The sequence below is a fragment of the Populus euphratica genome, unplaced genomic scaffold (genome assembly GCF_000495115.2).
Source record: "Populus euphratica unplaced genomic scaffold, PopEup_1.0 scaffold1.1, whole genome shotgun sequence".
Lineage (NCBI taxonomy): Eukaryota > Viridiplantae > Streptophyta > Magnoliopsida > Malpighiales > Salicaceae > Populus > Populus euphratica.
In genome coordinates this window covers 6402173-6505821 of record NW_011499845.1, presented here as the reverse complement: position 1 = coordinate 6505821, position 103649 = coordinate 6402173, and the positions used below count along the sequence as shown (strand labels likewise).

Sequence of the window (103649 nt, the reverse complement as noted above, 5' to 3'; positions counted from 1 at the left end):
TTTTATATAAAGTATTATTTATTTCATGATATAATAGGAGTAATTAATTCTACAATATTTAAATTTAAAACCATCAATATTAATATATATTTTTTAAAATTATTTTATAACCTTAATTTCAAAAGTATTTTTAATCAAACACATTAAACTATTTTTTCTTCAATCTCAATTTCAACTATAGTTTTAACCAAACATTTATTTTTTCAAATCAATCTCAATTAAAAATATTTTTTATAAAATAATTTTTTTCAAATCATAACTACAACAACTACAACAATACCAAAATGCACTTTCAATCAATCATTTAATCGTGTTGAATGTATCGTTGAATCTTTTAAAATTATATTTTGAGCACTCATGCAGTTTATAATATAACAATTTTTATTATTATTTTTATGTTGCGTTGAATTTTATGTTTTAATATGGAATTTATGCTTCCCACGTAACTTCAGTCTGCATCAATTGTCCAAGCAGATCTGGAATTAGATACACCAAATTAAACCATACCCAACAAGAAAACAAGAAGGAAAAAGGAATTTGCTTGGCTACAAAATTGAAATTTGCATTGATTGTGATACACATCTCAACCAACCTCTGCCAACAAAGAGTGAGAGAATGCTTTGCTATCTGCATATTGAGCATTCACAAACAGCTGGTTTGTTTATTAGTCAACGCTCTTCCGGGCAACCCGTGCAACAATTAGAAAGAAGATATGCCAATATTATCATCGCAAGATAAAACAGGATCTGATAGTTATTAGATACAATCAAGGTCACGGTTGGCGGTGTCAATTTCAAAACAATATTTGCCCAAAACGATATTACTTCAGTGATTCTCTTTCAATAAAACAACAACGCTGAAATAACATCTTTTGAACAAAATCTTTTTTTTTTTTAAATCTGTTGTTTAATCTGGTTAATTGAGTTACCATTCTTTACCACAACAACACTAGTGGACTCGAGTTAGTGCGGTTCACTTTTACCCAGATTCATCATCACCATCCTGAGGAGCAGATGGATGACAAGTCAGTGCTTGAATATATATTGAAAATGGGAAGGAGTCAAAGGCCAAGGAAAAAAAGAGAGAGGAAAACTGAGCACCTAGTGCACCTGCATTTCCATGAGCTTTGACATAAATAATAGTCCCTAACCAACTCCATCTCTGGTCTCAACTGACTAGCAAAACTTGGTTCAGAAAATGGAAGAATGTTAGCAAATTTACAGCCCCAACTCCCCACATCATTTGGTCTTAAGATGGCCAGAGTTTTCATGAATCAATGTTATTGCTACGACTTTTCTCTTTTCCGGCTACTACGATCAAAGGTAGTCTATTGTTCCTAAAATTTATATTAAATATATATAAAAGAGTAAATTATGACTGGATATTATTTTTAGATTTTAATCAATACTCCCCCCCTCTTTTAGGCAATGTTTTTACTACCGCAAGTGACAGTGGTCTGTTATTAATGTAGTTAACTTGTTTAACTTCTTAAGTACATTTTTAATTTTTACGTGATTGTTATGTGGACACAAGCATTCAATAATTAGGAAAAATAATATTGTCTCCAGTCTCCAATGCCAAAAACTTAATTATAAACCACCCTTTAAAAATTTCAAATATTGTGAACAAATTGAAACTCCCACCCTTCTAAGTTGATTTTTTTTTAAAAAAAAAATTTGAAATCCAGAGACTAACCTTACATCGTTGAAGGGTGTGCCTTTGTCATCCCAATTATTGGAGTTAACAGTTTTCAATGATTTATTAGTATATTATAAATTTTCAATTATGCTAATTTGTCTGGCATCTTGATGGCTTCGCCATTGAACATAGCATCTGAGATGTTCAATTATTACCAAGGACAGAAACAAAGGAGAAAATGAAAGCGCCATCGTTTCGCAGAATCAACATTCTTTCTTCATTAGCTAGGGACAATTAGAATCTTTGACAGTAATTGGTAGGGCGACCATTTTGCACACCACTGAATTAATGATCCTTTCCATTCCGGAAATCAAGGGTGGGCTGAAAAGTATGCAAGTAGGCCTACTAAGGGAGCATTGATGTATGTCGTGGGCTCTGACTCTTGAAAGAATGGCCTGGAATCTGGAAAAGCATCTGTGATGTTAGGCCCACCAACAACCGCACCCACATGCACATTGGGGTTTGGATTTGGACTTAAGAAGTAGCGCGACCCCTCTTTACACCTAATGCGAGCGGGGTGCGCCTGCACTGATGGCAGCGAGCTGCCCCTGTGGTGGATCCTCAGTGGATAACGTGGACCATATCCAACCATGTATGACATCCCCAGTGGATTATCTCCAAGAATGTAGTCTACCTGCCACAACAACCCACAAGCAAAGAATTATTCGTACAAGGTTTTTCCTTGCTATTTTGCATCTCCTCTATGATTAAAGCCAGTTTGATAGTCGGACCGACTGTCCCATGAATTATCCTAAAGCAGACTGATGTAATCATGATGCCGCTTGGAGAAGGGGTCCTTTGTTTTTACTTTCTGGTTAACGGATAACAAGATAAAATAGAAGTTACCTGACGTTTGGCCAATTGCTTGAGAAGGGCAGGGGAAGCTGTCGTCTCACCACATGGCACGACCTTATTGGCATGGCTTAGATAACTAGAAAAGGCCAAAAGCAGGAAAGACAAAGACGTTACATGCTGCATGTTACTCCCTCCAGCCTTGAAGATCAGCCCGCCTTTTTCAATCATGACAGATACATTTTGACAAGCAAACTATTAGCCGCGCATAAGAAAGTAGAAAAAATATTCCAAACCCAAAACAGAGTGAGTGCACAAAAACTTTGCTGAAAAAGCACAATAATTCTCTGACTGCTGCATATAAATGACAAACTTGTTCACATGCTTCTCCTACATAACGGTATTTTTCACAGTGAAGAAGATGCTAAAATGTATTGCGATTTAGCTGTCAAAATGATCAGGGAAAAATTGTGATTATATAATATTTGCATACATACATATGAAGGTAAAATACCTGGAGAATATTGAAGTTGAGGATGAGAAATCCCAGGCAATATAGAACAAATAAAGTCATCTGCATTCTGCTTGAAAGACTCAAAATATTCTGCTCTTCCCATTAACACTTCCTGTTATAAATAAATTTAACAGAAAAAATTAATGCTGTAACTGTGTATGGTGTTGTCTTGTATATCAGGTTGAATGAGTACTTGCTGCCTTCCTTATCATGTTACGAGACCCCAGTTGCTAAAATTCATGAGCATAGATGATTTTTTTTCTTTTTTTTCCAAGTTTCTTCCTGACTCCCAGTTGCTTAAATATTCAAAGTTCAGCTATCAGAATTACTAGAACTTGGGAGACCGAAACTAGGAGAGCATCAAGGAATTGCCCCGTCACTTTCAAGAAAAGTGGGGGTCGAAAAGATAACGGGCTCAGAGCATGGGAAGAACAACAGACCCATCCTTTTGGCACATGCGTGATTCTGGGACCCCCAAAAAGCTTAGATCTTGAAAAACGAAAACATAGACTTTCAGGGCATTTCACGTTGCACCTTTGGACTGTGGTGACTTGGCTCTAAGACACAACGACTCTCAATTCTAACAAACTTTAAAGACAGTTATACCCTTCTAATTAAAGCTCCTAATTCTATGGCTTTTTTTTTTTGGTAGCTTTATGCTTTGAAGAATGCACGGATTATACCGAGGAAAAATCGGTGCCAGCGCACATGAAAACCAGAACCAAATTCTAATCTAATCATGTGCAATCATCAAAATTAACAAGTTTCATCATTTTTATTCATATTATTTTATATTCACTTCCCATATTTTCATATGGTCACTACGATCAAAAAATTAGCTAGCAGGGTCACAATTATATTGATGACCCCACAATAAAAATATGATTCGAGTTTTTAGATTTCATTTCCCTTCGATCTAGGCTTTTATTTGAGCCAGTGTAGATATCTAGCATATCATTCTACACTCTTTTTAGTTTATCTTGACTTGTGGGTCCAACGATGTGCGGAATCCACACTACCGAAGATGTTCTTTGCTTATGCTTCATCACGTGATACCCGTACAATTTTTATTTTATAACTCTGTTCAGGATATGAGAACGCAAGACAAAAAACTCTGTTAAAAAAGAAAAGGAGAACAATAAAACCTAGACAAGACAGAGGGGTTTGATAAGCAAGCGGAGATTTTAAAAGCATCGATATTATCGTAAAATAAGATGATACTATATATTAGCAGGAACTACTGGTTGATATTTAGAGCTAGAAAAGTTAAATTTTTCGGAAGGGTTTTTTCTTACCTTGGAAATGAGGACGTTAATGCCAGCATGCTTGTTATCCCACCCGAACTCATTGATGGTATCTCCAGCATGCAATATTACCTCGTTTTTCACTACATACTCTCTGTATCTGCGCCTGCGCGAGGCCTTATGCAACCACACTGCTCCCCAGAGCAACTCGTCCTGCAATATCACCATTATTATTAATCCTGGGCCGTTTTTTATCTCGACATGCTGATCTAACGGCTGGTTTTCATTACGTGGTACGGCTGTTGCTTACCTGGTAACCATTCACATCACAGTAAAAAGGGCAAACTGCAGAACGCAAGCTACTACTGTACGCACCGCGGTGTCTGTCAGCAAAGTCGAAGACCTACGAAGTGACCGTTTCACCCACAAAACGGTCAGTTTCTCGCTCTATTTCCAAAATGTGCATACGTTTAAAATGACAACAGCTACCACACGTCTACACCAACCCGTGATTGAATAATTCCAAAACAAGTTTAGGGACGAATGTTTAAAATAACTGATCTAGTGCATTTTTCTCGAATAATAATATCAAAAGAACAACCTTTTATAGTTTAATCAGCATAAAGAATAAATCTCACTGTCCTCCAATGCAGTCAAACTTGATATGAACAGTTGGGCATACATACATACATATATATATATATATATGAAATAATAATTGAACAGATATGCGGTGGCACAAATCTAAGTTCACTCCATAAACCATTGTCCTTTTACAGGCATCATTTTTTTTATTTGGTACTCCTTCAAAGTTCATGCCACTAATCATTGAAACGTTTTCACACAAGGTACAGATATTATCAACACACAGCCCAGTTCAAGATAATTCGTAGTCACATTAATATGCCTTTATTCTTTATGGTCCACCCCACTTAAATTTCCAAGGAAAAGAAAGACACTACTCTTGCTGCTAGAAAATAGCACACTATCTCTTATAGTAAAATGCTATCAATCATGTATATTGTATTTAAAAAACAAAAATGGCTGTAAAAAACAGGATATAATTTTCAAAAATATAAACGTAAAACAGCAGGCTATAACCAGTAAACGAGATGAAAGATCTAGAGTCGATCACTAATTGAGAAGAAAGTGAAATATCAAGAAGACAGTTTGCAAACCCTAAAAAAATAAGGAGGAGCCACAGAGCTATCTTAGCCCAGTTTGAAAATGACGTACCATAACGGCTCGATTGAGAAGCAACCTAGAATAGGCAGGGTCACGTGAACGAAATACAATGGACGCGGCCGCCAAAGCAGCGGCTGGTTGCGGCTTTTTCACCAGCCACGTCAGATCCCGGGTGGGATCCATCGATCTTATACACCGACCTCAGAGTGTCCATGTCCTCCGGCCTCTCCCAGCAGTTATGATCCGAATACGCGTCACCTACCTGGACATAAACGACGTCAGGTATCGCGGTTACTTTTAGTAAGTAATCAGTCGCCCATCTGACTGCTTTGACGGCGTTCTTCAACTCCGGCCCCATGTTCCTTCCGAAATCAATAATGCTCCATGACAATAATGTCGTCGTAAATGCCATTGGGAATCCAAACTTTATGTTATCCCCGGCATCGTAATATCCTCCCGTCAAATCCCTCTGCAAAATAGAATGTCGCAAGAAATGAGGTAAAATAAGCAGCTGATTAGAGCAATGCAGCAATGTATATTAATGAAAAACGCTGGAGTTTAGAGTAATTACACCAACGGTAGAGCCGTCATGCAAGGCGGAGTCGCGGCGCCACTTGACTCTTTGATCTGGAGGGAGCTTGCCGGAGCGCTGGCCTTCGAAGAAGAGAATGCTCTTGCGGAGGGCGTCATGGTAATCATGGCCACTGCCGATGACTGCATGGAGAGAGAGGAAAAGAAAGGCAGTGACGCGAAGATTTCCCAGGGCAGTTGTTAGGGATTTTCGCGCCATTTTCTTAATGGTGGAGCAAAGTAGAAAGGTGGAGTGTCATGGATTTTATAAAGAGAAGAGAAGCTGTCATTGGATTCCAGATTATGGACCAGTGGATCGTCACCACGTGGATGGACATTACTGGATGGAGTCAGGATCCCGATGCAAAACATGCTTGACCGGGTCAATTCGGGTTACTGGGCAAGCGGTTACCCGAACAAGAAAACCCACGAAGAGGGTCGGTCGGTGGGTTTATTGCCATTGAAGGATTGTATCGTCCACCGAACCATTAATGGTCGACACGTGGATAGGAACTGAATGTGGGTCCTACATAGGAGAATGAATAGCTGAGTATATGGGTCGGTAACCCTTTCTTTGTCTGCTAAGATAATTGGAGGAGGAAGATGTCGACAAATTTCGGTGTGGTTAAAAAAAGAAGCACAAAATTTAGCGGACTATTAAATTAAGTTTTCTTGTATTTTGATTTTTCAGATTAGCGGTAGATTCGCATGATTCCAGCCTAAGACGTGGTTACTTTTTGATTTAGAATAGGCATGGTTACTTTTAATAATTGTTGTTGAAAACCAGATTTCCTCCATCGGGTTTTGAAACCAATTGAGGATGATGGCTCATAGGGCTTGCTTTGTAGTGCTTTTCTCCTTCCTTGATTAATGCCATGAATGAAACACTTGAGCAAGCTGAACCAGGCATGCGCGGATCAAATATGGCCTGAGGGTTCTGTACGTTGATGATGAAGAAGATAGGTAATTATCGTTCCTGGGCATCAGAGAGGTTTGACTACGGGAAGGGAGACATGTGAGTTTTCTGTTGAGTTTGGCTGGAAAGTTATTCTATCGATCCAGATTAATAATTTTTCTTGTGAAAAATAAGTGAGCGGTGCGTTTAGATTATGTGGTCCTGGCTTGCACCAAGTGAGGTTTGCATTGTCTGAAAAATTAGCGAAGGTAAAATCCATTACTGTCAAGCTACTCAATATTTGATAAGAGATATTTCTTACCCCTGTGAATATATATATATATATATATATATATATATATATATATATATATCAATTATATTTAACTATTTTAATCCTTCCTTAGTTATATCAATTAATCTTTTTTTTTTATTTGAGGAACCTCATTCTCCATAAAATGTATTTTATGAGCCTAAATAAACAAGTAAAAACTTAGCTATCCTAAATTTTTATAAAAAATATATACTTTCATTTAAACTCAAAATCTATTATACAAATTTTAAATCTTTTATCGTCACACTACATCCTTCAAATATCATATCAATTAATTGAGTTCTTAATGTTACGCATCTAATCCTAAATAATTGCATCATTGTAGTCATTGTATTCAATACAGCTCGATGAAGAGAGCTTTCCTTGTACACTTGGCACTCATCGGAGTGCTAAAACCAATATAATTAAAAATAAATCATGATCGGAATCACATAAAACCAAATCCTAGAGACAAAATAATCACCATTAGCACCATTTTAATTTTAAATTTGGGTGGCGGGTCATGTTAAACTTCTATTAAGATTTGCAATAAAGACTTGCTAAATCTTATTCAATAATTATATGATATGATATCTAGTAACTTATATTTTTATGCTTTTAACTGTCACCTTGTCTGATAACCTTGTCACCTCACCATTAGCACCATTTAAACCATGGCCTCCAACACCATTGTACTATCACCATCATTATTTTAACTATCATTGCTTTATCATTAACATAATCATTGCCATTTTATCTTGATTATATTTCAACATCATTATTTATCAAATTTAAAAAAATTAATGCAAAGGTGTTTTATGTTTTTGATTTTTTTATCTATATAATATTTTATACAAACGAACACGATTTTTGATGGAATTTTTTTTCCCACAAAAATCAAACGTAAATTGAATCGTGGAACATTTTCAATGAACTATAGTTGAATTGTTATAGAGTAGATTCCTACAAGATTCGAGTCCGAGTTTATTTAATAATTGAAAAAAAATGAGGGTAAGCGGGAAAATAAAAGGATCGAAATAGACTTATAAGTGGCATTACGATCTTCAAGAGAGAAATAAGGCAAAACATGGGAGTCAGTCTGGTGAGAAAGCTCGTTCTAAATCCTTTGTTTCCCTTTCTTTTACTCTCTCCAGATCTCTCTGATAGGCAATCCCGTCTTATTCAAATTAATAATGGTTGTGCAATTATTGTTTTAGTAGTTGAATGCTTGGAATGTAGCCGGGTAATGGAAATTCTTTTGATAATGCTATTAAAATCAACCTAGTGAGTCTATGTTTAAATCTCCTACTTGATTATTTGCATAGACAAAGTATAAAATTAACCTTTATGTTACTTAATTAATTTAACAGGCAAAAAATAATTTGGATAATCAATAAAAATATTGGATATTTTTTATGAAAAATAAGTATGATATATTTAACTATTTTAATTTTAATATAAAGTTATAACGAATTCTCCAGTCCGCTTGATCGGGTTTAATTAATAAATCACAATCTAGATTATGGATATAATCATAACATGTTAATGAGATGGCTTATTATTATTCTTATTATTTTTGTTCCACTGCCCTTATTTCCTTACTGGTTGGCTTTCAACTGGGCTTGGGTCAGTGGCATTCTGGTCTAAATAAAAGTTTATATATATATAGAGAGAGAGAGAGAGAGAGAGAGAGAGATAGAGATTAAATTAAGAGTTTATCATGTCTGGATATGATAGGTTTGGGTCAGGTGCCTACATAAACCCGAAATCTCGGTGTCTCCAAAACTATTAGCCCATGATTCAATCGGAAGCAAAACATAGTTTATCATGTCTGGATATGATAGGTTTGTCAAAACTAGATATTATTTGGCCGGACTCGATTAAACAATTAAGTTAGTGAAAGAAAAATTAAGAGCTTCGTCTCCAGGACCCTTTCAACTTGCCCATTTCCGGTGTACGTAACGTGTTCGATTCAACGTGACCGAGCATCGATGTTAATTCTCGCCGGTTCCATAACTCATATACCGTCTCATCCCGTGAATCCAACTTGAAACAAAACTCTACCCGTGCCCATGCCATGTGTGTTCATTGATGAGGTGGTGAACAAAAAGTCTTCGTCTCATCATAGAAACAGTGGCTTCATTCTACGTAATGACTCAATTGAAGCCAAAAGACTCCAAAGTTTATATATTTTTGAGCCATCAAATGACCATCAGCTATTTTCCTTTCCCTTCTTCGCAGGTAAAATGAAATATAAATCATGAAGAAATGTATATCTACCGAGCTGCTTTGGTGCGTGTAGCTTAATCCCTGTCAGATACTCAAGTTTTCTCGTGCAGTCATTAAACAAAAATATAAAAATTAATCCGGTATTAAGGTCAGTCTGTTTTATTGCATTATAAAATAACCTACGCTCTTTTATTGATTGTCTTTATTAACCTTGTTTGATAAATGTAAAATATCTTATTTCTTTTTATGGCTAATGTACTGTACTTGTTAAAAATTGATCATGGAAAAAAAATAGAAACTTTCAACTTATATTCACCTCCAACAAAGACGAGTACGAAAGATTAAAGATTGTCTTTAATATAAATGGACACGACTAAAGAGATTAGGAGACTTTCATTATATATATATATAAAAAATGATACATTCTCTGCCTATATAAACCTCCGTAATTATTCCTAATTGCAAATGTCTATGAAAAGGTGTGGAATTGGGACAAGTTGGCGTGCAGTTAGCAGATTATTGTATCATACAGGGTAAAAACCTTAATTAACTTCTGGGTTTGGACGGACTGTCAAGACTTAAAAGAGTCTGTTAGCTGTCTAGTCATTAGAATTCAAATCTTAAAATTATATTAAAAAAATTCTCATGAATCCCTTGAGATCGGAGGCCTGCGTTTAACCATATCAAAGCTTTGAAAGCTAACCTCATTGCAGTAGACGTCGACACCAAGATACACAAGCCTGAAAAAATAAAAGGAGTTTGATGGGCGGATGACATTTTTCTGAGAATGAGGCAACTTGCTAGCTAGACAGAACCATGATGATCAACAAGTTATTGACTTGGGCTAAGAACTTCTTCAAAGCAGGCTGCTCCGTGACTCAGTGTGGATTACGGGCGATCAGGATCCACAGGGACTATGATGATGTACAGTTATATAACTACATTAATGACCCGGAGAAGGCGCGGGCTGGACCAATTTCTTTGTAACGTAAAAGAACGATGTTAAACTGCTCTCATTGTATTTTAAATAATAATAAAAAAATAACTTGACATAATAGAAAAAAATTTTTAAAAATAATGATCATCTAACTCAAGAAATTAAATTATAAAAGGATAAAATAAAAAAATACTAAAAAACAAAGCACTAATAAAACTAAATAAGGTTGTCAAAATCTGCAAGTAATATCATGCTGATAGGACAATCCAATAGAAGGAAAAACATATATATGACCCGCAAGTGAGGTTTGGAAGTAAAACCTGGAAAAGTTTTATTACTTTGCACATGAGTTTCTTTCACATGTAAAGAAAAAAACAATGAGTTCATGTATAAGTCAGTAATTTTCTGTCGAAATTCCCAACATTTTCTATATTAAGAAGTTAATCTAATAATTAAGAAGACATGTCTGATTCTTTGATTTTATGTGTTTATATATTAAGAAGTTAATCTAAGAAGATATGTCTGATTCTTTGATTTTATGTGTTTAGAGATGCGTGAAAAATACACTCTTAATATCACCCAAAAAAGAGATGGAGTCCTAGTTAACATGAAAGTTAATTCAAAAATATTTTTATTTTAGAAAAAAAACTATTAAACAGTTTCAAGAATGTTGTCATTAAAAAAACACAACGGGAAACTTTGTAGCAAATTTAAAAGTCCTAACGACATTTTTTTAAAGGTAAGTTGTGCTTAAAGGTAAGCTTGTCAGAAGAAAAATATATATATTAAAAGCATAAGCTTCGCGAAGTGTGTTGTGTGTTGTGTACTAAGAGATGATAATATTCCACGTGAAAATGCAATTATGAGTCGGTTAAATAATTTTTACTGTATAAAAACTTATCTTGTGGTTGGTAATGTGATTTATTTGTTTTTGACAATGTAGTGTGTGATATTTAAAAAAATATATATTTTAATTAAAAATATATTAAAATAATACTTTAATATATAGAAATTATAAAAATAAATATTAATTTAATATACTTTTAAATTAAAAATAAATCATAATGCAAAAATAAACACACAAATTTGAAGTTTTTCCGCCAAATAATTAACTCTTGGGGATGTTAGCCGCAGTCCCTCCTGACGCCGCTAGGAGCCTAGGAACATTCTCCTCATATAACGAGACACGTTTCAAATAGTTTATAAGAGTGCGACCAAGGTTTGGAAAAGGTGAACCTGTTTTTTTAATTTATTATTATTTCTTTGTAAACAGTCGGTTTTTCTTCAAACCTCATAAATCATCTACAAAGATCAGTTGACGGGGGGATTGACTGTGAAATCGATAGAAGTTATATTTTAAAATATTTTTAATATTTTTAAAATTGTTTTTAATATTAAAATATTTAAAATAATTTCTTTATTTATTTTAAAAAAATTTAAAACTCTAGTTCAACCACGATCCTAAACAACACAATCACGAGTCCAAATCTTGAAGGAGTTGAAGGAGTTGCAAGAAAAGGTACTTGAAAAATAAAATGAAATTAGAAACAACGAAAACAAAAACTCGAAGGAGTTCTCCCAAATATACAATGCAAATTCTATCTTTGCCCATCTCAGAACCCATAAAGTCATGTCTACCGCTGCAGCCCCTACCGCTCCCTTGCTTGCTAAACCACCGCGAATGCCAATTTTGCCCGCGAACCCTAAGTTGAATCTAACACGATTTTGTCTCCATCAAGCATCTTTTGAAGAACATTTTTTTTATGCGGGTGCCACCAAGTATCATAAAAGACGTCCAATTTCAGTGAGAAATGGGCGATTCTCCAAATCTGTCTTCAACATAACTGAAACTAAAAATCGGAGGCGAGTTTCTCACCCGTGACTAATTTTAAAGATAATGACTATAGAGGGATGAATCAAAGGGAACAAAGATAAGATTATGAAACTAAACAGCGGGCAGGTGGTTTGGATCCATGGGCGAAAGGCAAGCTGATAGTAGAAGATGGTATCCGTGTGAAGTGTGAAGGCTGCTCCGTTAGCAGACACAGTGTAAGATAGGAGAGGGAGAGATAAGATCAGTGTTTTCTCTCTTTCTAAGATTTTACTTCTTAATTAGTATATGAAAATTGAAAAACCAGTTTATTCGGTTATCCAGTAACCTTTGAGAAATTAATTGAAACGTATTCACTCTATGGACGCGAGGGTTGCTAGCGCCTGTGAAGAGTGCCGCTAGCATTCCACTTTTAACTTTTGAGTTAAATTATTTAATTACTCGATCTATTTAAGATTTTATGATGCATGGGAAATAATTAGTGGCTGATGAGACTAGAAAATAAAATTTACAATCCATGTTGAATGATAACAATTAATATTTTATTTTTCTTATTTATATTTATATTAGTTAATATTTTATTTATAATTTTATTTTTCTTATTTATATTTATATTTTTAAATAAAATAAAAAATAACTAATAAAATAATATTATTCAACACTTTAATTTTTTTTCTATTATGGTTGGCTTGATTAAGATAATGATTAATATTGTAGCCATGGTTGTCTTTTAAAGTATATTTAATTTAAAAATAAATTCAAATAATATTTTTTTTATTTTTAACATTACAAGTTAAACAATAAAAAATAATATAAAAAATAATAATTTTAAACCAACACAAGTTAAACAATAAAAAAAATATAAAAAATAATAATTTTAAACCAACAAAAATAAATAAATAAATCTTGACGTTCCAAACACGTTCCCAATGCCACCTATAAAAAACGGTGAACCCGAAGTTTTCTCACCGCCCAGCTACTACAGTCAATGCTCTCGCGACTCCCGTTGTACAAAACCCACCACCAAGAGTACTGTGTAGGTTTATCGATCCCAAACCAAGGAATATATTCACATTATTCAAAAACTACAGGAAATTCTTAATCAAGGGACACTATTCGGGATCACTATCTCCCTTTCTTGACATTCTACAATGATGTTGTGGGGCATTTGTGCTTAGAGTACCAACGAACAGTTTGCTGCTAAAATCATGGAAAAATGGCGTCGTCTCCAACTCAAGGTTATTTCCCTTTTTGAAAACTTGAACCTCAGCTATTAGCTAGACCAGGTGCTAGGGCCCCAGATAGTTTCAATTCATATCCTAACAGTTCATTACGTATGCTTTAAGTGAAGATTATGCTTCCTCTTCCTGTCCATGCATCATATCATTCTTGTTGGGTATCAAAAATTTTAATTTTTTCCTGGTTGAAGAGTATCAAAACTATTTGAATAGAGTCAATTGCGCCGTTTCGCCCGTGACAAGTATGTATTTTCAAATTATATGGCTGGCATTATGACTCCCACCTCGTCCTTTCAAAGCCAGCATTTATACAGCTTACAAAGAAATTGAGTACTGTTCTCTCTACACTTCGTCTTTCTAATAAACAAGAAAAATAGTTCACTCGTTCCCCCCCCCAAAAAACGGGAAATTAAACCCATGTCTGCGCACGTAAAATCTCTTAATGTTTATGGAGATTCTTTTGCCCAGTGAACGAGCATCGATTTCTATGGGAGCATTTTCTACAATGACCTTAATTTTCAACAAAAATAAATGCTTTTCACAAAGATTTTTGGAGCAATTTTACATATTTTCGAAACATTCAATTAGCCGAGATTGGATTTCAAAGAAACCTGGTCATGGCCAAGAAGGTCAGATTGGATATAAAACGTCCAGTTCATTAAAAGACAGCCAATTCTTTCATTTTCAACCAAAGATACTGTAGGAAATAAAGTAATGAACTAGAATCCAATCTATCAATGTAATTTTAATTGTCAAATCAACCACACTTGACCGAAAATCCCTCCTTCTACTCCCTTGTCCCACCACACCCTAAAACCTAGCATCCTTCGCAATTATATGTGCGGCACGTCCTGAAATGAAACCCTGCTGCTATTGAAATGAATATGATCCTAACTAGCTAGCAGGGAGAATGTCACCTGCCTTTACAAATCCTAGCTGGAGGACTGGGTAAAAATCAATCAATTCTTTCTATTGCTGAAATATTCAGCCGAGAAACATTTATGGATGTGCATATACAAGTTGACGGGGCACGATCTACTGAACTCTTTATCTAATTGTTATCGATGTACTTGTGGGATGCATACATTTTGAAAAGTTGAACTTCTTTGTTGGGATGGTAGGCTTGAGCGTGTCAGGTATATATAAGAGACCAATTTGAGGGAATTGGAACTAGGCTAAGCCAGAACAAGCTAATCACCTTCAGAACCTGGACTCACCAAGAGTCTAGACTTCCAGAATCGGTCAGTTGTCGAGGGTAGGAGATGCTCAAGTAACCATTTTTCAGAGAGAGACCCATGTAAAAAGAAATCTTCCTTCTTTTTTTCTCCTTTCTTGTCTGTTACCAGAGATAACACCGTCATATTAAAATAATTAAAAACATCCCGAAAAATTAAAAACTAAAGCAAAACAGATACTTAGACGAACAGAGAGAGCACAAGCTGACGGCCATGCATGTAAAGGGTCTTTTTAAAAAAATTAGAGGCCAAGCGGGACATGGGCTTGCATGTAAAAGTTGTTTTATGGGACCGAGTTTGGAGTTCTCAAGCGGGACATGGACTTGCATGTAAAAGTTGTTTTTGATTTGGAAGAGCTTTCGTCATTGTTTTATGGGACCGAGTTTGGAGTTCTTATTGGGTCTTGTAATGTTGGGGCTATTAGCCCAATATTCGGAAAGGCCCATATTAAGTAGCGTGCTCATGGGTCGTTCTTCACTAGGCACTTTGTACGCGACTTTAGAGCCTGTAGGGCCCAAACTTGTCAGAAATCCCGAGTCAAACCCGTTTGCTTGTCACCAGGAGCGATGCCGGAGTAGTGAAATATTAAGAAATAAGCCGTATATCGCCTCTAGAGCCCCGTACTAGCAAATATAAAATTTTCGAGAGCAGAACTTTAACAGTATAAATTCAAGAACTTGTTCTCTTTTTCTTCCTTGACGGGTCCGGATCTAAAAGAGTTCTGGAAGTCACAAATTTGCTTTAGCTCATAGCTCCCAAAATCTGTGCTTTTGACCATCCCGTGCTCAGAGCTGAAACTCAAGATGCCAAGCAGAGCGAAATGGCGGACGGGATCCACCGCCATCCACAAAAGGCACAGAAAAGGTGCAAGCTTCATATTGGTGGGCGAATGGGCTAGTAAAAGGTCCCCAACTGTAATTCAAAAGCTAACCTCCCATAAAAAATCCGGTCGGCGAAACCGGCGAATCCCCCATCAGTGCCACGCAACACTAAGTAACTAACTAAACAAGCCAGCACACCCGATCAAAACCTAATGCTTTCAGGGACCCTAAATTTCCCTATATTTTTTGTGTGATTGCCTACCGTAGTCGTTGAAATTAAAAAAAAAGAAGAAGAAGAAGAAAAACTTGAAGTACTCTAATGAAATACTCTATTTGAGTTGGTCGACTAGTTTTAATTTGAAGTGCTAATTGCATAATTTATCTTCGTAAATTATGTACAGAATATCGTCTCCGAAACATACCTCATACTTCGACCTACTTCACCAGAACAGGACCGGTTTGTGAATGCATGTCAAATCTATACTGGAAGCTTGGTCGTTAATTTCAAGATCTATGAAATTAGTTGTATTACATGAAATTGGTCTGAATACTCCCATTAATCTCAAAAAAATATCAAATTTCACATGACTGTTTTATCCTCGGTCACGTGTTCATTTCAATGCTTCGTGGTCATCTATCATCATTATGGCAGGCACCCTTCGAGAAGCCAGACTTGCAGCCATGATTTGTTGAAGGCGTGGAGAACCAACAAGATCTGAAAAGGGGGGAAAGGAGTAAAGGTTGTTAACTTTAAAATGAAAAAGGACACAGCTCGCTCGGACTGCTGGCTCCATTGACAGTCAATAAGGCGAAGGAGAGTAGGGCCCATGCATATTCTTAGTGTCGGAGGTACAGTACAAGGTTTTGCCGTTCGTTTATAAGGAAGACTACACGCAAAGGTGATACTGGTATTTCATTATTTTGTATTTGTTTATCATGCATGCAGCTATAATATAGGTACACGGCCATGTCATGTGCACCAATGGACAGGAGACAGCATGAGGTCATTGGGGACACTTGGCCACACTGCATGTATGATGCCGAAACCAGTAACGAATTTTGATGGACAAAAATAAATAAATAAATAAAATAGATGTGTTTTGAGAATGAGAGGAGGTAGAATTGAAATTAGAAATAAAAGTGAAGAAAAACGTGAACAAAGGGTGGTAAAAACTTGGATTAAAAATCAATAATATTACTATGAAATTATACCAAGTCTGTCTGTGGGTAAAATAAGTCACGAGAAGAAGAAATAAGAAAAACAAGAGACCTAGCCTTTTCTTCACCTTTAACCGTCAATCAGTGCTTAAAAAAGTTAGAAGGGAAGAGAAATTGAGAGCTTCCTCACTTGAATTCCAGAGAAAAACCAAGATTAAAGACAAGATAAATAAAAAAATGAGTATTAAACACTATAACTTAAGAATTAAAGATAAAATTAAGTGAAAAAAATAAAAAAAAGAAACTCGTGACATTAATAAAAAAAAAAGATCATGAATTTTAACTTGTTAATATTTAAAGTTCATGTTATTATCCGGTATGATATTATAAGCTTTATAAACTTGATTATATAAGTTTAAATAAAGATTAATAAGGTTTATATAAAATTTTTAAATATTAAATTAGAGCTATTAAATGTTAATTCGAGAAAAAATAAGAATTTACACATGTAATGTTCTTGGGATGTAATGGGATGTAAATGACATTAAATAAAGCATAATTAAAAAGAAAAAAATAGATGTTAATGATGAAAATAGGCCCGACTATTTAAGAGGGAGAAATGAAAACTTTCGGAATCAAACTAAATGTTTATTAGTTGTGTGTATTTAACATGTGTTGTTGTGTTGTTGAGAATTAAAATTGATTTTATCACGTTGTTTAGATGTAGTTGAATTTTAAATGCAATTTGTAAAAAGTCTGTGAGAAATTAAGGAAATAAATGATTTATGGTTTTGTATTGATTGGTTGAGAAAAATAATTTATAGTTATGTACGAGGATAATTGGTTTAATAATTATTTAGTTATTTAAATTGGAAAAAAATGTTTGAAAGTGTTAATAATAAAAAGATTTCATAATGTTTTAACATATGAAGTCTCCTAGCGAGAAATTGTGAGTTATAAAAAAAAAAGTATTTTATGGAGCATCTTTTTATAACATGTACAAATTTTTTAATTTTATATTATAAATTTAGAATTTTTGGACTTTTAGAATTTTAATAAATGTTGTTTTATACTAATATTATTTTTCCCTACTGAAGTTGTATCATGATTCCATCCCTGTTTCCACCTACTTGTGACAGGAATGTGTTCAGCATGATCTATTGCAATCGAATTAATTTTCCGATTCGATTTAAAGATATAAATATTCTCAGTACTCTTCTTTTTTTTTTTTCCTGAGCAGCTGATCAATAAGGGATTTTTTATATGAAAAAACCAACTTAAATATTTCATTGCTGTTAATAAAAAAAAAATCAATTCTTAAATGGCCGAACATATTGGTTATATATAAGATAAAAAAGAATATTATATCTTCTTCATTTATAAATATTTGAAATAACATTAAAAGTGTTCATATCAAAATCATAGCTTATAAAAAGAAAAGGGAAAAAAAGAAGTTAAAAGTTTGTCTTGTAACTTACAAGGACGTGGAACCTAATATTTTGGAGTATAGGAAGTAAGTTTTTTTATGATCCGAATTAACATATATTCTAGTGTTTGGTTTAGCGGTGGAAGAAGTCACTGCATCTGAATTCGAGCCCTAGTATATATGTTTATTATCTGTGCAGTGTCTTACATACTTACTGGATTTGTAGGATATTTAGTGGGCCTTAGGGATTAGTTGAGGTACGCGTAAACTGGCCCGAATACCCCACATAAATAAAAAAAAATCTTATTATTATATTAATATCATAAAATCACGAGGAACGATATGTATAAAATAAATATTAATAAAATAGAGTGGTTATTCCAGCAGACTGGAGCCTATTTAAGCACTCAAAATCATGACAGTCAACACAGGCTCTCTCTCTCTCTCTCCAGTCCTTACTCACTAATCCCCAGAGAGAGGAGAAAAAAAAACTAATACACTCTCTAGTATCTTGATTTTAAGAAAGAAATGCCATCAGAAACGCCAGGCCTTCTGCCACTCTTCACCTTCTTCCTAACAACCTTCCTTCTATACTCCCAACCAATCTCAACCGTCGCTTCACCGGACCCCGCCTTTTCTCAATCAAGCGGCACAGATTACATTCGCTCAAGCTGCGGCGCAACATTGTACCCCGAAATCTGCTACACCTCCCTCTCTCGCTACGCCAGTGCTGTAAAACAAAGCCCCAGTTGCCTAGCTCGCGTGGCCATCGGCGTCAGCCTCTCAAGAGCACGCCACTTGGCAGCCTACATATCCAACCTAACACGCCATGAAGACTTCGGAGGCGATCACCGTGCCACGGCCGCCCTTCACGACTGCTTATCCAACATGGGAGACGCCGTTGATGAGATGAGTGGGTCGTTGAAGCAGATGCTGAAAGTTGGAGCAGCTGGGCTGTCGGCGGAGTCGTTTCAGTTTCAGATGAGTAACGTGCAGACGTGGATGAGTGCGGCTTTGACAGATGAGGAGACGTGTACGGATGGATTTGACGATGTAGCGGACGGGGCTGTGAAAGCGGAGGTGTGTAACCGTGTTGCGGATGCCAAGAAATTTACTAGCAATGCTCTTGCTCTGGTTAACACTTATGCCGCCGCAGGAACGCCATGATAGATATTTATATATCATTTTAAAAATAAATAAACTTTTGATTTGGATGTAGAATTAGCGTGTGAGTGTCATCTAGAGTGGGAAAGCAGAGAGGGATTTATGGTTTTTAAATGTTGGCCTTCTGTAATTAGATTTGGTTTTAAATGTGTGATGCAGCTGTTATTAGTGATTAAGATTTCTTTCAAATCAATTCTTATATATATATATATATAATGAATGTGTTTTTTCTAATTCATAAAATTTGCTAAAAAAGAGATGACAATATGATGTAAATCAAAAGGTATATTAATGAAAATATTAATGCTAATTAAAAATTAAAATACAGATATATACACAAATATTTCATCTCAATTGTTATTTTTATCTTGCACGTTTTCTTTATTTATCTTGAAGATAGCTAGTAACTATGATTGTTAGGTGCATGTAATTTTTATTTTTAGGATTATAAAATGCAAATATAATTGATTTATGTTAAATTTTACAGGAAAAAAATAAAAATAAATTATAATAATGTTTTGAATGTATTATAAAATTATAGAAATTATATAATTTCTATAATTATTTCACCTTGCAGATGCATCATTTCACCTTATCAACGCGGTCATTTTGCTCCATTACTATTTACTATAACTATTTATTATAATAGAATATATATTTTTTTGTCAAAATAATATACTTTGTAAAAAAAATAATGCAAAACAATCTCATCATGCAAGATTGAGTGCGGAATATTCATTAATAAAAATTAATTAATAATAATTTAATAAGCCATTTATGGCAGTGATCAGTTATTATCGTTTTACTGTCCTAGGTAGTCTCTCTGTTAAAGTGTTTCGATGATAAATATCCTTAGAAATCAAAGGAATTTGTTCCGAAAAGAGAAGACACCGTAAGAACTAATGTAAAAATGCCACAATTAAAAGAACGTTTTCTGTCATCACCGACACATCGTGGGTAATTATTGCTTTCTTAAATAATAAATCACTATTTGTTGGCATATAAATATATAGATAAACAATTTAGAAGAGCTGATTAGGGATTTAGTTAATAATTAGGCAGTGTAAATACGTAATAATAATAACTCAATTCAAGCATGCTAACCGTTGCAACTCACAAAAACGTGTTTATGATTTATGGTAGAAAGATAAAATAGAATTACTGTTTAGAAGTTTGGAGGTTATTTTTAATTTTTTTTTTGTTTTGAAATAAATATAAAAAATATTTTTTTATCAAAACAATTCGCAATATAAAAAAATAATACAATTTAAAACTAAAAAATAAAAAATATGATTGGACTTGAATTACGGGCTTAAGCTCCGGTTCCAAGTGTTTTTTTTTTATTAATATTTTTTATAATGATATGATTGATCATCATCGTGGTTGCATTTTCCACCTACCAATATTTATGAGCAAGGATTTGGTGGGAGATGCAATGGAGACGTACGCATATGCGTCAACATTTAATTCAATGATTATGTTTCTTCACATACGTTTACGATATGATATTTACTTCAGCCAAATCAACAAAATAATTAATCTGAAATATGAATGAGAATGGCTCTCTTGAGACAATCTCTTTCTTTACCTTTTCTTCCCGTCTGATACATAATGATGGCTATATGACGTCGAGTTACCTTCCGTTGACCTTCGGTCAAACTAATTGATAGCAATATGCATTAAAGTTTGAATTTTACAAGGAGACATCAATGAAATTAACAGGAAGATACATAGAGTTTGGCCGAGGGGATGCTTGTTTTCAGTGATATATATAGCCTCTGCTTTTAAATTACTCCGATTACCGAGCAATTCAATGTTTTCTATCCATTAAAGGCTGGTTGGATTTTGAATTATACAACTCTCTCCCCTCTTTTTTTTCCGGAACCATGCAGGATTTGAGATTAAGCTTTTAGTTTCTTGAAACCAGTCACCGGTTCTGCTCTTATTTAGTGACTTCGTATCTCTTAAGATCCTGGAGGATGCAAGCCAGTTCATGATTAGATGGTATATATATAATATACGTGCAGAGACATTAATTGTTGCATGATTGAATTCTTTAATCAGTTTATATTGTTGCATGATTGAATTCTTTAATCAGTTTATTGTACTGGGTATCTGCACAAAACACACCCGACTAATTTTGGCAGTTTATATGAAAATTGTCCCCTTGAGAAACTATCACGCATAAATTGAATCTGGTGGCCGGATTCCGGCCTGAACACCTAGCCAGATAATGTGAAAGGTGTTTTTTTTTGGTTTTTTTCAAATGGCGAACAGAGAACACGCACGGCTCAAGCTCAACAGGTAACGAACCATAAAAAACGAGGCAAGAGGCAGCAAACCAGGAGTGAGGTGAAGGTGAATGGTCACTCACAAAGGCCTCTCCTTGCATTATGCGAATAGACTCCTGGCGAGAGCGAAAGGATAAGACAATGTGAAAGCGAATGTTTTCTGTTCTGTTCGACTCAATGCGGCCTGTGAGGGTTTTGGATTTATTCCGGGGGACATAATCAGCCCGTGAAATGAAGAGACTACAGGTTGTTCAGGGTTCACGGGATGCAAACTTATCTGGGCCTTTTGTGTCCGACTCCTCGCCTTACAAAATTAATATTATAACATCTGGTCCTTTTTTTTTATTTTCAGATTCCGAAGGAAGAAAAAACAACAGCCCGGGCCATCATATCCTGTCACCGTGAAACGACGCTCGATGAAAACATGACACGTTGCACCAGTCAAATCGAAAAGCTGAACTGGGATCGTTGCAGGGCTGCGAGCAAGAACACGAGAAATACAACAGCAGGAAAATTCACTGAACAAGTGCCAAAGGTTTCGATGCTCCATGTTTATTTTATTGATGTGCCCGCCATGTGAGAAAAAATTTAAAACTATTTTTTAATAAAAAAGACTTGTTAGTTATTAATGTAATTTTTTATATCGTAAAATTTATTAATTGAGAAATATGTTTAATACAATGAATTCAAAAATATATAAACTGATAAATTATAAAATTAATTAAGAATCGTAATTAAAGATTGAAATTAAAAGCTGATATTCATAATAATAATTAAAAATTGAAAGATGAACTGTGGAATTGAGAAAAAAAAACCATTTTCAACACCAAGTTTTATATAGTTTTACGGCAGTTAAAAAAATATTTTAAATAGTTCTACAGATTTAATTTGGGAAAAAAATAGTTTTTTTTTATAAAAATTATTTTATCTTGTTTATGTATTTTTTAATTTTAATCAATCATGTTTTTTTTATTAACAACGGGATTTTTTAATAAAAATCCAAGATGATTAAAATAAATAATTATAAAAATTTAATAGTTTAATTATTATTTTTTTGACAAAAACTTGCCATCTTTATTAGGGGTATTTTTTAAAAATAAAAACTTATTATGATTCAAAAAATAATTTAGGTAAAAACAAATATTGTCTTTATTCTTTTTATACGTTTGTATGGGAGAATAAAAGAATAATTAGTTCGTAGGAACTACATAACAAATTCATGATGAAAAATACAAAAAAATTATATTTTACTCTTGTTGATATTTACGTGCAATTTTTTTTAAAATATTACATATTAGATTCGGATACAATTACTCATTAAGTAATTACAAATATTATTATAAGAAGCTATCATTTTATTTTAATTCGATAATTTTTTAAATATTATTGTAAATAGTTATTCGAGAAAGATTTTATTTCAAAGTATATAAAAGATAATTTAAGGGTCACGTCAATGAAGCTCCTGTGCATGACTTAAAAAGGAAAAAAAAGGCTATCAAGCATTTTTATAATCCTTATTTTAAAAAAAATAATAGAAGACATATCATTTATTTTTATATTTTTTAAATATAACAAATAAAGTGTTGTTTAGTTACGAACATATCCCAAGCACTGTGAGTGATCAAGAAATTAGGGTCCAGGTAACCCAAAATCTAAATTTCAACTTATTTTTATTTAAAAACATTCAAAGAATATTATAAAACTTTAATAACCTCATTTTCAACCTAAATAACCCTCTAATAAATATAAAATAAAAAAATTCAAATAATTTTTTTTTTGCAAACTCCAATCTAAGTTTTATGACATGGTTAAAAGATAAAATCACTTTCATTGAACTTTTACTTTTATGATAAATATATTGGCCTTAAAAACAGCTATTTTAATGGCTGAAATATGATTTATCAAGATCTCTCATCTTTTTTTGACAAATTTCTTTATTTTTTTCTAACATTTATGGACTGAAATATTATAAAATAAAGTCTTAGAATAAAAACATAATGATGTAAAACTAAAGAGGCTAGATGTAAAAATTGAAAAACTTTAAAAAATAAATTAATTTTTTTTTCATAGTACAGATGTAGTTTAGATGTGAGGATTGCGATGTAAGGGATCGTGCGATTCCTAATGAATTGTGTTTTGTTACGTGAAAAGAGTAATTCAATGAGTTTGTGAAAACATTACGTCATCCTGATCAATGTGATGATACGGATTCACCCATGATCAAATTAACATTATAAAATATCCCTCAAATCTTCTGTCCTTGACTAGTACTGTGAAAGGCAAAGCCATCATTGTACTGTACCAACCGTGACGAATCCACATCTCTCCCTCTTCGCACCAAACCTACAATTGTCACGTACGGGCCTGATATTTTTGGTTCATGTCCAAACAATTTTCACGGCTCGGTTAGAAACACTAAAGCCCATGCAAAAGGTTAGGCATTCGAGCGGGCACCAGCCCGAGCCCTGGTGCTGGGCTTCCCCAGCGTCCCATATATGTGCTGGGCACTCCTATCACATCCTCGTGGGTTCGGGAACACTATCGAAATCGAATCCCCAAATGATATGTCTTGCCCTAACTTTTGAACTCAAAAACATGTAGTCGATGCTTTTTTCTTCTTTTCCTTTTAATGTATAAGAGATATTTTTATTCATTAATATTTTTATAAAAAATATTTTATTCCTCATAACTGTTTTCAGGATGAAATTATATTTCAGGTCATCATCTTTATAAAAAAACAAAACTCAAAGATTATAAATATATCATGAAAATTTTAGAATAAAGATTCATAATTTTTTTATTCTTAATATTTTTAATATAAATATTTTTAGAATATATCTCTTTAAAATATTATTATATTTTTTTATAAAATTATTAACTTTATCATCATAGTCCTTCATGTCCATTAAAAAAATATCTTTTACAGATTTTAGGCATAAGTTAGCTTGATTTACTAAATATTAAATATAAATTATTAATCACTTTAATTATAAAAGAATGAATATAATTATTAATATCAATTGATTTACAGATTGTCAAATCTAAAAACTTTATTTTTGAACTACTTTGATTTTTTAAGTAAATTATTAAATCCATAATACAATAATACTAGATACATAAATTACCCATCCTCTTTAGCTTTTATTTCTATAATGCGATCGGGAGTCACTGTATGTCTTTGATTGCCCCACTGTTCCATTCAGTAAAACTCAATTTTGTGAGGTCCACCGTTCACGTGACTTGTGTAAACATGTTATTCATAAGGCATCTGAGTAATAATTCTTGTATTTGTACTCTACAAACAAAAGGTGTCGTGGTGTAGTTGGTTATCACGTCAGTCTAACACACTGAAGGTCTCCGGTTCGAGTCCGGGCGACGCCAACTTTATCTAAGTTGAATTTTTTATAGTTATAACTTTCAAAAATTAAAATGACATCTCTTGGATATTTTTTTATTTGTTGAATAAAAGTAATTACCGTTTATTAATAATAGATTATAGAGAGGCCCCAACAAAAACCCAAAGAAAAGAGCAGAATAGAGCAGAACAGGCCTCCTGCTAGGCCTACACAACTTCAAGTCTTACCTTGCCTCCGTAGCAGTATCTAACCCAAAGTCCTATCTTCCTCAAATTTTCATGTTTCCCAAATGTGTTTCATGACAATAAAGGTCCCTCATCGTCTCGGTTTTTAACACAGCTTCAGTTTTAATTTAGATAATTGAGTACTTGATCTTTGGATTTGAGAGAAATATCAGACTTTTTATGTCTACTTTTATCCATGCAGTATATTGCAAGTTATTTTTTATGGCCATTTATTCAAATAAACATTACATGTTCATTAACTTTTCGTGAGTTACAAATAAGTGTTCATTTTCGCACGCATCTAGAGTTAATAAGCAGTACGTTTTTGTTCCAGTAAATTATTATTAAGAAAAGATAATTAAACTGATTTTCAAGTAATCACAAATATAAAAGAACTTGACTAGTTACTGCAAGTTATAGTAAAAACAGGTACCATTAATTTGCATTCTTTTATTGTTATGCAGGAACTGTCTGCAAGATTTATTTTGTTTCCGGGATGGATTGGAGTCCTGTGTTTATTGGCCTACGAGAAATCTTGTTTGCTCGTGCTTGGTGCAAATGCAATTGATAGCCATGCTGAGAAGTGCAGGTAAAGACATCAACAAGCATCTTTCACGCTTTTTACAAGCTCCAAAACTGCAGGGCAGCACGTCAATTACAGCCTGTTCGTAAAAATACACTCGCAACACATGTAAGATAACATGAGAAAAATTCTTATTTTGAACTTCAAAACTTTGGATCAGCATGTTTAAGTAAATCGTACTCCTGCCTTTTTCGGTAAGGCAACAAAAAGAAAAGCATATGTAGCATTATTGGATTTCTTAAGAAGTATTCATCACGTAAAAGCATGGTTTATCAAGACCACACTTTCCACGTTCAAGGTGACTCTGATCCCCACTGCTGCACCTAGCAGCTCACATCTATGTTATAACGGTTGGTGCTGATCGGCCGGTGAATTCCTGCATCTTAGAAAGCCCCAGAGCAACTGCCACCTGCAAAGAGGTCCATAAAAATCAGCCTCAAGAACTGGTGAGATGGACATTGGCCAATAAAAAATAGATGAGACGTGGGATAATACAAGAGGAGCAAGTGCATCTTGTGAATCTCTTCCAGTTTTTGATGGATCCTTCTCATATTGCTCAATGTAGAGCCTGATGGTGGCACCTTCTGAACCAGTTCCCGAGAGGCGGAAAACCTGCACCGATGTTCATGGAGATGATAACCAGCAAATTCTTTATTTCAAACAGGAATGCATCCGTAAGAATGAAACAATTCAGGATATTCCAGGTTAATCAAACAAGAAATCAACTGAAATGGATGCTTACACTTCACAATAATTTCTAATTCCTTGAAGGTACAACAACAATAAAGCAAAAGATCGCAATCAGCTGTTATAGATATAGACTTTAGTTCAGCCCACAAGATATTGCTTGTCCCACACCAATCTAAGTCCTATTGCAATGACCTTACTCAAGCTGAAAGCTTTGCAAGAGAATTAGCTTACCAGCCTCGAGCCATCCTCAAACAAATATCGAATACCCTGGTGCTTTGAAATGGAACCATCAACAGGATCTTTGTATTCAAATTCATCAGCATGAACAACCTTTGACACATCTGATTGTATACCACTGACAATCCTGCATAAATAGACCATTCAAGTTCCTCCTCCTCATTATTATATTATTATAAAAACTAAAAGGCAACATGGTTTCACTGTTTCTTTTACCGTGGATAGCGTGACAATTGCACTGTGTATTGCTATAGTACAATTGATTTTCTCCCTTTTTTTATCCTTGAAATATAGTTATGGTCACTAAACTTTTCTTTTCAATTTCATCATCTCAAATTGTATTGCCATGGTTTAAAGTTTTAAAACTTGTTTTGATTTTCGAGCTCTCAGCATATTAGTGGTGGTGAGAAACATTCCTACATTACATTAAAGGTTGATAACAAAAAAAAGAATTTAAGTTATCATTTAAAAAAATTGAAACAACAACGACCAAAGTTAACACTTAAAAAACATACCTTACTGTTTTTTTACTGTTTATGGCAATATCAATAGTAACAAACTAAAATAAATTAATGACTGTTCCTTTTATCATTTCTTAGAATAGATTTACCTTGAAACTTTGCGCACCTAGGACTATACATGGAACCAAAATCATAAATTCAAGCCCAAGCTTTACACAGCTAAAAGCAACTGAATAAAATGCAAAGATATTATTCCATATCTTCACGCCAAAACCAAGTTAGAATTTTAGCACAGTACAAGCAGAATGTGCTTTAGCAGGTAACTTCAAATAAGTGAGAGCAAAATTAAAGGCACTCAATAAAATAGTTGTATCCCAATCCTTAAAAGGATTGATAAAAACTGCTAGCTTGATAAAGAAAGAGAATTTAAATGTATATAAACAGACATACTCGTTAACTTCAGCGAGGGAAGATTGCAGTTTGACCAAGCATGCCATTAATTCCTTTGCTGCACCTGCATCAACATTCTTCAAGGACAATGTACCAATTACATGACAGTCTGAGATCTCTTGTTTCTAGAGGTGGCATGAAAAAAATTAAAAAACTAGTACCTCATAGTCATATCGAGTATAGTAGTGGCGACCATAGGCAGCCCAATGGTTGCGAACTATATCCTCAACTGTCACAAGCTTTCCACCATCAAGATTTTCTCTATTCTTGTAAGCCAGAATGGATAGCCAAGCCAGAACTGCCCAAATTCCATCCTTCTCACGTATGTGGTCTGAGCCTGTTCACAGACGCCATTACAACAAAAGACCCTTTGCACATCTTAATAAGAATTCCACGCATAAGATGATTTACTACACACGCAGAGACACAAAAGACTAACCAGTTCCAAAACTTTCTTCCCCGCAAACTGAACACAAACCAGCATCCATCAAATTACCAAAAAATTTCCATCCAGTAGGAACCTGGCATTTGAACAGTGAATAACCAAATTATATGACCATACAATAGCATAGGAGGACCCATGTAAAAAATTGATGAGGGCATGACATACCTCAAAAAATTTCAAGTTCAGATTTTTTGCCACAACATCAAGGGCAGCTGATGTTGGCATGCTCCTAGAAACAGCAAATACACAGACATTATACAAAAACTTCCACCGATAAAGCATAAAATTAAAAAATACATGTATGACCTAACCAATGAAATAGGGCCAATAGTCCCAAGATATTATCAAGAATTTTAGACTCTCATCAAGTTTCGGTTGATATAGAATGCAGGAATCATGAGATATAATTGAAGCACCCAAGGCCAGTTTTCATATACCAAAACAATAAAAAGGTTATTGTGCATGACATGCACACATACAAGCTCAAAACCAAAAAGGAAAAAAACAACAATATTAATGTATTTTATGTGCCTTATAATAAATAGTTACTTTACATGATTCTCTACACAGAAAGATTAAAAAGAAACTTATTTCAACAAAACAACTTCCGTAAAAATTTATACAGCTAATACAATTGGATACTAGAACAACCCTTGATCTAATATGTTCTCAATCATCCTGTTCGTTTTACTCTCCATTTTTTCTTTTTTACTCTCCATCTTGTTCCCTGACAACTTCAGAAATGGAAGTTTCATGCAATAAACAAGCTTTCATGTCTTAGAAAATTGACCTAGCAATGTTAATTACTGGCTATGGTTTTGCATGTGGAACTTGAAAAGTTTTTCCACTCTAACTTCATTAAGATTATTAAGTCATGCACACCACTACTTGCTCTGCATATAGAATATTAGTTGTTAAGGAGTATGTTGTGCACCGCATCCATTAAGATATACTGCTACAACAATAAGCAATTAAATACTGTACATACACAAAGAACATCAAAAGCAAGCAAAGAAATCTTTACAACCTGGCAACTCCTTTTAGACCTGCAGAGAAATATGGTATGGCCTCCACTGCATTTGCAGCAATGATGGCAACAGAATCTGATGGAGTAACAAAGAACCTGATAAAATAGCAAGAGTTGTAAATGAAAGATTTAGGTGAAAAGTAACTTCTCTAATGAAAAAATTAAAGGTTGCTACCTTTTACCAAGGATCATATTACGATCAGCATCACCGTCAGCAGCAGCACCAAATTCTGGTGGTTCAACTTCAGAGTTAGATTTACCCAATCCCATACGAGCAACCAACTCCTTTGCATAAGTGAGATTTGGATCTGGATGCCCTCCTCCAAAGTCCTCCTGTTTGCATTTTCCATGCACAAGCATGAAAATTTATATAAATAATAAGTGCTTAAAGATGATAAAGAGATCTTACTAATAATTTATCACATATAGAATCACAAACTTAGCAGCACCTTGGGTACACAGTTCAATAAGGAGCTCTCTTGTGCTCCAAGCTCCTCCACAAAAATGCGTTTTGCATATGCCCCAGCAACTCCATGTAATGCATCATAGCTTTAACATGATGACCCAAGGAAAGTTATTATCAAGTCGATATAGCATACATGAGAAACAGAAATTCACAAGAGAAGTAAATAGCACCATCTAAATACCAGAATGTGAATTTTGGAGAGGAAAGGAGCTTCCGGATGGACTCAAAGTCAAAAATAGACCTGGGTAATTGTTAAACAAGCATTCAATATTTTTGAAAGAAAGGTAACATGCAAAATAGTACAGCTCTACCATGAAAAATCTACTGACTCTAATTTGCATGCATAGCATGCTAGAGAAGACATGGTGCAAATTCTTGAAGATTGATTTCAAAAGGCAAAGGTGCTTGGGCAATTTTAGCAAAGTTATAAAAATCACATAAAGAAAAATAAATCATTTAACTTTTTCTCTGTACTTCATATGAGCCAATAAAATTCCTTGGGCATCCAAGGAGTATCCTAAATTTTATTATATTATTCTGCATCATAAGCATGTCAATGCCAATAATCATCATGTCCAGATAATCCAGTAAGCTACACAACATAGCGCATAATACAGAAGTAAAGAGAGGGGTAAAAAACAGCTGTCTGCTAGTATGCAATCCAGTAAAGTTCATAAAGTCTGCTTAGAAGTATACAAATAGAAATGATATATATGTCTGCAAGTGATTGTCTATAGCTAAATAAATAGCATCATTAATAATATTCAGTGAAGTGTCCCCATAGAACAAAACTAAAGAAAACTTGCAGTTTAGACAGGAAACAGCTCACTTCATCAATTTGATATAATCGCTAGCTGAGTCAAACACCTCAACATCAAACTGTCCCTCAGACCCACTAAAGCTGGTTACGCCAATTGTTGTGATATCCACCTGGATGCAGTTGAAAAACCATCACATACAAACGTAGTTAATGAAACCCTGGCAGCAGTTTGACAGAAACCGTAGGAGGCAAATGAAATATAAGAGGGCAAGGATGAAGGATATACATCAGGCAGATCAGCAGTTAAGTACTCCTTTATTGTTTTAGTGTTCTCATAAATCTTATCTGTGATTCCCTCAGGAGCAGGTCCACCATTTTCCATGTTATATTTGATCCCAAAATCCTGCAATAGAGAGACAAAAAAGGAAGCATGATTTCGATAACATACCACAGGATTCCTTATTACCACACAACAAAATAAACTCCCAGACATTTGTTATGAGATAACAGTAGATTATCTTGCATCCTAGTGCTGCCATGCTTCAAATGCTTTTAGCATGTATGAGCTGATATTCAGCAAGATTGGCCCTCCACTTGTTTTAGTATTGATATTTCATCAAAAAGGAAAGAAAGATAAAAAAAAAATGAAGTTGGCAATCAAAAAAAAAAATCTGCTAATTTTATTAGTTATGGCAGGATGCTAAATAATTATTGATTACCGATCAACATCCTCTTTCTGTTTTCCACCTTAAGGTGACATCATATCCCATTTCCTTTCATCCGAAACATAAGAAATCTTGAGGAGCTGTAATTGTCACTAAGAACCACAATCCCAGACCAAAAATATAAAAACATTTAAAAGACAAAAAACACAACAGTTTTTATTTACCTCATTAGGACCACCTGGGTTGTGACTTGCTGTCAATATAAATGCTCCCGTTGCCTTGGATCCCTGACATTCAAGTTCAAAGGTATAAAACTCATTGTGCAGAAGACTATTGTTACTATTGTTGAAGGAGATGAGCCCAGCTTACAAAGACAAGTCGATTACTTACATCTACCCCAACTCTTTCACGTATTACAGCAGATACTGCAGGAGTTGAAAGCAGTCCATTCTGACCAACCCAAACACGTCTTAATCCATTTCCAGCTGCCATCTTAGTAATAATCTGCCAATTGAATAAAAGAAACTTGGATCAAATATATGACTTTTCCATTGAGGTTTGATTGCTTGAAACATGCATACTATTAATAGTCGCAAACAACAAGGATACCACCCCTCCCAAAAAACAAAAAGCAAAAGCAAAACAGCACTGTGCAGAGAGAGAAAGCAAGGAATAGACCATACTATTAAAGGAGAGCAAGAGCGAATTCTTACAACATGAAGTTGACGTATCCTCACAGAGAATGGTAAGTGTAACAGAAATGAAGATGATAAGAGTTCCCAACCCCTTGAAAACCCACAAAATACACCAATAGCACATTCTCCTCTCTATTGTAGCTATCCAAGAATCACCACTAATAGTGAACAAACCTATACCACATAACATATCCTAGACTACTTAAGAGAATAAGGAAAGATGATTTGAGCAGGCTGGGAACAGCACAACATTGAACAGTCTGCCTTGGCCTGGAATGGATAGCCATGCTCAAAACCAGTAGCCAATAAAGAACTCGTAATCAAGCACTCAATATGTGTCTGTCAGAGATATTGCCCATGCATTTCATTCAAGAATCACACCGGTTAAGAAGATCCTAGTTGGTTCAGCTCACTTAGAACTCATAAAATACCCAAGAAAACACACTTTGAGAGCTTATACCACACAAAGTAGGTTTATATTTTAAAACAAATGATTCATAAAGTTCATGGCCATATTCAATAATGAAGGTATTTTCAAGGTTCACATGACACAAGAAGTCTGATGTCAACAAGTTCAATCTACAGGCCTTTTTTTTTGCAAATGCTTTGTTGGGGAGGAACAGAAATGGAAGAACATGAACTGAAAACATCAGCTGAGATTTAAACCTCATTGTACTCTGGTTACCACCAATCCAGGATTGCTTGAAAGCTGACTGCAAGCCTGATATGATGGCAGGAGATTGATTTTATAGCTCAAATGCTTAATGGGGTGATCAAGATGATCAGAAAAGCTTGCTTTCTCATGCTTTCAGCATTTCATATAAAGTGTCAGTTTGCTAATAGATTATGTTCAGCATACTATTGTAGATTCTTCTACTCATTAAAGAACTCAAGAAGGGATGTTTATTTGGTGCAATCAATCCATCAAAAATTGACAAACCTTGATGGTGAATCTTAGACCTCTCTACCCGTCTACAGCCCAATTACAGATATATTCCAAACTTCAAACAGAATTATACATGTCCACAGTGTAATGTGACGGCATGGCTGCACAAACACACACAGGGACATGCATCCTCACAAATGCTCAATAGAGCTGGAAGAATTTAAAAGGCATGTGCCCTTCAAAACTGAAAATAAATCCAATGGCATGAAAGTAATAGTTCAGTCAAAACATTTCATAATCTGGTAACATTATAACCACAGCACATATTATATATGGTACCTGAATGGCATCCTCTGAGAAATAGCGACCATCACCAGAAACAACAAGTGTAGCACCTGCATATAATGGCAAAGAAAAAGGGAGAAAAACAAAATATCAGAAATATACTAGGTTGTTCAATAGGAAACAATCAGCAGTCATGCATAATGGCATTAGATATAGACACTGGAGATCAATGTCACTGATTGTGTTAATGGCATGCAGAAGGACAAGAAAGGATAATTAAGTAACCTTGGAAACTCTTAATTAAAAACAGAACTTTATATTTCACATCGCATTCACGCACATGTAATTGGTAAAAGAATAAAGTCCATTTGGAATGACTAAGAATCCGTTTGGCATTAGTTATGAAAAGTGACTTTTAACTTTGAGTCATAATTCAAAAGTTGTTTTTCATAAATAACTAATGATACAAATAAGTTAAAAAGACTTTAGGTTCGAAGTATGTTTAGTAAAAACGACTTGAATCAACTTTTTTGATGCAGTATAAGTTAGAATCCATAAGTCAAAAGTTATTTCTTATCAAACATATTTATGACTTTTATATAGCGTTTTCAAAGGCAAAAGGCACTAAAAGATGCCAAGCCTATAAAAATGCCTGAGGTGCTAGGCGCATGCTTAGGCACTAGGCGCTTGGCTGAATGAACCAAGGCAATATGCTATAAATTAACAAAAAAAAGTAAAATTATTTTATTTTATTTTATATAAATCTAAAGTATATATCTTTCCAAATAAGATTAAATCATTAGAAAATCAAAAGAGAATATAAAATATCATAGCATAGTCATATAAAGTTATGTTTTTCACCCTTAAAACAAACTAAGATAATTTGTAGTAAGTATACAAATAGATTAAAAAGCAAAATTAAATATCAGTTAAATAAAATGAACAAGTAGGTCAAAACATAAATCAATTAAAAAAAAAGAAAAATCCAGCTGAAAAAGAAGAACTTCAAGCAGGCACTAGCGTTAACACCTTGCACTCACTCACTCACAAGGTGCTTGCCTAGGCAGCGCTTCATTGGAATCCAACGCCTAAGGCTAATAAAGGCATCGGGGCCTGCCTCGCCTGGAGCCCCTAGGTGAGCACCTAAGCACCTCTTGACAACATTGCTTTTCTAGGTGTTAAAATTTAAACACAACTTCAATCAATTAGAAAAAGTTGAACCAAATGAAAGCTAATGAAAAATAACTTTCAACTATGAGTCATAATTCAAAAATTAACTTCCATAAATAAATTGAGACAGATGAGTTCAGTTAGATGTTTGATAATAAATGCCACAAAATCAATTTTCTAAAGAAGGAAGGTGATATAAGTTGAAGTTAACAAATTAAGTAGAAAATTTTAACGTTAATCCCGGCAAAATTTTGAATCAATTTTATAAAAACTCATTAATATAAGTCGAGATTTATTTTTAACCAAACATGATTATGACTTTTCTTTGAATCAAGAATTAAAAAATAACTTAAATCAAATTGCAAAAAATGATTCAAAACAGAACATTGGTCAATTTGTGAAAATTTTCAACTATATCTGTCTATTAGAACACATATCTCTGGTCCGATTCAGTACAGAGGATGGAGAACACACAGAGGATGGAGAACACTGTCTTAACCTCAGAGTAAGGGCCCAAAGGCGAGATGGTCATCAAGGGTAGAAATGTTTTCAAGGAAATAAAAACAAAAGTCGAGCAAGACGGCAGGGTTCTGTTCTAGCAGTTAAAATATTTTATAATTCCCAATTTTAAGGTGCACGAGTTTGACGCTAGATCCAAGTTTAGATGCAAACAATTCTTTGGTGAAGGTGACAGATCAAACTTCACCTCTAACATTTTGTGGAGGGAGGGCATTGAAGGTTGATTGGACAAAATTCTGCAGATAATTAGGTTGCTTGAACACCTTCACCTGAAAAGAACCAACAAAAGAAAAAAGGAATTGTAACAACCGCAAGAAACGCACAGGATAGATTTAACAAAAAGATAATTGAATCGAATAAGAAGGAACAGAAAGAAATTAACAAATCATCAGACTGGGATCGGAAGCACAAAAATTAAATCCAGATTCAAGATATCTGAACGCGAAAAATCAAGCAGATCAACTGCTAAGAAATGGAATGTGACAGATCTGAATGCAATTGAGAATCAATCAATAGTAATGAGAGAAAAAAAACAAAAAAAAAAAAAACAAACCTTCTTGCGAAGGCCAGAAGTTCCAGGTTTCTGGTCTCCGAAAGGAGTGGTCACCACTCGTGAAACATTGAATAGCACCATTTTTTTCTAGCAGGGAAGAGCGAAAGGGCTGTACTGTGACTTAAAAATTTTGGTACTTGCTCAAGGAGAGGTGAGGGAATGGGTATCTGAGGAGGATTATTCGGTGTGGATGTACGTAATACTCGCAGTTGTCGTTTATTATTTGGCTCAACGGTTGACACTTGGCAGTGGCATGGTGAGAGTGACAGTGAACGATTCCCGTGGATCTTCAATGAAAAAACCCCGTTTTAATTCCTAACCTATATATCTATTGTCAATTAAGATTTAGGACAATGTATTTATTCAACTCGGTCCCGAAGGTTTCGAACATTTTCAACGGGGTCATTTTGTCAGTGTCTGTTCATATTTTCCAGTCAAATGTGACTGATTTATGAAATACAGTGTCGTTTTAATAAATTTGATTTAAAAACAGTGGGAATGGATGAAATGACTCAATTGAGAAATGTACAAAAGATTTGCGACAATGAATTCAAAATCAATTTTATCCTCGGATTATATTTTGATTTAATTTTAAGATATAAACATATTGAAATTACGTAAATTAACCTAAGTTAAATTATTGCAAAACTCATAGGATAATTTTTTAAAAAATATATATTAAAAAATTTATTAAGATTAATTTAATATTAAATAATAAAATTAATTTAAAAAATTATAATAAAATCGAGTAAATTAATCGAACTCAATAACCAAACAGCACTTAATTATGGAATTCAATAATTTTTTTGAATTTGGTAATGCAAATGGTGTTTTCTTCTCTTTTCCTTTCTTTTTTGTCATAGCGATATTTCCTTAAATTAACGTTGATGAATGTTCTTACATCTAGATATTGAAATCAACAAAAATATAATATATTTCTTCCGCATACAAAATGAAATAAGCCTACTTGCTACTAGAAGGACATTCAAAAACATAGAATGAAACTCTGCAAATAAATTGAAGATCTCGACACTAGATCTGAAGAAATTGAGAGTTATTCTGCTACAAGACAGACAGCTAGTACAATCTTTTTCAATAATCCACCAAAAGTATTAGCAAAAAGAAGACTCAGACTAAGGAAATTTATCTAATGGATTGTAAATCTTGAATTACTGTAATAAAAAAGAAAAAGGTAGAAGTATTGTCACTGGTAGCAGAAACTAAAAAACAAATTGAAGGAAGAGAGAGAGATTAGCCTAACCGGCCACTTTCTTCGAGTCAGAATAAAATAAAACTTCTATAGCATATAGGATGAAGAAACTCATATGTGCATGTGTAGAGATCTAGCATGTGGGCAATATAGCATCTAAATCAATAAAACATCCTCTTTTAAACCCTGCCCCTCCATCAATCCTTGCCTTTAGGGAGAAGCAACCGATGGCCTAGCTACATTTCCTTCATCCTCTAAGTGGAAGATGTTGGATTTGAATTAGGAAGAGGGTGTCAGTGATTTACAAGTAGAAGTCAAAGATTCACACAGCCCATTTAAAAACAGGATTTGTAATTCCCTTGAACAGACTATGAAAAAACAGTTTAAACCAAGGTTGAGTTCTTCCATTTTCTTTCTTTACGATAAGATAAAAACCAGGAGAAAGAGGAGATTCTGTGCATTGGAAATCTCTCTCTACTTGGTGCATGGTATTTGAGCGACGAAGCAAGAGTGTTTTCTTATTAACAACAACGAAGACTCTTAAATTAATGTGATTCTATTTGATTTGGCCAGTGAAGATGGCATTTCCTTTCCGCTTACTGCCAATCACAGAGGTGCCTCGCTCTATCTGCTGGTGGGCTTTCTGGTGAGAAGGAACTGGTTAAGTTAGTTTTTTTTTCAAAACTAGCATAGCGGAAAAAATATTTCCCAAACTAGACTCGCGCCGCAAGTTGACAAAGAAGGACTGTTCAAAACAGCACAGTGATAAGTCAAAAGATCCCTATTTCTATCTTTGCCGTAGCTCGCAGGCTGGCCCCATATCCAGCAAAATTCAATGATAACAGTGCCATCCTTGATGTTTCCTAGTAGAGTGGAAGAAATGGGTGGTTAAGCAGTGAGAGAAACTGATCTTATATGTTCAGAGTGTGCTCTCCAAGGATTCTGATCCGCAAATTAGATGACCTGCGCGGCAGTACAACCATGAAGAAGGCTATATTTGCTGGGTGTATCGATGTGGTTTCCGCTCTGATGAATATCTCATCTGTTTGAGTTACCGAAAACAAAAGGCTTAATGTTACTGAATTTTTATCAATGGCACAGATCCCTCTTGATTTGCTAACCGCAATCACTTCAAATTAACTAAAACTATTCACACATTTGCTCTGTAAATTTGGATAGCAGTCAGGCAATGGCCAAAATCAAGCAGCAACCTTTGGCACTGATTTCTTTGTGGTTTATAATTTGGATAGATTGATTAATTGAAAAAAGGAATATTACTGAATTGTTATCACTGGCACTGATCCCTCTACTTGTATCAACTTGCACAAGACGGGTCAATGACTCGCAGAGGTTCGACCTGCGCAAGTGACTATGACGTGCTAGTTAACAAAATATTTTTTACCCACTGTGCTAGAAAAAACTCCGAAGGATTGTGCAACAAGCATCGGAAGCGATGTTTACTTTTTCGCTAGAAACTAAAAAGTTCAATCTGATTAAAAACAAAAAAGTTCGCAGAGAAGACGACTGTAGCATGGATTGGCTAGCAAAATTTTGGTTTTGAAATTGCTTTGGGAATCTAGTATTTTTTCTTTGCTGACTGCATCGTATATAACTGGAATTACATTACACCGCTATTCACATGTTAACAAAAGCAATAGCCCTAAACTGCGTATCTTTAGATAAATCACCAACAGTAAAACTGAACATGTGCGAAAAGCCATGCTAGCATAAGATCCAGCCCGATTTGAGAACACGCACTCGAATGAATCGACTAGGAGCGTGGTCAGAAGCCGGAACCATGGGAAGATACCTCGCTATCCAAAAATTGGAAAAAAGGATCTGCAGGCTCTTATTATAGCCTCTGCCACGAGTCACGATGAGGACCATCACACCTATCCAGACATAAAATTTCAAAATTCGTCAAAGTCGACCTTAGCCCGCCTAGTTTTTTTCTCTTGTCCAATTATTTAAAGAGGAGAAAAAAGGTGATAAGAATTATATAAAACAAAAGGCATTCAAGCATGCCATCCAAAAGTAACATGCTGGGCATATGCTGCATCAAATAAAATATAGCTGTAAAGTTTTGCCCGCAGTTTTTTTTTTTTTTCCTTGAAAAGCAAAAGCCTAATCTAATGGCGACATTAAACATTTGTTCACCGCCTCCTTTCATGCGTTGCTTCCTGAAGACACTCATAAATATAAAAATTAATTTTGAAGCCTTCAAATATAAAGAAATACCATGTGAAAAAAGGGGTCAGAATAAAGTTTCATTCTTTTGTTTTTCTTTTTCCCTTAATTTGTTTTTGTTCGGGGGGAGAGGGAGAGAGAGAGAGAGATAACGATAGCAAGAGCATACACGGCCACTGATCAAATTTACAAGGCAAATTAAATGAAAATTACAAAGGTCACATAATCCAACCTTCCCCTCCAAGCTCAACATTACAATACCGCTCACCACATTTTAATTGAAACTAAATTCAAAACTTAAAAGAGGAAAAAAAAGAACGCTAAAGCTTAAGCTACAACATCAATTAGTAGTTCCCTTGTCTACCTAAAAGAAAAGAAGTTAAAAAGGAAAAAAAAAAGATTAAAGAAACTGATTCCTATCTCTGCTTCTCCTCCCTCCCTTGCTCTAATTCCACTCAGCCAGCGACGGGTGCCACGGCTGGCTTCGCCTTAGGCGGCCTCCCCCTTCCCCTTCGCGCACCGCTGGGTGGACCACCGCCAGAACTCGCAGCGGAAACCGCCGCAGTAGCGTTCTTAGGTGGACGACCACGCGGCCTCCCAGTTCCAGTACTTGTCGTCTTCTTCTTAGGGGAAGCCACAGGCGCGAAAGGATCCCTTGGTTTGGGAGGGCGGCCACGTGGCCTGGGAGGTCCAGAAACAGTTCCGGGTGGGGTTGGAAGCTTAGGCTTGGGAGGGCGGCCTCTGCCTCTCTTCGGGGGAGCGTTGGGGTCAGGCTTCATGTAGTTATTCTTGACCAAAACAAGCTGACCGCTTTGCTTCATCTTATTCAAATGGTGGGAGAGGAGTGTGCTATGTGCAGGTGGCAGATCGGGGTGTGTTGACTCGATTTGTTTCGAAATTGATGTCTTGTTTGACCCTTCTTTCTCGTTCAATGCCTCAATAGCCGCCATAATCATCTGGAAACAGAGGGGAAAAACACATTATAAAGCAGACATAACTGGAAATAAGCAAAGAAATAATATCGATCGCCATCTCATGAAATTGTCACCTCAGGATACTGAGGGGGAGTGGAGGATTGTTGCTGTGACTGTTGTTGGGGTGGAGCCGGTGCTGGTGCTGGTGCTGGCGCTGGAGCTGGAGGAAGAGGTTGGGGATTAGTAGAATCCTCAGTGATGCTAGCCATGGAAACAGACAAATGTTTTCTAAAAGAGAAGGAGATTGAAGGAACTGTGTGTGTTTGGTGTGGAGAAAGGAAAGGGGGTAAAGGGTTGGATTTAAAAAGGAGGGGTTTTCTTGAGGAGTGGATGGAGAGGAAAGGAAAGTGAAGAAGGACGAGGGGTTGATGAAGGATCTAGCGGTTGGGGATTGTGTTTTTTGGTTTTGATCGGACGGTATCGGTTTGCTTAGAAGGGAAGGACTCGGATTGATGACCTGGTAGAGGGCTAGATTGGGGATTTTAGATTTATGCTATTTGAATTTACGATGTTGTCCCTGTTTTTTTAAATGGTGTTTCTACAACAAGGGGGTGTTTATTGCCTATGAAATAGAGCTGCGAACGTGTTGTATTCTTATTGGAGATAATAATCGCTGGGAAAGTTGTTTTCTAAAGCCAGTTAAAATTTGACACGAGTCTTGTAAGAAATCGAATAGTTGTTGAGCTTGCAGTTGAAATTGCACAAATGACCAGACTTCCTGCACCATCAGGGATCCGTGTTTAGTAATGGCAACGATATTCATATATAATTGTTTTAAGCATGGATATTATGCAAGAAAATTGATGAAATCAAAACTATATACTATGCATACAAAAATAAAGAATATGATACGAAATTGTGAAATTATGATTTTCCTTAAGAATACGAGATTCTTGTTCTTTTAAAAATGGGGATGGAAGGGTGTAAATGATAAAAATAAAAGAGAAAGAGAACCAGAAGAAAGAGGTGATGGGAAAAAAATTGATAAATGAGACGCATTAATAGAATTTTAACACATTACGCGAGTTGTTTCTTTGCCATAAAAGGAGAAGAAGAAGCACTCGTCCAAGTACGTACACGTGAAAAAGGAACGCAAGGTCGAGTAAATTTAGTCCCTTTTCTTTTTATTTTTTTGGATTAGTACATCGAGCAACAAATAGACAGAAAGGGAGGCTCTGTTTGGCTTGACGAGTAATTTGGCTGGCCAGGAACAAAATTTTGTTTGTCAATCATAATTCAGAACCAAGAGCGGTGATATATTCCTTATGCCCACTTTCTGTTCTTCCCTCCGAGATGCACGGAACCTCTTTTGCTTGGTTACATAAGCGTCCTTGTGTACTTCCTCGAGGACGAAACTAGATAGCCATGCCATAAATCAGTTATATTTTTTTTATATAGTAAAAAAAATATAAAAATACGAAATTTATTTCAAATACTGTGACACCACATTTTAATGGTGAGATAGAGATATTTCAAATTAGCTCATATTAACTTAGTTTGATTGAACAATCTATTACTTAAGTCATTAACGTATAATAACCTCATAATACAATTAATTAGAAAATTTAATTTTCAATAAAAAATATTTAAGAACAACAATTAAAAAAATCATATTTTTTAAAAAGAAAGTTAGCTTGAATTAATTCAGGTAAATTGACTAAACATGTAAATTAAGTCGTGAAAATGGAATTGCCTCATGAAAAGTAAAAACATAATTCACAACCAACCGGATTCATGACCCAAATCTTTAAAGCAAGATTACCTCATAAAAATGAAATTGAAAACAAATTATAAAGCATGTATCTCAACCAGCTCATTGTTAAAGGAAAAAAAAACAATTTAATAAAAATTGAAGAAAAAACTAAATCACACTGGGTTAACGTGGCAAATTCGCGATCTAAATCATGAGATTGAGATAACTTAATAGAAATCAAATTGAAAAAAAATCATGAAGCCTACTTTCAAACCAACTAAACTTATGACCCGAGTAATGAAAACAAAATTATCCTGTAAAAAGCAAATTAAAAAAATAAAATCATGAAGTCTAATTTCAAATCAGCTAAACTTACTATCAAAGTAATGAGAATGAGATTGCCCTATAAAAAGTAAATAAAAAAAATTATGAAGTCTACCTTTAAACTAACCTTTTGTTGGGCGAGGAAATCAGAAAATGATTTTAAAGAACAAAAAACCAAAAACAAAATATGGGTTAACCCCATAAACTCATGGTCCGAGTGATAAGAATAAGATTTCTCCATAAAAAGCAAATAAAAAAAATTACAAAGCACAACTTTATAATAACCTACTGTTAAATGATAAAATTAAAAAAAAACAAACAATAATAATAATAATTCGAGTCATTCTAGCTTAAACCGACAAAGTTACGACTCAAGTTATGAGATTGAAATAACTTAATAAAAAAATTAAAAAAAACCATGAAGCTCAATTCTGATCAACTAAATATCAAAGGTCAAAATTAAAAACAAAACAATTTTTTAAAGAAAAAGACCCAGTAAAAAGAGAGGGAAGAAAAGGAAAAGGTAGTATTACAAGACCATGATAACTTTATAAAAAAAATATAAAGGTTAATTCTTAATCAACTCAATGTTGAATGATGAAATTGAAATAAATATATTAAATTAAAAGGGGAAAAAAATGACTTGAGTTAACCCATGTTAACCTGCCAATATCTTGACTTGGGTTATGAGGAAAACGACTTGAATCAACCTTGGTTAACTTACCAAACTTCAACTCAGGTTATAAGATTACGATAACCTCATAAAAAGTAAATTGAAAACAATTGTGAAGAAATACACGTGTTGGTTTACATACGGAGAAACCATGTAAAAAGTATAAAAATAAATACTTTTATTATCCAGAAGGTGTAACGAAGTGTCTTTTATAAAATAAAAAAAAGGTTTATGGAGAAATGCATGTATTGGTTTGCACACGGAAAACCACATGTTCCTTGCTAGACCATGATATAAAAGATGACTGGGTTAACTTTTAGTTTTAGCAGCGTGCATGGAGTAGTAGATGACAATAATAATTCTTGTATAAACATTGTTACTGATATGATGAAAATGAATCAACATAATACAAGTAAATATCCTATCATAGATGAAGGACCTAATATAGATACGACCATATTTTTATTTTATTTTAAGAGATTCTAATGAACCATTATGGGATGAGTATATAAATCACAATAAATTATCAGTAATTGCATAGGTATCTACCATCAAATTAGATCACGGGTCGAGTGAGGCTGATTATAACAAAATTATAGAATGGGCTAAAAACATTTTACCTGAAGGAAATAGATTAAAAAAAAAAAATTTATGTTACCAAATCTATAATGAAACCCCTCTCTCTATGATACCAGAAAATTAGCATATGTCCAAACTTTTATATGTTGTATTACTTTGAAAATACAAAGTTAACCGAGTGCAGAACATGTGAACATGCTTATTATTAACTCGTAACTGGTAGGGAAATGAATTTTATTACACATAAAAAACATAAACACTTCTTAGTCACACCTAGACTATAAAGGTTATTCATATCTTCAAATATCGATGAGCACGTAACACGATGAATAAACTGACGGTGCATCTTTCTATGGCGAAACCTATAAATATTTTAACAGGATGCATATTTAGTTTTTAGTGAAATTACAAGACATGCATCTTGAATTATGTATATATAAATTCAACATGTATATATAAATTCAACTCATCTTGAATTATGTATATATAAATTCAACATGTATATATAAATTCAACTCATCTTGAATTATGTATATATAAATTCAACATGTATATATAAATTCAACTCATCTTGAATTATGTATATATAAATTCAACATGTATATATAAATTCAACTCATTTAGATCATTTGTTGCATCTTATCATAGAAAGCAAATTGAAATTTTTTTGCATAACTCTAATTCCAACATATCTAATGTTGAAGGTTGAAATCGAAAAAAAAAACACTAAATTTAAAAGATCGATATACAACCCAACATTAAAAAAAATCATGAATTATAACTCTCAAAACAATCTAATGTTAAAAATTAAAATTTAAAAAAAAATATATGTTGTTGAAAGGTAAGATTAAAGAAAAAAAAAGTAAAATAAAACACTATCCAATAAATAATATTTATTTCGAGAATGTCAATACTCTTTAGGGTTTTTTTTATTATTATTATTAATTGATAATGTTAATATGGTAAGTGTTGTTTGTATAGCCTTGATGATGTTAACATGGTAAGTGTTAATATGTTAATAATAACACGTTCGGTTTCAACAAAAGAACATCTTATCGCCACAACAATAATGTAAAATTAACGAAACACTTTAGTAAGAATTAAATTCCAGGGCTTCAGTGGAGAGACACATTGGCCTCCATGATACCAGCTATTCAAAACCTCATTTTCTCCTCCTCCTCTACCTCTCTCGTAACAGAAAAGGTCCAACCCTAGACTATTTTGTGAATGCCGTCTTCCATCTAATAAATAACTAGGAGTAATCACTATTGCTTATATTTAACCACTAACTTCCTGTTAACATTTACACACTAAAGGAAAGCCTACATTACAAAAAGAATAAGAAATAATTCCTATTAAAATATGCTTAGCCTTCAAGGGGGCGTTTCTCTCAAAGCTGAGGTAGACGCGGTGGCAGTATTAGTACTTGAGCTTGAATTAAATGTACGGGAATCAGATTCACCGAATGTTCCAGCAGTACCGAATGTTCCAGCAGTTGAGGACATTCCTCCTGGCCTACGAGATCTCCTATATCTAGAACCAGGAACTCCAGGTCTGCCTGGTTCTTCTAGATTGCTAGGTTTCCTTGACAACAGGACAACAATACGTGGCATATGCGGCCGCGACTGTGGATCACCTTGTGTGCATAGCAGCCCTATATGAATAAATGTTTTTACCTCTTCGGTGACTGCTGAGGATGCTAATTCTGGGTCCATAATCTCCAAACTCCTATCTTTCTTGTGATGCTTATATGCCTGCGCCAACAGCAAAACAAAGCTTTAAACCAAGCGAAATGCTGGAAAACACAGTAATAGAAATATATAATTCCACAGGTGCTTCTCCAAGTAGTAGCAGACAAGTCACTTCAGAACAGATATGCAAGGTTGCCCATGCATGGTAATTGAAAATAATTTGGGCACCTCAGCTTGAAACAATTTCCCAAAGCCAGCTTTGATTCACTACCATTCCATCGAATCCTCTAGGTAGGCCGTAGGCTCTTCCCAAATCAGCATATTTATACTATCTGATGTCAATTTGGATGTTATAGCTCTTCCCAAGATCAAACAATATTTACCTTTCTTTTTTCTTGGTTTACGCCCAGAAAATAAGAAAAGGTTTCTTATGCGAGAACACTTCAAAACTTAGTGATTGTGTTGCAATTTTGACTTTCTTGATGTATTATTATCTTCGACATTAAGTTATCTTTGGCCTATAGGATGAAAAAATAAAAAATTACCAGGAGCAGTGGGCAGAATTTAAGAATGAGCTCATTCAACGAATTTGCTGGGTACTTCTTTCACAATTCTAAACAACATTAATTTGACATAACCTTGCCTGTATGTCAACTAGTTATCAGCCAAATTTTTGTTTCCAATTTTCTCCCAAACCAAATTCAAATAAGGCCAAAATGGCTGGAGTCTCAAACCAGCAACGATACTGAAATTGAAAAACAAAAATGGACAAATGAAACCTACAACACCACAAAGCGCCATGATATGAATTAGTTAAATGAAACCTACAACACCACAAAACGCCACAATATGAATTAGTTAAATGAAAAATCATGTCCTCACCCAATCAAGTAGACTCTGTGCTTCAACATGCTGTTGACTAAATGTTGAATTTCTTTGGCCGCTGATCAGTTCCAGAACCAAAACCCCAAAGCTAAATACATCTGCCTTCACCGATAAATGTCCATGCATGACATACTCTGGAGCCATATACCCACTGTTCCCAATCATAAGCCAATTATCATATCATTCACAAACTTTATACCAAGCAATCAGACTCTGTTCAAATCATAAAAATATGGCCCATATTATGGGGGTCGAAATTTGAAAACATACTTGGTACCAGCAACACGGGTGTTGACATGTGTTTGATCTTCCGGGAACAGACGGGCCATGCCAAAATCAGCAATCTTAGGAACCCATTTGTCATCCAGTAAAATATTGCTTGCCTTGATGTCACGGTGGATGATGCAACTGTGAGAATCCTGATGAAGGTAGAGCAAACCCCGAGCAATGCCAATTATTATATTATATCTCTTCTTCCAATCAAGCTGTCCTCTTTTGTCAGATTCTGCATGAAAAATCATCACTATGACTATTTTGATTGGGGCACAGCAATGTCAAGGAAAAATCAAGTGCAAAACCATCATGTTGTGCTTTTTCATTATGTAATAATTTAGGAACTCATTGGTTAGAGGCGGGTTGAAGACCTCCTTCTCCCTTCTCTCTTTCTTTTTATGAAGTCAGTGAGGGATGAGATTACGTTCACACAGCCTCCACAGTTGGGCTAGAACTGGTAAAAAGAGGCATGCTACAAAAATTCCCAGTTGACCGGGGCACTCATGTTCAAAATCAAACTTTTAGAACTAGATAAGTCAAAACCTCATGATCTTTCTCTCTCGCAAGGTGGAACAAGCTGACAAAGACGTGACTTATTTATGCAACAATGATTTTAACAAGGTCTTTCAGGAATGGGTCCACAATGCTGGAACAGGTGAGCAAGAAAATCATCTGTCCTACAAAAAATTTAATTCTCAAACCAGAGATCATGACTAGAAATAAATAGACAAATAAAAAAAATGTTGGAATTTTAATCACAAAACAATTTAAGAAAACAAGATCAGTTGAAAGTAAAACCTTTTTTTTTTTAAACAGTCGTGTAATGAAGAACATGATATTGTCTTTGACCATCTGTTGTTAGTTTCTTGGCACCAAAATTTAGAGCATGTATGTGCCCCACTAATTCAGCATCACAGGTCCTTTGGAAACAAAATGCTGGTTGTCAAGGAAATGTTTGGTTAGTTTAATCCAGTCAGGCTACTCATTAGATCACATTGCTTAAGAAACTGAACCGGTATAACAACATGATTCCTTTCTATCCACCAAAGAAAACACTTGATAATATAGATCTGCTACAACTTTCAAAGGTCTAACATCATTAATAAACCCAAATTGAGAATGAAAATCCAAGTTTCTTTAAATACGTTTTGCAAAAACATAAATAATCATTGAGCAATTGTAAGAGAAGAGATTGAAACTTAAACATGCTAGTGTTATTCAATTGAACTTAGTTCATCTCATAGAAGAGCAAGTGGGAAAGTAATGTCACAAAACATGAAAAGGAAAAGGAATCTAGAATAACGAACTTTTAACTGGCACTTACTGAACAGAAGCTTGTCAAGGCTCTCATTGGCAACATACTCGTAAACCAGTAGCTTTTCCACACCATGTGTACAATATCCTAACAAATTTACAATATTTCGATGCTGGACTCGTGCTAATAGCTTTGCCTCATTCATGAATTCTTTCTTCCCCTGATTTGAACTGGGAGACAGCTTCTTCACTGCTATCGCTCTCCCATCATCCAACTTCCCCTATTTAAAACATTCCAGAGTTAGAAGAACACTCAATTGCCTTCTTTCCCTTCCTAGAGATCTAGGAACTCTTGCCTCGTCAAGGCTGGGATTAAAGTTCAGGATCTACAGAAGATAGGTGGAATAACTTGCTAGCTTCCTGTGTGCGTGCGTGCGTGTGTGTGCCGACAGAGATATAGGCCTTTTCCCCTTGAACAAGTTGTATAACGAAAAATATCCTCTAACTAATTCCGTACTGAGAGCATCTATTCTAATTCGCATACAAGTATAACACTTTAAATTACAAGATCTTAAAATTGTTTCGGCAGTTGGATAATCAGGTTGATTGTTTTTCTTCATGGCTAGTGGCCACGATTAGTCTCATTTCAGAAAGTCTTATTCAATAACACAAAACATTCTAGTCAGAATTGGCAGAACTTGATGCAGCAAATGCCATTTTGTTAACGTTTTATAGGCTATATGTCTATGTGATACCAATTATATGCATGATTGTGTTATGGATTCAAAACGCGGTGGCAGACAATATAATGACAACAATATTTATTAAAAATAATGATAATGATAAACAGATACAGATAACCATCAATTCTTCCTCTCAAGCACAGGGAGGAAAAAAAAAAAATCCTTGAAAAGCAAAAGCCTAATCTAATGGCGACATTAACTCTTCCAATTCTTTTGACCAAACAGAAATAGGGATTCACTAACACACCCAATTAGAAAGCAATATTTACCTTGTATACAGGTCCAAATCCACCTTCACCGAGCTTGTGAGTTGGGTGGAAATCTTTGGTAGCAGAGAGCAAAGTCTCAAAAGAAAACTGCTTCTGTTCCTGTTCAGCAATCTTCTCCAAGTCGTCCTCTTCAGGTCCCTCTGGTCCATCAAATCACATACCAAGAAACCAAGCAGTTAGATCATCAATGGGTCATACACATAGCATCTTAGAACTTAATCCAAGAGAATGAACTGGCGTTCTTAATTACCTTTGCTTGAGTTGAGCTTGAAAGGCTTCATCAGATTCTGCAAGAAATTATTGGGCTTCGTCATAGTTTTCAAGAATTGCTGAAAGAAAAGACAATGGGAAAGTACTTTTACAGGAGATGAAAACTAATCTTTTCAAGTGAAATATGTGGTTTAGACTGATTTCTGGGTGTTCAGGTTTTTGAAATTCTTGGTTAGAAGGAGAAAGATGGATCGACTATTCTTGAGATTTTTAATTATTGTTTTTTTTCGAAGGATTTTGAGGTGTTTTTGTCTGTGCTGGCAATGAGAATACCAGATGATCCCTGTTAGAATAGTCGAAACCGAAACAGGGTAAGCTGACCCTGGATTTTAATGGCAACTCTCCTTTTCTGTCCTTTATTTTTTATTTATCATGATCATCGTACTTTTTTTCTTGACTGCATCAAAGTCTTTTTTCATATTAAAAAAAAATGTTTCTACCAGTAGCGTAGCGCGTTCCTGGTGCAAACCTAAGATGCTATACACCGCGTTTTCAAGGGTGGTGATCTGTTTCCTGTTGAATGAGACATTGTTTTCATCTCGGGGAGTATTTGGTTTAAAAAATATATATTTTTAGCTTTTAAAAATATAATTTATACTTTAAAAAGGTTATATTTAAAAAAAAATCATCACATCTCTAAACAAAAAAAACACACAAAAAACCATTTAGGTGGTGGTCAAGTGGTAAGTACTTAGAATCAAGGGGTTTGCTCCCTCTATGGTTTCAGGTTCGAGTTCTTGGTTGCTCGTATGATGATCACTGGAGACTTACATAGTCGTTAACTTCAGGGCTCGTGAAATTAGTCGTGGTGCGCGCAAGCCGGCCCAAAAACCCACATTAATCTTAAAAAAAACACACCAAATATGAAATATAACCACAACAACTCGATTTAATTAACCAAATGGTCAACTGAACACTTCTTGTTTTTGTCTTCCTCCGAGCACGAATTCATGACATAGACAAGATAGGATTATGCATGCTTTTTATCTCAGTGAAAGCTTGCAAATACACACACATTTATTAGATTATTGTAATATAATAATATCAAAATAAAAAATAAAATATTATTATAATATATTTTTTTATAAAAAAAATATTTTAAAAAATAATTACTATTGTTCTTTTAATTACTCCTAAATCAACTGAGACTTGACTGTATAGGGGGCGTGATTGTCCTTTCGTTTTGAATAAGTTAATTGAGAAACCATATCAATTGGATCGGGTATCGCATGAAATGAAGAGTTTACTACAACCTCCTTCAGGTCATGCATCATATTATAGATAATATAAAACTATTGATAGAACTTTGTTTAAAATTTTAAAATTTTAAGGTGTGGTGATTATTTTATATGATATTAAAAAAAAAATGAATAATCTAAAAGTGAAAAAATTTAATCTCACCACCCTTGTTTCTTAAATTAAGTCGGTGTGCATGATTATAAATACAGGAAACAGGTTAGGTATACAAAGAGAGCAAATTTAATTGATGAGATAGAGACAGGGAGACTGGAGGGAGGAGGGCCGGCAAGATAGCAAATACTTAATTATGAATCCAAGCTTATGAGAAATTGAAAGGTGTTTGGAATTATTCAAAACGTGGAAGTACGGAAGCATGGGAAGATGGAAGTCGGAGGTCTTGGAAGACGGAATAGACTCAGGAGAGAGCAAGTTATACTACTCAACTTGTCTTTGAACTATGAATGAACTTCTGTTACTTTACCTATATTCTAAACCGCGTGGAAAAACAAAAAATTGTACAGTGTTTTCCCCGTTTTTTCTTTATATTATTATCGTATATTATAAATATATTACTTATTATTACCTATAATCTAAACTTTGCGAGAAAAACATTGTTTAACTTCACGACGTTTTTTCTATTTTTCCCTTATATATATATATATATAAAAAAAAAAATTAAGAATGAATACTGTAAAGCAACATTGTTTATCCCCTCGTTTTAATATGGACACATAGTTTACTCTTTTTTTTAATAAATTTAAAGGGAAAATATATAAGGTGAATTTGTGTAATTATACTGTTCACCCCCTCATGTTTGAACATAGATATATATATTTTATTTTTTTAAAATTGTTATAAATTTAAAAATATATATATTAAACTTAGTTGAGTTTATAGTCCGAATTCACCCTAAATAAACTAAAATGTGTGAGATGAACATTGTGGGGATGCACTACTCATCCCCTCGTGTTTTACCATGTACGATACTAGTTATTGGTTTTTTTCAAGGTTTTGCTATAAATTCAAGAGGAAAATACATGAGCTGGATATCATGCAGTTGCGTTATTCATCCTCTTTATGTTTTATTGTAGATAATATTGTTTATTTTATTTTCAGGTTTGCTATAAATTTAAGAAGAAAAAATATTAAACCTGATTGAGTTCATGATATAAGTTCACCTCACAAGTTTTGTTGTGAATGACACTATTTACTTTTCTTTCGTTTAAGAAAAAAAATTTTGTATCTTTTAAAATCATAATTTTATTTTTATTTTTATCAGGATTAATATCCCTTCTCTTTTTTATGTTATTTAGAAAGCCTATTTGAAGTGATGATTATTTTTAAATTTTTTAGAAGGTTTTTTGTAATTAGTCCATATTTTTTTATTTTTTTGTATGGACAAACTTCATTTAAAAAAATAAAAAAAATTATATTCAAATAACATTTTTAACATGTTCGGTTTTGCATATTATTTTTCCTTTTATTTTATTAAATTCATTTAATATGTATGTTTATTTTTATTATCATTTGATTAAATAAAAATTTATTTAATTAATAAATTTAGCAAACACGGCTGGGTAAATGTCATGTTTTATGAGATTAATTTTTTTTTTAATTTACACCCATCTCTTGATTTTTTTAAAATTTTTATTTCTAGTCATCATTTATGGTTTTTTCACTTATTAACATATATAGTTCTTTATTTATTTGATTTCATGTATGCATACTTTTTTTTCTTTGCATTTGTAGTTTTTTAAATACAAAAATATATTGAAGAAGTTTATATATAAATTTTTTTATTGAAAAATAAAATACATAACTTGCGGTGAAACATATATCAAATATCCAGTACTACATTATGTTGCATGCTCAATTGTTTTTTTTAAAAAAAACATGAAAATAATGTTTAGGCTATGTTGTAGTTGACTTGACACATTTAACATTAATTTGAATAACAAGAAAAAAATATGATTGAATTTTTTTAAAAAATAAAAGTCATTTTCTTTTTAAATTGAAACATTTTGATAAAGTCAAACTATACGGCAAACCAAAATAATTTTAAAGTCAATAAAATATTAAAATACAGAATAAAAAAAACAATGAAGAAAAAAACAAAGGGAAGAGAAGGAGAGAAAGTAGAGATGATAATGGGTACAAAATATTTTTTGATGTTCATGCTCTACACATTGTCATATAATAAAAAATATAGATGTTTATAAATAAAAAAACTTTTTTAAAAACTAAACATATAACTAGAAAACAACCACTATTTAACACAGGTTGTATAAATCAAATAAAAGTGAGAAAAAGTATTAATCTTAATATAACTATTATCTTTGAAAAAATAAACACATAAAAAGAATATTTATTTAAAAAAATATTATCGATTGTTAGACCTAGTAAAACCAAGCCAACCAATTTGATCTATTTTGCTAGGGGCTGTATGATTGGGCCATATTTGTTTTTGTTACACCATTAATTACCTCAAATTTTTTAAACAAAATTAGATGTTGTCTAACTTTTCATAATTTTTCTACTCAAAAACTTGTTTTTCAAATTATATTGACCCAAAAATTTTTTTTTTTTTTGCTCTTGCAATCATGAATTAAAAAATAACACAAATTTTTTTTTTTTATCAAAACTAGATTTAAAAAATATCAAGAGATTGAAATTATATAATCTATGCTATTTTATAAGGATAAAAGTATATGTTTTTAAAAACTACGCTATCCATGTTTAATGTTTGTTTTTTATTTAGGTATCTCTTTTTATATTTTAATTTTTTTATAAAAAATTAAAATTAATTGGCTTTCATTAAAACTATATTGCCAAAATAATAAGAATTAAATTGAAAAAAAATATAGTTCATTTACAATAATAACACGTGAGAGGATGAATAGTATCTGAGAGAAAAAGTCACTCCTTTTTTTTTTTTTTAAATTAACGTGGGTGTCCGGGCCAGTTTGCGCGCACCACGACTAATCCCACGGGCCCTAAAATCAACAACTATATAAGTTTCCAGTGGCCATTATATAAGCAACCAAGAACTCAAACCTGAGACCACAAAAAAGAAAAAAGTCACTCCTTTTAATTTTATAGTTAATTGTCATTGATGTCACATGGTTGAGTTTGGTCGTTTTCGAACGTGGTTATTGCTTATTAGCATGCGGAGTATACAAGTTAGTCTCCCTGAAATACAGTGATAAACACCCACGTGTTTACAATGCGTCAGATTCAAATAAAAATGGAGCTTCACTCGAGTCATAACCAATACGAGATGAGATATATTGGCTTTTAATTGTCATGGCGCGCTATGACGGGTTAGAAATTATATAAAAAATATTCATTTAACAACTTAAATTTTAAATTTTAAATATTTTTCGAGACAAGTTCCAGGAAAAAAAAAAGTTTGGCGTAGATATGAGTTAATAACACAGTCAAACGAATAAATGTCAATTTTTTCATAGTTATTTTCTGATGATATTCCAAAATTTAAATTATATAGCAACAAAGTTTTTAAATTGAACAATTAGTTAATAAATTAATTCTATCAAAATAATTAATAAATTATACTTAATATAATCAGTATTTATAAAAAATTTATTTTAATGGATATAAAAGTTTTTGAATACTTAAATAAGTATTTTTTTAACAAAATATAATAATACTATAGGAAGAAATGCTTTTAAATATGTATACAATAAAGAATAAAAATTATGAATATTTGTTTTGAATGACTCATAATGTATTTATAATTCATCAATATTATTCTTTTATGGAGAGAATGTTCTAAAATATAATTTAACCTTTATAATATTTTAAGTTATATTTTACTTATTTTATCTAATAAAAAAATAAAGATATTATAGATGATGAGAGATTTTAATACATTTAATGGTATTGTTGAAGAATAAATTTTTTAATTAAATTTATTTATTGAGAAATAAATTCTCTTTAATTTCATATAAAAATTCATAATATTAAATTTAAATATTATATTTGAATTTATGGGTACAGTGAATCTGCTTGGGATACATTGAAAAAACAAATCTTAGACTCAACACTTCATAAAAACACGTATCACGCCCCCCTATTAGCCTAACAGCACATCAGGCCAAGCGGCCTGGTGTGCTGACAGGCCCAAGCGCTGGGTCTTGCGCCATTCCAGACCCAGCGCTGGGTCTGATACCTCTCAGGAAAGATAGCATGAAAATTTTAACACTATTTTCTTCTAGAAAACTTATTTTTATTCTATTTTCTCAGAAAGCATAATCTTATGGAATAAAACCCTGAAAGAAAGATTAACAAGCACAGGATTTCAGCCCTATTCTTCAGTGGATAGAAGAATCACGAGACTGAGGAAAATAAAACCTTGCAAGGTGATTTATTTTTTGTACCATTTTGAGTGGTCTCAGGTTAGACATTCTACTTCGAACGTAAGTGAAGTCTTTACCAGATTTATAGTTTAATGCATATTTTCTTCCCAGTCTAACTAGCATTAACTAAAAGACTAAACCGTCTGAGTATTTTACTGTAACTCAATTCATAATAAAATGTATCTTGGTTATAATAAAATTACCATTTTACTTTTCATTCATTTATTTATAATGTTTTGCTCAATGGGTAAAATGGTTTTTGCATGTGGTTAATTTGTTATTTTTTATTTTCTCGGGGGCAACAATTTCTTTTTAATTTTTATATTAGTGCAATTATTATATTGCTCTTAAAAAGCTAACATTCAGAACTTTGATCAACAGACTTTATAGTAATTTTAATTTTGTAATGAATAATTGAATTATTTCATCACCTGTACCATTAAAAATTATTAGTCTTTGATTCAAGGTCTTGATTGTAATTTTATAGTGGTGTTTGGTTTTTTTAATCGTTGTTGTTTAGTCCCAAGGTTATTTTTTTACAAATTAATTAACAGTGTGATTACTCCATTACCTATACTTTTCAATTTTTTTTAGCCTTGACTTAAAGGGCTTGTTTGTAATTTTATAATAGTTTTTTTGTCATTATTTTTCAATACTAGGGGCATTTTTGTTTTTTTATAGATAAAAAAATATTGATCCGTGCCTCGCACACATCTATTGCTACACCATCTTTGAACAATGTTTGTGATTGATTTTGGTAGTTTGAATCATGATTTCTCTGCATCATTGAATTTTTCACGGCATCCTTCTCTTACCTATGCAGTGAGTGTATGATGGTTGAATATAATTTGGTGTCAATTTGGTTTTTTTGTCCTTTTATTTCCTTTTTTTTTCCATGAGGGCGTGCTGATTATGAAAAAAATTATACTAGTTTTTTAATTTTTTTTTCTTTTAACCCAGTCATTCTTCTCTTAAATGCAATTTTTTTATATATTAATTGTTTTTAATTGAATTTTATTTTTGTTTTTATTAATTTTTTTATCAAATTCAATTATTATTTTCTTAAGTATTTTTATTGAATTATTTTCTTGATTGATTTGTTTTTTTTCAATTCTATTCCTAAGTATTTATTTTTTATGTTAATTTTTATTATTTTGATAAACTAATATTAAAAATAAATTTTTTAAAATATTTCTAAATAATTTTTTTTTAAACTGCAACTACATTTAAAATCCTAAATACACTTTAAAAAAAGCCACCTGGCCTTGCCCTTTTGTTGTTAAACACCGCCGAAAGTTATTCAACCATAGTGATAAAAACGATTAAGGCACCGCTTTGTGCTTGGAATTACGTAGTGCATTTTAAATATATGTATATTTTGGTTGTTAAAAATAGTAAATTAGTATTTTTTAAAGTATGTTAAAAATAAAAATTTAAAATAAAAAATAAATAAATAAATCACCGACAATATAAATAATCTTTTTTGTGTAGGTAATAGGTCCAAGTGCCTAAAAAATACAGATAAAATTCATTACGAGTCACCAAAGAAATTATATTATCCAGCATGATACATGGATTATATTATGAATAAGATATTGTTATAATCAAATTAATTATTTAAACAAGTGGATGATAAAAAATGAACCACTTCACATTTTTTTTTTAAAACGATTCATTCTATAACTTTTTTAGTGTAGCTAATAATTGACAATATTCTAAATCATGTAAAGGATTCTATAATATAAAGAGAATTAACTATTTAAAATTATATATAAAAGCATTTATAATATTCAAAACATCATTTAATTTAAAATAAAAAAGAATTACGACTAAACTATTGATTTTTAAAAAGCTACAAATTAAAGCTTTTAAAAATAACACATAGAATAAACTATCACATCAACTTTTGTAATATTATAAACATTTAAAAGCTCCCATCACAACTATATAAACTATTGATTCCTAATTAATAGAAAGTAACATATTAAATATAGCTGTTACAACCATGTATTTGTTTTGGTGCGCTCTTAGCATGTGACTCGAGAAGGGAATAGGATTTTCGATATCTATTTTAACAGCAGCAGCTAGGGCAGCTGCAGCTGGATGATTCAACATGTTGGAGGATTGTCATGGCTGCTCTTGCTTGCTGAGCATTTGAATAAATTATGTCCCCGGCGAGTGATCCAAGTAATCATTCAAGCTTTTCCCCCTGAATCCGACAATAATGATGGCTTCCATGCGCCAGTATGAACTATGAAGGCCTTTCCACTGTCACCGAATTGTTTTTTTTCTAATCACTGAACCACCGTGCGGCGGTTGAGGTTATATTTAATTTTTTTTTATTTTTTATTTTTAAAATTTATTTTTTATTATAAATAATAATATAAAAATTATTTAAAATAAAAAATTATTTTTAAAAAAATACAATGCGATTTAAAATAAAAAATTATTTTTTAAAAAATACAATGCAATGTAAACAAACAAATAATTAATATGTTAGGTATTTTTATAGCTTTTAAGGTTGTAATTTTTTAAAAATAAATTTTTAAAAATATATTAGTTAAAATTGATATGAGATAAAATTTTTCCTGATAAATATATCTTTATTAATAAAAAATTATTTATTATAATTTATACAAAATCAAAGTTCGAAATGTAAATATATCCATGAAATTTAGTGCGAAAAAAATATAGAAGTTATTTGATTAACTAAATATTTTTTCTCTATAATTAGATAAAAAAACAAAAACTACCACAATACATTCTCTTTATTTTCAGCGACGTGGTTTGCAAATTTAGGGTATGTTTTGCGTAGCGAATCAACCATTGTTTTGTTGATTTTTGAATTGTTTTGCTTATGTGAAATATCAACCATTGTTTTGTTGATTTTTGAATTATTTTGCTTATGTGAAATATTAAAAATAAATTTAAAAAAATAAAAAAAATATTATTTTAATATATTTCCAATTAAAAAAACACAACCTTTGTCAAAATCTTAAATATCCCCACAAATAATTCAGAATAATTTTTCAAGGCCCAACTGTAACTCCAAACAAGATTTAAAGGCACAGACATCTTGTTGAAAATTAAAAGCCTTGTTCTTCCATGCACAGATGGGATCTTAGAGCTCCCGTCACGTCAAGAGAATAGAAGCTCAAAAGCCTATTGCAAAATCTTAAGAAAGTATTAACGATCTGGTTTACTTGAGTTTAGTTGGTTTGTACCTACCAGGAGTTGTCAAATACTTGAAGCATCATCGAACGCGAAGCAGGAGTTGTCAAATACTTGAAGCATCATCAAACGCGAAGCAATCCAATCTTTGCTTCTTTATTCTATCCATCTATTGTATTTCCACACCATCACATCTCTGTCAGTCCTCATGACAAAGAATATACAGGAACTCCAGAACAGAATAAACACACACTCAACTCACTTTATATACTTTACAAATGGATACATTTAGTATACAAATAACTCAACTTTGCCCTTACAAATAATAAACAAACCCCATATGATGAAATGATGCAAACATGAGAAAGACAAGAGGCTGGGGTTACATACCCTCTCCCTTTCCTTCTCGGAGATATTTAAAAAATGAAAAAAAGAGTGTTCTAGTCCTATCTGTCTTGGTAAACTAACGCCTACGCGCCTGGCGCACTGGAATCTCTGCTTGATCACTCCAGTTTCGCTGGCCAGGCCCTTTCTCACAACATACGAACGACAGCTTGGCTTCGCTTCACTAGCCTACACACACATGCACTCACCATCCTCTTCCTCCCCCGCAAAAGGGGATGATAAGCTGAACCCACCAAAAAATTGGGCTTACTTGGACACCAAAAACTGTTAATAAGATCAAAAGAAAGAAAGAACGAGGAAAAAAGAAAGAAAGAGGAGGGCAGACTTTCAATTATACAGTCCATCAAGGCCCGCCTAAAGGACCATAGCAGGAGCCTCCCCCCTTCCTCGAGGGACTTCCCGTGTGAATATTTTCCTGAAAAAGTGGCAATGCATTTGGTCTCGTGTTCCTTGGAAAACAATGTCAGTGATCATCCATCTTCAAATTGCAGCTGCTAATTAGCATCCAAAATGCAATCTGCATTTCCGCGAAGAAGATAGTAAATCGATAAATCTTTTCAAGTTAACATTATAGTATTTAAGAGGACGCAACAGAAGAATTTAGCTGAAGTTACCTATTATCTTCTTTGATGTGCATGGTTCAGGACAGCGTGACTACAGAGCACCATCTTCCAAGTTCCTTGCACGTTGCTCCACGTTTCTTAGATCTCGAAGATGTTGTAGAATATCTTGCAGCAGTTCTATCCCCTTATCTCCTTTCCTCAAGGAGGTGATGCAATGCTTGAGAAATTCTCTATCAGCCTCAAGTGCTTGTAGCCTCTCATAGACATGGTCCACCTCCTCCTCAACTGCAAGCTTCTTCCTATCCATGTCAGATTTGTTAACTGACATTTGGAAAGCAATAGAATCAAACCCTTTTGAGTGCCCATTTAGTATCCCATCTTCTCTTTCTGTATCAATGGCATCAAAAAGCGGGAGAAGTCTCTTTGCCTTTGCATCGATGTTTCTTCTTCCTTGTTGATGCTTTCCATTCATTTCCTTGTAGTGACCATTTGCAACTCCATTTGATTCACTGCTATGATCATAAATGTCATTGTAGTCATTGCCATTCTCTTGATATAGATGCTCAATCGGTTTTATGTCCTCAAAATGTTGCTCTTCTTCATCGCTCAGCATAAAAAGCTTCTCTTCCAAGACCTTGAGTTGCTCTAGAATTGATAGCCTCTCCTCCTCAAAATGAGCCAACGACTCCTCCAAATGTATAACTGCGTCTACCGGGGTGTTCTGATTACTACTTTCTTGATGGTTATCGAAGCTTTCATCTGCTTCTCTCCCTTCATGATTCAAGTCAGCAGATAGTCCATCGCTATCCTCGGCATTGCTACAAGAAGGCGAGGCAGTTCCACTTCTTGTGCTGCCATCTCTCCTTCTTTTCAACGCCATCAATTTCTCTTTCATCTCATAATCCTGTACCTTCTTCCGATATACTTCCAGCTCCTTTTCTAGCTCCGCTTTCTCTTTTTCTCTCTTTACCATAAGTTCGTTCAGAAGCTGCAAAGCTTCTTGGTCATACTCTGATTGCTCTTCCATCATTCTCTGATACTGCAAAGCTTCCATCTGCATCGCAGCCTTCTCTTCTTGAAGTCTATTTATCATTGCCATTGTCTGGTTAGCTGCCACAGCAGAGGCACTTCTTTCTTCTTCTAGTTCTGCATATAAAGCACTTAAAGCCTTCCTTTCAGCTCTCAAAGCTGATTTCAACTTCTCCGTAGTCAAAACTCCACCTGCTTCTACGTCACTAATGATACTTCCGTCCAAAGACTCTTCTGTGGCCGATTCTTTTCTTTCAAGTAGTAGCAGTTTCTTGTGTAGGTGATGAAGACTATCTATAGAAGTTGGTGTATCAGGAATTTTATCTTCCTCAAGCTCATTGCCCTCTGTATGCAATGATGGCTCGCTAGTCTCCACAGTTATGGTCCTAAATTCTATCGCATCTTCCTCAGCTTGCTTTGAACCTAATGCAACCAACAATTCAGTTTCTTTCAAATCAAATCATATGTACATACAGTAACAATAAATTCTAATACAGCAGTATATCAAAGGAAAGGTTACCATGATCTTCACATGCATGTTTATTGACATCACTAGTTGAAGGGTCTTCTTGTTTGGATGAATATGAAGAAGAAACTTCTTCACCATAATGAATGTCATCAATTTGTTCCTGATCAGGAATTTCAGTTCCTATCGAGACATCCGCTTCTATTTCGTCACTAAGCATTTGCAGTGCTTCTTCAGACACTGCAAATTTTAACAAATTTATCAAATGGGAATTCAAGATGGAACATTGAGTACAAATTAGATCAAACAAGGTTGAATGAATACCTTGATTGTAATCTGAATCCATGAACTCTCCCACGGCCAGTGAACTTTCATGAGCATCATTGCCATCACTAGAAGGGGTTTGAGTTGGTTGAGCGGTGGCAAATAGCTCAAATTCCTCCTCCACCAAATCGAAATCCGCATACACTCCCGAGGGACTCTCTTTCTCGAGGATTTCCATAGACCCAACCACTGCAATCTTAGGTTCCTCCGCATTATCATCGACTGAAATCAATGGCATTTCCTCTTCTAAATTGCTCCTATCCTCCACAACCAGTTCATATTGTGCTCCAACTTGCTTATCAAACTCCAAAACAAAATCTTCACTACCACTATTCTCCTCCACTCCCTTATCGCGCCTCTTTCGAATTTGCTTCTCTGTCGCATCGGAATCGATCAGTTCAACTGGAATCAAGTGGCAATCATCTTGATCAATGTAAAACTCTAGATGCCAAGGTTGAATTTCAGAAGCCTTGTCTTTACTGCTACTGGCTTGAACCATCACAGGTTGAACACAAGCTGGATTATCCATTTGCCCATTCAAATCATCCTTCTTGACTGGTTCTTCCTGTTCTTCAATAAACACATCTTCTTTTTCACAATCATCATCAGCCACTTCCTTGCGATCAGAATTAGAAACAGGGCCTGAACAATTCTGCCCAGCTTCCTCTTCTCTGTTTCCAATCTCAAGTCCCCTGTTTTCAACAATCCCCTGTTCACCTCCAAAAAAATCACTCACAAAATCCAAGCTTTCTCTATCAGGATGATCCCCTACACCAGCTTTATCATCAACTTGATGATCCAAAGCCAAATTTCCTTTCTGGGTAAAAACCGAGTCACCCCAGGAAGGCTTAATTAGACAGTAATCATCACAAAATAGTTTCGTGTCCAAGCAAACACCACAACAAGAACACTTCAAATCCTCCTCACCATTTTCACTTAGCTTACCACCCCCTAAATCTTGAAGGTCACGAAGTTGCTTCATCCAAGGAAAGAAAGCAAACTTGTTCAAGGATTCACTATGAGATGAGGATGAGCAGTCCTCACACATATCTTGCGATTCAGCTAGTTTTCTATGATTTGAACAATACCCCAGTTTGGAAATCTCTTTAGCATGATCATCACACACAAGAGATCTATAAGAATTCTCGAAATTTGTAGGCTCAAAGAAGTGATCAAGCCTAGAACACCAGAGACAAGGTCTCTTAAGGCCAAAGTAATCAGCAAATTTGATGATTAAATAAGAAAACAGAGAATTTAAGAGGAGTAGAATGATCAGAATCCATTCAAGGATCGCATAGACAAGGATAACAGTGATCTTGTTGGTGTTTCTGTTCAGCATGGTTGCAAACTTGTTACCAGCCATGGATGGTTGCTCTGTTTTTCTTGCTATGTACAAGGAAAGAGATGGAGTTGGGTAAGGTATCAAAAGATAATTTATCAAATGTGAAGTTAAATGGCTTCAAGACAGAGAAAAGGGGGACATTGAGGAATATCAAAAGAGAGAATGTTAAGACAAGAAGCTGCGAAAATGTTTTCAGCGGGAGAGAGAGAGGACAGAAGAGCAAGACAGAGAAAAGGGGGACATTGAGGAAGATCAAAAGAGAGAATGTTAAGACAAGAAGATGCGAAAATGTTTTCAGCGGGAGAGACAGAGAGGACAGAAGAGTTGAAGAAGTAGAGAGGTATTTTTATTTTTACAAGTTGAAAAGCCGGTTTGAATAGGAATGAGCTAAAGAACGTGGATGTTTGTGATGGTTCATCGTTTTTTTAAAAGTATTTTTTATAAAAATATATTGAAAAATATTTTTAATATTATTACATGAAAATCTAAAAATATATAAAAAAATAAATTATCATAAAAGACAGGTTACACGCAATCCTAACAAGCTTCAAAAACTCGAATGTTAGAATAGAGAATTAAAGTTTTTTTTCGTATATAAAATAATGCGATTCGAGTCAAAGTAAATTAAAGAATTTTTAGAGCATGATTAAAGTACTTGATTCTTCCGAAAGAATTAAGTTACCTATTATTAATATTCCACAAGCAACAAATATTTCAGATATTTTGATATAGAAATCTTAACTCTTGGGTTTTACTAAAATCCCAAGGCAGTTTATAATATTTTTATTATATATATATTTTTTAAAACCACACAAGGCAGTTTATAATATTTTTATTATATATAATTTTTTTAAAACCACACACACAACAATTTCTGACACGTATTATTTAAAATATAAGGTTTATGATGAGCTTATATAAGTAAGTATAATTAGTTATATTGATGATGATGCTTTAAATTTCAGTTCATGTGAAGATGCATTTACATCTTTATCCTTGTAAATCCAGTTTTTCATGCAGCCATTGTAATAAATCGTGTTTTAGAAAATCCTCATCACCATTAATTTGGAATCCAAAAGGCTCGAGTATAGACAAAGTTTTTCTTTTTATCTCCAGAGGCCATCTCTATTTCCCATACCAGTTTTCTCTTTGGGCATTAAAATGGGATGGCCCACCAACCATACCAATGAGTTGGTGGGCCACTCTCAAGGTAGAGCAGGGGGCCCAATCAGATGCCTTGCAACTCCGTTTCTCTTTATCTCATGAGGTTTCTCTGTTTTTATATGAAATTTTGTTTCCTCGTTCTCTCTTGGAAAGCCACCCAGATCCTGCAATAAACTTCGGTTTGAAGCGCAGATTCTCTAAGTTCACCGAGAGCTTGCCTGTTTCATCAAACTATTAAATCCATGACAGGTAGATAGAAACAGCATTGGGCCTTGCTAGAACTTCTTATAGAAAACCGAGCCAGAGACCATCACTGTGCTGAATTTTATGTTCATACCAGATATGTTTTTGGCTTTTATTCTAATTTATTCTACCCACGGTTGAATCAGCCATCAAGACTCGGCCATGTCGTTTTTCTAAGGAAATTCTGCGATCCCTTCCTCGGTCGGTTTTTCTGGAAACTGTTATGAGTTGACAGATCAAGAAATACTTGTGAATTCAGAAATACTATAAAAAGCTGATGCTGGTTTGGTTTTAGTCGGGTTGGGTCGGGATAGTCTGAGGCTGCACCGCCACACACCGCCACACACCGACCACCCCATTTCATATTTTCCTTTTAGTTTCCAAATTCTCATGATCATCGTGCCTATGCTCTAGAACCATGGCCTTCCCGAATGCAATATCAGACACAGTATCAAAATTAATATCGTTCAATTTTAATCATCGAATTAAAAAATAATAACGAGATCTGAAACTTCTTTTTTAAAAAGAAAAACGCAAGGATACAGGTTTTTATATAATTAACATAGATATATGAAGATTTGAAGAGCCATTGTATCAAATATACAGTATTATTTTAACTATTGTTATATCAGTTAAAATACAAATAAATGCAAGACAATACGTACAGCAAGAAAAGTATTAAAAAGGACAACTAACATCATTAAAGACAAATAATAGAATATTCTTGATATAAATAACAACTGTGTATTGTATTTTTTTTTAGAGTAATGCTAGACATGAAAAAATAAATTGTCAACAAAAAACTCTAAGAATATATACAACAAGCCGTTCGATCATGTCTTAAAAAGAGATAAATTTGTAGATCCTATTGACCCAATAATCCACATGTATTTTTAAAGGTTTTTTTTTGTTATTATTATTATTATTTTAATATTTAGCATTTCTGATCAATTCTTGTAACTCCTGTCTTGATTTTAAAGTAAGGAATCTAATTATTTCTTTTTTTTCGCATCACCCCTCCAATGCACTTTTGCTTTAGTCATGTTTACACCAATAATACTCCTCCATGCTTCTAATAATTCGCCCTACTGGATCTTTTAACTCTTCAGATCCCAATTCAAGTTAATTCAATTAACCCCTAAAGATAATTGTGTTCCCTCCTCTCTGCCTTTAGTTGCTTTTGTTCAAACACATAGGTTTACAGATGCCGGAGATCACAACTATTTTAAAGGAATTTGTGCACAAAAGGTGTCCCCTTTTGTTGCAATTTTGTAACCAATCTTTGAAGATAGAATGTAGAACATATATATGATTTTTTTTTTAAAAAAAGATCAATAAACTTTCTTGATGGACTCGCCCCTCTTCAAAGGTTGATCAAGTCTGCCTTTCCCTTTTGATTTTTGACCAAAAAGACAATAATGTAATTGGCATAAGATTCACATTATAATTTTCAGAAGATGAGCTGAGAGAATCCTGCTTTCTGTACCGTTTGGCAAATTAAAGAGCCACCCTTCAATATCCAAACCATTATATTCAAACAAAATATTTTGTTTGATTTTTTTTTTCTAGAAAAGGTTTCATGCTAGTTATAAAAAAAGGGCGTACTCCATTGAAATTGAAATAATATTGGCCTACACTGTTTCCATGGTCTAAGATTGAGTGCCTAATTCTTCACTAGAGAAAACTTCAAATTTGGTGGCTGATGGCTGGGTAGGAACACAAGGTTTGATCAGACAAAAAAGGAGAAATATTGCTGGTATGGCCTGAATTGAATGGAGGGACCCTGTTAGGGGCCATAATCCCACGTTATCGCGTGGTTTAGAAGATACCATCCAGCAACTGGAAAAATACAAAATATTTGACTTAATCTTGTACGATAATTATACACTAAGCGACCCTATTTTCATTTCCAATCATAATCCTTTAACCTTAATTTGAAGCATTCAAGAACAAGGGCCAGTGCACATCTGGGTCATCGCAAAATCTGTTACTTGGCTGTATGTCTTTTTGGCCATGACATGAACTCAGTAGTTTGTGCTGTGCAGGATGTGAATGCGTGCTAGTTAACGTGGATTAAGGTTTGAAACGGCTGTTTAGTATATGCATGAAAAGAAGAAAGATATCATATTTTTGTCAACTAGGGCTAGTGCCAAAGCTTCAAAGAAATTCTATTCCAGTTGAGATGTGCATTGATGACAGTTGAACTGTCAAATCTACATGACACGGTCCCCAATTGCTTCTTCAAGAGGACTGTTTCAAACTGCAAGCTCTCGAGGGTCAAGGAGAACTACTTTTGCAGATGGCTCTCCTTTTTATATATATAAAAAAGAAGAAGATATCCAAGCATTGTTCTGGGGCAGTTTTATGGTGGCTGGGGATGATTTCCACTTGATTTTCAAGGCAGAACTGCTGAAGCGGTACTGCAAGGTAAAATAGCTTGTAGGCTTCCGAAATTTCGTTAATTCACCGAATGATCCTTCAGCATGTTCCTTGATTCAAAATCAAGCACCAAACAACAGTGTGCTCGTGAAGTTTCATGTGCATATAAACTTTAGTACAAATCTAGGAGATTAATTCAAGCGTGCCTAAAAGCACATAAATTTCAAGGTGGCCACTTTAGCACCTGATCTTTTGTAGCAGTCATAGCCACCAGAGGTGGTAATTTGGAGAGCTTGTGAAATTTAAGACCACCGTGGGTTCATCAGCTCTTTCCCCTGGATAGCTAATCCCTCACCCTTGAGGCGGTACCATACGCACGGGTTAGACCATTTTAGATTCCATTTGAGGCAAGTGCTTCTCAATATTTTAGATCCTTAACTCAAAACAATGAAAACACTATTTTAAAGTTTGACAGACTAAATTTCAATAATAAAAAAAAAGGTCCAAGGATGAACTACAAGCATCAAATTTGTAATTAACTCACATGGTGTCCTAGCAAGAGGCTTCACTTTTAATCGCTAGCTGTTCGCTCCAACGTGTCGATCATCAATGTACAATTTCCAAACATATTCTAACAGCTAGCAGCACTTAATTAAAAAAGTTTCCACTACAAATCCTTCTCTCTAAAAAAAAAAACATTCAATTAAGGAAAAAAAAAAGGCAAGTAAAGGCATCAATCTAGTTATTTTTTTTGTTATAATTAAACTGTCTTGGTTGTTTATACTTATGTTGTTTAAGTATTTTTTTTTGGAATTATGGTAGTATTTATTTTTTAAAATATATATATACTGCCATAATTCCAAATATATATATATATATAACAAAACAAGTTTCAACACAAAAAAAAAGATGTATGCTACTAAACTATCGTTATTTGTTGTGATGCTACTGCAATAGCTCTTTTTGCAAAGAACCATGCAAACATAGAATTATGCAAGATTCGAATATTTTTACCTTCCTCCCGACAACAAAAAAGGAGGAGGTAGGTAGCATAAGAATATATATTAGTACGATTATGTATAAGAACCCCAAGAATATATTGGTTTTATTCGTATTTATTTGGTTTTCTACGATAAATGAAGTATCCTAATCGTTGTGATGTAAAAGGATCCAATGATTAACAACATAGGAAAGCGAAAGAAGGTCATGAAAAACAGCTGTCAATTTGTGATATATAACGGGATACCAGTAAGAAAAGCAACGAGAAAGGAGGAAAGAAGAGAGGAATGAACAAATTAATATTAGAAATAGATGGGGGCTGGGATGCTGTGATCATGATGTGATTTGATAGCGTCTGGCGACGTGGGACATGGATTCCCTTGCTTTATTATTGCTTCATGCAACATGTTTCTTCTTACCTTCCTCTCCTTTTGCTTTTGGCTTTGCAAAAACTACCCTTCCTTCTCTCTCTCTCATGTACACATGTAGGCACGCAGCCACATACATAATAATGACAGGTGATGCCTCTTCATTTCATACTTTTCTATTTCAGATAGCGCTGAAAGACATAGACATTGTGATCTGAGATATTGTTCGTCCTGTTTAAAGATGTATTCAAGGACAGATCCAGGTTTTGGTGTTTGTGAGGACTAGAGTGCAAAACTTTTCATCTGGGATGGCCATTTCTTCTAAGATTTGGTGTTTGTGAGGACTAGAGTGCAAAAAGGAGGAGGTAGGTAGCACAAGGAGGATTTTGAATTTTTTTTGGGACTCTGAAAATAAATAAAAAAGCTGATGGACATTAGAAGTGGTATCTTAGTAGCAAGATCTACAAGATCATTTATGCATTGCTTGAACTTGACGAATAATTTCACAGGCATTTGCTAATAACGGCCTAATCCTTATTTACATGATGCTGAAACAAGAGCACGGGGGAATTAACTGTGAATTAGACTCACGTGTCAGGATATCATTATATGAGAGGTAGCCCTGCTACAGAGATTCGAAATGTGCATTGCATATTGCATGCTGTTTCCTATATATTAAAGGTCGACGAAAGATGATCAACTCCCTGCTTCAAAAGACGAAGACGAGTAGGCATTTGTGCTGTAAACTCAAAGGCAAACAACCTCACTATTTATGTCTGGCAGGCTAATAATTTGAAGTTCTGAGCTGCTACTGTTTCATAACATGACAAAACTCTCTCAAATTAATCATCTTTTGTAACTCTCTCTCTTGTCGGCTGCTTTTAATCTTAGTAATAGCACTTTGAAAATTCTCACTTCCTCTTAATTGCCCGCTTGCTAAAATCAAAAGATATCAATCAGCAAGCCTTTTGGAAGGGGGAATCTCCAGAGATGTAGAGGATCTAGTTAATCGACTTGCTCATAAAACATGGAAACTTGAACTTAGTGATATGATTCTGATGGTAAATTTCACTTCATGATCATCTATTTCGGACTTTAATTTAGAAGTTGCAAGCCGGGACATGCAGGCAAACCTAAACCAATATTCAAGTATTTGGTGTTTTGTGCTGCATCACTTTAATGTTTTTACGGTCAACATCTACCATTAAAAAAACAAAGACTTTGTGAACCAAAAGAGAAATCCAAGAGAACAGTAGGTACCCAACCATGCCTCAAGCAAAAGAGATTGATATTAACAATCCTTTTTCGTTTAGCCCAAAAAGAACATCGAATACCTTGCCCCATTCTCCACTTTAAGAGACACCCTCGTTACCTTGGCTTTCACAGATCCCAAATTCTCCTCCTTTACTCTCTTCGCTAGGTGCTTTCAGAGATGCTGTAGCCCAGCGCGTCCCAACACTCTTCTTTTCTCCGTGGCATCACCAAGAGCTAGAGATTCTTACTTGACACGAGGGGACGATTTTTCTAGAACTCTACATATGATTCCAGGTGCTATCCCAACTCAGTGGTCAGCATAACAACGTTCAGGCGCATAAAATCCCCAAGGTATCACAGAGCACAGAAAACATAAGGAAGTGCGCGCAAACACACAATGGAGCAGCTATCAAGTATAAGAAGCCAGGCCAAAAGTCCTCTATCGGGATTTCAACATAAAGTAATTACAATCATTGAGTTACAATAAATCTACAATCATACAACGGTGGGATTTCAAAAATTAACTATGAGATTATTTGGATCCGTATCAGCTAGTTGTCGCATAATACAAATTCACCCAACTTTTACAACCCAATCCAATTTACGATCCAAGCCGCAAACCATCACTCTTGTGGGTTTACGTAAACCCTATCCCAGTATCCCACAATACTTTCTCGTTTCCAATTTATGTATAATGATGCACCATCTAGATCACACTCCTCAACTCCTCAAAAACAAATAATTACAGAAGGCCTGTGCTTCCGAAGGGATTATTAGTCTGAGGATGTGCCATAGGATGTGCATGAAATGCGCCAAACCCTGTATCGCCAAAAGGATTTGCATGGCTCATCATCATATTTTGTTGATGCTGTGGTTGTGGGTAGGTAGGTTGGTACGGACCAAAAGGATTGTGCGGCTGTTGAGTCATTGCTGCCATTTGGACGGAAGGAGGGGCAGCAATGCTGTTTGACAAAGCAAATGGATCTTGAGTCTCAAATGGATTGGGGGCTGGCGCTCCATAAACAGGCTGCCGAGCAGCTCGATATGCCCCTTCATCGTACAAACTGTTCAGAGTAAGCGAGTCCAAGCCGCCAGCCTGACATTCATAGACAAGATGTTTGAAGAGAATACAGCTATATGCTTGCTATTCTAAATACAATTTCAATCATATGCACAGATATTGTTAATAACTGAAACAAAGTTTTTTAACCATAGTCCTGCAGGTGCCAGGCTCAGAGCTTGAGCTCACTGTGATCAGAGATCATTTTATACACAGGCCTGACTTGAAACAAACCATCGGCTAAAAAACATTACATTATACAAAACAACTCACAAGAACAAAAACGATAATTTGTCTACACAAAAATGGGAATGCATGCAGCATATCTAAGTGGCTCCTTAATCATTTAAAATAAAACTGCCTCCAAATTCATAGCAATGGCTTTTCTCAAAAACTAGATGAAAACTTAAAAGAACTAAAGGAAGAATGCATGCAGAGGAAACAGTTCATTTTCTATCCTATCTATTCCTATACATTTTTCTTCATCAGTGCTAAATTGTAATGGTTTGTTGCAACATTAACATTGTCAACAAGAATAGCAGCATGTAAATCAATGTAGCTGTATCACCAATATTCATTCTCATGATGGCTAATCAACCAAGAGAACAGACCATGAAAAAACATAGAAAATATATGTTTGTGGAAATGAAAATAAGAAAGGAAGGCAGCCTACCAATTGCCTCTCATTAGTGGCAGAAATATTGCTGCTTGGGGTGCTGACCAGGGCAAGTTCCCATCCAGTAGGATCAAAATCTTTTGCTTGACCAGCAACAGAGTTAAATGTCGGTGCAACATCTGTTGAATTAGGAGTTGCATATCCCATAAAAACATATACAAGCAACCAACCAGAAAGCATAGAAGTACCTCAAATAAGGGATAGAAAAGAGAAAAGGAACAAGGCTGGTTACCTGATTCAGAAGGAACTATAGCCAGAGCCAGAGCATTGCTTTCCTCAATAGTAGATGCATTAGGAGTTCCATAATCCAATCCCTAAAAACCACCAAAAAGGAGAAAGAGGGTGTTGAAAGAAGAACGTTGGAAGAAAGAGGTGGGTCACTTCTCAGAAATCATCAACCAACATTAGTTGGCTGACAACTAAGAGATTACCAGCAAATCTCCAGTGTCTATGCTGTTCTGAGGAGCGGTTGTAGGAACAGGAGGGGCGATCTCAACATTGGAGACAGCAACATCATCTGAAGGAGGTGGCTCAGGTTCATCGCCAAACGATTTGGCATCTTCAGAAGGACCTTCTTCTGGTCTGTATGTCAATTGAAGCTGTTTGAAATGACCAGATATTAGTCCTACAGTATTTAACCTCTAACAATGATATCCCTTGTCAAGGGAGAATAAGTTGACAAGCATGCATCACACAAACAGAGACAGGAAAGCATAAACTGAATATGCAGCACCATACATACTTTTCTGCCACCTAGCCAAGTCAAAAACTATTTTCTTAGTTAGTTTAGTCAAGATCCATGATTTCTATTTCCTAAAAATCCTTGGCTTCTAATGCCTGTTTAAAAATATAAAAATAGTAACAATAAAACAATAGAACCTGTAACATATCAACAAATCATAAATTGGAAAATTTATAAGACTGTCTAGCATAGTAACGACACTTACCAATGCCTCACTAGGAACAGAAACAGCACGTGGTGCCTCTCTGATATACTCTTCCATAGTTGTAAGAAAGGATTGTGGAGGCTGAGAAAGATTAGGACAAGAAAGTCATAAATCATTGCAATTGAAAGAATGAAATAACCAGTGAAAACTCTAAATCCGTCTCAGAGAATCAAATACCTCCCTCAAAACAGGAAACTGGAAATTCCTAGCAAGTTCTAATCCTTTGCAAATGTCATAGAAATCAGAAAGGTTACCAGCCTGCAGGAATAAACAATTTTTTTCAACAAAAACACCATGCCTAGCAAAAATGTTTTTAGTTGTGGAGACTTCAGTTCTATAATGAATGCTACAACATAAAAGATATACCAATTAACACTTTAGGTGTTGATAAAGAATATTTAACCACAAACTGACATTCTGCAAAATCAATGGACAACATGACCTGCTGACCGGCTCGTTTGTAGATATCAAGGGCTTTGATTGCTTCATGTCTTGGCATCTCAAAAAACTGCAAAGAAGAAAAATTTAATAGTAAAATCAGACAAAAACAATGCTTGCAAAATTATGAAAACTAAGAGCAATGGATTACCTTATCCACAAGATTGATGATCCCGTCATTAATAGCACAATATATTTTAAAGCTCTCCTTCAATACCTGAAAATTGCATGAAAAGGTCAGCAATAACTTCATTAGAATACATGAAGAGGGAGCATGAATGAAACCTATGTCTTCCAAAATTTAAATCTATGCTTTTGTCATTCAGTTGGCAAGTTAAAGGACATGACTATATAAAGTGCACAAAATTTATGTCGCATTGCTGCATTATAATACGAGTATGTCATAGGAGTGTGTAAAGCAGCAGTCCTGTACAGAGGCAACCCATACAAGGAGGAAAAAGATCGAACTACACTGAATTTTCTGTGAAATTTTCCTTTCCTTATTACCATATGATATTTTAGAATAAATTGAGAACCTCAAACACCTAAAACAAGGAAATTAGATATTAAAAAAAATTCCACATGGCAAATACAGAAACAAAATTCTTGTACAAGACAAGAAATACAGCAGAGAGAGGCAGGCTCACCAGAGCCAGAGCATATTGTATAACATAATTGCCAACCGCAGCGCCTTCTGGCTGAAAAAGAAATTTCCATCAATTTTTTTGTCACCTCCATTGCAGAGTGTTCAAGTAACAATTTACCCATGGATAGAAAGAAATTCCATACCCGGCAGCCAACGAGACGATACAACAACTGCTGTAAAGCAGGCAGCTGTTCCAGCAGATCTTCACTGTCTAAGTCCCTAGTTCGGCTGTAGCCCTGCTTTAAATGGGCAAAAACCAATATATATATCAATGAACGTTGGTCTCACCTAAATATTTCAACAAGTCAATAACTAATTCCACATCAGCTTTAACAATTTTCTCCAAAGCATTTTCTTGTGGATAAAACTTGAGATTGCTAAAATAAGTTAAAAATACACCAAAGATAACAAAAATAAAATGAAAAAGAAAGGCAATCTTCCATTAATGAACTCCTAGCTTCTGTAAAATAACCACAATCAATTTTGAAATTGGAAAGCCATTCAATAAGAAACCAGGCCATGAAACGACAAGTTCAATCAACTGTTTGTGAAGGCCTGATCATCTTGCTCATAATGCAATACCACTTTTTAACTAAATCACATCCTCATGTTTCATCAAATGACTCCAAAACAAAAGATGTGCAGGAGTTTCTTTGCAACCAAACAAGCCACAAATCTGGTGCTTCCAAGTTTATGAAATTCAGAAGATTCAACAGGTTGACAACCATGTCCTAAACCTCCACTGACCTCATATGTTCAAATCTTCTAAACTTTCTTTTTAGAACCTCGTACACTGGAATTGCCGGCATAATGACTCCTTTTAATTTCTCATAATTATGTATTTAATAAGTATTGCCAATTTGCAGGATAAGGGCCTGTTTGGTGTTGTATTATGCTATGCAATGTTGAGTGCTGCATTATGAGGTGAGAGTAACACCAGTTAATCTCTAGACAGAACTTGGTCCAAATTTCAACTAAAATCACCACATGTGATGTCACAATAAAAGCCAAAAGGAAAGTTCATGGAGAAAGAAAACATTTGCACTCTCAACAAAAAAAGTTGTGCAACTGTCCAACCATACGATCAATCCATGTAGTGGTGATTGACATTTCATAAGGAGTTTCCTTTCATAGTTCTTTTGAAGAACTTGATACATATTATTAATTTTCATCAAAGGAACCAAAAGGAGCATTTTGATACTAGTGGTGCATTTTCTCATAAACTTGTCTCGTTGAAAAAAGCATAGACTTTCTTTGCAGCTCTAAGAGAAGAAAGGTGAGTAGTAAGAGCTCATGTTGGAAACAACAATTGCAGAAAATACTGAGGAAAGTCACAATATGCTCTATCCTTGCAGCATAAGTGCACAAAAAAAGAGCTTATTAGTGATTCTTTGTTCCAAAATTAAAGAGAGGGGAGAAGAAAGAGTGAGACCTTCACAATAATGCATGCATTCTAAGGAGATTACAGCTCTTTTTAAAATAACATTAACAACAAAAAAAGCTGCTGAATAGGGAAAGAGAATTGAATTGACAGATGATGCTATTTTCACTCACTAGCAAATCTTGCTGTCTTCTATGTCCTGATAATTCGTTTTTGTATTAGTAAGAGCAGAATTGCTATTGTGGTAACATACCTTATCCTGCCCTTGGGCAGGTCTTGGAAGACGCTCTGCTTCAATATCATACTTTAGAATTCTAAAGCATTCAAGTCGTTCCTCCAAAAAAAGTGCATATGTACGCACCCAAGCAGAGCAATCCCAAGCTGAAGAAGGAGAAATGTGGTGAGAAAATAGAGCTACAAAAGGTACTTGGTTCACAAAATGCAGTTAGAGGCCACTACTTGTGACCTGAGAAAGACAGGGAAAAAGCAGTATCAAATTACCAATAGGACTTGAATCATCCTTGAAATTAGAAAGTTGGAGGATGCGCCCTCTCTGAGAGAAATTCAGAAGTTCTTCTCTGAAAGTAGGATCACCCTCTCTTAATAATCTATGGATCACAATCAGTATTTTCAAAGCCACCTGGTAAAAATGCGGGAGTGAAAGCATAACATGATCATCTTCACAAAAAAATGGTAATGACAAAAATAAAACAACAGATTTCAATCACTTCACAGAAAATACTAAATGTTTTCACATAATGTACAGGGATTTCAATCACTTCACAGAAAATACTAAAATTTTTCACATAATGTTTGCACAAATTGCAGGTGTATATTTGATGCAACAGCAATTCCAATATCTTTTTTTTTTCAACATTTAGAGCCTTTTTCTTCCAAACACCATCTGTCAATGTGAATAACTATAATTATCATCAATTGTCACAATGACTGTCTCACTGGTCCTGCTCGTTATCTTTTTTTCCACAATCACCATGTGGGTTAGCATCTTAGATTCGGGCATTAAATTGTGAAACCAAGTTCCCCAACAAGTGGTGACTGCAAAGGCAAATTGGTACAGTGCAGCAAAGTCAAGCAATAAGACCCTGCATGCGCAATGGATAAACTTAAGAAATAGTCTGGTTTAGTTTGAAGCTTAAGATTAAATTTATTCCATGACAGTAACAATGCACACTCTTCTCAACAGTAGACACAGCTGAAAACCTTCAAATATTGAGGGGTCGCATAAAGGATCAAATGAGCAGACCTGAGTTACTTTCCAACAGCTTCTTGTGCAAGCTCAATTGATAACAAAGAAAAAACAAAATGTAGAGGAGACTTTCTATCTTATTTTTGTTCATCCAAAGAACTCAACTTATAACTTTCAAAGATTAAGAAAAAATAACCAAAAACATCGTTTGCATTGGATGGACAAATACACATATTGATCAAACCCCAATTCAATTGGAGTCCAAAACATCATAAAACAATTAGAATATCAAAAAATAAACAAAATCTATACCGTCCAATTATGGGTTTTGGCCAATCGGCGGGAAAGAGCATGAATGAAATAAGCAACATCAGCTCGAGGCCGAATCGCTGACGTAGCAGCCAAGATTTCTGTAGCAAAAATCAAGTCTCATGAGCTCACTGAAATTAAAATTGAAGAGATAAATAAATAAGGAACGAAAGGAAGAGTAGTAATGACTTCTAAGATGGCGCTCTTTTGGAGGACACTCAACGTGGTTAGTTGCTTTGACTATGGCCACGTCCAATTCCTAAATTTAAGAAAATACAGGAAAAAAAATCTAAAAATAGAGAACAAGAGAGACAGATATTTGATCTGGTTTTATTTCAAATAAAATAAAAAAGGATTGAGAGGGATACGGACGGACCGCATAATCGCTGTTGACATGAGCAAGACCGACTTTGGTGGAATCTTTCAGAGCGCCATAGGCTTTTCGCCATGTCTGGAGTGTGCCCATTTTTTTTTAACTTAAATTTAAATAGAGAGGGATCAGATCGCCTTCTCTCTATACTAATCTGGCAATTGATACAGGGACGTGCTGTTTATGCCTTATTTCTCTCTGTTTTTTTTTTTTTTCGCTAGAAGAGAAGGGAAGAGACTCAGGTTTTTTGGTTGGAATACTGGAATTGATCAACCATATATTGGAGAGAGAGAGAAAAGAAAGACTGCAGAATGAAGCGGTGCGTTGTTTTTTCAGTTTTAATAAAATAATTAATAATAAAATGTTTCGGGTGTAACCAAACTAAGAATAAATAATAAATATTCTTTTCTTTCTTCGCTAAAAGTTTTCCTAGCTGTGGCTGGTTGGCTTTTGGCGGCCCCGCTCATTTCGGTGGCACACTGCACAGTGATCATTCTTCGAATCTTCAAAAACATTTTCCCCACCTGCCTACTTATTACTTATTGATATTTTAAAAAATATTTTTTATTTAAAAATATTTTTTTACAATATTTTTTATTTTTAATCTTAACACAATAAAAAATAAAAAAAAATTAATTTAATATTTTTTCAAATAAAACACATTTTTAAAACTCATTAAAAAACATAAAACTAGTTAAAATCTAAAAATCCTCAGGTAAGTTCCTCCAATTAATAAAATATTTTGAATATCCCATCAATTATTATTTTTATAATTTAAATTTAACAAATTATGAGTTTCCACGTCAATAATTAAATGAAGCTTTCATGTAAACTAGTGGTATTTGCCTCCATGTGTTAAAAGATTCTCATTCATGTAATAAAAATAGTTCTGGAGTTTCAGTTATATTTCACGTATAGATTGTTTGTTTGTTTTTTATATGTAATAAATTAGTTTTTACTCTATCATTTTGTCAGTTTTTTCTATCCAATATCAACAGGAACAACATATGATATACACATAATCAATTTCTTTCCTAAAATAGCTTGTAATAAAAATCGAGAATGTGCAAAACCTATCTGTTTAGGGATGTTACTTTAATGGGTAGTTGTGTCTTTTCAGACCTGTATAGAGCATGTTCAATTATACTAACGTTGCTTACACTACAAACATTAGTTTTACACTACTTTTTTTTTAAAAAAAAAAACTAGTATATTTTAAAAAAAAAACTAGCACATATCAGAAAATAAAGAGTTTAGTAAGAATGCTGTCCAAATGCGATATGTTGATTTAAAAAAGAGGAGAGAGAAAAAAAGAATTTTAAAGACTCATTAAAGCTTCAATAATAATATTCCTAGTATAATTAAAAATATATTAATAAATAAAATTCAATAACATTAAAATATACCATCAACAAAATTTAAAATGGCTACATGCGTTGTTCTTTGTCAAGTCTGTCATATATTATTTTCTAAGTAATGTGTGTGAACACTCATTTTATTATTGATAATATTTATTAATGTTATTATATTTTTCTTATTGAAATTTTTTTAATGATATCATAAATATCATTATTGAAGATTCAACATGCTTTCGGGTCTTTCTATTATTATTTTGTTCTCTTTCCTTCGTCATCTCTTCTGAAATTAAATTACAGAAAAACAACTTAGTTAATCCAACTCTTAGTTAATTTAATGTAACGTGTGGAAAAAGAAACGAGAGGAGAAATTTGCTACAGCAGTGAAGCTCTTGTCTTCGTCTTGGACGGTAATTAATTAATATCAATTTATAATCTCGCATCGAGTGCGAGAGAATTAAGAGAGCTAAGTACCAAAAAGAAAAAATAGGAAGAAGAAAACCTTTTTCTTTAAGAATAAATTATCATTGTATCTAAAAGCAAAATAACGATGAAAGAAGATGAACACATTAAAGGTGTTTATTTTTGCGATTGTTTTTTATTTTGAATCAAACTATAAAATACAAGTGCTCAGTAATTAAAAAAATATAATTTATTTAATGAGAGACTCCCTAATTTTTATGTTTTGAACACAGATCAGCAAATACTTTTCTCTGTTTTCATATAGTAACTATAATTTTTGTAAAAATAAATAATATATAATAAATTTAATTTATTTTTTATTGTTCAGTGTTGTAAAAATACACGGTGGAGAGTGAATATTCATTTTTCGCTATGTGAAGATAATGGAAAAGAGATGTTTTTCATTGTCCTACCTGGATCCGGTTTTTTTAAAAAAAAATTGGATTGGATTCGATAAAAAATCTATTTTTTTAATTATATTTTACTTGAAAAATTAATGTTTGATATTATTCAATGGTACTATATAAATTAGAAAAAGATCACATAATAACTTAGTATTTATAAAATTTAATCATATAAATTAAAAAAAGATCACATAATAACTTAATATTTATAAAATTTAATTGTAATTATAATTTTATTTCTAATAATATTTTACTTAATTTTATTGCACGTTCAAAAAATCATAAAAATTATAGTTCTTCTTAAATGAATTTCATATATAATAGAATTTTAGATAGATTAATAAAACAATAAAAAATATTTGATATAAAAATATTATTTATTTAATGATATAATAATAGTAGTTAAATCTCCTGTATTTAAATTAAAAATTATAAATATTAATATATATATATATATATACACAAACATATATTTTAGTTATTTTATAACATCAATTTTAAAAATATTTTTTATTAAATATATTAAATTATTTTTTATTTAATCTTAATTTTAATTACATTTTTAATCATATATATAAATATTAAATAAATTTTAATTAAAATTATTTTATATAAAATTATTTTTAAAAAAATTATAAGTATAAATACTATTGGGATACCGAACACACCTAATCTCGTAAGGTTGGAATTCTATCACTGTATGCAATGGCTGGCAAGAATAATCAAGGCTCAAAACACGGGCAATTCCAAGAACCACGTAATGAGAAGCTGAACTTAATATCATCACCCCCTACTCCAAACCTTGACGTCACTTGCCAATATATTAGTATATTAATCTGTATCCCGCAGCAAATCACTATTATTTTTTAAAAAAATATTTTCAATTTATTGAATCCAATAATTATATTAGACCTAAAAACCTAAAACCTAACATGATTTCTAGATTTAAGTAACTTGAGTATGATATATTTATTAAACCTGAAAAAATATCAAATAAATTGATAGTAATTATACATTTTTATTATTAAAAAAAATAAAAAAACAAATAATCAATTACAAGTTATTTATAATACATCTGCATATATCACAATATATATAAAAAATATATATGCATATATATCTAGAAGATGTTTAGCTAAATTTGACAATCAAGAAATATCTTATATGTCTCCTTCATAGTATAGCGCTATTAATTTTTTAAGATATATAAAATATGTATCAATAATTTTTTAAATAAAAAATAAAAAACAACATGAAATAGTAAGATATCTTTATGTTCGTCTTTATACATCATACCTAAATAAATTTAACCATCAATTTCTATAATAAAATATATTTAAAGTTACAGTAAAAACATCACACAAAGCTAGGGGGCTAACAAAGATTAAGTTACCCGTTGATGGAGTTTCTTTTTCGTATCCTACTGTAAATGCTTTCAATACACTCAATTATTTAGTATGATTGTTATTGTCATTGAAGTTGTTTTTTAAAAATGTTTTAAAATTATTTATTATTTGTTTTTTTTTATTTTAATATTAGTATATCAAAAAAATTTAATATCAATTTAATATCCCCAGCTGAAATTAGAGAAGGAGTTAAAGGATAGTCCCCACATTATATATACATTAACACATCAAATCAAGATGTTTTTGTTTTTTCTTACAATCACCATGTGATAAAGAAAGAGTTTAGCAACTCTTGACTCCAGGAAATAACAATGCAGGTCAGCGAAATTATACTTTAATTAATTTCCCTAGATCAATCTCCAATTTTAATTAAAAAAAACTCCAGTTTTAGAAGTATGAGGTGTCCAACTCCAGTTCTGAAAAAAAAGAAATACGAGCACCATTTACCTAAATTTTCAAATTTTTTTAGTTATTATTGTTCTTTATTTTCCTGTTTCCTAAGTTCATTGTGTGAAATTTTCGACCCTGCCCCAAATCAATCTAGGTTTACTTAGGAGAAAAAAAAAAGGCACGTTAAAAAATAATCTTGATTAAAAAATTCTAGTTATCAGGTGAAATTTAAAAAATAATTTAATATTATTTTTTAATATATTATTAAGTGGAAGGTTTTAAAGTTTTAAATTTTCAAGGCTTATTATTATGCTTAATCTTATTAAATAAAATAAAATAAAATAATAAGAATGGAGTTCATATCACTGGTTTATTATAATTAAAAATAATAATTTATTAAATGAAATTTAGAAAATAATTTTATATCACAATGATATTAAATTTTTAATATGTGAAAGTGGTATTGAATCTACCTATCCTTGTCCTCCACCAAAAGTATCGACAAAAGGAAGTGTAAAATGTAAGTTAACAGGTCCTTGGTCAAGGCTTCAACAGGGAGTATGCTGTTGACATCCTCCATTGAAAGCAATCGTTGTTTCAGCAGAAGATTCTGTTTCCACCATTAAAGCAATTCTGTTCCTCTAAAAAAAAAAGGAGGAACAGTTCTTTTAGGCTGGTTTTTCAGGAGCTATGTGTATACGTTGTTTTTCAGCGATGAAAGTAAACTCACTGATGTTACCCTTCAAATCTAAACAAAATCTCATTTTTCCTCGAGGATCCTCACAAGATTTGTTCTTTTTTTTTTTTTTCCATTACGGATTGGCCAGTAACTGTATTTTTGCCCCTGCTTTACTCTTTTATGGATACTTTAATGGTTTCACATCCCTCATGTCGTAAAAGCACTTTGCAAAAGCAATTCTGCTAGTTCTCTTTTGAGAGAACAGGACCATGTCCTTAAGAGGATGAACTTGTTTCTTTGGAACAAATAATTCATTTCCATTCCACAGAAATTAGTAAACGTGTTTTCTTGAAATAAATAAAACCCTGTTCCTATCTTCATCTCCCAAAATACTAAATGTATTTCTGGAGCAGCCAAAATATCAATGCCGAATAATTCCTTTTTTTCTTCTTCTTTTTTTTGGGGGGCTTGAACAAGCAAGATGCAACCCAACGTTTTTCTAATCACTAAATAATCAATTTCATGTTAACCAGGTTTCTTTTCTTAATAATGTTTTCTTCAGAAACAAAATCAATAATGACAATGATAATGCCTCAACACTCAAGCGCTAATCATGACATCTTTTTTCGTGTCCGGGGACAGTGATCTCGGAAGCAACAAGAATCACGTTCATGATCAAGTTTAGCCACGTATATAATACAAAGGAGTTCTCGGAATCCTATGTAAGGCTCCCATTAGCCATCACACCCTTCTTAATGTGCTAGATCCAAGCCGGGCTAGCAATTCTTCCCCAGGTAAGCATCTTGTCCCTAAGGAGAGCCAATACTGTTACTTCTGGTAAACAGATGTTGCTGTCTCAGTAGATGTTACTACATAGATGTTGCAACTTATATCTTACATATTTTGATGATAAGAATTACATGATAAATTAAGACCAAGCAGGAGATGTATCTTGGTTTCTTCTGTAAATTATGCAACTTTACATCGTGGAATTTTAATTGCTTAATCCACCTGCTTACCTGCAGTGAAGCTTTTTTGGCCCTTCGAATTGATATCCATACTGGGACGAAGGGTGTCACCCAACAAGCTGGAAGATTTGTGTACAGTTCGGTAACACTCTCGAACTAATATAGCGAAACATTATTATTTCAACTAATAATTTGACATGAGCAGATCATCAAGAAATTGGTATGGCCCACTGAAAAGAGAGCATTAAAGTTCTTGTATCTGCAAAAGAATAACGCAAACCAGCATCTGGTCAATCACGTTATGGATTCAATAGCAAATAGAAGGCGGGTTCTTGGCTTCTAGTGAACCTGAGTGAAAAAGAAGACACCATAACACAGATTTGTTTCCCAAGAAAAATGTCATATGCTGCAAGACCACATAAAATAGGAAGAACAGTTTTATCTTAGTATGTTGTGCTTTTCATATAACTATTTTTTTCCCGTTGACTCCATGGTCTACAGGATCATATGCAAGGGAAACACATGGTGTAATTATCAAGGAAAGCACTTTAGTTAAATCCCTAAAAGAGTGAAAATGGAAATGAAAAGGTGAAAGAGAAACAGAAGTTGATGAATCTAGCTTAAAGTTGATCACACCCGGTCCAGTGATCAAAAGTATTAACAAGCAATGAAAATGAATCCAGGTGACGACACCTATTTACTTCAACAAACCTGACACCATTTTTCAACTGGCAAGCTCAAGCACTCGGCTGTTGATAATCACTTCAGCTGACATAAGTTTCCAGGGGTGATTTTGTTGGTTCAGGCCAACATGTATAATGATTATCAAGTTCCCAATCTACTTTCCTATTTATTGTATCGCTCTACAAAACCATCCATCTAAATGCCATACTGATTACTAGACATGATGCTCTATCATTTCTCTAACAACAGAAAATGGCAAAAACAAACAATTTTGCAGACTCAAAACGCTTTCAACTGTAATCCTGAGAAGGTTCCATCTTTGCAAGCCAATCCATTATGAGTAACAAAGGTATCCAGAGTTCTTAGAGCATTCAAGTAAACCATTCCATGGGCATTTGCATTTCTTCCAGTACCACAATTCACCAATATTAATCTCTCAGGTTGCGGTGCCCAAGAAAAAAGGCTGTGTTGTGATTCAAGCTCATGCTAAGTAGCCTCAAAATGATTTTTATGCTACGAAACCCAAAATTCTGAAGGAAGAGTTCCTTCAGAATTGACTTCGATCCTGTGAAACATGGGACAGCCAATTGGTTCGAATTCCAGATAAAACAAATTAAAACGGAAAACAAATATCCAACCCTCTCTCAGTCTGCAAGCACATGAATTTCTTCTAAATTTCATCTGAACAATGGCAAATTATATCCCGTTTCTTGCTTTAGAATGTCGAAACCCCAAATTATCTTGATCAAGAATCACATATATAGAACTCATAAAAGGATAAGGTTCTCTCATTTCATATACCTTAAAAATATTAAAAAGAACTTTAAATTTAGTAAGAAAAAAAAAGTACCGTTGGAACGAAATCCTCCATCAGTTTTGGTGGTAACCCACTCTCCAGTCTCTCTGAGCTTCTTCCCACTGTTCCCTGCTCCAAGAACTCAGACTTCTTCCTTTTCTTCTCTTGGTCACTTATAACCATAAAAAAAAAGGGTAACACGAAAGGAGAATGCCCATCAATATTTATATATGTATCCTATATAGAAAGGAGAAAGTCAAGAAACAGTACTGTTGAGAAGGGGACATACATGGGCTTCTCATAGTCACGATAACTGCCAGCACCAGCGACGCTTTCAATGTTCTTAAGGTTGAGCTGTTGTTATCGTCTGTTTTGGATTTGTTTTCTTTCTCGGTAACGGTAGAGTAGTGGTGTTTTTGGTTCTGGTACTTGCTGTTGTTGTGGGAACTGGAACTGGAACTGGAAGAGGCTTCGGATCAGTGTTGGATGGTGGAGATGGAGAGTTGGTATTGGTGGGAAGAAAAGCAAACACTCAAAAGTGTTTTGGTCATGGAGTGGCAGGATAAGCAAGCCATGCCCATGCGTTTTTTGTCTCTGGCTGTTTTTCTCGTTTTTCTGTTAGAGATAAACAAAAAATTCTCAATAATTTTTTTAGTTATTTTTAATGTCATGATCATGTCACTTTAACATCTTCAGCTGTGTGTGCATTTAAATCATCTTCTACCTAAAACTTTCTTTATTTGTTTCTCTTACTCTTAATTTTTCTTTTATTTATTTGAACTTCAATAATATGAGATGATTAGTTCTTGTAGGGCTGTGGGCATGTCCATTTCTTTTTTCATTACAGTGGATATATCTTTCCATAAGCGAATATATCTTCTCCGGATAGGAACAAAAAGCTGCAGCACCAGATTTTATGTATAGGTAAGCTGCAAAATTATGGCAGACCAGGCATGACAACGTGTGGAGAGACATTTAAAAATGGGAGTATAAGGTAATCAAGCTACAGCTGTACTACGAATAAAGGCATAAAATCACTAAGGCCCAACAAGAACCACTGAAGAAATCTTATCTTTGTAGATTCATAAATTTCATTAGGTGATTCTCTAAAGGGGTAAAATTTTATCAGCATTCATGTATACATTCATACAACTCTTGGCAACTGTCTCCAGGTAACTACTGACTTCAAGATTTTGTCTAATCATGTAGGTAAATTCCTCAGCAAACGCAAAGCTCGTTTCCATTGTGATCTTTCTGACAGGATAATTCTCCTCAGAGCTGGCACCGCCCCAGCAGCAAGAATTGCAGCATGATTTTCATTATCCATGCTTAGATTATATAGGATACATATGGCTGCTTCGACTGCCTTCTCACTTCCTCCCTCTATTACCTTCACCAATGGAAATATTCCTCCATCAGAAGCAACAGCTCGAGTGGCATCCACCATTCCCTCAGAAATTATCCTGTTGAGTTCTAATACCGCAGTTTCTTGTGCTTCTAGAGAGAAAGAAGATCTCATTTGGTCTATTAGTCTTGGTATCTTCTCGTAAAGGGTAACTTCCATGTTGATTGGATTCTCAAATCCAAGGATGGGAGTAGGACCGTAGAGAGAGCCGAGTTTAACAAGGCAAGCAGCAGTCCAATCTTTGTACTGAAGAGGAATGTTTGATTTCAGGATTTTACGAAGCAACTTGGTGAAAAGGGAGGGGTTTATAGTGCGTCGAAACAGTTCCAAATCAAGAAGCTTAGTGAGTAACCGGGAAGCTGAAGATATAGCAAGACCAACCTCTTCAACTTGAACGGCATGTATTTCTGTCTGCTGACTGTCATCATCAGATTCCAGTTCTGCCAAAAATATAAAAAAACAGAAAAATAATCACATCTGAAACAGTACAATGAATAACAAATTATACTGCAGGCAGCAAAATAAAATAAGAAATGTGATCCATAACAAAGACAATTCATCAATATAGATAAAAATTTCAATTAAACACATTTTTTGTCACTAAAGAAATCAAGTTCGTTTTGGAATCCCCACAGCAGCCAAATTGTTAAGGTTCAGACAAAATTTGGAATGTTTCTCACATTATTTCAAAAAAGAAAGAAAAACAATTGAAGGTTCATACAAGTTCTTCGAATACTTTTACAGTGATAAAAAAAACATTATTTTCAATGTGCCTAAAGCTAGAATTTGTGAAAAGGAGACCATTCACATGCATTTAGTCACTAGTACTTCAGCAAATAGCAGCTAATTGTCAAAATGTTTTTAAAAACCTGCTTTAAAATCACATAGGTTGTAATACAAAAATCAAGAATAAAAGCAGTAGATACGTCAAGAATAAAATTAATTAATAGTCAGTAATACAAAAATCACATAGGTTGTATGGAGTTGCCTGGTGGATAAAAGCAGTAGAACAACAGCAACAGCCAACAACCAAAAGATGTTAAATTCAGTTTTAATATCTTGAAAAGTTTCAATCAAAACAAGTACTAATTTACAAATTTCCAACCATTGTTTAAGCGCAAAAACATATCACAAGATAACTTCATTTTTGATTTTTTTTTTTTTTTAATGTAGAGGCAATCATCTCACATACCGTTTAATTCTATTTGTTGGAAAATAGCAAGCAGACCAGATTCGATATTCGCTGAGATGACTGTGTCCATGCTTGAGTCACTAATTGCTAAAAACTCAAGGACAGAAGCTGTTTTTCTTTGTAGCTTTGGGGATGGGTGCTTTAGCATGTCAACTAGGCGAGCAAAAACATCCAGGTCCAACAAGTCTTGTCTGTGAGATTTGAAGGTCAACACAAGTGTCAGTAAAATGATTTGTCATGCATGTAGTTAATCACATGATAAATCACTACACTGGGTTCAACAAATGCATAAATGGTAAATCATTCACAGAAATCAAAATCCTATTTCAAGATAACTAAAAAAACCTTATTTCCAGATGGCATCCTGACAAAATATCTCTAAGCCTGACCCATTATATAATCTGCCCATTTCTGTTAAATTGCCCTGGACAGATAAGGTGGCCCTGGGTATGGATTATTGAAAGGCATGCTTTTTTTTTTTTTTGTAGGAGCTCCACCAAAGCATAGCTGTCAGGGACCATTATGACCATTATGCTATCAAACACCAATGCACTAAGTCAAGCCTGAGCGGTGTAGCTCAACTGATCAAGTCCTGGGTTTACTCTCTAGAGATCACTAGTTCGAGTTCTACAAACCTCATGGCCACTAACTTCCCATGAAGAATGTCCGTGGATGGAAAAAAATCTTATGACCACTTCAGGTTATAGTTATAAAGAATATTTTAATAACAATCTAGAACTTTTTTCCTTCCCAAGAATATTTTGTCAAGCAAGAAAGACATTAGAGTAAATTTCAAACACAAAAGTTTTCATGTACACCTTATATTGTCCAAAATCACTTGACAATGACTAAAGAGGAAAAGCTTGGATTTTGCATGCTACTTCCACCGAGAAATTTTTATACCAAGACACAAACTTAAATGAGAACAGTTACAACTTTGGGTACTCTGCATCAACAATCAGAGTTCGACACCTGAGTAAAACATTTTGTGTAAAGAGAAGAGAGAAATGAATGGTGAAGAAAAGAAAAATCTGATTTTGGGAAGAGCAAAAAATTTAAAAATAAAATAGAAAGAGGATTACCTGGTATTTGTTTTTGACTTCAGCATTTCATCAACTTTTCTACTTAATCCAGTAGAAGCATCATCACCTCTTGCTGCATCCGATTCCTTTTTAAATCCATTAACCGGTCCATCATAAAACTGCAATGCATTAGAAAACCCGGTAAGCATATGGAGAATTCTAAGCTTTCACAATATGTTGCAAGAAGCAGGCAACTGACCTTCAATTTCATTTCCCTATTAGGGTCTAAGATTCGAGACAGTAAATTCAAGGCCTGCATTACATCATTTTTTACAACCTCATAAGCAATTCATCATGATAAACAACATATTTGATGGCAATATATAAAATTAATATATAACTACCTTTTCCATCATGTTTTCAGACATCTCTGAGTTCTTTAAGATGTTGATCAAGGGAGCCATAACACCTTCAGCTTCAATTGTCTCACAAACTGCATTGCTGAATCAAAAAGATGCATATTAAAAAAATACTAATGAGAAGTGCCATGCATCAAGAATACAGCAACAGCATAGAAGGTATGATATGAAAAGGAGAATAAAATTCAAACATGAAGTTGACGATTCACAAGTCTCTCTCACTCTCTCCAGCAGCTTGAGAGTTACTTCCACCCAAAAGAGAGTTTGATATGACCTCCTAATGCTTTTAGAAGGTAGTTATCCCATAAAAAGCAAGAGTATTGAACACCAGACTAGACTGGATGACTATGTTGTGCAGCCTAAACTGATCCTAATTATAGCTTTGTTTACCAACCTCTGGCATCAAGATGTCTTACCAATTTTCAGTTTGGTCACATAAGTGAAATAGTTGTTTTCATTGTGATTAAAAAGAGCAGAAACCCTAGCATGCGGCAACCTAACCAAGTGATTAGGGCATATCATGGTGTTATCATGTATTAAAGGCTTATAAAGATGGTTCAAAGAATATCTCAACTCTTTGGTTTCTTATGAAACAGCCACTGCCATATTCTCCCTGCCATAGTTTCAGATTCTTCAAATGTGTAAGTTGCCCACAATCCTTCTATTTAGTATACCTAGCACCAGAAATTTAGAACTAATACAACTAGAACATGATGATAATGTCGAATCCAACAAGATATTGACCTTGCCAAATGCAGACACCTTTGACCTCATGAATCATATGGAGTGACCGCATTGCTAGAGAACAAAAGTGTTAGTTTCCAACATTATCTGGGATGCAAAGACAGATTCAAAACAAGAAAGCTAAGAAACAGCACCTGATAGATAACTTCTCCAAAGCACCAACAGCAGCAAGTCTGATAGCATCATTGTTATGGTCCAAGAGCTGAATTAAGTTCTTAACTGCTCCAGCTTCCTTAAATGAATTTCGCAAATGTTCATTGATAGATGCATCAGCAATTGACTCTGCAGCTCTGCAAATGGCTGACTCATCTTCAAGTTCAAGAATTAAAACCAATCTGGCCACCCCATCTATCCATGGCAAAACTGTAAATTGCCTCGTTTTAGATGATCCACTTTGAGACAATTTTGTGTCTTCCACTTCTATAGCCCCTGTACGAGCAAGGAATTGTTGCTTAGATCGTCCAATTATTGCTTTCATCTTAGCTTCCTCAAGTTTTGCATTCTTGTCATCAATATTTAATCCAAGGAGCAATTCCGAAGCACCAAACCTTGAAGGACCTTTAAAAGTATGTTCAATTTTTGAACCATCAGGGAGGCTTGGCCATGAATGCAAAGCTGGAATAAAGGACCTATATGCAGCTGCACCGATTAATGGCACAGGAACTAGACCTTCCTCCATGACAAGGATTCTATAGTATTGATTCTTACAAAGTTCCACCAGAGCATTTCTAGCTTCCTTCCTAATGACCTTGGATTCTTCATCAACCGCAGATTTTAAGAAATTCGCCTGCAGTCAATATCATAGGAGATTAGTCTTCTTAGAATACTTAAAGCAAACATCAAATGAAGCCCTTTTAAGAGTGGAAGAGCTCCATAAAAGACTTTATATTACAGGATTTCTTCATAACTTCGCCCTTTACAGAAATAAGACACTAAATGCCAGATTGGGCAGCCCACTAATGCGCATCATACTTTGGAAAATTCAAATGTCTTCATTGCTGAAGGGAAAACAACTGCAACAGCAACATTGAACTTTTGACCAAAAGAAAATAGATCAGCTATTTCTTATCGTTGCCCACTCCAACATCCATGTCAAGCCAGGAAAAAGAAAGGTTCAACTATTTCTTATCGTTGCCCACTCCAACATACATGTCAAGCCAGGAAAAAGAAAGGCATCAAAACCAATTGAGAAAGCCAGACAAATCCATTTTAATACTTTTTTCAGTCATAGAAGTTTTCCATTTAAAAAGTAAACCACCGCAAATCAATGACATTATCCTGCACCAAATTCAACTTTCAATTTGTCTGGTTTTAAATGTTGACAGAACCCTCACCAACTTAGGAATAACCCCTGCTTCAACCATGATGTTGTGGTTGGAGTGGGTCAATGTCAAGTTTGCCAATACTCCTCCCGCTGCTTCCTTCACTCTAATGTCCTCATCTTCCAGGGACTTAATCAGTAAAGGTAGGACATCAGGGTTAGCAATTTTCACTCTGAGCTTCTCATCCACAGACAAGTTCCAAAGAATGCATATACTTTGCTCCATCACCTGAAACATGTTTACACTTTACTTCAATGAACCAATTTTCAACACCAAAAGGTAAGAAGAGAATTTCATTTGATGAAATAATTTTCTATACCTGAGGAGTCAAAGAAGGTTGACTGAGCAAACGAGTTATCTCTTCAATCGCTCCACTTTCTGCTACTACATCTCTGTATACATTGACTGAAGATATTGATCGTAGGAGGCCAGCAGATGCTTCGCATGCAGAGCTCAACTCCGACTGAAGAAGGTTTACAATGAGATTGATGCATCCCTGAAACTGCATGATGTTATCAATGCACTTCTTTCCTCCAAGTGAATATTGCCACAGTGCCACTATTGCTTGTTCTCTATCGAGAAGATCGTTATCTAGCCCAAGCATCCGAACAAACAAGGCCACATAGTTATCACCGAAACTAGATGAGCTACATTTTGAGTCCTCAATATTCTGAAATTAGAGAAATGATGCATCAGTATTAAGCATAGAAAGAGGAACTTTTGCCGTCGACAACAACATATATTGCATTAATAAGGAACCCTGAATTAGTATAGCTAGGTAGTAATTTATCACGTTTTCAATCCAGACCACAAGTTTCCTTAAGAAAATACAATAAAAACATAATATAAGAATTACTGATTCTAAAAAAAAAATACAAGAACCAAATTTAGCTTCTTCAAAAAACTTTAGCCGGTGAAAGGAATAGGTAAATGGCCAGCACTTTATCGGAAAACAATACTGATATGGGCTCCCTATTTTTTCCCCTTGGCTCCATGATTACACAAATCTGAGAGAATCAAAATGAAAAAAAAATAGAAATAATAATAAAAAAAACAAATAGAAACTTAAAAATTCTAGGCCAGAACTCAAAGATACTGCCATCATTCATCGTAAGGAAGAAAACCCATAAAGAGGCACCATCAACATATCACCACAACATGAATCAAAATCAAGAAACCATTGCTTGGAAAATCATTTTCAATCATATATACATGTTACATTGGCAACAAGTAGACAGCAAGAACCAAACTTGGAAAACAGCTAGCAGTGTAGGAATTAAAGACTAGCCTTTTGTTGTGGACTGGCATCAATGGCACCACTTCCACCGCCATCAGCACTGGCCCTGGTAAGCACTGCGCTTTTGGAGCATAATTTGGAGTTGAAGTTGGAGTTTTTATTGTTAATATGAAAATGGGAAGAGGCTAATGGTTTTCTTCTTGTGGGTCTAATGACATGCAAGAAGGTATTGCAGGGAGTGTATTGGAGAGAAGGGAGGTTGAGACTGGAGTGAGTTGGGATTGTTAAAGCCATCATTTCCTTCTATCTAAAACTGTAAAAGAGTAAAGAAAAACAGAGAGAGATGATAGTTTTGGCAGAGGTCAAAGGGTTTATGGTGTCTATTATTTACTGGATTTAGGGTTTCTCGAGTCAATCTTGAGAGAAGGAGGAGAATCTTGGGGGGTTTATCCTTTTTCTTCTCAAAATTTTTGGGATTGTTTATGTATTTAATTGTGGATATCGGATGTTTTAGATTAAGAAGTTGTTCTAGATAAAAGGAAAGAAAAAAATTGTCCCATGGCACTATAGAGTGGCAAACAGATAAAAGAAAAACTCAAAGTGTTGCTCGTGGCTAAATCTTTGTCGTGTTTATCACTCTGTATGAACAATAAATAAATTCCTATCCATGAGCTCATTTTCATGCGCTGTTTTGAATTCTATTAAAAAAATTAACACAAAAAAATATTTAAATATCATTAATATTTTTTTAATATAAAAAATTTTAAAATTATATAAAAATTAATTTACTGTAATTTGATCAACTTAAAGAATTAAAAAAAAAACATTAATAACCAATAAAAAATATAATTTGACTCAAAAATAAATTATGATAATATTTTAGATCGATTTGAGTTAACTTAAATTAATTTTTTAGTTTGTATATTAGGTTATAAGGGTATAATAATCATATAGATAGTCAATAACTAAATTATAAAATTTAATTTTCAATAACTTAATATTAATCGGTTAGTTTTTTAAAAAATAATAAGAAAGACAACATAAATTAACCTAGGTTAATCTGATAAACTTATGTCTTAGATTGTAAGACTATGACAGCTTTATAAAAATATATTAAAATAAATTATAAAGTTTAATTTACAATCAATTCAATGCTGATAGATAAAATAAAAAAAAAACTCGAGTTAATTTAAGTTAATTCATCAAATTCGCTGCAAAACTAATGAGATAAAAAAACTTCATAGAAAATAAACAAAAATAAATTATAAATTATACTTCTAAATTAACTCAATATTGAATGAAAAAATTAAATAAAAAAAATAAAAAAAACTCAAGTTAACTTTAGTTTATTTAACAAACCCGTGTAACTCAAGTCATGATATTAAGATAATACAAAAAAAATTAAAATAAAATAAATTATGAAACTTAATTATCAATCAACATAATATTAAAATATAAAATTAAAAAATAATTAAAAAGACATGCAAATATAACCTGAGATTAATCTGCTAAACTCATAACCTGAGTCGTGAAACGTAAATAACTTCATAGAAAGCAAATTATAATAAACCTTGAAGTATAATTTTAAATCAATTTAATATTGAATTATGAAAATATAAGAAAAAATATCAATTAAAAAATCAAGTTAGTCAAGTTAGTCGGTCAAACAACATATCAATTAAAAAATCAAGTTAATCAAGTTAGTTGGTCAAACTTATGTTATAAATCATTAGTTTAAAATAATTTAAAAAATTATGAAATTTAGTTCTTGGTAGATTCAATATTAAAAAATAAAATTAAAATTAAAAAAAATCATAAATGAAAAAAACAAATATGAAAATGTAACGTGAGCAATACCCCTTCTCTTTTTTAGTTAAATGGTGAAATATATTTTTTTTAAAAATAAATTGTTTTAAAAAAAACTTTTGAAAAAAAAAAACTATTGTTATAATTAATAATGTTTTGCAAGAGAATCTCTCTCTCTCTTTGTTTATTATTCTCATTACAAGTATGGAATGCAAAATTCCAGCCAAATCGCGCATGAGATAATTTTTAATATTCCATAGCATCACATTTAATTATATACGAGATTGAAAAAAACATTGAGATGCTAAGCACTGTTATATATTGATAAATCAATAAATTTAAAATTCGTATAAATTTTACATGTTCTAAGATGATATGTTACTTGCAATCTCAAGACTATATTTTCTTCCAAAACGTAGAAAAATTGAGGCAACAACAAAATTTAAAAAAATGTTTTAAATTTTTATATCAAGCTATTTAGTATGTACTTATTTTTTAAACACTAATAACACAATAAATAAATTATATAAAAATAAATTATCAACAAACGATCAAATTATATCAAAACATTAAATTAAATAGATTGACTAAAATAAATATTTCGGTTTAATTCTTTTTTGTGCTATGGTATGGGATGTCAGTGTAATTGCAGCAGATGATAGCCCAGCTAGAAGTCCATAACTGGCCCAAAAGCTAAAGACAGGATGGGCACCAGCCCACTGGACCATACAATGATGTTCTTGTCTCTTTTGTTCTTTTTCCCCTCTTTTGATCAAAATTCAAATTGCTTCTTTTTTAGTTGCATGGCATTCAAACCATGGGTCTATGAAGCATTTTATTATCCCTTTATTCTTAATGTTTTTTTTAAAATATTTTATTTATTTATTTTAAATTAATATTTTTAAATTATTTTAATGTACTGATATTAAAAATATTTTTTTAAAATAAAAAATATTATTTTAATATATTTTTAAATAAAAAAATATTTAAAAAAAAATATACTTACAAACACCACCTAAACACAGTCAGGGTGCCCAGCTCACGAAAGTTTCAAGGGCCCTCGATATATTGTCGAATCATTCTCCCCCACCCCAGTATTTAATCGCGGATCATAGTTTTTGTCAGTGATAATGATTATTTTTTAAATTATTTTTTTATAAATATATTAAAATAATATTTTTTATTTTAAAATAATTATTTTTATATCAGAACAGTAGAATGATTTGAAAACATTATAAAATTATTAATTTGAATAAAAACAAAAACAAATTCAATTTAAAAAAACATTATTTTTTTTTAAAAAGCCTTACAAATTGAAAAATAAAACTTCCTTTTTTAATTCTCTATATTTAACCTTTTCCTTCCTTTTTTTTTTTGGTGAAGAAAACCCCATTTATATTTCGCGAGGTTGGTTTCCATGAGAATAATTCCACCAGGTTGAACAGCCAGCATTTACTCTTACTGGAGTGAATAATCCCTGAAGATTTGACGTGGGTTTTTATACAATTGGCTATTGTAACCTCTTAGTACTTTGTTTGATGCCAGCGAGTGAATCCCTCCATTTCCATGCTTTCCCTTGATCGATCTTATATTCTTTCTTTTTTTCCTGGGAATTAAATTATTAATTCTCATATTCTAATTTTCCTGCTTGGTGCTGAATGATATTAATGTTATTGTTTTTTATGGTAGATATATGGCAACCTATCATCTTGAATTGGGTTAGGATAAAGATGTACAGGAGAAAGCCCTTGGAGATCATGTATTTGCAATTCGTGTGCATCATCATTTTCTTTCCAGGATTAGTTATAATTTTCTGTATTAGGCTAGTACAGTGTGGCAATTATCTAAATTTCATTTCATCTAGAATAATGTTAATTCGACACATGGGGCTCTTTTCGCCTACGCGCAGGATAAGACTATGGGCACCATTTCTGAACTTCAGGAAATCCCCGGGATGCATCCTTGAAGTATCCATGGTGAAAACCTGAAGATCCTCAAAAAATAAAGAACGATTATCTTCGGCATCCTTGGGCTACGCATGAAGATCATGATTGAAAATCTCAGAAAACTGTCGACTTTAGGCCCTTGGCAAGCTTGCTTGTACCATATACGTTACAGAGATCTGTTATTTGCACAACTTAATACAAACATTTGAACTCCAGTTGTTGAAGTAAACTTTCTCCTCCGTCCTGCCAGTTTTCGTCTCTCCTTTGGGGAATTGCAAGAAAATGGAAGAACCGAAATAACCATTGCGCATTGTTGCTGTGAAGATTTATTAGTTCTATTTCGCCACCATTGCACAAGTACCATAAGGGCAACTGCATCCAACTTTGTGGGAGCAGATGAAAGTGAATTTGGAAGACATGTTAAAAGCACGAGTCATATGTCAAAAGAAAATTAAAAATCACAAGACAGTCAAAAATTGTACAAACATCAATAAAATTTGACGCCATAAGAAGCAAAAGAATGATCTCTCACCACAAATCAGCTTTGCAATCCGTATGTTTCTTCTCTGCAAAGCATTTTCCAACCAGAGGATCGTTCAATGCAAAGCTATCCCGCTAGCTCCAAGTTCTAGCAGCAAACGTAATTGGATCTCTTCCAGATACATTAAGGCGACTGACAAAATGCTTCCTATTGGTTATTTACTTTGTTTGTTCTTCATTCTTTTCGAGAACTTCAAATATTCTCAACATGTAATATGATTTCGTTCACAAAACCTAAAAGTCAAAATATCAAATAAAACTGGTTTTGATGAACTTATTTGAAGGGAACGAGACCCTTCAAAAGGTCTCCCACCCTAGAGCCATTGTGCTTTTCTCGATACTGTAACGGCCCAAGTTCTCATGCTGTATGTGAACCACCAGAAAGGGATCCTAAATGTCATCGAAATTTTTTCCCTTTCTCTATTATCAAGAGTGCAAAATTGAGGAAAGCTGGTATCCTAAAAACAAATCGATGCTTTGCACCAATGTTGGTTGATAATCATACAGCATCCTCCTTAGAGAGAGAATTGAGAGCTAATAAATACAGGCAGTTCCTTCCATTCCCAGGATTCCAGGTTTGAGGACATGAAGGCAGCACCAGCAGCCAATGCAACAATAGCAACGGCCATACCTTTAAGGCAACCATGGCCATGTGATAATTTTCCTGATAGCAGCTTGCTGTACTTGTCTGCATCCCTGAAGAGTACTTGGCGAGCAGCATCAGCCTCAGTTTCCATTCCTTTCTCGTTCTATATGCAAAAGTCATAAACCAAGAATTAGGAAAATGACTTCGCATACCATGAATAGCAGCACTCTCATAGGTAAGGATTCAGTTACAACATGACGGGAACGGCTTTTAAATTGAAATTGTATTACAATCGCCAAAATAATTTGAAAATGCTAATAGAGAACAAATAATAGAAAAGAGCAAGATACTACCTTCTGTCTGAAGTTCTTGATGGTTTCCCTCAAAGGATCCAGAGGAGTCATTTTCACTGAAAGCTCCTTCCATTCCTCAGTAAGTCTTTTAAGAATAGCAACACTAGATTCTAGATTATCCTGGTAAACCTTATCCTGTTTCTCCAGTTCATGACAAAATTAGACATGGGTGGTGACAAAACAAGGATAGCCAGCATCTATGAACATAAAACTCATTAAGGAAAAAACAAAACAAAAGGGAACTTACCCATTGCTTGTAACAATCAGCATTTTCAGTCAAACACCAGATGGAAATTCCAGCTGCTTCCTTAGATAACTCTGGAATGCCTGTTAAAGACAGTATATATATAACATGTTGAACTTTAAGATCATTTTCCCTAGATGGCAAGAAGATTATGTAACTGAAAATGCAATCAAATCAAGCTCTCATACTTTCTCCAGCTGCCTTTAAAGCAAAGTTCAGTATCTGCTGTGATACTTGTTTCATTGCTTTGCTTCCAGAAGCGCCAGCAAGAGCCACCTCCTTTAGGGAGGGATAGATTGCTGCAAATCTTTCAGTAGCCTGCATGAACACCACATACAAAAGAAATTAAGAGGACAGAACCTATAATATCTCTGAGCAACGATACAACAGATGCCCAGATCAAAATACTTACCTTTATTCTAGCTGAAGATGGAGGGAAGGTAGCTCGTAACAGTATTTCAAGTGCAGAAGGTGGCATCAAGCGCTCCCCCTTTCTAACAGCACCACTTACCAATATTGATCTAGCCTTTGGAGCAGACAAAATTCTGCAACCGAATCGAACAAATTTTTTTAAAAAATTAAAGTTCAAAGCAAAGGGAAGAGAGCTGTGTGCGCTGTGCATGAGGTGGGGAGAAGAATGGAAGATTACAAAGTGTACATACTTCTCCACTAGCTGCAAAATTATATCCCTGGACTGTGGATTAGAACTTTTGCCACTCATTATAGGCAGAAGGTTATGTGCCCAAGAGTACAACCCTACTGCCAAATCACCATGAGAGGCCTAAACAATAAAATTTGCAAAGTTAAGGTAAACAAAACAATGGATACAGGTGCCCATCTTGCAGACTACAGAAGTCATACAACTGTTCCGTTACCTGAGCTATCATCCATACAATAACCACAAGTTTGTCCTGTCCTTGATACTTTGAACCTTCCCTGAGTGTTGGCAGTACATTAACCAAAGCATCAGGTTTTCGTCGCAATACCAATGCCAGAACTACAAACATTGCGACCTGTCATTTCATTTATACATCAGCACTTAGACAAAGTAAAAAGTTTTCACAAGCAAGTCTATCCATGTTAAAGTATTTAGATAAAAACAAAAACACAAAACTCAGCTTGCAAGAACAGTTATTACCACCAAGGTATAGAGATTAAAGAGAAGATGTAATTCAGAGAGTAAAAGGAAGCATCTGGAGTGGACTAATCCGATTGTTAATAGATAGAAGGGAGAGAAGGAAAGAGTTATTACAGAGAAGAAACTAGAAAATGGATCCTGAGACCAACCATGGGTTCGTCATTAGCCAAGACATTCTGAGCGCTCACAATTTGTAAATGTACCCTTCCATTAAACAGATAGCCATGCCCAAAATTAAAAGTACCAGATTAAACAGGCCACAAATGTGTCTGGGGTCTGTAAGTGTTCCTTGTTATTAGTAAGCAAAAAAAAAAGTTAACATATCAGGCCTTCTGGATTGCTGAAACCAGAATTCAGTAACAAAAGCACCAGTTGTTAGCCGTAGCTCATAGCTAAACTTTAATAATCAATATTAAAAAAAATGGAGCAACCTACAACATGCTGGCTTATAGATGCTTGAACAAAGAAAAAGCATGATCGGTTTACATTAAATAAATCATACAGCAAGTGCTCAAATCTCTCAAGAGCACTGTGCATCAAAGCCTCATCAAGGAGGAAGAAAAAAAGCCAGACTAAGCCAGACTATTATGGAAGAAAATCTGGATTTATTTACTCCAAAACCTATTTTTTGGCATCCAAGAAGTACACCTGAAGTTATATGTGATGTATCAAAATGCATTTTTCAGATAGTCACTCTCCTGAATTCTTACAGAAACCACCTCCCAAACATTTTTGTGTGAGATGATTCCAAATATGGACTTCCTTAAGCAACCTATCATTATAAAAAGAAACCTAAACTGTACAAATCAAATGATTGATGAACGCACTCAACATCCCAACTGACAGGATAACAACGTACCATGTATAAAAAAGGGAATTGCATGGCTTACTCACTCCAAACAGAGCTTTTCCTGACGCTTAATGAAAATTTCATCTAAGGAACCTGATTAGACCAAAATGGCTTTGATATGCATGTTCCAGACAGCAGCATTGATGGAATACCTAAAGTTTCTAGCATGGCAACTCAGAGGGGAAAGTCAAACCTGACCTTTACAGCTAAAATAAACAATCCCACATAAAATTTAGCAATCTAAGTTCTTGATTTTCACACCTAGATTTGACCTCCTCCAATATTATTTCAGGAGAAATGGTGGTTATGGAACAACAGAATTGGTCACCCACAAGATGACGGCCCGCATTCACCAATGTTTGGTTTAAAAAAGAGTTTAAAGTATTTGGATTTCAATATACTAGTTCAAGTGCATTAATTATCAAAACAGTAATGGAATGCTGAAAGGACATATGCCACTTCAAAGAAAGAAACTAATTGCAACTCAAATTGAAAAATAGGTTGATGTCTACAAGTTGAATTTGTAAGCATCATGAACCAGGGATGAAGTTAGCACAAGGCTCATGTAAGACCAATGACTCTAGATGTGAGGCTTGCGCATCATGGTTTAACACTCAGAGGTGAGGCCAAGCTATCTATGAGAATATAATAAACCCAATATATTTCCATTAGGGAGTTGAGATCAGTAGGGCTAAGGAGTTCATAGTCCTGAAGCCTATGCATGTCATTGAGTAATATGCAAGAGTTTGGGACTGGTAGTAAATACGATGGGGTCAGGGCAGGTTGGGATCCATCCACTGGCACACACTTACTCTTCAAAGACTATGTTCTCATAGATGCCACGTGAATTAATTCAATGTGTCAAGGTTTCAATTTTTGCATGTCTACTTGCTGTTACTTGCTGCTTTCTAATGAATATATACTTTTGTGTTAAGCACACACAAATTACTACCTGCATTTACAGGAAAAGATGAATTAATTGATAAAATCAAAATGCAAAAGTTCTTATGTATTTCCATCTACTCAATCCTCGACCATAACATGACAAATGTACAAGTGTCTGCACCATATGTTGTTTTATGTCAAAATATATGCTTCAAGAACATTTTGACCACCCTGCATGTTTAAAAGCTCAATGCATCAAAGACATGACACTATTCTAATCAAGATAGCACCAAATATTAATATATCTCCAGGTTGAACCGAAAACTTTCTAATATACACAAATTAAACTCTATATTCATGCACCTGAGGACATTAGCCTCAGTGTTGGGAACCACTAAACATCCATGCAAATCAGGAAAAACCACAGCTCAACATTGCCATGCATCAGACCAATGTGCAGGAAAGTGCCAGACATGGTGTAGAAAAAACACAGCAATGTTTCCAGCAACTTACCTGAGACTTCGAAGATGCTGGCTGAGCGCCCTTTTTAGAACCTTTAGAACCACCTTGCTGGCTTGCCAAGTCTGCAAGAATGCTGTCTAAAGACCAGAGTACAAATGAACCAAGCGCTACAATGGAGCGTTGGTTAATCCAGTCAGCAGATGTTTTATAAACAGCTTCAGAAATATGAGACAGTGGAATCTGTTGAAGCATACAACAGCCAAAAATTATTTCATGAAAAATGAAAAAAAAAAAAAAGGTCCTTAAGATGTCAGGCTAAAATATCAGCAATGTAGAGGACATGATAATCCAAAGAATGCATGTGAGACAAGCGGTGAATATAATAAAAAAAACATAATTGTACATCAAGTCATACATGATGATGAAATCAATTTCATAAAAAAGCTGTAAGTTTGCAAATAAATGGAATTGTTCTCTTCAAACTAACATCACGACAATGCAGTGCAGGTAGACGAAAAAACAATGCATACGCGACAACTTAAATTCAATCAAATTGAAGATTTGAAATTTGCTATGCTGAACCTATGACAGAAATTAAAATAAAATCTCTAGATAAACCAAAACAAACAATTAAATTAGAACTCACATCGGCAAGTCTGGCCACAGTATTCTCCCTGAACATCTTAACCCAAGGAAACTGCGACGAATTCACTGCCGAAAACGCCCTCCCAAAGTAATCCGCAAATCGCATCAGCTGAATCTCTTGCTGCCCCTCATATGACCCCTACAAAAACCAAAAAACTAAATGTCAAAAATCAACCACATCATTCAAAATTACAGAAATAAATATATAATACACCTACCGATATGTCAGAAAGAAAGGTAGCAAGATCGGCGGCATCAATTTTAGCGGCGGCTTCAGTTACAGTCACTTTAGGTTTCTTAGGTTTCTTCTGTTTCACTTTCTTCTCGTCGGCCTTGGCATTCTCCTCGAGAAATCCAGTATCATCGCTATCATAATCATCACCTTCGTCGCCATCAGATCGGTGGTGCTTCGATCTCGATCGAGTATCAGCAACAGCGACGGCATTTGCGGCGACTCTCTGAGATTCAATAATTTTAAGGCGGCGGTCTTCAGACTGAAGCTCGAGAGATCGGAAGACATTGTTTGGTTCGTTGTTGTCATTGGAATTATTGGCGGCGGAATGAGCAGCGGGTTTCTGCTTTCGCTGGCGCTTGGCGTAAGTGACTTTTTGCCAGCCGTGATCGTTGGTGTTTGAGTGGGAGTTGATGTTGCCGGCGATTTGGTGATTTTCGTTTGATTCAAAGGAATCCATGCTGTCGTTGTTCTTCCTCTTCAAAAATAGGAGTTTTTTTATAAACAGAAAAACGTCTCGCTTTTTCACGGAGAGAGGTAAAGAGAAATGAGGGGAAATAAAAGGAAATTTGTGGCTGGGGAGACGATATGAACGAGTTGACTCTTTAATTTGACCTATTACCGTGTTGCCTTTCCTATTAATTTTATGTTTTTTTTATTTTTTTCCTTCTAGATAGTTCATTATCCTTAATAATCGTCGATTAATGGCACTTAATAGAAGCTTTCGGGAATGTTTGCTTTTTTACCTTTAAATATGTTAATATTTAAAAATAAAATAAAAATCTAAAAATAAACATTTTGTTGGTCAAAAATGTAACTTGGCCTCTGGGGGGCGGCTCAACGGTCGGATGTTTATCTTAAACAAAAATGCAAGGCAAATCAAAAGGCAAACCTGGATCGAAGCCTAGCTATTTGCTTAAGTATTTTTGTTACAAGGCCAGAAAGGTTAAGAATTGACCTGCAGATGGGTGTAACCTGTAACAACCCAGTGGCGTCGTTTTCCATTTTCCCGTACTTGAAAGTTTAAAGCTTTAACAACCCCAATGGCGTCGTTATCCAAAAGCAATGAATTGTCATTATCTTAACGCAGATCTTCGAGTGCTGCGTATATTTACCTTGAAAGGTACACCTCCAAGTCTTCAATCACTTCGCAAAATGTACCTCAGCTCGTCTTGTGTACGATCTCCAGCCACGACTCGCAGCAGGCACCACTCGGGCGGATTTTCCTACAGTACAAACACGAGTTTACTGGAATTCCTGGTGGGCGGGGGGGTTTGATTTTCTTTTCCAGTATACAAGAATTGCCATTAGTTAGCTACAGGGAATCTTGTCAGCTAGAAATTATACATCTTTGGCGCATTCGTATCTATTTGATTTCTAATTTTACACAGATCTTAAACTATCTAGGTTTCAAGATTCTCGATTATATATCATTTATGTTTAAAGCCATCCTTATCCGTTTCTTAGAGAAGAATTTGAAGAAAACTTCAATGAATCTCCGGGATGCCAAAAAAAAAATCTTCATACTAAAGTCAGTTTGAGTATTTTGTTATGAATTAATAATAAATAAATTTTATTGGTTTATCTGATTGGCTGTGTAGGTTGAAAATAATCTATGAGTCTGTGAGATTAAGATTATGTATAGAAAAATGTAAAAAGCATTTGTACTAATATATGCATAAAATATGTAAAAAAAAAAAAAATGATCCGGCCCGCAGCTGGGCTACACCTGAGAGCATGTCCAAATACCTGGGCTGACCCGGGCAAGCTGGATCAGGCTTTTTGAGAATTTTATCTTTTTGTTTTTGTTTTTTCTCCGGCACGTCGATAGAGAGGGTGAATTGTGAAACACCCTCCAGAACAACAATTTTTTTATTAGTCGGATTTAAGATTGCAATAATAAATTGTTAATGATAAATTAAAAGAGGTAGTTGAGTGGTTTGTTAGGAATAAATTAAAAGAGATAGACGTTTTATTGTGCATCCATCTATTGTGTGAATTGCGTTGTACTGGTGCTTTTTTATCCTTCGTGGTACACTTTGATGTCCATAGGTTTTATTTTTACATTAATCCGGTCCATATAATTTAACTATTTATATTTTAGTCATGAAATTTTATTTTCCTTGCATTTTAATTTCTTAGAGGTTGAGAGATGAGAGAGAAAGATTTTGATTATGTAATAGTCTTGGAGTAAGATTAAATCATTTTATGATATTATTAAGTTTTTTTTATTTAGATTTTTTTTCAGATCATGATAAGTGTTTTTTTTAAAAAAAAACATGTTTATATCATAATGAAGGAGAAATGCACGATTAAAAAAATGGAATTTTGATTAAAAAAATTATTAATTTAAATCAATGGGATTTTTATGAATTTTTATTTTAATTACTTCAATTTTTTATTTGAAAAATCAAGTTATTGATATAAAAAAATGTTTTTATGGGAAAAAGGGATGAATAAGAAATAGGAATTTTGACTATAAACACATATTTTATGCATAAGAAAGTCAAACGTAATCAATCCTCTAAAACATCCTTGATTAAAAAAAAATCAAAAAATCTTGGAGATCTACTTCCATGTTTCAGTCACCATCATTGATTAACGGTGAGCACGACTCATCGATTATCCTTCGTAGCCAGTTCATCCTTGTATTCTTTTTTTTGAGTTGTTTACTCTAATTTGGAAAGCAGAAAACATGTTTGAGGGGGATTTCAACACTAGGGAGTCACCTGTGTTGTATATGATCTTGTACACGGGTTTATATTCATAAATAAAGATCATCTTTAACTTAAAATATTGGACTAAAGGGATGTAGATCCATTTTATACACAAGTCACTTCCTTTTCTTGTTCTTTTTCAACTTTATATTCATAAATAAAGATCATCTTTAATTTAAAATATTGGACTAAAGGGATGTTGATCCATTTTATACACAAGTCACCTCCTTTTCTGTTCTTTTTCAATATGGGATAATAAGCTTCAGCAAAATCTTGGAGGAACCTTTCTTTACTATGAGAGAATCAATGCAAGAATATAGTTGTATTTTTATACCTAAAATCCAATTCCAGAACCCCTTGTACCATTGCTCTCACACTCAAAGAAAATCTATAAACTATTGTGTTTTTTACACCGTAAAATCACCCATCTGCTCACCCATTTATAATAGTAAAAACCTGATGAACATAGAGGGAAAACAGTTGTGAGGTTAAGTTTATAAAAACTTAGAGAGACCACCCCTCTATTCCCCAACCCCACTCCATTTACTTGGCCACTGCTCCAGAGAAAATGAGCCACCCCAGCAAATTTTTAGTCCCTTCGAAGATTTATTGACTCCACCTGCTTGATTATAAATACTACAACATCAAAAATAAAAATAAGCAGTAGCCTTCAATTTTGTCAAGTACACGTAACTTGAACCAGCAAACAATTCTAAACTTCACCTGGTTGAGAAACATGGTCATTGCCCACGTACAACTCTGCCCGGAGTTATAACTTCACGTATTAACTCCGGAGAGGGTCATCGATCCATCCTCTCTTAGCAATATTTTTTCTCTCACAGTCATCTGAAATACGAGAGTGTACAATTCTCATATCTTTAACAATCACCAAAAAGACTTAATTGAAGTGGCTACCATCCCTGCACTCAATATAGGTTCATGACATTATTGTAATGTTGTCAGCAATAATGCTAGCACATTCGAACACCAACACAAAGTTTGGCCAGGTATACCTATAATTAATTAAATTGAATATTTGACGTTCAAGGACTAAACCGTGAATGTTTTTTCGATTAAGAGATTAAAAGTATTTTCCATTAACATATGAGGGCAGAATGAGGACCTATTCGTTAAAAAATAAAAACTGGGACTAAGATAAGTTTTACAAAAAATCAATGACAAAGTGGCCCTTAAAGGCCTCATGTGGTGGCATTTTAGTCCCTTTCATCCACAGACCCCAAATGCTAACCTATGATGATTGTCGACGGACTGCATGGTCAGGGAATCAGGGCAGGTAGATATGAGAGGTCTTTTGTACGAGACTAGCCTTTGGGACAGACAACAATCTTGGGATATCAGGCTGCCCAAGAAAAGAACTCTTGGACTATTTTCAAGGATTAGATTTTTCAAGCAAGACAGGAATCCATGGACTATTTTCTTCGGCACAGTCGACAATCGGATATCAGGCTGCCCAAGAAAAGAACTCTTGGGCGCTTGGGCTTTGGTTTGATATGGATAAGAAACAAGATTCGCCCTTTCAACTTTACATTTTCAGCCTAATACACTTAGCGCAAACATGTTGGGCCCCAAATCCCTTTGCTGCCAAGTTTATGGTAGCCGAATGGTGCTGCGTTGTTTGAGACTTCAAGCAGGGCTTTCTCATTGTCTTGGAAGCTGGCTGCATCTCTCCGGGAATTCAGCAACTTGGACTTCATGTGCCTTGAGATCCAACTAAAATTAAGTCCTTTCATGGAAGTTTCGTCGTAGATTTTCCAATGATAGCTAAACCTGCACAATTGTTAAGAACTTTAACCGTGAATAATATAAACTTTTTGTCATAAAAGAATTTCTGCAAGGATTCGACACGCGTTTTTAATCTTGAAGTTGTTTGAAATTGCGGTGTAAGGTTATTTTTAACATCAATATTTTAAAATTATATAAAATATTAATATTTTTTCAAGCTAAAAATACAAAAGCAAAATCAGAAATTATATCAAACATTTAATGAATGAAAAACTCTTCCCATTGTCAATTTTTCTGTCCTTCCTTTCTTACTATTTTACGGGGCTTAATTTTTCTAGAGAAAAAATCAGTTCAACCAGCAAAGATTTTGAGTGTAAAAACAGCTCTCTCTCCCTCTCTATTATTTTTTAATTTAATTCAATAATTTAATTTAATTTAAACTTGGAAATTTAAAATAATATTACAAGATTATGTTTTGATGTGTTTTCTAGTATTAAGGCCCCGTTTATTTGCAGGAAAGTTGTTTCTTTTTGAAAAGTAAATTCCAGGAAAAGTGAATTCCGGAGAAAATAAATTCCTTAAAAGTAAAGTATTTTTCGATATTTGGCAGTGTCATGAAAAAT

The 103649-nt window shown here is 34.0% G+C and overlaps 9 protein-coding genes, 2 long non-coding RNA genes and 1 other non-coding gene across 17 annotated transcripts in view; 2 read left to right on the top strand and 10 right to left on the bottom strand.

Annotated features, from left to right (window-relative positions):
• Window positions 1-1747: 1747 nt before the first annotated feature.
• Window positions 1748-6258, bottom strand: LOC105125211 (endoglucanase 8). The gene is given in 8 exon segments (XM_011025566.1): window positions 1748-2332; window positions 2545-2708; window positions 3005-3116; window positions 4300-4461; window positions 4559-4651; window positions 5485-5580; window positions 5582-5902; window positions 6005-6258. Coding segments are annotated over 8 exon segments (1491 nt in total). The 5' UTR covers window positions 6224-6258; the 3' UTR covers window positions 1748-2008.
• Window positions 6259-18508: 12250 nt separating this feature from the next.
• Window positions 18509-19304, top strand: LOC105125205 (21 kDa protein-like). Its single transcript, XM_011025554.1, has one exon. It carries the CDS (start codon window positions 18615-18617, stop codon window positions 19251-19253), a length of 639 nt encoding a protein of 212 aa, XP_011023856.1. The 5' UTR covers window positions 18509-18614; the 3' UTR covers window positions 19254-19304.
• A 5544-nt stretch (window positions 19305-24848) lies between these two features.
• On the top strand, window positions 24849-24922 carry TRNAV-AAC (transfer RNA valine (anticodon AAC)). Its single transcript has one exon. It is a non-coding gene; the product is annotated as a tRNA-Val (tRNA).
• Window positions 24923-25715: 793 nt separating this feature from the next.
• Window positions 25716-35271, bottom strand: LOC105125194 (phosphoglucomutase, cytoplasmic). Of its 2 annotated transcripts, XR_842194.1 has the most exons (19): window positions 35014-35271; window positions 34648-34729; window positions 32826-32881; window positions 31296-31409; window positions 31130-31192; window positions 30527-30643; window positions 30310-30410; window positions 29662-29721; window positions 29464-29563; window positions 29190-29347; window positions 29015-29110; window positions 28153-28216; window positions 27982-28063; window positions 27704-27879; window positions 27543-27619; window positions 26626-26758; window positions 26200-26316; window positions 25982-26113; window positions 25716-25950 (listed from the first exon to the last, which is right to left on the bottom strand). XR_842194.1 is itself a non-coding variant. In XM_011025538.1 (18 exons), the coding sequence occupies exons 1-18, from the start codon at window positions 35092-35094 to the stop codon at window positions 26042-26044; spliced, it is 1749 nt and encodes a 582-aa protein (XP_011023840.1). In that variant the 5' UTR covers window positions 35095-35271; the 3' UTR covers window positions 25716-26041. The 2 variants fall into 2 exon arrangements, 1 of the variants encoding a protein (XP_011023840.1); XM_011025538.1 differs by having other exon boundaries at window positions 25716-26113.
• Window positions 35272-38559: 3288 nt separating this feature from the next.
• LOC105125186 (HMG-Y-related protein B-like) lies at window positions 38560-39911 on the bottom strand. The gene is made up of 2 exons (XM_011025525.1): window positions 39459-39911; window positions 38560-39366 (listed from the first exon to the last, which is right to left on the bottom strand). The coding sequence occupies exons 1-2, from the start codon at window positions 39591-39593 to the stop codon at window positions 38866-38868; spliced, it is 636 nt and encodes a 211-aa protein (XP_011023827.1). The 5' UTR covers window positions 39594-39911; the 3' UTR covers window positions 38560-38865.
• Window positions 39912-43642: 3731 nt separating this feature from the next.
• On the bottom strand, window positions 43643-48396 carry LOC105125179 (putative receptor-like protein kinase At4g00960). Its single transcript, XM_011025512.1, has 6 exons — window positions 48019-48396; window positions 47769-47908; window positions 46827-47037; window positions 45500-45734; window positions 45227-45380; window positions 43643-44407 (listed from the first exon to the last, which is right to left on the bottom strand). Exons 1-6 carry the CDS (start codon window positions 48080-48082, stop codon window positions 44027-44029), a joined length of 1185 nt encoding a protein of 394 aa, XP_011023814.1. The 5' UTR covers window positions 48083-48396; the 3' UTR covers window positions 43643-44026.
• Window positions 48397-57058: 8662 nt separating this feature from the next.
• On the bottom strand, window positions 57059-61163 carry LOC105125171 (uncharacterized). The gene is made up of 4 exons (XM_011025501.1): window positions 59612-61163; window positions 59342-59527; window positions 57844-59244; window positions 57059-57746 (listed from the first exon to the last, which is right to left on the bottom strand). Exons 1-3 carry the CDS (start codon window positions 60972-60974, stop codon window positions 57884-57886), a joined length of 2910 nt encoding a protein of 969 aa, XP_011023803.1. The 5' UTR covers window positions 60975-61163; the 3' UTR covers window positions 57059-57746; window positions 57844-57883.
• Window positions 61164-67774: 6611 nt separating this feature from the next.
• LOC105125161 (putative clathrin assembly protein At2g01600) lies at window positions 67775-74713 on the bottom strand. Of its 2 annotated transcripts, none has more exons than XM_011025480.1 (15): window positions 74401-74713; window positions 74214-74283; window positions 74028-74125; window positions 73010-73148; window positions 72762-72889; window positions 71271-71366; window positions 71129-71179; window positions 70633-70698; window positions 70486-70551; window positions 70221-70301; window positions 70044-70124; window positions 69528-69695; window positions 69329-69410; window positions 69094-69215; window positions 67775-68456 (listed from the first exon to the last, which is right to left on the bottom strand). In XM_011025480.1, the coding sequence occupies exons 1-15, from the start codon at window positions 74488-74490 to the stop codon at window positions 68103-68105; spliced, it is 1692 nt and encodes a 563-aa protein (XP_011023782.1). In that variant the 5' UTR covers window positions 74491-74713; the 3' UTR covers window positions 67775-68102. The 2 variants fall into 2 exon arrangements, with proteins under 2 accessions (XP_011023782.1, XP_011023792.1); XM_011025490.1 differs by having other exon boundaries at window positions 71271-71363; window positions 74401-74712.
• Window positions 74714-79555: 4842 nt separating this feature from the next.
• LOC105125148 (uncharacterized) lies at window positions 79556-82217 on the bottom strand. 4 transcript variants are annotated; one of them, XR_842189.1, is made up of 4 exons: window positions 81828-82217; window positions 81593-81710; window positions 80770-81307; window positions 80324-80406 (listed from the first exon to the last, which is right to left on the bottom strand). It is a non-coding gene; the product is annotated as an uncharacterized LOC105125148 (long non-coding RNA). The 4 variants fall into 4 exon arrangements; XR_842192.1 differs by lacking the exons at window positions 80324-80406; window positions 80770-81307 and adding an exon at window positions 79556-80317 and having other exon boundaries at window positions 81828-82214; XR_842191.1 differs by lacking the exon at window positions 80324-80406 and having other exon boundaries at window positions 80655-81307; window positions 81544-81710; window positions 81828-82216.
• A 303-nt stretch (window positions 82218-82520) lies between these two features.
• Window positions 82521-89486, bottom strand: LOC105125138 (ARM repeat superfamily protein). The gene is made up of 9 exons (XM_011025448.1): window positions 88931-89486; window positions 87962-88312; window positions 87655-87870; window positions 86455-87107; window positions 85562-85658; window positions 85417-85470; window positions 85218-85336; window positions 84136-84326; window positions 82521-83383 (listed from the first exon to the last, which is right to left on the bottom strand). The coding sequence occupies exons 1-9, from the start codon at window positions 89174-89176 to the stop codon at window positions 82740-82742; spliced, it is 2571 nt and encodes an 856-aa protein (XP_011023750.1). The 5' UTR covers window positions 89177-89486; the 3' UTR covers window positions 82521-82739.
• A 3279-nt stretch (window positions 89487-92765) lies between these two features.
• Window positions 92766-103649, bottom strand: part of LOC105125133 (uncharacterized) — a 13221-nt gene continuing 2337 nt past the window's right edge. Inside the window, exons 2-3 of the long non-coding RNA XR_842187.1 lie at window positions 99476-99481; window positions 92766-92860 (exon numbers count right to left, since the gene is read on the bottom strand). This is a non-coding gene — a long non-coding RNA (uncharacterized LOC105125133). The remainder of the gene's footprint in view (window positions 92861-99475; window positions 99482-103649) is intronic.
• On the bottom strand, window positions 93350-99223 carry LOC105125123 (uncharacterized). Its single transcript, XM_011025428.1, has 10 exons — window positions 98553-99223; window positions 98336-98473; window positions 97741-97929; window positions 95230-95367; window positions 95017-95135; window positions 94767-94899; window positions 94543-94672; window positions 94358-94437; window positions 94111-94245; window positions 93350-93920 (listed from the first exon to the last, which is right to left on the bottom strand). Exons 1-10 carry the CDS (start codon window positions 99024-99026, stop codon window positions 93687-93689), a joined length of 1770 nt encoding a protein of 589 aa, XP_011023730.1. The 5' UTR covers window positions 99027-99223; the 3' UTR covers window positions 93350-93686.

Excerpts from the sequence above, each read along its gene's own strand:
- LOC105125205 (XM_011025554.1), top strand. The coding sequence starts at position 18,615 with ATGCCATCAGAAACGCCAGGCCTTCTGCCACTCTTCACCTTCTTCCTA.
- LOC105125194 (XM_011025538.1), bottom strand. The coding sequence starts at position 35,094 with ATGGTGCTATTCAATGTTTCACGAGTGGTGACCACTCCTTTCGGAGAC. Across the intron at positions 29,564-29,661 it reads TCTCCAAAATTCACATTCTG|CTATGATGCATTACATGGAG; the intron begins GTATTTAGATGG and ends ATCATGTTAAAG. Across the intron at positions 26,759-27,542 it reads TCCCTCGCTGAAGTTAACGA|GATTGTCAGTGGTATACAAT; the intron begins GTATGTCTGTTT and ends CTATTTATGCAG.
- LOC105125186 (XM_011025525.1), bottom strand. The coding sequence starts at position 39,593 with ATGGCTAGCATCACTGAGGATTCTACTAATCCCCAACCTCTTCCTCCA. Across the intron at positions 39,367-39,458 it reads CTCCCCCTCAGTATCCTGAG|ATGATTATGGCGGCTATTGA; the intron begins GTGACAATTTCA and ends CTCTGTTTCCAG.
- LOC105125179 (XM_011025512.1), bottom strand. The coding sequence starts at position 48,082 with ATGACGAAGCCCAATAATTTCTTGCAGAATCTGATGAAGCCTTTCAAG. Across the intron at positions 45,735-46,826 it reads CCTTGACAAGCTTCTGTTCA|AATCTGACAAAAGAGGACAG; the intron begins GTAAGTGCCAGT and ends TTTTTCATGCAG. Across the intron at positions 44,408-45,226 it reads CACAGAGTCTACTTGATTGG|GCATATAAGCATCACAAGAA; the intron begins GTGAGGACATGA and ends CTGTTGGCGCAG.
- LOC105125171 (XM_011025501.1), bottom strand. The coding sequence starts at position 60,974 with ATGGCTGGTAACAAGTTTGCAACCATGCTGAACAGAAACACCAACAAG. Across the intron at positions 59,528-59,611 it reads GGATTCAGATTACAATCAAG|TGTCTGAAGAAGCACTGCAA; the intron begins GTATTCATTCAA and ends TAAAATTTGCAG. Across the intron at positions 59,245-59,341 it reads ACATGCATGTGAAGATCATG|GTTCAAAGCAAGCTGAGGAA; the intron begins GTAACCTTTCCT and ends TGGTTGCATTAG.
- LOC105125161 (XM_011025480.1), bottom strand. The coding sequence starts at position 74,490 with ATGGGCACACTCCAGACATGGCGAAAAGCCTATGGCGCTCTGAAAGAT. Across the intron at positions 70,125-70,220 it reads AGTTTCCTGTTTTGAGGGAG|CCTCCACAATCCTTTCTTAC; the intron begins GTATTTGATTCT and ends AATCTTTCTCAG. Across the intron at positions 69,411-69,527 it reads TAGACACTGGAGATTTGCTG|GGATTGGATTATGGAACTCC; the intron begins GTAATCTCTTAG and ends GGTGGTTTTTAG.
- LOC105125138 (XM_011025448.1), bottom strand. The coding sequence starts at position 89,176 with ATGATGGCTTTAACAATCCCAACTCACTCCAGTCTCAACCTCCCTTCT. Across the intron at positions 88,313-88,930 it reads ATGCCAGTCCACAACAAAAG|AATATTGAGGACTCAAAATG; the intron begins GCTAGTCTTTAA and ends CTCTAATTTCAG. Across the intron at positions 83,384-84,135 it reads CCAACAAATAGAATTAAACG|AACTGGAATCTGATGATGAC; the intron begins GTATGTGAGATG and ends TATTTTTGGCAG.
- LOC105125123 (XM_011025428.1), bottom strand. The coding sequence starts at position 99,026 with ATGGATTCCTTTGAATCAAACGAAAATCACCAAATCGCCGGCAACATC. Across the intron at positions 98,474-98,552 it reads CCTTTCTTTCTGACATATCG|GGGTCATATGAGGGGCAGCA; the intron begins GTAGGTGTATTA and ends TGGTTTTTGTAG. Across the intron at positions 94,673-94,766 it reads CATCTTCAGCTAGAATAAAG|GCTACTGAAAGATTTGCAGC; the intron begins GTAAGTATTTTG and ends GTGTTCATGCAG.